Source organism: Tachysurus vachellii, chromosome 2 (genome assembly GCF_030014155.1).
Source record: "Tachysurus vachellii isolate PV-2020 chromosome 2, HZAU_Pvac_v1, whole genome shotgun sequence".
NCBI classification, from domain to species: domain Eukaryota; kingdom Metazoa; phylum Chordata; class Actinopteri; order Siluriformes; family Bagridae; genus Tachysurus; species Tachysurus vachellii.
The window spans coordinates 20,656,531-20,758,862 of record NC_083461.1 but is presented as its reverse complement, the minus strand read 5'-3'; the positions used below and the strand labels follow the sequence as shown (position 1 = coordinate 20,758,862).

Sequence of the window (102,332 nt, the reverse complement as noted above, 5' to 3'; positions counted from 1 at the left end):
CTGGACGAGAAGGCCTGGCTTTCAGTTTCCACTCTAATCTATTCCAAATGTGGTTTATCGGGTGAAGGTCAGGGCTCTGTGCAGGCCAAGTTCATCCAGACCAGATTGCTTCCACTTTGTTATAATACCACTAACAGTTAACCGTGGAATATTTAGTAGTGAGGAAATTTCACTAGTGGACTTAATGCACAGGTGACAACCTATCACAATACTACGCTTGAATTCGCTGAGCTCAAGAGAGCAACCCATGTTTGTAGAAGCAGTCTGCATGCCTAGGTGCTTAATTTCATACCCATGTGGCCATGGAAGTAATTGGAAATACCTCATTCAAACCCCAAAACCTTTGGCAATATAGTGTATTTGAGTATTCAAGCATACAGAAACACTTTACTAAAGAGGAGCTAAAGGTACTTGGTGGGTTATGCAAGCATTCCCAATATATATATACTATATATATATATACACACACACACACACACACGTAAGTTCCACATTTATAATATAGTAACATGTAAAAGTTAGTGACACCCCTGATGTGCAGTTGAGATGTATGATTTCTCAGTGTGCATGTTGAAGCATCCGTAACACGATCGGCTTTGTTCAAAAACTCGCTGTCTTTCTTTAGGTACATTAATAATATTAAAAATTGTCATCCACTTCATTGCATGCCAGAGCCAAAACCTCACCGTCCACCAGATTAATTTAAAATGTACAGTTAAACACACTGACAAGCTCAGTGTCTCATTAAAAGCATACCATTGTCGTCGTGTTTGTTATCAGCTCAGTCTCAAATCAAAAACTTTTTTAAAATGAGTATTTATTAATGTAGAAAGAAAACTGCAGTATTAAAACCTGTTTGTGTGAGTGCTCTACATTTTTTTTACATGATAATCTAGTAATATTACATAACGTTTCGATTTGGGACACACCTCAACTCAATTGTATCGATAAGTGTTTTGTTGTGAAGAACAAATTAAAGAGGCAGATCTTTTTTTTTCCAACCAGTTTTATGTCATTTCATCTGTGCACAATTTACATGAGTGTAAATTCATGTTTTCGACATTTTCGTTTCATGAAAAACTGCATCATCTTCATCAACACAATCAGTCTGAAATAAAGCAACTCTCTCTCTGTATCCCCCTTCTGCATTTTCTCTACCGGCCATAAAAAGAGGAAAAAGAAATCAGTGAAGAAATACACCTACACTCCAAGTCCATGTATTTTTACTTCCACAATCATTCCTGGGTTCATATATATATATATATATATATATATATATATATATATATATATATATATATATATATATATACGTATATGTGTATATATATACACATATACGTATATATATACACATATATACACACATATATATATATATATATATATATGTGTGTGTATATATATATATGTATATTTTTTTTTTTTTTTGTAAAAAAAAAAAAAAGAAAAAAAAAGAAAGAAAAAGAAAAAAAGGCCTTTTGGAAACTAGGCCAAGTCCATCGTTTATTCATCGTGGTGAAGTCCAGGCCTGAGATGTTGGAGGAAAAAAAAAGAAAAAAAAAGTCCACACAAGTTCTGAGTTCTTCGCTCTTGTTCACGTTTACGTGTCTGTAAAATGTTCTCTCTACCGAACGTCTGATGAGTCTTTACAGCAGCGGAGAGAGGCAAGTGATGCGGCGGACGACCGAGCCCCTGCAGCACTGAGCAGGCGGGGCTAAGAGGAAGAGGAGGATATTGTCTGTCTCTGTGTGAGTGTCAGGGTGACTGCGTGGATGGGCTGCTATGGGCAGAGCTAGGCGTGGGTGAGGGACTGCAGCTGCCTGAAGGAGCGGGGTTTGACCGTGCATTAGCTCCACTCCCTGTGCTCTCCAACCCCTCTGAATTCTCCAGCATCTCCTGGATGAGAGGAGGCATTGAGCCAGGGATCTCCATCTTCAGTGTGATCACTCGCTCTGCCCCTGAAAGGGAGAAGTAGGGAGAAATAGGACATTTAGTAAACAAAGTTGTGTTATAAAGCTGGTATCTTGTTTAGACCAGAATATATTTAAACATTAAACAAGCTGCTAAACCCAGAAAGCTTAAAACAAACAAACAAAAAAGTGTGTTTGTGTGTGATTGTGAGAGAGAGACTCACCCTTGGCACTGATGCTCCGCAGGTCTGTGATCTTCATCAGCATCTTGGGGAACATGTGGGGTTTGTGTGGCCTCCTCTTCCTCACATACAGCTTCAGTGCCTCCAACAGTGGCTCCTGCAGCACGTCCACCTTATCGGCTTCTTCCAGATCCTGACGATCTGCTTACACACATGCACACAAACACACATTAAACTACAGGGATTTTGTTTGATGCAGTGTATTCCTAAAAAGCAGTTCACCGTGTTGCCACTAGGTGGTGCTGAGAGTCCATGATTATTTTATTTGTCAGCATGTGGGTGGATACTGAAATGTAGGTTGCAGTATAAATAGCTAAATTTAAAAAAAGGAGTAACACTGAGCTATAATATACATAGTTATAATAAAACAATAATGGAACAGAAATACTTTAGTAAATTTGTAAAAACAAATAAAATATGATCATAATCCTCTAGTATACTATAGTAACGGTATAAAAATACTATACTAGTACTACTACAAATAAAAACTAACAATAAAAATATATTATTTTCTTATTTGATCTCTTTATCTAACAATAAGTATGAAACAAGGAAATAAAGCTAAAGTAGCTACAGTAAGATAGACACTGTGTGTCTGTGGTTCTCACCCCCACACAACAGGCAGATGGCGCTGAGCAGGCCCGTCTCTGCGTCGTCCATCTCGAGGGGCAGCAGCTGGTTGGCGAAGGCGAACACCAGGTCCGTGAGTGGTCCGAAGCCGGCATTGTGCATCTGCGTGCGGTTCAGCGTCAACCCGTCTGAGAAAGTCATGGTGTCCTGCTCAGGTGTGTAGCGTGTGCAGATACGCAGAATCTATAAACAAAAGGAGTAGCTTTAGCAACAAAACAAGGCTGACACTAAACACAACTACTCTCTGTGTGTGTCTTTCTCACCAGAATGTCGAGGCAGGCGGCTTTGAGCAGTGTGATCTGGTCAGCAATGGAGAGCGTGGTGAAGCCGGGAAGTTGCTTAGCAAACTCCACCGTCTTGATGATGCACTTGGTGGACAGCTCGCTGAATTTATCCCACAGATCAACGTCCAGTGAGACGCGTCTCTCCGAGCTGTTACTCTGTAAACATACACACACACACAGCTTAGAACAATGATGTCGGAATACTTTACCGTTGACGGTTTCCGTGGGCTGTAGCAGACATCTATCACAATTCCAGGATTCAACAGCATTGTGTAGTACATAGTTGCTGTTTTTTCTCACTCTTACTTAAAGCTAAACTTTCAGTACTACTGTATGAAAAACACCGCTAAGTTAATTTATCTCTCGTACACACACACACACACACACACCGTGGTATATTTGCCAAGCTGACAGAGTGAAGGGAATGTGTCCTGGTGAGCTTTCCTCACAGACTCGATCATTAGCTCTGTGTCAGCGCTCAGCACACCGCTCTCCACACACTCCACCTTCTTCTCCTCCTTCTTCTTCTTGTTCCTGTCATTCCGCACCGCTACAGAGAAAAAGGACGATGTTAGCCTTAATTCCTCGTCACAAGTCCTGTCACTTATTTATGTCAACAAGCTAAAAGATTTAATCAATCATTAAATAATAATGAATGTGTCTGAATGTTCCTCTCAAAAACATCCCCTCAAAAATCACTTTATTCGGTTTATGTTAGCAAGCTAATGGTTTAGCACAGAACTAAAACGAACTGTTTTTAAGATGAACTAAAACTCCTATCAGCAAAATGGACACCAGCTTCTGTCAGCTAGCTAGCTAGCTAACTATCCTTCAGGGTTCCCGCGGGGTCTTAAAAAGTCTTAAAAACATTGAATTTATTAATTTGGAAATAATACCTTACAAAGTCTTTAAAAAGTCTTGAATTTTGATGTCTGGGTCTTAAAAATTGTGCTGTATGTAACTTCTCCATATTGTAATTTTCGTCAAAGTTTCTTTGTCAACCACGATTATTTTGATTAAATGACGTAGTATAAAAGAGTGGCGGAACCAATAATTGAGAATGCAACGCAGCCCCGGGTCACCGTACAAAATACTGCGAACACGTAATGCCTTCAGTAAAGGAAGATCACGCGCTACGACACCACAGCCATAGACTACAACACAACACAACAAGCAAAGGAGAAGCGCGAGAAATCAATGAAAATCTCAGCATTCCACAGGAAAGGTTGACTGACGCACGCAGTTATATTTTTAAAGTTTGTTTTTACGTTAGCTAGCTACCAATTTCATTCTGAGGTTATGGGAAAATGTAAATTTAATGAAGCGTGGCTGGATGATAAAAAAAAACCAAAAACTCTTTTCGTCATTGGTTAAAACCAGTGGACAACAACGTTTTTGAGGCCTTTTGCACCATATGCAAAAAAAGGGTTCAGCTAGGTACAATGGGAATGAAGGCATTAGAGTCTCATGCCAAGTCGTCCAAGCACATAAACGCTCTCAATGGACAAAAACAAACTCCTTCCATCAGGGTCTGGCTAGGGATGCGGACAGGCTGGCTGAGGAGGCTGAAAGGAAGGCAGGAAGCAAGATGGCTGACCTGATCTCCAGCCATAAGCTGGAGCCATAAGGAGAGGCCATAAGGAGAAGTTGACCGAACTGGCTGTCCTTGATAAAGACATTGCTGCCCTGAGTGAAGAGCTAAGGAGTTGACTGTGTTTCTTAATTTAATTTACTTTATTGTTGAGTTCTGATTTTCGATGTTTATTGTTCAGGGGTCTCTCAGTTCCCCATGTTCCCAGCATGGAAAAAGTAGCTAGCTCATGTTAAAAAACAACTTAACATTGTTCGGCAAACTTTCTTGTGGCCTACTGAAATGTTTTTATTTTTCACACTGCTTGGCTTATCTTTTACCCATTCCACATTTGAAAAATAAATGAACACAAGTTCAAGGATTTTGTTTTTCTTTGCTGGTAGGGACGTGAAATAGGTATTAATTTTTTATATAAATGGTCTTAAAAAGGTCTTAAAAAGACTTGAATTTAACTTGAAGAAACCTGTAGGAACCCTGTCCTTTTTCTTTCAAAATAACATTTTCTCTTATGGACATACGTTAAAAATCTTCTTAAAAAATCCTCTCAGAAATCCTTTCACTTTACCTACCTAGCATTAAACAATTATGATTTTTTTAAAAAGATGAGGTAAATATATTCTTTGTAAATATATTCAGAAATCCTGTCAGGTTTGCCATTGTTAACTTAAGATCTTTAAGATTTCATTGTCATATGCACAGTAAGGAAACAAGTTTCCCAGTACAATCAAATTCTTTCTTTGCTGTCCACAGTGAGTGCCCGACAAGTACAAAAAAATGAATAAATGTTTTGACATTGTGAAAAAAACTTGTGTTTAACAGTCAATGAACATCAACCTTGTTTGAATGTAAATAATAACTACCCTCAGAAATAATGTCACTTTAGCTAGCTACCTAGCTGCTATCACTGGCAAATGATTAATCAAACGAAACATTTAATTTTGTTTAATTACAAAAGTTTAAACTAGTTAAAACAGCCCTCCCAGAATCAAGTCACCTTTGCTCAGCCTAGCTAGCTGTTTAGAACTAAATGACCGAACTTTACGAAATCTAAATAAAATATATCAAATCTGTCTCAGGTATCCTGTCACTTCAGATCTCACATCAGAAAGCTGATGTGAGAAAAAACGAGCTAGCTAGCTAGCTGTCTAGGATAAAATAATTATAAATAAAGTATAATTTCTTTTGTCCCATCCCCTCAGTTCATGCTCGCTATGTTCAGCATTGAATGAATGAACATGAATTTTGAAATAACACAAAATCCCTCAGAAATCTAGCTCATTTAGCTAGCGAGGTGTCTAGTATTTGGCTCAGAAACCTTCTTGCTTTAGCTCACATTCGCTAGCTGACTGACTAGCATGAAATAATTATGAACCCTTTTTAGAATATGAGCAAAAAAATCCTCTCAGAAATCCTCACAGCTGTTTTTTTAAGGTTAGTGGCTAGACATGTCATATGTTACTTGATTCTGTGATTTATCACCATTGTGTGTGAGCATTATTCGCCACACATATAGCTACACAAATCTGCAACTGCCTCATGCTGCTTGTCGTTCCATTATTCTTTTTGTAATCTCAGTGAACGTTAATGCTCTGTTTCTCTCTCCCTCTCTCCCTCCATCTTTGTGCCTCTGGAGAGGTGAAATTAATTCCTAAATAAAAGCGGGCCGTGCTTAACAGTGCCACGTTAGCCGCACTGACAGATCGGTGCGCTGCACACACACGGTTTAATGAAGCCATTAAAGAACTATTAGCATGCTCGCTTCATCAGTCACACAAAAGATCCTGCAGGGGAAGTGTGAGTGTGTGTGTTGTTCTCATCTTGGCATTCACTAGGTAAACCTTCACTGAGAACTAAAGCAATGAGAAAGAGGAAGGTGAGTTTAAAGTTGCCTTATTATAAAGACCAGGTACACGGCTACCTTTTGGATTGAAAAAAATTATGAAAGGGAAAAATTTCTGGTGCACAGTGAACATAATGTACCGTACCCTAAAGAAGATCTAAAATATATAAATATTTTGTGTATGTATGTGTGAACACGTTGTTATTGGGACAGTTATTAAATACCTACATTATGAGGATGTAAACGGGGAATATGGGGAATTTTTGCTTCCATAACTGAATACACAATCATTGGGAATATGATGCAGGGTTTGTGTTACTTTGTAAGCAATGTTACTGGTACCAGATAAATACCTACATTGTGGGGACTTGAGGTTTTACTGGGGTGGGGGTGGGGATGGGGGGAACCTAAAATTAACCAAATAACTAAAGAATTCATTCGATCGATATATTATATATATATATATATATATATATATATATATATATATATATATATATATATATATATATATATATATATATATATATATTTGAAAAATAAATGGTTGCATCCTGGTTGGAATTCTACATCTTTATCTTGTGCTACAAATTCATAATGATGGAGGTTCTCTACAGCAGAAGGTCTTCGTAAATGGGTGTGTGTCTCTTGCGGCTGTAATTCAGGGGGAGAAAATTAAACCGCTGGCAGCTCGTCTGTCACGTGCATGAAATTCAACGGAAAGATAAAAATGTCCATGTTCCTCTCCTCTTCCTCTTTTCAGCATCATCCCGCCGGGAGATGAGCTCCAGCTATAATGGAACTGAGGGAGTGTGTGAGAGGAACAGGAAACTGATGTGTTTGTGCATCATTTAAACTGGTGTGTAAACTGTCTGACTGCTGATGTAATCGTGTTTAAAATATCAGCTTCCTTTCTAGCATAACCTTTTGCATTTTAACGGTGACTGCAGACCACAAGCTGAACCTTTATATTGGTTTGGAAAAAACAAATCGTTGTCCATTCTTTCAAATAACAGACACCTAATTTTCTGTCACTTAAAAACATCAATTCTTATCGATTCTATTCATAACGGAACTTCACTAATTTCATGGTTTATCTTCTCGGAGTCAGAAATTTGTGATTCATAATGGGAAACACCTGCAAAAACTCAATTAGACAACAATATTTGTTATTATTTCATCCATAACAGAAAATGAGAAGTGACAATTTACTAATCTTTGTGAACCTTTATAGTCATGTTTAATTATGTGACTCACTATGACATCACTCGCTAGTAAGACAGAGCTTTCTGGAAATTAGGTCCTTGACAAAGGTGTGCAGGCATTTTTAACAAGCCTGTAATTACAATGATTTTAATATGAATGGAATGCACTGTACATCTCTACAATGACACACAGACACACAAAACACGCACGCACAAATTCTGAGTGTCCACTAGATGGTGAGTGTGTGCAGCTTCAGCTCACTGCTGTAGATTCAGTAATCTGGCAATGATGGATCACCCTATTCACTTCTAAAGAGTGCTGGACACACACACATCTGCGAGTGTATAATAGAAAAGAATAGGATAAACTGCTGTGAGGTCGTTCTCTCGCCTCTCCCAATTAACTTCTCAAGTCTGACACTAGTAGACAGAATTGAAAGAATGTGTGATCACACAGCCACAGGGAAAACCCTGATGTGTGTGTGGGTGTGTTTTAGTGTACGCCACCATGGAAACACATTCTGACAAAAAATATGTGGTATATAGCACGCACACACAAACAAACACACAAACACGGTGCAATCATAATGCTGAAACACGCAAGTTAGCACATCAAGTGGAAATTTCTGCATTTTGATTCTTGCTAGTATAAATGCAAAATAAATAGTTTTTATAAGATATGTTCAAGGTGTATATACGGCCGTTCATAGCAAGCGTAGCATCATGACACTGAGCAGCACTCCGGGGCTTTTAGTGCTCATCTGTAATACAAAACGTTAATATTTACATTGACATCAATCCCATTACAATAAATTCTTCAGTCAGGTTAAAACCACGTACCATCAGGTTGCTAGGCAACTCGGGTCCTTCAGTAACCAGGTTGCATGCGCATCAATGCGCATGCTTACAAACACAATAAGCTTAAAATTATTATGATCGGGGCGGGGCTTAGATACTGTGACACTTATCTACTTAGGAGAAAATGTTTTTCTGCCAGTTTAAACAACTAACGAATTTCATGCCTTAAATATTGGTTGTGTCATTAACAGGGCTTTTGTTAAATGGCAGATCGAGGCTTTTTAGCTCAGCACAGATGTGGGACGGATGTTAGAATTCAATATGTTATTTGTAAACCTCGGCGACTAAGCGTCATTTCTCAGGATGTGTCCGAGAGCAAGCGACAAAATTGTACATCCTTAACGCCTCAGCATGTCACCATTGCTCTAGCTTTCAGACAGCGTCTATAGTGTTACTATATCCGCCCAGCTCTGCTAGCTTTTAAATACACACTTTACTCATGTCGTATCTGGTTTAGCCGTGTCAAAATGTTTTGCTTCTCTTCTCCCACGGGGCACCTGCAAATAGCCCGAGACGGTGAAAAACTGCCAGACTGATGACACATTTCACTTCAGCACTCGCTTTTCTTTCCTCATTTTCACTTCAGCACACGCAGTGAAATTTGGCATTGGTTTCTCACGCTAAACTAATCGCAAGTCTAATCCTGGATCACGCGTCAGACAGCTACAAATGACCATGGGACAATGGGCCAAGTCGACAAGAGACAAACTGAAGACAAAAACGCAAGGTTGAAGTCTGGGTGATGTACTGCAACCCCACAGACATCACACGCTAGCTGAAGATGCTAGCTCCTGTTAGTCTAGGATTAAGATGAGTGAACATGCTGAACGAACAGGAGCTTCACAATGAGACGACAACCTAGTTAAACCGGTACTGGATAAGGTGTTAAATAAAACATAATGGATCTAATAGTTCCACAGGGTGGAGCTTGTAATAAAGTATATGTACGTCTGCATCCAGTCTTGCATCCAGATGGCTGTAAACAAACCCGAGTTACTAGCAGGGTTCATATCCCTGTTGTCTGGATGTTCACTGTACAGAAATGTGAATTTATTCATAGAAAAATGAGACCAAGAATACACAGTGAGGTTGTTATTACTACAACGATCGACTTATAAACTAGCTCTACTTCTGAATTATTCTATTTATTTCTGACATTTTAAATTTATTAAATCAGACTAGACTTAAACAAGCAAACAATTTTTTAACTCCGGGTTTTTCCGTGGAACAAAAATGATATACAATTTTACAGTTTTAACTTTAAAGCTTTAAATCTAATTGCTGCTTCCAAGGTTCAAAGGTTCCCACTCTTTTTCAGAGAACATTTTCCAGGACTTTTCCAGGGCATTTCAAATTAAGCAAAAAAATACAAGGCTCACAGATTCACGGCCTAAACTAATATGTTCTTCTCTCCAGAAGTCTTAAAAACAACGTACACTTTATGGCTATTACTTAACTATACTTTTAAAGACAATTTCTCATGTGAATGAAATTTCAACATTTATAAAATAAAAAGACCGCACATATTAATACCCTTTCCTTTCTCAGGCCAATGCCGTCATGCATGCTTTAGTTTGCTGTGCATTCCCCTTGCACATGATATTCAGATTAACAAGGTTAATATAACCTGCTTACCTGTCACCATTTGCTGAAAACATTTGAGCACTTAAACCATTCCTAGCACCTGAAACCGCCAACACAAGACAGCGTCATCCGTCACAGCGAGATTAAACAGCATAACAAAAAACAGTCAAAACTCAGCGTCCCTGTACAGAGCGCTTTCTGTTACTAATTGTTTCGATCAGTTGTAAACTGTTCTTTAAATGATCAAGAATATTTAAAAATAATAATTTTCCAGGACAACAAGATTTTTTCCAGGACAATTTATGTTTTCTCTCATTTTCCATGTGTTTTCCAGGACTGGAACATTGGTCATTAATTTTCCAGGATTTCCAGGACGCGTGGGAACCCTGTTGTTTTATATACAATTTTAAAAATATCTTTTATATATTTCAAGTAAAAAAATGTTGCACAACAGCTTCAGATAACAGCAGAGGTGGTATTTTAGTTTTTTTTTTAATTATTTATTTTCTTTATTCATGAAGTTTATGTCTTATTTACTTTATTATTTCTCTGTGAAGTTGAGAGTAAACCCTTAAACAAGAGTTTCCAAGTTTAAGTTACCTTTTATCATTAGCAACTCTATACATTTCAATTCTTCTATATATTTGTGTATGTACAGTATATATGAACAGTTTTCAAAACATCTCACTGCTTCCAAAACAAGTGTGTAATCACTGGCAAAAAATCGAAACAATACACGCTGTGACAATTTATTTACGTTTACAGCATTTGGCAGACGCCGTTATCCAGAGCCACTTAGATTTTATCTCATTTCATATAGCTACGCAATTGGCCTTACACAGGGGCACAGCAGTGGCAGCTTGGTGGACATGGGATTTGAACTTACCACTTCCTGATTGGTAGTCCAACACCTTAACCACTAGGCTACTACATCCCCACATATCAATAATGTGATAAATGGGTATCACCATCTCCAGGTCCTGATCTGAACACGGTCACTGATGCTGAAGTGTGATATTAGGACTGTGATGTTCAAAACGAATATAAATAAAGACATGAATACTATGCGCACTTTCCCCTAATTTATTTATCTATTTATTTTTTAAATTAGAAAGCTTCCTAAAAGGGAATAAGACTAACAAAAGTACACGAAAAGTTGTTACTTGTGGGTTTCATGTGAGGAACACAGGAGTAAGCGCTCAGAGATGAAACTTGCAGAAGAAAAAAACAACAAAAGACCAGTTTAAATCACATTCATGCCTTCATCCTTAGTAACTGCCTGGTCAGAGTCACTGTGAGATATATTAGACTTTTGTTTGTTTGTTTGTCTGTTTTAAAACAGACAAACAAACAAACAAAAGTCTAATATATCTCACACTGCAGGAATGGGTCAAAATAAAAAACTAATACAGACTAAACAGAAACTTCCCAGTGAAGCTGATTGGTTAAAAAAACTTTCCATTTTAGGTGCTTCGTTTGAATAAACCTCTTAACCTCAAACGGTCTCCTCAACCCCAAGCGACATCAAATCAATACGGCCGCTCACAGCATCAGCAGTAAACAAACAAGTTACAGGTACTAGCTTTAGATCAACCAACAATCGATTCAGTAACTGCTTTTTAAACCTCTAACACTCACTAAACTCTTCACCGCTAGCAATAGATAAATAAACACAGGCGCAGATATGATGAAGCAAAGCAGCTACTCACACTCCTTGGACATGCCTACTTCCAGACACTTCTGCAGGCGGCAGTACTGGCAGCGGTTCCGCGTCACCTTGTTGATGATGCAGCTCTTTTCCCGGTGACACGTGTACACCATGTTCTTCTGGATGCTCCTTCGGAAAAAGCCCTGTGGAGAAAACGGACACTGCGTTGAATACGAGGATGTCGGGATTCTCGTTTTTTTATGACGTTCTGAAAAATGACGGTGTGTTACGATTCGTAGCGGCTTGATTCGAACTGTTAGAGAGATTAGATGCTGATGATGCTGGTGATCCGATCGCTCCTGCATAATGAGGGGGTTTGTGTGAGAACTGAATTTAAAACATGATTTAAAATCTCAGGAGCTGCATGAGACGGAACTCAAAACAAACAAAGCTACAGGTGGAAAGAGAGTTTGTGTGTGTGTGTGTGTGTGTGTGTGTGTGTGTGTGTGTGTGAGAGTGTGTTTTACAAGACAACTACTGGCAGATAGATGAAACACATTTGGGTACTCTGCTCTTCATACCTCTAACACACAAACACACCACAGAATCCACAGACACTCCATCCCTGCTTGGCTACAGTAACAGACGGCTTAAGAAACAGAAATCGAACAAATCTCTTGGCGTGAATAGCGCATCACACTCTCACACACTCACTCACACACTCACTCACTCACACACTCACTCACTCACACACTCACTCACTCACACACACACACACGGACACACACACACACACGGACACACACACACACACACACACACACACACAGACACACACACAGACACACACACAGACGAGGACACACAGACGAGGACACACTCACACGGACACACACACACGGACACACACACACGGACACACACACACGGACACACACACACGGACACACACACACGGACACGGGGACACACACACGGGGACACACACACGGGGACACACACACGGGGACACACACACACACACAGACACACACACACACAGACACACACACGGGGACACACACACGGGGACACACACACGGGGACACACACACACGGGGACACACACACACGGGGACACACACACACGGGGACACACACACACGGGGACACACACACACGGGGACACACACACACGGGGACACACACACACGGGGACACACACACACGGGGACACACACACGGGGACACACACACGGGGACACACACACACGGGGACACACACACACGGGGACACACACACACGGGGACACACACACGGGGACACACACACGGGGACACACACACGGGGACACACACACACGGGGACACACACACACGGGGACACACACACACGGGGACACACACACACGGGGACACACACACACGGGGACACACACACACGGGGACACACACGCGCACACACAGTCAGCACACACGGTCAGACACACACGCGCACACACAGACACGGGGACACACACACGGGGACACACACACACGGGGACACACACGCGCACACACAGTCAGCACACACGGTCAGACACACACGCGCACACACAGACACACACGCGCACACACAGACACACACGCGCACACACAGACACACACGCGCACACACAGACACACACGCGCACACACAGACACACACACACAGACACACACACAGCTGGATGTGTTCAGCAGACACTGTTGTATTTTGTGTCTGACCTACAAATGCAAAACCAGCCATGCCAGAAAATTCCAGAGCTGCCAGATTTCCTTAAAGGTGCCCTGCCACACGTATTTCATTACATTTGTGGTAATGTCTGAAGTTTACCATGGACTCTAACATTTTTTTGTAGAAAAAATGCCTTGGTTACCTTGTTTCAAGCCATTCTAGTGTGGTATAGAAAGCCTGCAGGAAGACTCAGCTCGATTTGCGCCAGTTCTCATTAATATTCAATGAGCTATGCTGCTTGGCTCCGATTGGCTAACCGCTAGGATATGAGAGCATGACTATTCATTCACCCAGCGCAATAAGTAGCCTTGGCTAGAGGAAATTTGTTTACAATCACCATGAATTGCAGCAGAAAGGCTTCTTCACAAGCCTGTTGATGTTCAGCCATCCTTGCTGTATAGGAAACTCACTGAGCTACACGAATTCTGGGGGCGCGGTCTCAAGTGGGAGAGCTCATGAATAGTAATGAGCTCAGTCACTCTGACGTCAGACTGACAAGCTTTTCCAACTGACCTGATTTCTCCCCTTATTTCTTTTAAGTGGCTAGAACTGACCGGGGAGGTAACAGTTCGTTTTCAAATCCACGACACAACACAAACACATATGGACCTAACACATATCAAAAAATACAAGTAAAAACAGTTTTGTGTGGAAGGGCACCTTTAACCAAACTTCGCCTCACGAGAGTTAAAATAAAATTCATTAAAAAAACAAACAAAAAAAAACAAGCTTTTATTCTAAAGGCTTGCACTGACAAGCTAGCTTTCATTTTTGTTTCAGCATCACTCATCACTTCACTCTTTTGTTCTGAAGCATGAATTTTGTTTTTATTTCTAGACACGTCTCAATTTGAAATGTTCAGAATGTTGAATGGCAAGCTAGATTTTTTTCCCATTTAAAAGAAAAAAAACAATCATTTTATCGTTAGGAAGCTTCATTATGTTTCGTTTTTGAATGCGGGACTTGCTTTCTAAATCTTTTATCATAAGAATATACACTTTTATATACTTGAGATCTAAACGTTTATTCACAAGCAGACTTCATAAATGCTTTTATTTATTTATTCTCTCTCACTCACTCATTTTCTACCGCTTATCCGAACTACCTCGGGTCACGGGGAGCCTGTGCCTATCTCAGGCGTCATCGGGCATCAAGGCAGGATACACCCTAGACGGAGTGCCAACCCATCGCAGGGCACACACACACTCTCATTCACTCTCGCAATCACACACTACGGACAATTTTCCAGAGACGCCAATCAACCTACCATGCATGTCTTTGGACCGGGGAAGGAAACCGGAGTACCCGGAGGAAACCCCCAAGAACATGCAAACTCCATACACACAAGGCGGAGGCGGGAATCGAACCCCGACACTGGAGGTGTGAGGCGAATGTGCTAACCTCTAAGCCACCATGCCCCCCTATTTATTTATTCTTTCTATGAAAATTATTACTTTGCTCTGAAACTAACCAAAAAAAATCAAAGAACATCAGAAGTGTTTTTATTTTAGAAATATCAAAATTATTTAAAATTTTAGTCTTGCCTTTTTTATAGTATTTTAAAACAGAGAAATTTGCCGCAAATCTTTTGCTCATGTTCGGGTTTTTAACCTCGCTGCCTCAATGATCTGGATATTGATTTAAAAGCAGCTGATCCTCTGACAAGAGTTCGACCTGAGCATCAATACAGAAGCGTCAGCTACCTTTCACACACCTACAAACTGGCCAAAAGTACAAATCAGAATAACAAAACTCACATTTCAATCATAATGAGCGATACGGCAGGGGGCCAAGCACAGATGATGCAGAAAAGCACAGTTTTACATGAAATGAAGGAACTGAGGGTCCGTTTGTGTGTGTTTTACCTTGCATCCTTCACAGGCACTGACGCCGTAGTGGTAGCCAGAGGACTTGTCCTGGCAGACGAAGCAGGGTTTGTAGACCCTCGGTGGTGGAGGAGGAGACGGCGGACTGGGGACGATTTCCTCCGAACTCGTGCTCTGCGTCTCCACGGCTGAACAAGAAAAAAGAAAGAAAAAATATATAAATAAAAGGGAAACCACTTAATATAGGTTTTAGGTATTTCCTACATTCTCTTAACAACACTCTAAAGAATGACATGTTTCATTTTTATCCATTTGTATAGTTACTTTTCATGATGTGGGACATTCAACACTCAAAACTCCAAAACGTTATGATTTGTTTGTTGCAGAGAAACTGGGAAAAAAAAACTTCTGAAATTCTCTGTAAAAGGAAAAGTTAGCCAGGACACTGGAGACTCCTTCCATAAACTGCCAAAAACGTAATTGAGAACAGAAAGAAACCTGTTTCACAGAAGTTCCACAACAACTGGAAACTTGTGAATGAAACACTTGGGAACATGTTCTAGTAAATCGGTGTCACTGGTTCGACAGTGAATTATTCTTTTTCTTTAAGAATGCAACAGTGTTTTATTTATCAGCCATCTCGAATAACAGATCTGCACTCAGGAAGTGGGTGTAAATAGAAGGATGTGTTTTATTAGCTGGTGTCGTGTTAACCACAACCTCCACTCTGTGTGTGTGTTGGTCTCGGTATGTAAGCATATTTGTATATATGCATGTCTGCACGGTCGTGTGTGTGTCGGGTGATTTTAGAGCAGCTGAACATGCGAGTTAAATTTAGATCTCTTATTTACACATTGCTGTAGCCACATGCCCCAAACACATCACACACACACAGACAATAAAAGACATAGATGGAAGAGGACAAAGTCCACAACACACACCTGTATTAGCTAAACACACACACACACACACATTCAGTCAGCACTCACAAAGCAGAATGCGTGAGACAACCTTCAGAGCTTCACCCTGCACGTGTGTGTGTATAGTAGCTGCTCCAAAAATGCGACATACAATATCATACTGGCTATCGTACGGGTGCTAACTCGTTTATACGGACGGTGTGTAAAGACCCAGAGACGATGAGCGAAGACAAGACGGAGGCATTCGGAAACATCCAAGTCAAACACCAACATGTGTGTAGAACTTGCTGAGAAAAACTGCTAGAAAAACATAGCCAGGGTAAAGGCACCAGCAGGATCATGAATATTCATGAGAATGTCTCTGTCAGGAGCCAATCAGATTCAGCTCATTATTAGAATATTAATAAAATGTATCATGTGTCACTGTTGTGTAACAGTGAGTGAGTGAGTGAGTGAGTGAGTGAGTGAGTGAGGAAAAAAAATGTTCTCCAAACCCCACTCACACACACCTCTCATATCCACTATGATCTTAAACTCCAAAATAATCCACATGTGTGTGTGAGCCATCACTGTTCTTCTCGAGTAGACACTCATTTCCTGAACTGAATTCGGGGGGCTTAAAAAAATGGCCCTCAGGGACGGACACACGCACACATCCTACAGACGTCTGGACCTGATAAGTGTGCACGCAAGCGCGCACACACACTTTTTACGCAAAAGCACAGGCCCAAGGCAAAACACACACAATTTGTACACCTTTGAATTCGGGCACACATCTGTGACACCATTCTGTTAATAAGATATGAGTGTCAAAGGACACACACACACGGGCTCACACACGCGCGCTCACACACACATAGGTCTGTTGTATAATCTCCTAATGGACAATTTGACCTTATAGATTTAGCCGGTCATGTGGCAAGCCCTGCTGACCCGTATCCCTGTTACCATAGCAACAGGAAGAAGTCCCATCCCTACACTAAACACACGTACAAGTATGTATGAAAACATACATGCATGTGTGTATGTGTGTGTAAATACTCTTTACTGTAGGGGTACAATTACAAAGAAGGGTGTGCTACACAAAGTACTGGAAACCCCCTACTGATCGACATGGTTCCGTAATGGTGATAAAAAAGCTGCTCAGGGGATCATTTCTAAACTGGAACTAAGATGATGGGTTTGTATTCTTCAGTCAGCGTTTCTATGGCAACAGCTCTACATAAACGTCGAATAAAAATTGTGACTGTTGGTAAATCATTGTGCTACAAGAACGGATTATTGGCGTGTCCGCCATACAAGACCCCATGAAGCTGCTGTATAGAACCGAAGAGCCGGAACAACCATCGGAGATGTTATTAAAGGAAAGAAATCAACACCTTCTGACCTATCAGAATCAGACAGAACACACACACACACACACTCACACACACACACAAGCTTAATGAGCTGAGGTCACTGTGTACCAGACTCAATTTGCTGAGAGCTGGAGTCCAGACATTTCACACACACCCTCTCTCTCTCACTCACACACACACAAATTATGACAGCAGCACAAGGAAAACCCCTTAGTCAAAACAATAGCTGATATTCATAAAGCAGTCACACACACATCCTTTCTTCTCCTGACACACACACAAATAACAACTATATAATAATAGGATGCTTCTTATAGGATGCTTTTGCCTCTTATCAGTTTCTGATATATTCAGAACAAGGCTGTGTGTGTGTGTATGTATGTATGTATCCAAGTCATCCCAGAAAAGCAGCCCTGACAACCTTGTGTACAACTACAAAGTACACAACCTCACTGCATATACACATGCACCCACACACACACCCCTCTTAATAATCCAGCACCAGTCATGTGCTCATCAGGAAGTGTTTCATTAAGAAGGCGGAGTTTAAACAGCAGGGTTGAATGAGTGACAGGTCAACATCGCTCTGAGGCATTCTGTGTGTGAACTCTGTCCTTAAAATACACTCACACGTACGTGCACATACAATCACATGTATCACACAATCACACAGATGCATGTACAAATTGTAATAATAAAATAAAGGCATCCAGCAGGAAGCTGAAGATTAGCCTGAGGGCAGAGTTTAAACAAAAGTGGGTGAGGCTTTATGTCTGACTGACAATGAGGCTTCTTTTAAAAAGGAAACATGAACTCTGGTAACCTTTAACACACACATGCACACCATCACGCACGCAACCACACACGCGAGCAAACACACACCAACAACAAACACACATGGCAAAGACAGGTAGCAGACTGAGACAGACCATTAAAGAGGCAGACAGATAGAAAGACAGACAGGTAGCGACAGACACACAGGTGTAAAAAGAAAGAAAGAAAGAAAGAAAGAAAGAAAGAAAGAAAGAAAGAAAGAAAGAAAGAGAGAGAGAGAGAGAGCGATCTGGAAAGAATTACACTGACAGGCAGACTGACAGGTAGTGTGAAAGACAGGTAAAGAGACAGACAGATAGAGAAACAGACAAGTAAACAGACAGACAAGTAGTGAGACAGACAAGTAGAGATACAGACGGGTACACAGACAGACGGGTAGAGAGACATATGGGTAGAGATACAGACAGGTACACAGACAGACGAGTAGATAAAACAGACGAGTACACAGACAGACGGGTAGAGATACAGACAGGTACACAGACAGACGAGTAGATAGACAGACGGGTATAGATACAGACGAGTTTACAGACGGGAAGAGATAGATAGAGACGGGATAGAGACAGATGGGTACACAGACAGACGAGTACAGAGACAGACGGGTAGAGATACAGACAGGTACATAGACAGACGAGTACACAGACAGACGGGTAGAGATACGGACAGGTACACAGACAGACACAAATCACACAAACTACACAATTTACACAAATTACACAATGCCTAAAAGACACACACACACCTTCACACAATATCATCATCTATTTAGGCAAGACGCTAGTGTTAGTGATACGGTGATTGTTTTAACGCTCGCGGCTTAATTCCATCTCAAATCAACCAAATGTGTGCTTGTTTTAGAACTGTGTTAGAAATCTAGCAGCTCATCTCATTATTCAGTTATCTGCTAATCACAGGTTTCTGCGTGATGGTTTCTCCAACAGCTGCTCATCTGCACAGAGGTTTACAGCTTTAAGGACACAGAGTTTTGATCAAATCCACAAATTCATAGTGATGATGAATGTTTTGTTGTAAGGACACATTTAAAAGAGAGAGAGAGAGAGAGAGAGAGAGAGAGACAGAGAGAGAGGTGAGGCTGAGGTGTACACCTAAAATGTAACTATAAACGGATAAAAGACGACGTTATGTAAACCGACGTGTAACCTGGTTTTATGTCGTACTGTTATTAACACTAGTGTGAAAAGGAACTGATCACTAAACACTAATTTCTCTTGCGATTGTTACATTTTCCCCGTCGTTTTCTTGGCGGAAAAACATTTGTGTTTATAAATACAAGCCAAAATTCTCCTTTGAGAATTCGTTCATTTCAGCAAAAAAGTTCACGATAACCAAAAAAACGTGACGTTTACACAGGATCACGTCTCACAAATATCACCACATTCTCACTGACGGGTGAAACGAACAATTATTAATGAATTATTAAGTAATGTTTATTAAATTCATTCAAACAAAATTAATGAATGATGTTAACCAAATTATGGTGAATGGTATTAAAAGCGAAACCAAACCCCAGATTAACTGCGATATTAACTTTGCAGATTTCAAACTAAAGAGAATCTTAACGTCGAAGTTGTTAATTTCTGCTACAAGTCAAAAAAAAAAAAAAAACTTCATCAGATTAGGGCTTTGTTTTAGTTAGAATTCCGTCAGACGGAGAGAAACAAACCCGATCTTGGACACTCGGATCAATCCGTCACAAACACAATCCCATTCATGTGTTACTTGAAGGACAGAGGTGTGTGTGTGTGGCGCGTAAAGCTGTTTACAAAAGAATCAGTAGACAAGACGGATGGTCAATGGACGTCTGGGTTACGCTGGAGACCGTGCTTATCTTTTTACATTTACAGCATTTAGCAGACGTCCTTATATACCAGAGCGCCTTGCTCAGGGGCCCAACAGTAGCAGCTTGTTGGACCTGGGATCGAACTCACAACCTTCCAATTGGTCCAACACCATAACCACTAGGCTTTTTCCCCCCTCACAGCCATCATTTATTCATTTTTCTCTTTTTCTACAGTGCCAAGCATATTTCTGTGTTTTATAAATTTAAATGCTAGCTACGAGTGAAAGCAAAACAGTGTGTGTGTGTGTGTGTATATGGTAGCCTAGTGGTTAAGGTGTCGCACTACCAATTGGAAGATTGTGAGTTCAATCCCAGGTCCACCAAGCTGCCACTGTTGGGCCCCTGAGCAAGGCCCTTAACGCTCAGTTGTATAAAAATGAGATAATGTAAGTCGCTCTGGTATATAAGGGCATCTGCCAAATGCTGTATATGTAAATATGAAAGGTCACAGAGCCACGACTCCTCTCTGACCCCAGGTCGGGTTACGCTGCTTGTTGCAGTTATGATATTAAGATTAATAAACAGAATGGATTAGAAAGTATCCAGAATACTGCTGGATGCTTATCACTGCATGTGCATGCAACATGTAAAGTATAAAGTGTTGCTTCTTCAGCACGTTTGCAAATAAGAATTGGGTCTGGGAAAGGTCCTGGCCTCATGCATGCCAAAGATTGTTTCAGGAAAAGCTGAAATGGAGTGAGCCGAGGCAACATGCAAGGAATATTACAATGCACCAGAAGAGACATGTGAGCATTTGGAGATGTTTTGAAGGCACGTACAGTGCTTGGATGCGCTCCAGGGCGTGTTAGGGAACCTCTGGCCGTAATACTCCATCATGAGAAAGGGGTTCGGGGCAGGGTGCAAACCCACCACGTCCATGCCCTCGTACATGTTGTGCTCAAGTGTTCAGGATGGAGTTTAGAGATCCGACACAAGATCAAATGTATGTGTGTGTGCGCTCGTGCAAGCATCAAAGCCCCGAGCGCAAAGAGTCCATGATGGACTTTGGGTCGTGTTCAAAAAAAAAAAAAAGCACAAATATCCGAAGTTTTTAACCGAACGGCGCCCCGCTTTAATCCAAAGCACAGGTTCGGAAACAGATAAACGGAGTTTTATGCCGCGTGTTTGTGTGGATATGAGTTTAAAGAAATCCACGCGCAGGAAACGCAAGTCGCGAGCGCTGATCTTCTCCTTCTCCCTCGCTCGCTCTCTCTCCTTTTCCCGTGCGCGTGTGTCCTCCTTTCACAGCGGAGCCATTTTATCCCGCCGTTTCAAACTTCAAATCCTTCGCCTTAAGAAATAAAACCGACAAACAAACAAAAAAAACGTCGTGTTTACGTTCTTTCTGTGTCCCCGCGCTTGTTCGCGCTCGTACGCGTCTGCGTGAGTGACGAGAGCGCGCAGCTGAGCTCCAGAAGCCCCGCCCCTTGGAAACAAGCAGAAGGTGGGAGTAGTGACGAGTGTTAAATCACGCCCACAAACTCACCGCTCGCCCCGCCCCCTTTGTTTATTATTTATTGTTAACAATAAAACCCCAAACCGCTTATTTCATTTAAAGTGAAACTGCAAATCGATTCATTTTCATCTCATTATTAGCTGCTCAATGAATCGGTGTGTAATTTATTATTATTATTATTATTATTATTATTATTATTATTATTATTATTATTATTATCAATAGAATTTAAGAGAACTTTATGATCTTTACAGTGTGTTTAGTTTCTGGGTTTATTTATAAAATTTTTAAAGCTGTAAATAAATTATTGGTGAAAGTCCATTGATTTTTTTTTTCTTTACTGTGTTAAGTCATAAGCTAATGAATTATTTTCTACTTTAAATTAAGCAAAGCACAACGGTTAGAGTTAACATCTAATACAAAGTCCCGCATTTCAGTCGATTGCTGTTTTGCACTCATTACAATACCTCATGCACTAATGTGTTCTTTACAGTATTTCTGCACACGTAATATCAAACATAGTGTGTACGCTGGTAGGCGCTGTTTTTATGTATTGTCTTTTGTGTGATGTCTTTTGTCCTGCACTGTTTGCACCAGGTCACACAGATGCACTTTATGTATCTAGGACTAACTTACTATCTAAGTCCTTATAGCTCTGTCTTTGTTCTATGTAACACCACGATCCTGGAGAAATGTTGTGTCATTTCACTGTGTACTGCAACAGCTACAATATATATAGTTGAAATGGCAATAAAAGCTTCTTGACTTGACAAAAACCTGCTCAGTAAAATAGAAATATAGTCAATCTAAATTATGTACATAAAAACAGAATCCCTCATGGTTTTGTTCATTTTTGATAAAAAAAAAAAAAAAAAAAAAAAAAAAAAGTGATTTATTTTTAAGTAGGCAAGATTAATGTGAGATTTTGGACATTTGCAGCAAGCCAACAAACAAACGAATAAATACATCTAAATTTCATCCATAACAAAAGAACATGATGGTAAATAATACAAAACTGACGTTAAAATGAGCATTTAACTAAGGTCTTGAGTTTAATAATATTTGAGTTCAATAAAACCTATGACTTATAAGAAATTAAAAAGAAAGAAAACAAGTACAAGATTAAAAGTGATGTGTATGTCAAAGCTGTCGGTTCTGCTACTGATAGCTCTGTATTTCGTATTAAAGTTCACGGTTTGTTTGCTAGTATCCTACTTGGCAACAACAGCAGGAGGCTACAACAACAGTGTGATCCACTTCAGCCCTTCCTTTCCCTTCACTAAATGGCCTTCTTCTGACTAATTTGCCCCCTCTCACTCCCTCATCACTCAAACTCCTTTTCTGCTCCCCTTTTTTCTTCTTTTCTCCCCCTCATTTGCCTAATGCCATGCGGCTGAACTTTCTCTGAACCCGGCTCGACTCGGCTCTCAACCTCCGCGTGACCCACTCCGCCATGCAGCCTTCCCTGACTTAAACTCCATCACATGCGGCCTTTCCCTCCTTCTACACTTTATGCACAACTTTAATGCAATTAACCTTTCACATAAAAGGTTAAAACTCAGAATACATCAAGGTTTTTAATGGATTTTAGAGCAGGGAAAAAAGAGCAAGAAGCACGGTTCATGGGAAACAGCCAACGCTGACAGAATCCTAGGAAAATATGCAAGTATATTTAACAATTTTAAATTAGTGTTAATTTCAATAATTAAGTTCATTTTAAATAATAAAGCTCATTTTAATAGCGTTGGTTACCTTCTATATGACCCTAAATGACCCCAACCTTATATCATTCAAGGAAGAAACCTGACATATATTGTATAAATCATTTGATAATTTCTCTTTAGACTGTTGTTATAATAATAATAATAATAATAATAATAATAATAATAATAATAATAATAATAACCTTTATTTTCTATAGCGCCTTTAAAAGAACATCTCAAAGCGCTTTACAAAAGCAAAATAAAAGCAACAAAATTACACACATAATATAAAGATTAAAATTAAAGCAACAAAAATAGACAATAAAATAAGCACTATGTAAAATTACAATTATTCAAATTAAAAGCTACCCTAAAAAAATAAGTTTTAAGCAGAGATTTAAAAGTGCCAAGAGATGTTGCTTGCCTTATCTCAGTTGGTAATGAATTCCACAGTTTTGGAGCTAGTGAAGAGAAGGCCGTATCTCCCATCGATTTTAAACGGGTTAAAGGAACAGTTAAAAGACCAGTTTCAGAAGAACGAAGATCGCGAGATGGAATATAAGGAATTAAAAGATCAGCCAAATATTGAGGAGCTAACCCGTGTAAGGCCTTGTAGGTAAGCATCAGAATCTTAAAATCAACCCTAAACCTAACGGGGAGCCAGTGCAAGGACTCCAAAACGGGAGTAATGTGATCTTTTAACTTTGTTCTAGTAAGTATTCTCGCCACCGAATTTTGCACTACCTGTAATTTGTAGCTTTAGACACCCCAGCCAACAAGGCATTGCAGTAATCAAGACGGGAAAACACAAAAGTGTTGATCAGTCTCTCAGCAACAGAAAATGACAGAATTGGACGCAATCTGGCAATATTTCTGAGATGCAAGAACGAAGTTTTAACCGTATTTTGGATATGTGGCTCAAACGTTAAATTGGCATCAAAAATTACCCCTAGATTCCTCAATTTTGTTTGAAACTCCACATCTGAACCATCAAGAGTTAGCTTGACTGACCCAGCTTTGCGTAGTTGGTGGGGTGAGCGAACAAGCATAATCTCAGTCTTTTCACTGTTAAGACAAAGAAAATTTTCTGTCATCCATTCTTTCATCTTAGATATGCATTCAGAAAGGAAATCAACAGGCACAGTTTCATTAGGTTTAAAATGAATATAGATCTGCGTATCATCTGCGTAAAAATGAAATTTTAGACCAAGTGATCTCAAAAGCGCTAGCAACCCTTAAACCTGTGCTAGACTATATTCTGTATCCACTGATCTATCAGCCAGAATTAGCAAAACATTTGCCATAGTAAGTTATATTGTTTATATGTAAGTAGCTGAATATTAGCTACATATTTATGTTCTTATTTATTTGTTTTTAAATCAAATTAGCTGCACATTTATACAATATAGGCTAATTAGTGCTTTCCTAAATCAAACTACCTGTATATTTGTTTAATTGCGTATTGGCTAATTATAACTATTAATGAAGCTAGCCTGGTATTTATGTGATAGACTAGCTAAAGCTTTAATAAATGAAATTAGCAGCAAATTTATGTGACATAGGCTATCTAGAGTGTTCTTAATTCAAACTAGTGGTATATGTACATTATATAGGCTAGCCAGAGATTTCCTAAATGAAACTAGCGAGATCCATGATACATAATAAAACAAAGTCAGTCTGTATGGGTAAAGTGTGTGGAACTGTGCCAGAGGCTTCTTTAATTATAAAGAGTGTGTCCAGTTGTGTGCTTAGGTATCAGAGAAGGGCACTAGGGAGCAGAGCACTTGTTAACGATGATGAAGGAAGTCCGAGATAATGGAAAACATAGCGATAATTAATTCAGCCTGGTTTCTATGCCTTCACTCAGAGGTGAAAATGAGTTTAGACAGATGCTGAATGGGACATTATGTGTGTGTGTGTGGTTTAATGCAGTGCTGCAGTGTGTTTACACTGTGATAAGGGGAAGGTCCTCTCGGATAACAGATCACATTCCTCAGCTCTTTTATCCCCCACTTCTTATCCATCTGTATGTGTGTTTGTGTGTATAAAATGTATATTTCATTATATTTACATAAAAGTGAATGACCAAAAAGGAAGTTAAAGGCAAAATATAATAATAAAAATTTGAATAAACAAAAATGTAAAAAAAAAAAAAAAAAAAATTATATACTATCAGGTATAAAAAGTGACACATTTGAAGAGAAAGAAAGAAAGAAAAAAGAAAGAAAGAAAGAAAGAAAGAAAGAAAGAAAGAAAGAAAAAGAAAAAAGAGAGAAAGAAAGAAATACACATATGTGAACAATTCTCTTTTAATTTTTTCCCTTAGATTAAAATTTTCCACAATCAGCAAACAAATAAAGTATATTCCCAAAAATGGATATTGCATTTAGAGTAAATACAACTAAAATTTACAGACAATTTAATATCTACAGTACCATCTAATATAATAAAGAAGAAATTTTAATGAGTGTTTAATTGGCTCATTAATATTCAAATTTATTCAAATTCATGAAAAAATAAAATTAAAATTCTAATGCAAATTTATGAAAGAATCCATGGCAGTAAATGTTACAGGTGTGTGTGTGTTCATTCTCCTGTGTATGTCCTCTTAATTAGTCTACAGTTCAGAAATTATGCATTAATTGGTGCTTGCTCACTCACTCACTCACTCACTCACTCACTCACTCACTCTCACACACACACACTTTATCAGCACTATCTCTCCATTCAGTACTACCTACTGAAGAATGTACTGTGTGTGTGTGTGTAGTCTTTTTACTACCAGTCCATTGCACCATAATGCTTAGCAGCATACACATACACCCCACCTGCTCCAACGACCTTAGACCCCACCTTCAGATTAGAATGTAATTTTGTGGTTCCATAATGGGAGCAACGCTGAGTAAGTGTGCCTTAGATAGAATTGTACATGTAAATGTATAGAAATGTGTGTGTCTAACTGAGGTAAATGTATAGAAATGTGTGTGTCTAACTGAGGTAAATGTATAGAAATCTGTGTGTGTGTGTGTGTGTGTGTATGTTTGGTCACATTAGAGTGTGTTTTGGATAATATGATTGCTCTCTAGGGGACAGAACATTAGCTTTAGACACACTAACAAATACACACTCAGTGTGACACACTATGTCAGGTGTCCTGTGTGTGTGTTTCTGCAGGTGTATGCCTGTTGACATTTAAGATAATTACAGTGAGATAAATGTAATGATTTGTGGGCAAAGGCCAGACTGTGTGTGTGTGGGTGTGTCTTGAAGACTGTAAATGGGCATGTAGGCAGAAGTTTGAGTCCATATTTGGAAATCGTCAAGCCGGAAAAAGAAGAAACTTGTCTATATCCAGCATGTGCTTGGATGTGTGTAGGTCTGACAGGATTTCTGTCTTTCAGTAAACTACTTTTAAGGGCCAGGTGCTGCTCAGGGTTATGTGATGGGCGTGGCTTTGGTAACTAAAAGCAACACCCATCTATCTCCTCGGCATCACTGTCATTTTCCCGGGTTAATGTAGTCTGAGAGACAATGGGAATGAAAAAGTAAAAAGCTTTTCATTAATCTGACACATAGCCATCGATCTGCACAGTAGAGCAGAAAAAGACAAAGATCAGAAGAAAGAAGTGAATGAAGAATGGATGGGTAGCAGGAAACATTACTGTCTATCTTAATACTTAAGACTACAGTTTAATGCACAAATGCACATTGCCTCTTGTACATCCCTGTGTATCTTATATTTATAACTACAGTTTACATTTATGCACATTATTTTCCATTCTACAGTGTATATATATATATATATATATATATATATATATATATATATATATATATATATATATATATATATATACGTATATATATATATATATACGTATATATATTATTCTTATATTTTCTTTGTTTACTTTTATCTCATTCTTTCATTTTTGCGTTTGCAATGTCCAAGTGCAATGTCCATGGAGCGGACCTGACTCACATTTCACGGCTGGTTATATATGCCCTATATAATTGTGTATGTGACAAATAAAAATCTTGAATCTTGAAATAGGAACGAGAGAAACACAGGAGAAAAAGAAAGAAAAGAAGAGTAAAGAAGAGAGGACAGTGGAGAGGAAAGATCTCATTTAAAGGAGCAGGTGATAAACAGAAAGAAAGCGAGATAAAAAAAGAGCCCTTGCTTTATGAGCGAAGCTGAGCGAAGCTGGAGACGATTCGGCCACGCTCGAGTGTGTGAAGTTATTTTTATTATCCATTTATAGCCACCTTCCAGGAAGTGCCCTAAAGCCTGCACTCTTTAACACTACGTAACAGGACATGGAGGGTTATAACCTGTCATAAGATGCGAGGGTTGTGTATTTTCTCATGAAGGCTAAACAGAATGCGTGGAAGTTGCCACGTTAGATTAAGTTTAGCTCCAGTAGCTAATTTATTGCCTGTAAACTATAAAGATGAAATCTGCATACAGGCAAAATCAGTGAAGCGGTGAAGCAGTGAAGATTTTGAGAAATGTTGTTCAATGTCGAATATTTCATTGTCAGGATCCATGCTGAAGGGAACTTTAGAAGATTAGGAGGAAACTGGCGAATGCCAAGGTGATAAAATATGAAAAAAATGAAGGAATTTACTTACTTTTTAACGTCTAAGACGACACTGACAGAATCATTAAGGTTTAAAGGTCTGCTTTTTATTTTTATTATTTTTTATTTCTTTGAGAACAAAATCACTAAATGCTCAGGTGATATTAAGATCAATAAAGATGATCAGATGGGCAGAATATTCCATATTATCTTCAAATTTATTATTATTTTTTTTTTACATAAAATTTAATTTGAAGATATTTTTTTGTGTTTTAAATTGTACCTAAAAGTTGTTAAATTTGAACTAAAAGTTACCATATACATCTAGATGAGAAATGTTACAACAAGAACAAAAAAAACAAATGACAAAAATTTTACATTTTACAAGCTATGTACTTATTTAATTTAATTTAGTACGCATTCCATTACCATTCACCTCTCTTTTTTTTTTTTTTATTTAACGTTGAAAGCAAATAATCAAAAAAGCTACTAAACCTTAGCTGTAGAAACAATGATGCATGAGAAAATGATAAAAACAGGGCTGGGTGACGATATAATATCAACATTGTGTTAAATTATCTTCCAGTTTACTTTTCCGACACATTTTTTTCTTTGATGTAATTTTAACATTTTGAACAATTCTACACAAACTGGAAGCAGGTGAATTGATGTTGAAATTTTGAACTTAAACTTCAAAATATTTTTTAAAATGAACATACATTTTATTAATTGTTGAATATTTCTATTTAAAGTTATAAATAAAAACGCATTTTTAAAGCAAAGATAAAAATAAATTTTTTGTTACTTTGTTTATTAGTAATAAATTTAGGACTGAAAGGAGGACCTCACAAAGGTTTTATTATTCGATATCAACGTGTCCAAACACAAAGGGGTCAAATGGGGACAAAAACAAAAATAAAACAGTGTTTGTTTAAAGGTCTACACTTTCACTCTGGGATCTGAGGATTGGAAAGAGACCCTGCGTCTTTATAACCCTTTATTACTCTTCGTCAGGACCAAAAGGATGAAATTGAGGAAGCAAGCTATGGAGAGCCGAACGCAACACCAGAAGCTGAGCCGAGATTTCGACTGATCCAGGATCGAAAATTTGAGCTGACATATGAAAGGAAAAATTAATTTAAAAAAATGTTGTGGATGGCTGCAGATTTTGATTTTGGGTTTGGATTGTATCCATAAAGTAAAGAGGGTAGTTTAGTCTGCAGGCTTCCAGACTTCACTTCCTGTGAATGCAAAACCTCAGCAGTATGTGTCATAAAACCATAAAAGTAATGCTTTGTGTGTGTGATGGCGTCTTTAATGTGTTCTATAGAGGCACTGAGGCATTTATGAGCCACACTTTGAAAGCGTTTATAGCTAGCATCCTGCCATAGCACTTAACACACACACACACACACCTTCTGACTGTCGAGTCAGTCCACACATTCTTATGATGTAAACACTGAAGCCGAGGGAATTTAATTTTTTCTCACATCAGATTTTTATTTATAGTGATTGATTAGTTTTTGTGAGAAATGAGGCTGGAGATTGTTGAGAACTGTTATAACTTAAGTGAGAACAGGAACTAACATATTGTTAAGTAAAATATTGTTATTGTTGGTCATTTTCTATGATATCAGAGGAATTCACGCTGCCATAGGAAAATCAACAACTTCAGCTAGGTAACAGTAACTCATCGTCACACCACCCTATCACCGATCATTTTACTATCAGAGCACAACATGGTGGTTTATTTCATGACTAATGAGGACCTCATGAACAGTGAAGTTCTGACAGGCTGCTTTTTGCTCCACTGTTAGATTTCCTTTGCCATTTTAACAGAAAAACACCCTGAATGACACACACAGCATGTTTCCTATCATACAAAGAGATTTATCTTGACTAGATGTGTCATACTTGTGCAGATGATTTGTGTTGGATTTAGAAATTAACATTTCCGAAATAATCGTATGTTCACGCACGTTTTTGTTAAATGAGGCTCCTGCTGCCTTTAGGCGACTTTCTGAGCTGCTTTATTATAGTTTAAGACATGAGGACATTTATGGAGACACAATCTGGTAGTGCTGAGAAGTCATAATCCATGGTTTCCTAAAACAAAGTGTCACCAAGCAACATAAAGCACTCATATTCAGACTGAAATGTAGACTAGTCGGCATTACAGGTGGTCGGCATTACAGGTGTGAGTCAGACACCACCTGTCTGCTAACCTGCACATGCTAAATGACGCTGCTTGTGAACTGCGTGTCTGATCCCCAAACCCCGCCTTCTCTACACAACAACAACAATGGTGTTTGGTGTGATTTTGTCACTATTTTGTCTAGAAGCAAGAAAAATGAAATGAATAGAGGAAGGATTGTTTGGACAGTGAAGAATGCAGTGTCTGTTCCACAAAGAAACCCAGAGGCATGGGGCAAAAACTAATTTAAAACTAAACTAAAACTTTTTTTTTAGTTTTTTTTTAAACTAACTTTTTTTTTTTTTTTTTAAGTTTTTCTAATGTGCCCCAATAGGAATCTTTCCATTAACTGGATTCAGGGATCTGCTGCACATGAAGGTGGATGAATGTATTTGATTTCCCCTCGGACTCTGATTGGCTGTTTCTCATTGATTTTCTCAGAGATGAATCCTGTAGTGTGAACAATCTCCAAGAAAATCAGACATGCTCGAGATATTGGTGCCTTGCTTGATATCATAAACTAATATACTGTTAACATCAGTGAACAAACATCAGTGAAAGTGGGCCAGGTTGGTAAACCTACTAATAAGGGTGTGTGTGTGTGGGTGTGTGTGTGTAAAGTCCCCCGCTTAGCCGCAAAACAAAGGACTGGAGACGAAATACCTTTATTATCTGTACCACAGGGGGGGTCATGGAACTGGTGTGTTTGTACCACAAGGGGGTCAGAGAATTGGTGTGCGTGTGTGTGTGTGTGTGTGTGTGTGTGTGTGTGTGTGTGTGTGTGTGTATGGGGTGAGGGGGTTCAGATAAATGGATAACAGAAAATTAGCATTTCAAAAGGGATGGAGGGATAAGACAGAGTTAAGAATCACTTGCTATCTCTCAGATAAGATCCCATCCATCGTCCTCTTGAATATAGTTTGTTCTGATTGGCTAAAAGCTGTAGCGAAATCGGTTGACTTTTTAAATATTCATTTTAGTTAGTTTCAGGTAAGCTTTTTCATTCATTTAAAACAAGATTTGTCAGTGTTTCATTTTACTGGATTATATGTATTTATTATTTAAATACATATAATAGTAAGAATTGCAGAAAAATTATGAAGAAAAAAATTTATTTTCTTTAACATATTTCCTTACTGTTCAGGCGTACGTACTTACTGTACATTTATTTTAGTCGATTTCATTGTAGATTGAATGCTGTGAAATGAAGAATGTAAAAATAGAAATGTATAAATTGAAAATAAAATGAATTAATAATCTGCTTTTTAATCATTTTAGATGTTTTCTGTGGCAAAAATCCCCCCCCCCCAAGTTTTCACTGATTTGTTCAGGTTCTCTTTGAATTTACTATATTGTTTTATGTTTTTGTTAGCTACAAGCTAATAAGTTTATATTATAATATGTAAATATAAAGTTCAGCATTTCTCAGTGTTCAAAACATACTATACATATACACACATATACATGTATAGTAAAATAAACTAATTCTATGAGAACTAGCATTAAGGACGTGTCTAAATGGAGGGAATTTTACTAGCAATACTAACTAGTCAGAGTTTGTGACAGAGCCTTAAAATTGGTCTTTATATAAAATACTCACAATTTGCTCACATATCTCTCTCTCTCTCACACACACACACACACACACACACCACCTTATAGACTCTTCAAATAGTGCTGAGCAGTGTGACATTGGTGATAGCACTTCTCGATTAGCATTCTAATATCACTGATAAGAGACCACCAATGAGATAAAAACGCCCTCATGATGACTGTGTGTGCGTGTGTGTGGTTTGCAAACACCTTATCAGAAGCACCACACCCTGTTCACACACTAACCCTCATAAGCTCATTCCCAATGAGGTTTGGAAAACTTAAAAAAAAAAGCTAAAGATCTAATGAGTTGTCAAACTCTCCTGAAGAAGAACACTACCATTCCTAAATGAGTTCCTGAATGAGTTCCTTCTTGCCACACTGTGGAATTGTGTCTGTAACAGCAGCAGAACTTCAGAAAAGCTGTCATTAATGTGCAGAATCTGAAGCAGGAAGTTAAAAGGTTCTTAAATGTTAGCATTGGTAATAAAAACAATAGATGGTGTATATATTCCAGCTGTGGGGTCAAGTTCCTGAAATGGTTCCTGTGGTGGAAACATGCCTCAAGTTCCTGAATTGGAGAAATGAAAAAGTTCTAGGTTTTTTAAACAGGTTATTAAAAAAATCCAAAATTTCTTAAAATGGTTCCAGTGATGGGAAATTAACAGTCACGGTTCTTTTAGTACATTGTGTGTGTGTGTGTGTGTGTGTGTGTGTGTGTGTGTGTGTGCGTGCGTGTTTGTTTGTGTGTGTAGTATCATGTCATGTATTGTGTGTGTAAAAAATTTTGATAGTACAATTAGATTGTACAAAGTAATGCTAAATCTTTTCTGGGTGTCATACACACAGTTTACTCATAAAAAAATTAATTTGCTGAGATAAATATCTCAAATGCACACACACACACACACACACACACACACACACACACACAACCTTTCACTGAACAATTGTGCATTTACAAAGGGTGATCATTAATCTGACATCCTCCTAAAAACACTTGTCTGCTTTCCCACACACACATACAAAAGTGTTAATGTTTTACCTTAGTGAGTTAATTGAAAGGGTTTTACACACACACACACACACACACACACACAGAGAGAGAGAGAGAGAGAGAGACACATGGAAAGGGACACAATCTTCTTTGTGTGTGTGTTATTTAATAGCTGTTTTTATGTAAGACAGCTGACATGTCAGCATAGGCATTGTCCTTTTTCGAAGCATTCTGGTTCCCCCCTCCCTTAAACACCCCCCACATACAGAGCTTGCTGACAGCAAGCTGGTTCAAACACTGTTTTCAGCACCTGCCTATGTCTCTATCTTTCTGTGTGTGTGTAATAATAGTAGTTCTGGGGGAATGCTTGGCTTTGCTTTGACATCCAGACGTGGCCTGAGACAAAGGTCAAGTGTGTGAGATTACTGCAGGAACAAGACTGTTAACATGACTGACAAGGCCACATGCGTGCACAGACACACACAAATGTGATTGTGACACCTGAATTGACTGTGAATGTCTTCATCATCTTTTCACACACAAAACATAAAACACACATACATGAGTGCATGCATGCATGCACACGCACACACACACAGAAAATATAAATAATATAATTAGTAGGCTGTGGTCATGGGTAGTGTGTAATGATAGGGTGTAGGGGTAGAGTGTAGTAAGAGTGTGTATGGGTAGGGTGTATGGCTAGGCTGTATGTATAGTGTGGTGATGTGGTCAAGGGTAGTGTGTAATGATAGGATGTAAGGGTAGGTTGTAAAGGTAGGGTGTAAAGGTAGGGTGTAGTGATATGGTGTAGAGGTAGTGCATTGATATAGAGAATATTGCAGGCTTCACATCCCAGAGTTCACACTTCACAATTCCATTAAATTATTTAGCAACGTTTTCAACGGAATGTGGAACATTCTGAAAAGAAAATCACAAACAGGAATCAAATTGCATGAACCATGAATCACTTCAAATGAATTATTCGATTATTCAATTAAATGTTAATAATTATTAAGAAAAACTTTGCATAACTACAATACACCACAATTACTGATTTTCTTCCTCTAACATATCTGTTATGAGAGCCATGAGGGCTCCCTCTGCTGGCCTGCAGAAGATTTGCTGCACTTTATCATCAGGACTCTAATTCCCACAATCCATTGCACCCCCAACTCAGCACACCTGTTTCCTGTTTGTAATCACCTGGTCTATTTAAGCTCACTCATAACTCTCGTATGACACGAAGTATTGTTAGCCTGTCTGCATACTGAGCGTATTTCTCTGTTCTATCTATTGCCTCGTTTTGACCCTGCCTGTCTAGGGTTTGTTTGCTACCTGCCCTGACCTACGCCTGGATTATTGATTACTGCTTTTGGATTTCCTTTGTTGTTGCTGTTTGCCTGGATTATTGACCCTTGCCTGTTTTTGGATATTGCTAATAAACCAGCATTTGGATCGAACCGGTTTCATGTGTATGACAGAATACTTCGCCCGACAAGATCCAGTGGTTTATTTCATCCACCCTGGTTTCACCACTGCATCAGCCATAAACCCAACAACCAAATCCAGCATTCCCAGTAAGTCTTCCGGCACCTTTTTCGACCACTCATCTAAGGATTCGGCAGTGATATTTCCCCGTTCCGATTGGTGTTCCCGTACCCCGACATGTACCGATACAGCGGCATACAAGTTCAAGTGTTGCCCCCCTCCACTGAGGAAGAATGGTGGGACAGGTTGGACGACTTGATGTCCCTCTGCCAACAATTCTTCATTTGAATATAGTCTTCTGGTAAAGTAGGTTCCTGATTTCTTTGTATACTATCTGCTTTAACTCACTTTGTTCTAGAGTAGTGTGACTTGAATTGTTATATTCTATACCATTGTTGATTTTATAGTGTTGGTCTTTGTTCTCTCAGCTGATTAATCAGGAGTAGTTTCAGTCTACCTTAAGGTATGAATTGTGGGCAGGGCTTACCTATTTAAATTGAAGGTTCTCTGTAGCAGTTTGTAAGTAACTCACACACTGTAACATTAGTGTCTAGTACTGCTTTGATATATTCTACCATACCTTAATTCTCACTCTTGTTTGACTGCAAATGTGCCTTAAACCCATCTCTGTACTCAATTCCTCCTCTCGCAGACGCTCTCGTCCACAGAGCAGAGGTCACAATCCCAGTAACCTCATCTACCCTCCTCTGTTGTGTAAGTCTCAAACAGTGGTGGTAGGTGGGCTCTGGAATTGCCAGTCTGCTGTGAAAAAAGCTGATTTTTATCTGCTTTAACTTCCCATTACTCCTTTTGATTTTTCTTGCACTAACAGAGACCTGGATATCCCCACAGAACACTGCTACACCAGCTGTTTTATCCTCTGCCTATGCTTTCTCTCAATCACCACGAGAAACAGGCAGGGGTGGTGGTACAGGTGTATTGCTGTCAAAGAAATGGTGCTTTACACCTCTCCCCTTGTCATATTTAACCATCTCCTCTTTTGAATTCCATGACATTTCAGTTACCTCTCCAATCAACCTTGTTATCTTTGTTGTTTACCGCCCTCCTGGTCCCCTAGGTGACTTCCTGGAAGAAATGGACACACTGCTTAGTGTTTTCCCTTCTGATAGCTCTCCTCTGATGCTGCTTGGTGACTTCAAGCTACATTTTTCTTCCCTCCTGTCTCTTCTTGACTCATTCACCCTCACACTCAACAGCTACATCCCCACACTCAAAGGAGGCAATGTCCTGGACCTGGTTTTCACCCGTCCTTCTCCAGCTACAGATGTGACTGCTACCCCACTACACGTCTCTGATCACCTGGTATCCTTCAATCACACTCCCTACCCTACCTAAAACTCTCACCCCCTCACTCAACCTTACCCACTGCAACCTTCACTCTGTCTCCCCTTCTTCTGTAGCTTCTGGCACTCTTTCTTCCCTTCCTGATCCTGAGTCTTTTTCCTCACTACCCTTGGACTCGGCCACAGATACTTTCCTCCCTTCTCTTTCCTCAACTATGGACTTCCTCTGCCCTATGTTCACTAAACCCAAGAAAACTTCTTGTTCTGCTCCTTGGCTTTCAGATGTGCTGCGCAACAAAGAGAGCTAAGATCATCAGAGAGAAAGTGGAAGAAATCACAACTTGATGCAGATCTTGATTCTTACCGAACACTTCTTGCCAAGTTCTCCTCAGCTGTGACTTCTGCCAAGACTTCCTTCTACAAGGAAAAGCTTGAAGCTTCCTCACATGACCCTCGGAAATTCCACATCATCTCTTCTCTGCTCAACCCCCCGGCTCCACCTTCTTCATCCTCCCTGACTGCAGAAGACTTTGGTCCTTCTACCAGGAGAAGATTGAGGAAATCTGCCGGACCTTCATTTCATCCCCGACTGCACTTATCTCAGCGTATGGATTCCCCTACACCTTTGTCGCATTTCTCAACTGTAGCAGCAGAAGAGATTTTACAGCTCATCCAGTCTTGCAATCCTACCACCTGCCCATTGGATCCACTCCCTTCCACTATGCTCCAGACCATCTTGCAAGACCTTCTGCCCTTCATTTCCACTATCATCAATAGATCCATAGCATCTGGTCAGGTACCAACTACTTTCAAGAGAGCAAGGGTTATTCCCATCCTAAAGAAACCTGCTCTGGATCCATCAGACATCAGTAACTACAGACCAGTATCACTTCTCTCGTTTCTTTCAAAAATTCTTGAACGCATTGTCTATAATCAACTGTCTGTCTCTCACACAGAACAACCTCCAAGACCCCAACCAGTCTGGCTTTAAAGCAGCTCATTCCACAGAGAAAGCCCTTTTGGATGTCTGAGAAACTACATGCTGCTAGATCAGCCAAACTGTCATCTGTCCTTATCCTCCTTGACCTTTCAGCAGCGTTTGATGCGGTCAACCATGAGACTCTCTTATCCACCCTCAGGAGTCTTGGGATTTGCAGATCAGCTTGGGAATGGTTTGCTTCCTACCTGGAAGGACGCTCATATCAGGTAACATGGAAGGGAGTGACATCTGCTCCACGCAGACTCTCCACTGGCGTCCCACAGGGCTCAGTACTTGGTCCTCTTCTTTTCTCTCTGTATACTCACACTCTTGGTGAAGTTATTTCCTCACATGGGTTCTCTTACCACTGCTATGCTGATGATACACAACTTATCTTCTCTTTCCCACCTTCAGATGCCACAGCTTCTGACCGAATCTCAGCATGTCTGGCAGAAATTTCATTATGGATGACTGCTCATCAGTTAAAGCTCAATCCTAGCAAAACTGAACTGCTGTTCATCCCAGGTGATTCATCCCCAGGTCATGACCTTGCTATATCCTTGCACAATGATCTGATCTCCCCTTCAGCCACAGCTCGCAACCTTGGGGTAACCATGGACAATCAACTGTCCTTTTCCTCTCATGTTGCTAATGTGACTCGCTCATGTCAGTTTCTTCCCTACAACATTAGAAGGATTCGGCCATTTCTGTCCACACAGGCTGCTCAGGTACTTGTTCAGTCTCTTGTCATCTCTAGACTGGATTACTGCAACACACTGGCAGGTCTACCTATGAACGCAATCTGTCCTCTGCAAATGATACAAAATGCAGCTGCCCGGCTTGTTTTCAACCTGCCAAAGTTCTTGCATACCACCCTGCTGCTGCGATCCCTCCACTGGTTTCCAGTAGCTGCACACATCAGATTTAAAACACTGATGCTGGCCTACAAAGCCAAAAATGGACCAGCTCCCTCTTACCTCAAAGCCCTCATCACTCCACGCACTGCACCCTCCGATCTACCAGCACTGCTCGACTGGTTCCACCATCTCTCAGGGTAAGAGGCAAGTATACTACAAGACTCTTCTCTGTACTGGCACCAAGGTTTTGGAATGAACTTCCCCTAGAGGTCTGGACAGCTGAGTCACTGGCTATTTTCAAGCGGCGGTTGAAGACCTACTTATTCAGGAAACACTTCAACTAACACTTCTTTCCTTATCTTTTGCATTTTAACACTTTTTCATTGTAACTTTTGAACAAATATTTTAAACTCATGGTATCTTAAGTATGTAACTTAGTGAGCCAGCATTAATGACCCCAGATAACATCTGCACGGGTGTCTGAGTCAAAATCTAGTTTTGTCAAGTTCAATGATCCCCAGGGCCACAGAGGTATGTTCTCTCAGTCCCATGCCTCCTGTATTTGCTATGGCACCACGGTATGCTTGCTGCCCTTCTGTTTCACCGGGCAGTTCTCAAATCCACGACTCTGAACCATCTGCCTCTCCCAAGCCACCTGAATCATCTGATTCAACCAGACCCCCTGAGCCAACTGAATCATTAGTCACCAAGGTCACGTGAGCCTTCTGCTATTTCTATTATGGCTGGAAAGGTTGAATTTGGGTGTCCTGAGCAATCTGTCTTGACCAAGTCGGCTGAGCATACGTTTTCTGAATTGCCTGTCACGACCATAAAGCCCATTTCTGAGTTTCCTGTGCTTCCTGTAGAGGCTGAGATGGTCCTCCATGAATTCCTTGTAGCATATAGGTCAGCTAGTATGGTCACTCCTAAGCTCCAAAGACCCTCTACCCCTGCCACAATAGCTGTGAACAACCCCCATAGACTATCAACAGACGTGCGATACCACAACTCCCATAGACCCTCTGACCTTGCCAGGCTAACCATGCACGACTTCCAAGGTCTCAATGTCGCGTCAAAAACAGTCGGCCCTGAACTATTTGCTCTGTCTAAGATGGCCAACTATGAACTCTCTGCCTGGCCCAAGATGGCTGTTTCTGGGTTCCCTGAGCTCTCTGCCTGGCCTGAACCAAAAAATTTTTCCTGTTATCTGTCCTGTGTTTTGCTTCACTGGCTTTGCCAGCCCCTCTACCTCCCTGTCCCTGTTTACAGGCTCAGAATACCTCCACCGCTGCCTTGGAGTACGATGCTGACCAGTTTACTTAGTTACTCTGCGGCACCACCCTGGTCTCCAGTCCTGCTCTGGTCTCGGGTCCCGCCTTCAGCTCTGCCCTGCCCTCTACTGCCACATGGACCTGGCCCACCTTCCCACCCCCTGTTCCTCATCCACTCCGGGGGGGGTGGTACTCAGACTCTTGAGAGCCACGAGGGCTCCCTCTGCTGGCCTGCAGAGGATTTGCTGCACTTTATCAGGACTCTAATTCCCACAATCCATTGCACCCCCAACTCGGCACACCTGTTTCCTGTTTGTAATCACCTGGTCTATTTAAGCTCACTCAGAACTCATGACATGAAGTAAGTGTTAGCCTGTCTGCATACTGAGTGTATTTCTCTGTTCTATTGCTTTGTTTTGACCCTGCCTTTCTTTAGTGATTGTGATTGTTTGCTACCTGCCCTGACCTATGCCTGGATTACTGACTACTGCTTTTGGATTTCCTTTGTTGCTGTTTGCCTGGTGTTTTGACCCTTGCCTGTTTTTGGATATTGCTAATAAACCAGCATTTGGATCGAACCGGTTTCATGTGTATGACAATATCTGGACATAATTGATGATTACAAATTAATCTATATAACACTGCTGCTAGGCAACCAGGAAACTGACTCAAAGCAGGAAGTTGTTTTTCACTTTAGATAGCTAGCATGTAGCTGTTTGTTCCAAAACACATTTACCTCAGATGTATGACAAAATCTACTGCTTTTTCACATTCATCTTTCTGTAGCTCAAAAAAAACAAAACTTGAAAGTGGTTAAATGGTGACAATGAAAATAAGCCTGAAGTCTCAGGTCAACATTTACCAGAGATATATTGAAATATTCCTAAGAAAATAATTTTATGACCACAAATATTCAGAAAATATACTTAGCATTAACAGCTAACTGAATCTCAATAGGCTTTATATGATTGACTGTTCAGCAGCATGAAGAGCAGGGCATGCATGCACGCGCACACCAGGTTGAACTGATGCATCAGTGAGTTGATGGCTTGCTGTGCTCTGTGATTGTTGGGCTTTGCCTTTCATAAATAACCTCGCTCTAATCTAATCAGTGTTAATTATTCATATCATTCTGCTTGGAGGATGAATTATTTATAGATCCAGATCCAATATGGCCACCACACAAGGCCTGGTATATAAATACAATACCTGTGTGTGCACGCCATGTTTATGCTCCTACTGTGTCTCAATAGGTGAACACAGAAAACCTGTTTGAAGGCATTAATGATCATGAGAGAATGATAGAAAGTTACTCTTCTTATAAATTATTTCTGAGGAGGTATTCTAGGAGCTGAGTAAAAGATAGGCCCTCTATGTACTCTTCTATTGGTGTGTGTGCGCGAGAGAAAGACTAACATATATATTTCAAAATTCAATCTCATTAAAATTCAAAAAGTTTTAAAGCATTTTGACCACACCCCCCATCTGGTTACAATTTCCAAAATGTCGAATTTGGTTTGCGGTTTTACATTTCCAGTTGAATAAATCAGTGTTTTGAAGTCCCATGCGTTCAGCTGTAAGAAACTTTGATGTACAGATTTAAAGGGTGATGGTGGTGGGGGTCCTAGAGAGAGAGAGATGAAGGAAAGAGAAGTCCCACAGACAGAGAGCTCAGCACAGAGGGTCAATTAGAACCAGCGGTGTGCAAGCTGAAGCTGATGAGAGGAAATTAGCCGTCGTCTGGCCACTGCACACACACACACACCTCAGCATTCACTAACCACAAGCTGCTTTTAATTATATAGATATATAGCATGTAAAACTGTGCGTGTCTCTGTGTGTGTCTGTAAGTGAGCATGTGCACGTATGCAGTAGAGAGACCAAAGATTCAAAAACTGCTTTTATTTTAAAAAGTAGAAAAGCTCATAGGAAAGGAAGCCCCACACATCTCAAACACACACACACACACAAACTTTCAACCTCAAACCACAAGTAAATCAGCTAACAACTAACAGTGGTGGTTTAACACACAAACACACACACACACACACTAATTAAGGCAATGTTGATGTAAATCAAAACAGATGGCCTGCCTCACGCCCACACTCGATAAACGCTGCAATTATCAAATCAGCTTAGAATAACACACTTCTCAATTACACACACACACACACAGCTTTAAGGAGTTCTACTTTAGACACATCTCGCCTGCTATAGTGCTCTAATCCCAATCCAGAACTATCTGTGTTTTCTTGCTAGGAATCTTGCTAGGAATCTTCTGGACATTTTGGTGATTTAAACTGAAATTAAAACAGGCCCAGAAACCAGACTGTACCAGGGTCCAATTTTCACACACACACACACACACACACACACAGAGGTTCTGTGATTTCACCTCTATTTATGTGGACCTTTGGTCCTCTTGTGAAGCTTAAAAACCTGTACAGTATGCACACGTGTTCCAATCTCTCCAAATCTTCATGCCTCACTGTGTGTATGTGTGTGTGCACTTTTCACAGCTTGTCAGTCACGCTCTGGATGGCAGCCAAGGCTGTCCTGTCAATATTGAGACATCTTTTATTCAACACATGCTCAATGTGTGTGTGTGTTTGTGAGTGTATAAGATCCTGTCCTTGTGCGAACTCTGTGTGTGTATGTTCTTCTACAGCAGGTATCTGAACAATGCCCTGGACTGCATGCTGTTGTTTGGTATTCTGTATGTTCATAAACCAAGGTGACTTTGTATATATGTGTGTGTGTGTGTGTGTGTGTGTGAGAGAGTGAGAGAGAAGGAAAGTCAGACTCTGCCACCCAAGTGGAACTACTGTCTTCTGTGACATTCAAATGAAGACCACCAGTAATGAATCAAACACACACACACACAGAGTCAAATAAATGGAAAATTTTGTGCTGACATTTTCTAGTATTGATAAATAATATGGTTACACAAGCAATGCTGCTCTGAGAGAGATGTGTGTGTGTAGGTGTATGTGTGTGTGTTTAAGGGCACACGGCAGGTGTGTGTTTTGTAACAAGTCCTAGAGAAAGATAGCACTGCGTGTACAGGAAGTGGTTTGCAGAGAAAAATTTGTTCTGCAAGAGGGACCGTGGTCAGGTCTGTAATCTCTCTCTCACACACCCACACACAAACGGAAAAGTGAAACCCATTAACTCTACTTTCACCATATAATCATTAAAATGATCAACTTTATTTAACTTTTATTTACTTGATGCATTTATGAGTCACACTGATATTCTTTTGAGTTGCTAATATTTAAGTTGCTAATATTTAAGTCGCTAATATAATATTCATTCGAGTTTCTCATTTAGGAGCTGCTAACACTCACCTGAATTGTTTTTGTGGTTAATACTAGTTGCTAATATGACAGGCTGCTATTATTTGAGTTATTTGAGTGATATTTATAGATTATTATTTGAGCTTCTAATAGTCACGTCATTCGGTTCATATTTGAACAAAAACGTTCATACTGAAACTTCCTAATTTGTTCCTAATAAAAATGTAATTTAATAAAGCACTGAATTACTGAATATTGAGCTGTTAATAGTCTATAGATGGTATTTATGGGTTGTTCATAAGGAATAGAAGTTGAAACTAAATAATATCTAAATTTTAAACTTTAAATTTTTTGCTTCTGTAAAGCTGCTTTGAGTGTGAATTGTTAACAGTGCTAAATAAATAAATTGGATAAAATAATTTTTTTTATGTTTGAGGTTAAGTTCATGAAGTGTCTCAATGGAAGGTGCTAATATTCAGCTAGGTTACTCATTTCTGAGCCACTGATGCCTGTTTAATTTGCTAGTATTTATTTTTGTTGCTAATACTAATTCAGAATGTAGGATGTAGCAATGAAAGTTTACCTAGTTGGCTACTAATCTGATGTAAATGAACTCCACCAGCCACCACAGCTTCAGGGAAGTGTTGCTTCTTGTCCACAGGCATGGATGAGCGGTGGGTTTAAGGATTAAACTGAAGAATCCAAATGCACTAAGAGCCTAATGCACTTTAATATTTTAGTTGCTCATGTTCCAGCAGCTATCGCTCATTTGAGTTGAGCTGTTACTCATTGAATGGGTATTATTCAAGCATGTAGAATTTTAATTGTGATTCTTCGAGTTGCTATTGTTTGAGTTGTTACTACTCAATTTCCTCTGATTTGAGTTGCTAATATTCCAGTTGTTAGTATTTGAAATGTTATTCTTTGAGTTGTTAATATTCAAATTTCTATTTGAGTTGTTATTATTCGAGTTGCTATCATCAAAGTTGTTAATATCTGAGTAGCTAAAATACAAACTTTTTTCCATATTTGACTTGTCACTTTTCATGCTCCTTTTATTTGATTTGCTAAAATTTGAGTTGTCAGTACTGGAATTGATACTCTTTGAGTTACTAATAACGTAGTAGCTTAATGGTTAAGGTCTTGGATTACTGACCTGAAGGTTGTGAGTTCGAATCCCAGGTCCACCAAGCTGCCACTTGCTGGGCCCCCGAGCAAGGCTCTTAACCCTCAATTGCTCAGTTGTATGAAAATGAGATATAAATGTGAGTCGCTCTGGATAAGGGCATTTGCCAAATACTCTAATTGTAAGAAAAATTGCTATACGTGAGATGCAGAATCATGACATCACCACCCTGGAAACATCCCATACTCCCAACACCAACAAAGGCATTTTATAAAGAAATGAAAAAAGATACACACACATATACACACACACAGCATGCGGGTGTACTCACTGGCTGGTGAGGGCGTGCTGTACCCGCTCACAGACATTGTGGGTATCGAGGGTGGCGAAAGCCCACCAATCATGTGAGGAAGGAAGTAGGAGAAGTGAGCCACAGGAAAGCCCTTTCCCGACATGGCTGCCGCAGGACACGTATAATCCACAGAATCCAAAATGGCCACTTCAAGGAAAAGTCACGGGGATTCCTCCCCCATCCAAAGTGTGTGCATATAAGTATGTGTGATTGTGTACGTTTGTGTGTACAAGGCTCCAGATCCTTCAGGTAGTTTCTGCTTCTTGAAGGAAAACTCTGCAGTGTTAAAAAAAAAGGGATGGAGGAATGGCAAGATGGATGGAGAGCTCGCCCTCGTATAGCAGCGTCCAGCCGGTGATGGAGGGAGAAGACGTCACGTTAGGAAGAAACCTGATGTTCCGAGAAGCTTCTAGAAGGTTCCCCTCTGTAATTTGAAATGAAGTGAGCAGCCATTATTTTTATGTCCTCTTTTCCCTGAGATAGACAATGAGAGAGAGAGAGACAGCGAGAGAGAGAGACAGCGAGAGAGAGAGATTTAAACATTGAACCTTGCAAAGTGTGTGTGTTTAAATGCAATTAACAGTCATGCTGGCTCTGAGAAACAAGTAACATCCTCTTCATCCTAATTAGTGCTTGGGAATGATCACACACACACACACACACACACACAATCTTATTAATACTAGAAAATAGAATGAGGAGATAAATAAAAAAAACTTTCAGTGCCTGTTAATTATGTCTGAATCACAGACTAATGTTCAATTAAAAACAGAGTTGTCTAGACATGCATAATGAGGCAGTGTCAGTGTGTACGTTTTGCATTCAGATCTTAATTACATCAAAAATGTACTTTTTAGATACGATTAATGAGCTGCGTATTAATATAAATCAGTAGAACAATATCCAAAGGAATCCCATCTGACAATCAAACAAGAAAAAAACCTGATTTGTTTGCTTCATACAGGTTTCTGCAAACCTGGGTCATAAACATGCCACGAAGTTTCCATGGCAATCATACATATACACATATGTATACAGGAACATGTGACAAAAAGAGTCATTTAGCAAAATCAGTTTCCACAGACTTGTGTTAGGTGACACTAGACACACACACTTGGGCTGTTTGCTTTTGAATAAATTAATATTATGGAAATTCAAAAAGAACTCAAACTATGAAATTTGTCCTCACACTCACACACACTAAACAGATCCAGTGAACCCGGATGACCCAACACCACTGGACCATAACCTTGCACAAGATGTGCATACACACACAGTGTAAAAAAATGTTGAAACCACCATTTCTCACATAATATTTTGTGTGCTACCAAAAATCTGCTAAGCCCAGGTTGAGGAAATAACTACACACACACACAAACATTTCACCGGTACACCTTTCAAACAGGAAGTGCTTACTACTATCATAAAGCTTAAACATATTTGTCTCAGATCAGGGATATGATCATGAGAACGAACATTTGCTCTGAGTGATCAACACACACACACACACACACACACACACACACACACACACACACGGACCCCTGTCCAACTACTTGTCATCAGAGAAGCTCTGTGACATTTGTGCCTCTATCAAAAAGGTCATGCTGTAATTATCTTAAATGCCAACGAGCGTACACCTGCAGAAACACACACACACAACACCTGTCAAAGTGTGTCGCACTGAGTGTGTATTTGTTTGTATGTCCAACGCTAATGTTTTGTCCCCTAGAGAGCAATCATATGATCCAAAACACACAAAAGGTAATCAAACATACACACAAAGTCACACACACATGCAGACACACGCACAGGCCCAGCTAACAGCTCACAGGATGTACTCATCCACAAAGGTCAGAGGTTGTGATTGAGGTGGGAAATGTAATAAGGAATCCACACATACACACACTACAGCACTTAGACACAACAGGCCAACCAACGGGTCCATATATCTTTGACTTGACGTGGCTGCATGTCAAAGCCACTGACCCCCGCTGTGTGTGTGGTGTGTCTGTGTATGTGTATGTGTGTGTGTATGTGTGTGTGTGTGGGATCCTGTTATTGACACAGCTGGCCGAGAGGAAGAGGGTAGAGAATGCCTTATATGAAATATGAAGAAATCAGTGATGGGGGAGTGGACCGAAAACCACTCACACACACACACACACACACGGTTTGACCTGAGGTTTTCCTTTTTTTGTCCTCACTCCATTTTCTTTCATTGTCAGATATTAGGACAGACAGCTAGGCCACTGGCTAGGACAGATGACTAGAACAATGACTAAAACATTTACACTCTCCAGGACAGTAGGCTGGGACATGATCTAGCACAAAGATTACAAAGATTAGGACAATATCTCAGATAGATTCTTAAAACCTTGGCTAGGATAGACAGCTAGGACGTGCCGTCTAGCACAGAGATTAGCACAGGTTGCTAAGATAGCAGCTAGGACCCGGTGCTCAGACACTGAGGATAGGACATCATTTAGGACAAATGGTTACATGTTCTAGTTGATAAGATATGAAATGAGACAATATGCATAGGTCACTGGCCAAGTCCCTGACTGGCACTGGCACCAACAGACCTTGGTACAGATTGTAAGACAAATGCTAGGACTGATGATCTGGACAGATGGCTAGACAGCTGGCTAAGACAGACAGTTGCAGACACAGGCTAGAATATAGGTCAGGTTAGGCTAGGATGGATATTCAGACCTATACCAGAACAGATGCTTCCCTAGAGATTGACCAAGCTCTAGGACAAAGACTTAGTACAGGTGCTGGGACATAAAACATGACAAAGACTAAGCCAGATGAGCTAAGACATAAAGTCTATAACATACCCTGAGCCAGACACCAGGATGTAGCCTGGATTAAAAGCTACTGACATTGACATACTGAGTATGGACACTCATACTCATAGACAGGGGATAGAACAGATATCTTATGCACATGCCTAGTACAGTGGTGTATATACACACACACACACACACACACACACATACTACTGAACAATCCTTTATTAAAATCCTTTTTCCTCATAAAATCTCATGAAATGCAGTATTTCAAGTCAGTTCTTAGCGTGGAGTCCACTTGAGACACTATCTATAAGATAATGATGATATTGTCCACCTGAGTCAAGGAAGAAAAATACTACCTTCAGAAGACCGAAGGCTCAGGCATCAAGGTATGACAGACTAGAAACCTGGTACAGACATGTTGTGAGAACGTTAGGGTGTATTCTAAAACAGGCACTAGGAGAACCCAGTAGGTGACGATATACTCTAGGACAGATCTTAAGACAGACAGAGGTTGCAGTGCTCAATTGAATAAAGGGCTAAGACAAAGGTTAGGACATTTCTTAAGACAAATGTTATGGGCCAATGGCCAAGATCAGTGCGAGGACACTACGATGTGGGCTAGAACAGACACTTAAGCACTAGCAAGGACATGCACTAAGACAAACATTAATATACAGATGTTAGAAAGAAGCAAAAGTACAGACTGGATGTGGCAAACAATAGGATGGGAATCTAGGACTGGTGTTTGGAACAGGGACCTAGTACAGAAGAAAGGATTAATAATAGGACATAGACTTAGTACAGATGTTAAGATGTGTGTGTGTAGTATCATGTCTTTCACTACTGCTCAATTACAACCATACTGCAGACAATGGAGAAGTGAAATCAACTGATTTAAGTAATTGTGTGTGTGTGTGTGTGTGTGCGCGCACACTTTCATTCCTTCTGTGCCCTAGGGTTGAAACAAATGAGTATTGATTAGATAACTGATTGATTTGATTTGTACTCATGGGACAAATAGTCAACATCATTTCATCCACACACATCCACCTCCACTTCCACAACCACAACAACTACATCCACACACACACACATACTGTATCTCATGGATCAAAACTAAAACATGCTAATTACAGTAAGCCCTATACATCATCATGCTTTCAGAACATTTTAAGTCCCCATTATGTAGGTTGTGATCTGGGCCCCATAATGTAGTGAACACACACACACACATACGCACACACATGTGCGCACACACACACACACACACACCATTTCTCATGGGCCAAAGCTTAAATACACTAATTAAATTCTCTCCTATACATTTTCATACACTTCCCTTATGGGAACAGAGGCTTGAGTCCCTATAACTTCTTTAGTCCCCATTAAGTACTTTGTGATGTGCTCCACCATAATGTGGTGAACACACACACATACACACACAGCCTCGAGGGGTCCATGACACAGATGAAGCTATATGACACACTTTCTCAGTCCTCGTCTCACCTAACAGCATTAGTGTGTCTGCAGTGTTAAGCTAATATTTAATTCAGTGTGTGTGTGAGACAGGGAGAGAGAGAGAGTCAGAGAGACAGAAAGGGAGAGATGGAGTGAGAGAGGGAGGAAGGGTGGGAGTGTTATTGGGTTTCTCGGTTCTCCAGCTCAGTTTTCAGTGCAGTATGAACACATGGTGAGAGACTTTGCCAGACAGGAAGAGATCCAACATGGGGGAGTCCTGCAAACAGTTTCTATCAGGAGTGAGTGAGTGTGTGTGTGTGTGTGTTAAGAGAGGGAAAGTTAAAATGAGGGGAGGTCAGCAATAACAGTGACTGTGTCTGTGAAGAAATCTCATGTCTGAGAAGAAAAAAAAGGGAATTTTATATTTTAAAATGGACCAAGTAAAAATAGAATTATCTTCGTGTTTTATATGTGCCAAAAATAAGAAATTACTGACTTACTTATCATCTTTAACACATTTTTATACTGTAAACAAATTGATCACTTGAAGCACATTTTTTAATATAATACAATTTTTAATATAAACATATGTGTAAAGAAATAGTTACATATAATATCATACATGAAGTTATATCATGAGGAAAAGGGCCTCTTAAAGATCACTTAAAAAACTTTGTTTACTTTTTGAAGATGTGGCATTTTTCAAAATATTTATGAACAAATGTAAATGTTTAATGTAAAACAATGTAGTTACATCTTGATTTTTAATATGCATTCTAAATAATACAAAGAATTATTTGCCATTTTACAACAATAAACCATTATTATTAATGATTATTGCAGAAGATTATTTTTCGGATGCACCACCACCATTATTATTATTATGCAAAATCAAGAAATATTATAATTTATATTATATCATATTATATGTATATGTATAATTTTATTTATTGTCTTCTCAATAAATACGTTACTTTTAACATCTAAAATTGAACAAACTATATCAAGTGCGTCAGCCAATCGTGTGTGAGCCGTGAAACTCAGCTGACCAATCAGGTTTTTTATTCTACGACACAAATACAGAATTAGCATTAAGTATTGGGTGTTAATTAAACACAAGAAAGATAAACTTTAATGAATTTAAACATATGTAATTTTCCCATCTGTACACACACACACCAGGCATTTAAACTTAGCCCCACCCCTTCTCATGAGTGATAGATCATTTTGCCCCACCCCCAGGTCTCTAATTAAATCAACTGCCATTACCATTGATCTCTCCAACCACCACACACACAGGCGCACACACACACACAAGATTTCAGTGAAAGTCTCCAGAGAGACAAAGAATCCGAAACTATACAATAAGATTATTATTATTTAAAACCCCAAATTTAGGCAGAGAACATGCTAATATCCACTATGTGTCACATACATTAATAATGACATTAGCATAACTCATAAAACAACAGCTGGAATTGGGATATTAACATCTTAGAAAGTCTGTCGTCTTTTAAAATGATTTACGGAAGATTAATTCTACTGAACTTCTACACTACAGAATAAGAAATATGCTAATAATGTGCGAGTCACAGTGTGTGGGTGTGCGGGATTAAGGGTGTGTGCGAATGTTGGAGTGTCTGAATGTGGGATTCTGGGTGTGTATGAGAGTGCGGGTGTGTGTAAATATGGGATTGTTGGCGTGCATTTGGATTTGTGGGGGATTGTGTGTGTAGGGGCAGTATGGAAGTGTGTGTGAATGTGTGTAAGGTGAGTGCATGAGTATGAATGTGGGATTGTGGTTGTCAGTGCGTGTGAGTATGGCAGTGGGTTTAAGTATGGAAGTGTGTGAGCGAGTGTGTGAGCGAGTGTGTGTGTGTGAGTGTGTGTGAGAGAGAGAGTATGTGTGTGTGTGAGCTCTCAGATTGTGGTTGTCAGCGTGTGACTGCCAGCTGGTGTAAGTCTGGAAGTGTGTGTCAGTGTGTGAGTGAATGAGTGTGTGTGTGTTTCAGTGTGTGTTAGTGAGTGAGTAAGTGTGTGTGAGTGAGTGAGTGAGTGAGTGAGTGAGTGAATGCGTGTGTGTGTGTGTGTGGGGGGGGGGTTGGTTGTGGTTGTCAGTGTGTGTAAGTCTGGGAGTATCTGTGTCTGTGTGTGAAAATATCATAGTGTGTGAGTATGTGAGTGTGTGTGAGTGTGTGTGTGCATAAGTGTGAATAGAAACCTTAATAAGAGCTTTGACCTACTTTATAAGCTTGCAATGATACATTTGAAGATTGAACAAGAGAAGATGAGCGAGAAGACTGACCTGATTTCATACATACAGAAAACTGTGTGTGCGTGTGTGTGTGTGTGTAGGAGAAATTTTCACCATGGGACAGAAGGGGGAAGGACTTTTTGCCTTATGATGAGATTTCATGTCCTGAATAAAAATGTGTAGCGTGTGTGTGTGTGTGTGTGTGTGTGTGTGTGTATAAAGAGCAGAATGAGATCATACTATTATTGCCTTAGGCATGTCTCAGAATGTACTCCTGTCTTCATGTAAAATAATGCATACATGTCTGATCCTGCACGAGACGTCTCTCCTTCAAACAAAGGCGACAACAGGAAATAGATCTGGAGTAAAAGAGTCTATGGGTGTGTCCCAAACAACCCTCTCTGTTCATTATATAGGCCACAGACACACCAGTCCACTGTGGATGTGTCCTAATATTTGTGGAACGCCAATAGAAATGTGCAGGTTAAACCTTTTAGTAAGAATAAGTAGTCCAGGAGCACCACAATGTTAAAATTTGATAATTAGCATAAAACATTCATAAAATGTTACGTAGCGTTCTATAAAAATGTTTTCAGAAGACGACAGGAAAGGACAGACTAAATATATTTCATCTCGAAAGTTTCTGAGAATCCATAATGTTTAAGAAATATTCTGGTAAAATTGTTCGCTGCAGACACACAGTACCTTTAAAAATAGAATTCGTATATTAGCAAAATAATCCTGAAATTAGTGAAATAGAATAAAATGTCAAGAAATTTAATGATTTAGTAAGTAAACCTTCTGAGAACCGTAAAACTCAAAAGATTTTACTACTAATAATAAAAACATTATGTCAGTAAAAGACGTCAGAATTTAGTGGAAAATAACCAGTAAAAACATAATGCTAACCTAAAATTGTTCACTGCAGATGCAGGTACTAATAAATCACACACAGTAATTCACAAAGTATCATCTTACCTTAACAATGTTCACAAAACATTACATAACACTGCACTAACCTCAAATTGTAAAAAATATGTTTATGAGCATGTTCCATAAAAACACAAAAGAAAAATAAAAAGATTCACCAATTTAGTAAGCAAACGTTCAGTTGGCACATATAATAAATTATATAGAAAATATTTAGATAAACTCAGATTAAATGCTGTGGACACAGGATCTTCTAAAGTACAAAATTATTGTCACAATCCGTAAATCAGAAATACGTCATAAAAACATTCATTAAAAACAAAGTTTTCGTCAACAAACATTCTGAGAATGTCAATGTTCAAAAAACGTTTGCTAACCTCAAAACTTTTCGTTGTGGATGCAGCTACCTTTATTAGAGGGATAAATCGGTAAGTTGAATGATAAAACGAAAAACACAATTTAGTAAGCAAACGTTTAGATAACCTCAGATTAAATGCTGTAGATGCAGCATCTTCTAAAGTACAAAATTATTGTCACAATCCATAAATCAGAAATACGTCAAAAAAAACATTCATTTAAAACAACAAAATGTTCAAAAAACGTTTGCTAACCTCAAAACTTAGCTATCTTTAATAGATGGATAAATCAGTGAGTTGAATGATAAAACATTGTAGGAAAACACAATTTTGTAACCAAACATTCAGTTACGTTCACAAAACTATAAAACGATCAGTGTGCTACACAGTGAGTCAGGTGGAGTTTTAATGCAGTGTGTTTTATTAGCGGAACAGAAGCGTGTTGCTGCAGAGGGACGCTGAGGGGACGAGTGAGATGGGGAGAGACTGCAAATGAAAAAATGAAAAATGACGAAGAGAGAATGAGCTTGAAGGGAGAACGGAGGGATGAAGATAAAGCAGAATGATGGAGACAGCCCTTATTGCCTTTAACCGTATTGCAGTCGAATGCCTGTGGGCGGAGATGCAAATCGTTTTTCCCTCACTTCTCCCCACCTCCTGAAAACAATATTGCGTTTTCCAAGAGCATGATCCATCCTGGAAGAGAAGTGCAGCAGAAGTGAGGGAAAGAAAGATGGATGGATGGATGTGTGAGCAGTAATCAGGACGAAGCCTGAAGCGATGCAGCAGCTTTTCTTTATATTTGCCTCGTTTTTTTTCTGAAGGGACAGTTACAGGTTAATCATTCACACACTCTGTCATCATGTGACTTGTTCCCATCAGGCATGTTCACACACACACACACACATACACACACCCCAAATAATGAGGAGGAGAAACAGAGCAAAACAATCATCACGTTTTTGAACCATTAGCTTAGCACGCAACACCCACACAGTAACAACACTCTCTTCAGCCAAAACCCACAATTGCACATACGCTTTTGATCTAAACGTGACATTTTCTCACTGGAATTGTGTAATATCATTTGCCTCAGATTCTCTCCAGCAAAATGACTGCATCAGCCAATCTCATGCCAGTTGTGACCGATTTAGCGAATAGCGACGCCTCATTTGCACAACGCTGTGGACGACAAATCCTTCTCATGCTTGTCGCTAAGAGCTGTTGTTGTGGCTCCTCTGTTTATACCCACATCTGAAAATACCTCTTAGACAGCTAGCGTGATGAAGCTAAACGTATGTGAGTGTGTCTGGTGCATGAAGCAGCTCTGAAGATCTGCAAACAATTCATTTGATTAGAATAAGTCGTAACTTAATGGTGTATTGGAAAAAGCTAGCGTGTAACTGCTAACAATGACCAAAAAAATCTGCTTACCTTGTTCTAACTGAAAGGAATAAATCAAACGGTCTATTATAAGGAGCTGACGTTGACAGGGAAAAAAATAATCAGCTAATTTCCTGAAGTCACTAAGCACCGCTAGACAAGCAGCACATGGTAACATCAGTACTTTTAAACACAGACTATTATACTTTTACGCAGCTTATATTACAGGGGCGCTACAGAGCCCCCCTGCCACACCCGTATTCCAGCCTTTGCCCAAGCCTAGTGTCGCACGACTCTGACGTGTGTGCCAAGTTTTCGAGCATGTTAAGGGACCCCAATTGGCCAATGTGTGGGGGAAAAAAATAAAAATAAAAATAATAATAATACTCCCGAGCAAAAACAATAGGGCTTCGCACCATTCGGTGCTCAGGCCCTAATAATACTCCCGAGCAAAAACAATAGGGCTTTGCACCATTCGGTGCTCAGGCCCTAATAACTATGTATAAAGCTAAGTAGTTAAATGCTAATCATTGTGAAAGCTAGTTGATTGATTTACCTGCAACATGCTCAACTCTGTACTAGTGTCTGTTAACAAAGTAAGCTAACTGGTAACAAGCTCATGTATACTCACCAGAAGCACCAACAATTCCTTCCTGTTCTTTCTTTTTTTTAGGGCCCGAGCACCGAATGGTGCGAAGCCCTATTGTTTTTGCTCGGGAGTATTATTATTAGGGCCTGAGCACCAAATGGTGCGAAGCCCTATTGTTTTTCCTCTGGAGTATTATTAGGGCCTGAGCACCGAATGGTGCGAAGCCCTATTGTTTTTCCTCGGGAGTATATATATATATTTTTTTTTTCACCCCCACACATTGGCCAATTGGGGTCCCTTAACATGCTCGAAAACTCTTTAAATTTGGCACACACGTCAGAGCGACGCCAGGCTCGGGCAAAGGCTGGAATACGGGCGTGGCGGGGGGCTCTGTAGCGCCCCCTGTAATGCAAAAACAAACATTGGTGCACAGATTGGGCAATTATGTACGCACATGTACGAGAGTTGGTACGCATATAGATCTCATCGACCCGAACAACTTTCGCGCTCTAAACTATGAGCTCCGCCCAACAGGAAGTCGGCTATTTTGGATTGTTTTATAAGTGCATGCGATGAACTTTTAAACAGAAAGTGTCTAATATCTAAAGCAAAAAATGTCTTATTGTGATGACACGCGGTGTGTATGTTCGGCCAAGGATTCCGATCGCATCGAAGTGCTTATTGTGAGTCCCGGGTATAGCGCCACCAACAGGCCCCAGGAAGTGTGTCAGTCACAAAGGTGGATTTTTTGACAGCTGCATACGGTAAACTTTTAAATACTCCTCCTATTCATGCAATTGAGACCAGACTTGGCCACCATGACGCAGAGATATTGCAGATGCAAAATTGCGAACGGATTTTTGATTTTTCGTGTCAAAGTTTACTTTTATTTCAGGCATATTTAAGGCTTTTGGCGTGCTTAGATTAACTTGAAATTTGACACATACATCACATTTGTCGACTGTTAAGTGTGGACAAAAAGGTCGGACAAAGGTGTGTCTCTTAAGTGGCTCACTAGCGCCCCCGTTTGTCTAAAATGTGGGGTTTCATTTACCTACAGTCCCCAAATGGGTCAGTAACAACATAAAATAGTCCACTGATATTTACCCACTTGATGCACTTGCCCACCATGCATTGTTTTCTGGGAGGCACCGTATAGCGATAAAAAAACGTGAGAAGGCCCACCATCGCTGCTTGCAGCTATATTTTCTATTTGTTATTTAAAAGTAGCAAGGTAAAGAAAAAAATAAAAGACTTGTCTCCTGCTAGCATGAATATCATGAGTTCACCTCAGCCAGAATGTAGCTTTTCCCTCACTACTCATGAGTACTCCCTACTAGTTTTACACACACACACGAAACACATCAATGTGCTCCTGTGTCATCCATCTTCTGAAAAAAATCTCATCTGCACATCTGTACACCACTCTTTCTTCAGATTGAGAGAGAAAGAAAGAGAGGGAGAGAGAGAGAGAGAGAGAGTTAGTGTTGGGACGACATTTGAAAAGACATCATAGTCTCAAAAGGCCACTAGCTACAAGCTCCTTCCATTTCTCTCGCACATCTCAACCCTTCCCCACTTTCCTTTCCTCCTTCTCCAGTTAAAATTTGCACAAAACTTTCATTAGCATCGGCGGCGGGGGTGCACAGGGTGGCCATGTCTGCTGCTCCATTAGCACCTCAGACCATAAATCAGGCAAATCTCTCCTCCAGGGTGGCTTGCTAATGACACAGCGCTAATGCTAATGCTAACGCTGCAGGGTCCGCCGTCACATCTGCGGAACGATAAAGGAAAAAATACGCACCAAAATCACAGGAAACCCTTAGGGTTCAAAGTTCCTTTCTTCCACACTGAAGGATTTTAAAGTCTTAGATTTTCAGAAGAAGAAAAAACGTTTGAGATTTTTGAGCAAAACAAATATTTTTAGGCCATAAGAAATTGAGAGATCTGATTGGTCTGAGAGCTGAGGAAAAAGTGAAGGAGGGAATGAAAGGAGTAAGTTATATGCTCACCTAGGAGGTTGTTAGACCTGTGTGTGTGTGTGTGTGTGTGTGTGTGTGTGTGTGTGTGTGTGTGTGTGTGTGTGTGTGTGTGTAAAACATACCTGTTTCCCTTCTCATGAGCCACCACTGATCTAGTGTGTGTCCTTTTCACTAAAAGGAAGACAGAAACAAACATCAGCTTTAACGCACACCCACACATGCACACACACACACACACACACACACACACACACACACACACAGCTTCATCTGGCATGTCTGGTTCTGGTGCATACATCACAACAGATATCATTATCCAGCTGAGCCCATCTTTGTGCATGAGCACAAAGAGACTTCTTTTCAGACACACACACACATTCAGACACACACACACAGGATTATTTTACTGTCCTTGTCAGGTATTTCAATTTAGTGAGAAAGTGTAATGTTCTGCACACACCTTTAAAGAGACTGAACACATTTAAACACACACACCAACTCTATCAGACACAATGGACATTAGTGGGGGGATGTAGAGAGGAAAGGGAGGGTGGGAAGAAAAATGGAACTTGTCGCTCTCTCTCTCTCTCTCTCTCTCTCTCCCTCTTCTTACATCTCTTTTTGGCTTGTGTTCTCCCCCAGGCCACTTCTGCTTTCTGCAGCATCTCTATATCCACACACACACACACACACACACGAGAATCGAGCGGACATTCTGAAGATCGATGGTGGTATCTGAAAGGATCGTTAGCATCATTAGCGTTAGCCATTAGCCCCCGATCCCCATTAATGGTGAGCGTCGATCCCAGAAAAGGGCCGATCTATAAGGACAAGATCTTTATGTGATTTGTGGGCAAAGGCCAGACAGTGTGTGTGTGTGTGTGTGTGTGTGTGTGTGTGTGTGTGGGAGTGTGTGTGAGAGAGAGAGAGAGCGAGAGAGAGAGAAAGAGAGTATATGTAAATAAAATATATACAGCTCAATGAATTTACACAGCAAACATTAGCTACTTGAACATTAATAACACAATAATAATAAATTGTTGAAGGCCAAATGGCCAAAGGTTCACTATATGTGCTCACTACATCGGGAGGGAGCCGTAGACACCACACATCCAAAGAAATTCCTCCGAGATTAAACTAGCAATGTTTGACTCATCATCAATATGCCTCAGGATCAAACTTCACCCTAAGATGGAGATACATGACAAAACCACACACACACACACACACACACACAATAATTACACTAAACTGGACAGTTTTAAAAAATATTCAAAAATAAAATAACAAGTACTGGATTAGTCAGGGTCAAGTATTTCTGTTCATTGCTAATATATATATATATATATATATATATATATATATATATATATATATATATATATATATATATATATACACACATATATATATATACATATATATATTCCCGCCGATTCCTGCCTCCACCTTGTGTGTGTGGAGTTTGCATGTTCTCCCCGTGCCTCGGGGGTTTCCTCCGGGTACTCCGGTTTCCTCCCCCGGTCCAAAGACATGCATGGTAGGTTGATTGGCATCTCTGGAAAATTGTCCGTAGTGTGTGATTGCGTGAGTGAATGAGAGTGTGTGTGTGCCCTGCGACGGGTTGGCACTCCGTCTAGGGTGTATCCTGCCTTGATGCCAGATGACGCCTGAGATAGGCACAGGCTCCCCGTGACCCGAGGTAGTTCGGATAAAGCGGTAGAAGATGAATGAATGAATGAATGAATGAATGAATGAATATATATATATATATATATATATATATATATATATATATATATATATATATATATATATATAGAGAGAGAGAGAGAGAGAGAGAGAGAGAGAGAGAGAAAGAGAGACAAAGAGAGATAGAATGAGTAAGGGAACAAGCGAAAGACAGAGCCCTATTTGTGAGAAAGCACAATGACAGAATTGAGACATTATGAACCATGCATGCAAAGACCCTCACACACACACACACACACGCACACACGCACACACACACTTGATAGACTTGAGCCTGATTGCTCTGAACCAGATTTGTAGGAGTTTCATCTTTGAGCTGTGTGTGTGTATGCGTGTGTGTGTAGCCCTGCAGAAGGGCCATGTGGGATTGATTTCGGACGGCTGGCCTCACTGCAGGACTTCCCTCCAGAGGATATAAGTCTGCTTGCACACACACACACACACACACACACACACACACACACACACACACACACACACACACTTTATCAGCACTATCTCTCCATTCCATACTACCTACTGAAGAATGTACTATGTGTGTGTGTAGTCTTGTTGCTACCAGTCCATTGCACCATAATGCTTAGCAGCATACACATACACCCCACCTGCTCCAACGACCTTAGACCCCACCTTCAGATTAGAATGTAATTTTGTGGTTCCATACACTGAAAATGGGAGCAACGCTAAGTAAGTGTGCCTTAGATAGAATTGTACATGTAAATGTATAGAAATCTGTGTGTGTGTATGTTTGGTCACATTAGAGTGTGTTTTGGATCATATGATTGCTCTCTAGGGGACAGAACATTAGCTTTAGACACACTAACAAATACACACTCAGTGTGACACACTATGTCAGGTGTCCTGTGTGTGTGTGTTTCTGCAGGTGTATGCCTGTTGACATTTAAGATAATTACAGTGAGATAAATGTAATGATTTGTGGGCAAAGGCCAGACTGTGTGTGTGTGGGTGTGTCTTGAAGACTGTAAATGGGCATGTAGGCAGAAGTTTGAGTCCATATTTGGAAATCGTCAAGCCGGAAAAAGAAGAAACTTGTCTATATCCAGCATGTGCTTGGATGTGTGTAGGTCTGACAGGATTTCTGTCTTTCAGTAAACTACTTTTAAGGGCCAGGTGCTGCTCAGGGTTATGTGATGGGCGTGGCTTTGGTAACTAAAAGCAACACCCATCTATCTCCTCAGCATCACTGTCATTTTCCCGGGTTAATGTAGTCTGAGAGACAATGGTGACGCAGCTGGGAATGAAAAAGTAAAAAGCTTTTCATTAATCTGACACATAGCCATCGATCTGCACAGTAGAACAAACAGAAAAAGACAAAGAGCAGAAGAAAGAAGTGAATGAAGAACGGATGGGTGGCAGGAAATAGGAACGAGAGAAACACAGGAGAAAAAGAAAGAAAAGAAGAGTAAAGAAGAGAGGACAGTGGAGAGGAAAGACAGAACAGTGAGGAATGAAGAGCAGGAGAGCTTAGAAAGGGTGAAGGAAGGAAGGGAGAGGAACACAAAAGAGAGATTGAAGAAGAGAAATTAAGGAAAAGGGGGGAAAAAAGAAGAGATGGAGAAAAAGACACTGGGAAACAGAGACAAAAGGATAAACAGAAAACGAAAGAAAGGCAAGTAGCCTATAAAACAGAGATGAAGAAAAGAAAAAAGAAGAAAGAAAAATTCCACTGCAGAAAGACAGAAAAGCTCCATGAGCAGATGTAAAGAGATACAAGAAAAAGAGGGAGAGAGAGAGAGAGAGGAACCAGGAAAGAAGAGAGGAGTCCTCCCCTGAGCAGGACAATTATGATCATGCTTTCCATCACACACCACGTGGCAGAGGAGACAAGTTCTGTCCAGACTAATGATGTTGGGGTCACAGGGTTGTGTGTGTGTGTCAGGAGGTACAGAAGCAGGAGTTGTCTGAATACCGATACTCAACGTGTTGTATCTCTGTTAAGTAACTCTGTGTGTCTTATGCATTCTAAAATGTGTGTACACACACACACACACATAGACACACACATACACAACTGTCATACATGCACGTTCATTAAATGAGACATAAAATAAATAAATCTGTGAAAATGGAGCTAGTATGCTGGCAAGCAGGTGACATGTATATCAAACAATCATTTCTGTAAATACAGCTAATAAAGTTAGAAGCGCACGAGGGTTTGGCTAACAGCTAACTACAGTGTGTGTAGAATGAACTAAAAGCTAGCATGATGCAGCATATGTTGAATTAGTAACATGGTACATGGATGATGAACCATTTCACCAGCTATCTTGCTGATCATGTTAATACTCTTTCATCATTTGTTTTTCGTGAAGCTATGCAGTGCATTAAGCCTCAAGTGATGAAATTAGGAACAGTTGTTCAGGTGTTTGCAGTTTCAGTGCCTTCTGTGTGTGTGTGTGTGTGTGTGTGTGTGTGCGCGTGTGTGTGAAGTTCTTGGTAGAAGAGAGCAGAGGTCGGACGTGATGACCCAAGAGAAGACAAATGCTTTTAGCAGGAGGCCTGCTGATGTTCCGTTTCAAGTGGCAATGGACAATGACCCCTGGGGGTCAAAGGTCAAATGCAGGGATCCCACTAGAAACCCGAGCCAATCAAAACAGACGCAATGGAAGTAAACAAAAACGAACCAAAATCGGCACAGCAAGGGACAGCACATCACTGTGCAACACGCTACAAAACCATACAAAACCTTACAACACTACACAACACTAGACAACAGAGTATGACACCACACAACAGAGTACAAAACCACACAAAAGATTAAAACACCGCAAAACAGAGCACAAAACCGCACAACAGAGTACGAACATCACAAAACAGAGTACAAAACCACACAACAGAGTACGACATCACAAAACAGAGTACAAAACCACACAACAGAGTACAACACTGAATATGAGCAATAAAACTAAACACAGAAAAACTTTTAAAACAGAGATGGATTATAAGGCTGTTATAATCTACTTGTGTGGTTTGGGACATGCCCATGTTGGAGTGATAATGGTGTTTATGTGGCCCATATAGTAAACAGGGTGCAAGGTTTAGGATTAGGTTTAGTGAAAAGGGATGTTGTTTTCAACACATCCACAGTGGACCAATGAAGGGTCTAAAAAGTGCACAGGGTGTGTGGTTTAGGACATGTTCACAGTCGAGTGATTAATGTGTTTATGTTGCCTATAAAGTGAAAAAGGTGTGTGGTTGGAGGTTCACATGTTTACAGTGAAGTGATGAAGGTGTTTTCATGGCCTATATAGTGAATAGGGCACGTGGTTTGAGACGCATCCATAGTGGAGTAATGTTTTCCTGGCTTATACAGTGAATATGGTAGTTGATTTGGCACACGCCCACAGCAGAGTGGTGTTTAGCGATTAGGAAGCACGAAAGAATTTGTATGGAAATTCACTTTCCTTGTACGGTGTGCGGAAAGTGGCAGGAAAATTTTTGGACAGAGAAAGAGAGAAGATTAGGGAAAGACAGGAGGGATTCTTCTGTATTTGATGCAAGGGATGGTTACGCAATGCTCACAAAATAGAGCGCACTGATCAAAGCGTGGCAAAGACACGAGCCTAAAGCCGTCTCACACCCACACAGTCACAGATTTCTTCCTCTATGAATATATTTACCTCCTGGAGAGAGACGAGGCAGTGAGGATCAAACATGAGAACTTTGCCTGAACTTCCAAAAGTACTTACTGAAAAGCAGACATGCTAGCAACACAAGTTTCCGCTAGTTAAAACCACAGGATATATTCACAATAAAAGTTTTATTACTCTAGAAATACAAGAGAAAACCTCTTCACCACAAATAAAAGTAATGTCACCATAGTCATATAGACAGAAACACTACAGCTCTCACAGACACTTACAAACCTACTCAAGTCAATTAGCACTAACAAGATGGTGGTCATATCTTATCGAGAAGCTAAGCTTGAGGCGAGGGAGTTCGTGTTTTTTAAGTCTTTATTTTTTTGCAGCCTCATACTGTTTCTTTTAGGGTTTGGCCTGAAGCAACAAAATAATGAAACAACAATGAATCAGCAAAAAGGACAAGTCAGTGCATACACATACACACACACACACTCACTCACTAACAGGGTTCAGGGGTCATCCAGTTTTAAATCACCCTGCTTTCTCAAGAAAGAAATATCGGTTCCGGCTGCTTTCTGTCCTACTTTTCTTCCTCTCCTCTTTTAGCTAAGAGCGCTAACCTCAAGCTTTAGTGGCTAAACAAACAAAACCACGGTTTATGATGACATAAAGAGGAATGAAACGACAGCACAAGGAATGTCAGCTGGGCCTCTGTAGGGCCGTCTCCCTCCATCCTTCCCTTCTCTCTTTTGCTGAGGCACATGTGTTTTTATTTACCGTAGCGGCTAACGCTATATCTGCGCGCTTCAGAGTGCCTTCTTTGTGCAAAACCTCATCAATCAGGCATCTCAGATCCCAAACAGAAAAGCAGATGAGAGACAAAGGGAGAAGAAGATGGGGGGATGAAGGAAGGAGTGACCTGAGCTCAAGGCACTCGATAAATCAGCGCTCAACAATAACACACGCAGCGTAATGTGGCTAAGCTAATTCATCACCTCAGCACGAGGCCCAACAGGAGAGCTCTAATCTGAGCGCTGCTGATGGAGCGGGGATGGGGGAGGGTTGTTTGTGTAGTCTTGTAAAAACAGTCAACATATTAAAGCATAAGGTAGCACTTTGTACATAAAATTTAAAAATGAATATTTAATATTTTATTGAGCAGATAGGACAGCAATATGAATGCTGTTAGCTAGGCTAGCTGGCTAACTGTTTGGAGCGTAATAGCAAAAACAGGCCTCAGTTACTTTGAGGGAACGTCCACAGCTAATCAAAAGACAAATATTAGTCTTTTTTATTTTCTCATAAAAATGTTACCTGATGGATTATAAAGATTTTACACAGTAAGAAAATAAAATACAATGTTTGTTAGTGCTACAGCTATATGTGCTATATATGAGCAAAGCCTCACTACAGTAAATATGTTTAAACTAGTTGGCTAACTTTCTAGCTCTACATTCTCATGGCACTCGGTGTCAGCTTTCAATATTTTAACATTTCTTTTTAGCACAAACTGTAAACTCTTTACGCTAATAATCTAAACTTTTTTGGTCAATGTTACAAACTGTCACCACCACAGGCAGAAGTGACAGGGGATAAAAAGCTTTGCACATATATTTTTGAGAACATTATCCAAATCCATGATTAAATTCTAAAGAATAGATGTGTACATTAATTTAGACTTATGTTTTTCCAAGCTTCAAGTCAACAATGTGATGATGATAATAATAATAATAATAATAATAATAATAATCTATAAAATTACAGAATATATCTTGCGATTGTGCAACAGCAACTTTACATTTAAAATTAAACCATATATTACTCCATGTTAGCAACTGCAGTTTAGCTAAAAACAAACTTGAAAAATTTAATATATGTTCCTATAGCTAACCAGAGTGTTAAACAGGAATAATTAGAACAAATGAGTAATATTTCAGAGTATAACACTTACCTGATGGGTAAAGTGGTTACAAGTTACAAGGGTACAGTATTTATGTGAAATGATACATCCAAGGACTGAATTTCTGTAAGGCTGATTTATCTGTAGCAAAAAGCATCATCTCCAGCCAATGAATTCAAATCACAACTTCTTGTTTTTCTCTCTGGACCCACGTACAGAAGGTAGAGACTTCCTGACTCATTTATCTCCTTTTTTTGTTACATTTATATTTTTGCTCACACACACATTCACATGTTCTGTCTCTGCGGAGGTAAACAAGCCTCCTGAGAGTATTAGGAAGGAAGGATCGATGGCCTGAAAGTGCAGCCAAGGAGTAAACAATCAATTCAGTCCCATTAAAGATGCTCGCACTTGACGTCCTGGGACGCAGCCTGGGAAAGTGTTTATTTGTGTCTCCATTGATAATTTTTGCCCTCTCTCAATCGCTATTTTCCTCTTTTGTCCCCTTCTCACTCCTCCAGGCTCTGTGGTAATGGAAGTAACAGTTGTGCAATCGCTCTTTCCTCCATTGCTCCATCATCCTGTCCTCCGTGCTGTGAGGCTCGAATCCCCTGTCCACACTCTCCCAGTAATCCCTCACCTCTGCCCCTTCACCTCTTATTGATATTTATGTATTTAACGGTTAAAAGGGAAAAAAATAGATGGACATCTATTGCACCACTGACAACGTTAGCAAATGGGGCTTCTGGCTGTGGCCTCTTCGGCTTTGTTAAATTCTGACAGAAGACAGAAACCAAAATGTATTAAGAGTCTAATATGCAACAGATATATGGATAATTTGTGTGTCTTCCTCTGTTCAAATATTCATCCCACAACAGACAACCAGAATCATAGGATTTTTCCATAGAATTTACATTTACATATAAAGTTTTCAGCCGAGGCAAGAAAATACTGCAGAATTCAGAGTTAGATATTTGTAAAGAGCTACTTAAATCCTGTCACAGATGCTGCATAGCCTGGAATTATGGCCCTGTCTCTAGGTTTATTGTAAAGAAAATCATCAAGTAAAGAAGATCTCAAGAAATCATCAGAAATTGGCGATCACCAGAAATGAACTCTGTCCACAAAAATAAAACACTGAATTTGTTTAGACTGAAATATCTGTGATTTGTTTTTTGATTGTGGTGCTGATTGACAGTCGAATAGAATTGACATTTAAAGCTAAATGAACTGTCCTACAGGTGAAACGGCAGCAATTTTAGGAGCTCGGCTGATGAAAAAGCTAACTAATCTGTTGATATATTGGGTACATTACAACCTGAAAGACAATTAATTTACAATTTGTAACTGTTTATATATTGTGTACATTTGTACATTGGGTTGTACATTTTTGTGTATATTTTACATAGTTTTGTAAGTGTATCTATCTAATTGGTGTATCTATTTGTATCCAAATCTTTCTATACCTTTTATCCTTTTTATTGTGTGGCTATGTTGTCTGTCTATTTAAACCCCAGACCTCTGGTGGCATCCGGACCTGACAGGACTGGAGGTGTTATTACATTGTAATACGTTGTAAACTGGTATTAAGGAAGCTTACAGTAACTCCGATTATTTATTTATAAAATTTAACAGAATTTGATTCCCTCTCACCGTCTCTCTTCATTATGAAAACACTCACTATCATTCAAAAGAGAATGACTATTTTACAGACTGAACTCACTGCAGTATGTCGGATTCTAGTGGGCTGATCTGTGGAATGCTGAGATAATGTGTAATTGCTGGTTATTTAACATTGCTTAATTTACCCAAACCACTTCTTCGAAGAGGGCCGTCTTTCCTTTCGAGTGGTTTCCTCATTAACTGAAAAAAGCTTAATTAAGCCAGAGTTGTACAGAGCCTTTAAATCTGCCCCTGATAATTCAACAACACTGCTTAAGTACTATCACATCTTCCCAGAAGACAAGCCAGAAGGTGCAAGGGGTTCATTTCAGCTAGACCCCATGCCATTGTTATTAAGTGTTATACATTGGGTTATTCCTGTTGCCTGAGGGGAAGTAGTATGTGTCCATAACACACTGAGTTTATCACTGGAAAACAGCTGACTGTTAAAAACCTAAAATGCTGTCAATAAAAAAAAAATAAAGCTACCAATACAAATTGCTGAGAGAAGATTTTAAAAACCGTTTAAAAAACCTGCCAATAGAAACTGATATTGAAAAATTGCCACCACCAAAAACTCAAATTCATCAGAAAGAGATAGTGATAGATACTTTATTCATCCCATGAGAAATTCACAAATTCCAGCCATATCCACAACCTTGGGCAATAAGGCATACAATAAATTCTAAAAAATCTAAAAAGAATGAATTTGAATAAAAAATAAATAAATAAAGTCTGTACAAATCTTAGTGTTGCTTTAGTTAAAAATGTTTTACTGCCACTGCCACAAATTGCTGCCACTCAAAAAAAAAAACAACAATTTAAACTGCACCAAAAGTTTCCACCTGCAATTCAGTTACTACAGCTAAAATAAAAAAACGCTACCAAAACATCAAAATTATTCAACACAACCACACACGAACACAATTAACCACTCAAAATTTGGCTGCTACTAAACTTCTGACCAAAAAAACTGCCACAAAAGCAAAGCGCCATCACCAAAGATCGTAGGCTTGAATCCTGGAGATTCCACACCCACCTGAGTGTGTTACACATGGACACTGTAAGAAATCCTTCAAAAACTGTAAGAAAACATTCAAAAATTGCTGTCGAAAATTATGCTTGCCACTAAAACCAACTGCTGCCACACAAAATAACTGCTGTTACTAGAAAAACTGATGCTGCTGAAAATATTTCCTCAAAATTGCTGTCAATAAAAAGGCTACCAGTAACATTCTGATTAAACATTTCGTGTTCGCAGCACTGTATGAGTTGCCCTTTGACCTCCAGATCAGCTCGGGTATTTCTCACCCGAGAAATAGATCATGTCAAGATAAAGTCAAATCTACCATTAGGCCTGATGTTCTTCAGTCCAACAGGCAAGATGGCTGCCATCAGGACTACAACGTAAGAGCCTCTCGTCTGGATCAGCATATCCGAGAGGTCCTTTGTGAAGCCTTGACATTTACAGCACAATGGACGTCTGTGAACGCAGCAGAAAAGGCGGCGACGTTCGTTAAACGCTCCCTTCTCACGCCTTTTTTACGAGCCGCTCGAGGCCCTTCAGAAATTTCCTCTATTAAACATTTTATATCTGTCGAACATGGCAGGACAACACTGCGCCTGAGGAAGACAAAAAGAAGACAAAGAACAAAGAGGTGTAGAAATAAGTTTCACAGTAAATGAAAAAAAAAAGCGAATAATAAAGATGCTAAAAAATAAAACCTAGCAGTTATTAGCTTTCATTTATAATTAGCAGCATTAGTGTTCAGTGCAGTCCGGAGAGTAGAGATCAAAACCCTTTAGCGGTTTAGAGAGGTTACGCTCAATTGTGAAGGCCTTAAAATTTACAACATAAAGGCTACAAGGGATTTGATTTGGCAACCATTTTTTTCCATCAGGCTGGTAAAACGCATCATTCTGCAGAACAGCTTCTGGACTCTAAAAAACCTGAAACTGAAATGAAAAAAACTTTTTATTCAGTCTCTCACAGTCTCCAGATTTCCTCCTGTTATTAGGTGTGGCTCGAAGCATAGTGTGTTGTGGAGACGGCGAATGTTTTTAGCAGCTCCTTATGAAATAGCATGAGGGGCGCCAGGCTGGGCTGCGAATCGCCGTCCAAAATGAAAACTATACTTGAAAAAGGCATCAAACGATAGATCAGATCACTGCCAAGTGGCCTTTCTGCTCCAGAGAGAGAGAAACAGAGACGGGGGTGGGGTGGGGGTGGGGGGCCTCAGACTCACATCCTAAAATCCCACTCGTCTTCTCCTCTGGCCTGCAAGCTAGTTAGCTGAGGTAGTTAGTGTCAGTGATGTTAAGTAATTAAGCCTCACGTCATGATGAGAAAAAATGCGATTCCCAGCTGGAAAAATCATTCACATTGACCTCAGAGTAGGAATCATAAGTCCAAAAACTGTGTTACGTGAACATGCTCAAGCTGGAATAACAGGACCTTTTCCTGTGTTCTGCAATTCTCCCACAGGGCAGGAAGACATTGAGATGGCTCCTAATTAGCAAATTTATGCATATTCATAAACCTTGGCATTTTTAATGAGGTAAAGATGGAGTCTGATTTTTTTGTGACTTTATATGTCCATTAAACGACAGAAAAGGGTGGCTGCTCCTTTAAAAGAGTGTGCAACTCAGTCCAGCTGTACAAGACGGGTGTGTGTGTCTGTTTTGTAGGAGGGAGAGCTTTGGTGCTCAGGACCGGCAAAGAAATTGTGTTTATGGTTTATGCTGCCAAGATTCTGTAAGAAGATGAAGCAGGACCATGTACAGTGTAACACACAAACACACACACACGCACACACATACTCATGCACACACAGTACCAACAGTCTGTAGCCCTTCCTGTAGAACTATAGTATTATATTACACTCTCTCTCTCTCTCTCTCTCTCTCTCTCACTCTCTCTCTCACTCTCTCTCTCCTCTACTCTCTCTCTCACATATACACACACACTTTATAGCCACACTGTATTAAGGACACTATTAACGGAACAGCTCTATTACATGCAATGCAACACAGATACACACTTAAAATGCCAATTTAATAGTGTGCTTAATATAGTGAACAGCCACACACACACTGCTTAAAGGGCCTTAAAGCTTCCTTTAAACAACATTCATAGCTGTGAATGAGAGAGCTTTAATTTGGCAATAACACACACAGTTTTATCACAGTTTTTTTATCAAATCAGTATTATGTACAGTATTTTCTCTCTCTTAGTGTTAATTCTCACACCCATACATACACACACATTTAGTTTATTGTGTTCCAAGGAAACCACAAACTGTCAACTTTTCTGCAAATCTTTGACTGATACAAACCACTCACACTGGAGACTCATTTCACAGATAAACATCTCAAAAAATATTGACGAATTAAACATATTCGAGCGAGCACCTTAATATAAACCTGCGATCAGAGCTACTGCCAGAGCTGCTGCTAGAGAAAATGAATCAACACTTTCTGACAAATCAGAAGCCAGAATCCAAAAGCTTTACTTAGCAGAGCAGTGAGCTACTGTATCTATATTGGGCAAAATAAGAATGGCAATGAAAGAGAGAGAGAGAGAGAGAGAGAGAGAGAGAGAGAGAGAGAGAGAGAGAGAAAGAAAGAAAGAAAGAGAGAAAGAATTAGAGATGTGACTAATGGAGGGATGTAAAACAAAAACAGGAAATAATCACTGACAGGGATGAGGTTTTGACTCGTTCCAAGTGTGCTTTGTGTGCCTCGGCCAAAAAGCTATGATGAGGAAGTGAGAGCGAGAGAGAGACCACAGAAACATGGTGTGAAAGATCTCCCTGAGGGCAACACACTGCACACACACAGTTCCACGCTATACCCAACTGCTAAAAATCCTCCAAACACACACACACGCACACATGCACACACAGCAACTAGAAGCTCATCTCCTTAATACAGCAGGGTTAAGAGGCAATTCAAGCTTAATTTTTTTCTTAAATACATAATATCCCAGGGTTTGAGTTCCCATCTGCATCCTTCTGTCAGCACAGAAGAATCTGGAAGTATCCGCTAAGCCCAAGGTCACTAATCGGCATATGTTTGAAACGTTCTTTTAGGTTTTTGCTGAAACAATGTTGAGAAACAGCCTTACCATCTTTCACTTCTGTTTGAATGCAATCATACAAATTTATAATAATAATTATGATCAGATAGATCCAATCCTCTGTACTGCTATATTATATAGACAAAAATACAATTTACAATATATAAACTAAAATCCAAATGATTGCCTCTCTCTTGTTCACGGTAGCAACACGAACACATTACCTTACTTCCATCCTAAAATGCCGTTTTAACTGATAAAAATAACATTTTATCAGATGAAGTAGGAAAAGGTTTTTCCCTCAAAGTTAGCTTTGTTTGCTGTTAAACATTTAGAGATACCTAAGATCTAGTAAGATCTCTTACTAGAAATATAGGTGCTCAGTTAGTGACTGCTACACACACATTATATTTCTAGTAAGAGATCACCAGAAAAACATCCATTTATTTTTAAATTTGTTAAATTCGCTCTTCATTAGACCTGCATTTAAGCTAGCAAAAGATAGCAAGGTAGCATAGAATCCATTCAGCACCTAGCATGTGAAAAGAGTTGCATTAGCAAAGGCCAAGCATGGTGTGTGTGTCTGTGTGTGTCCGTGTTCACTGCCTAAACACACATATAAAATCCAAATCATTCGTGTGTGTGAGCAAGAGAACAAATACACTTTTAGTGTTTCAATAACAGAACCAGTCATTTCACAGACGTCAACCGTGTGACCCAAAGTGCCACATGGTGAAACAGGACCAGTCCAAAGCTAACTCCACTCTTTCCCATAACATGTTGTCTCTTGTTTCCCAACATCACAATCGTCTGAGCCATGCCTGGGGCTTCCAAGTGACCTATGACCCCACTTCCTGTCTTGTGGAGGAGCTAGTTTCACATTTGCAGCACTGGTCCTGTTCTCGTTCCCTTGCTTTATCTTTGTAGAACAGAACTGGGGTCTTATATGAAGGTGAGATCATTTCAGGTAGAAATTATGATCTCATCTTTTGGATAGATCTATAAGTCGTCTCCTCTCACCAGAAACTCAACTCAACTCAAACTCCCACTATTTTGTCCACTCTTGATGACTACAGGAATCTCCTAAAATGTTGATAATAGCTATATTTATTTTGCAACACTGCCTGTTTTCTTGACCTAAAAGATATTCCAGCAAACAGTTCTGTAAAATGCTCTCTAGAGTTCAATCAATTGACCATTTTAATTCTATCAACATCTAACAAATACTTTTAAGTATGCATATTTAATTATTTGAAGCCATTTTTGCATAAATAATTGCATATATTAAGAAAAGTTCCAATATCAAAAATGTGTAAGAAAATCAGCAATTAGTGAAGAAAAAACTGCACTTTTGAACTGTAATGTCTCTTCGTAAACAATAGCCACAACTACCTTGCATTTAAACCAGATTCTGGTTCCTCAGAAATCAATATGAATACCACATTGTTGTAGCTATTTGTGGTGGGAACCAAATAACTCAAGGTTTCTGAGAAGGATGACATCATCAAGTGGGGAAGGTGAATTAGGGAAGCATATACAGAACCACATGTGGCCTTGAGATGCAAGACTATGTATTTACACCCAGAGCTTCCTTGACTGACTATGAAAGGTGAGCTTACCAGAACTGTAATGCTAGTCTAGCTTTTAGACACTCACACATCCCACTCCACCCTCTGTCTCCCAGAGGAACAAGCAGGGAGTATGGAAAAGCTGCCAAGTCATAATTCCCGAGCCAAGGACCAAGACCAGGACAATGAGGGTTAAGGCGTGGGGGCATAAGGCAGAGAGCCTCTGTGGAAACACAACCATAAAATCCGAAACTCCAGAGCTGACGGAGGGGTGGAGGGAACCTCGCTGTGTCCAAGAACAATTAATATTCCTTGACAAGAGCATCATGATGTGGAACAGATCACATGCTGTGCACCGGGTGCAGGGCAGTTTTTCCTGCAATTTTTCATGACGTGACAGATTTGAGCGCAATTGTTTTTTTTTTTTTTTTTTTTAAGGAAAAAGACTCAACACTGTTTGGCGAAGATATGCAAAGAAGTGATTCCTTGGATTTATTTGGCTTTCAGAAGGCATGGTGAAACAGATCAAACTGAGCAGAGATACCAAAGCTGTCAACAATCGTAACTGGAAAGCTGATCTCATTAGGCAAGTTGGACAGTTCTCTGCATGACTTGTCCTGCATGAGTGTCCTCTGGCTGGACACACACCATGAAACCACGCAAGGTTCTCGATGGGATGCCATGACAGCAGAGATGGTTCTGACCAGATTTACTTTAACAATTCATGAGAGTTTTTGCACTGATCTCACTGGACTCTACATCAAACAATGGAAGTATAAATAAATGTGCGTGTTCACACACCGGGGAATTGACAGGACACCGAGTCCCACTCTGCAGGCCAATATATCTGAAGTCATATTTCTGCACCACCTGAGCAGAAAAGATGCCTCTTTTTGGCTTTGGCCTACACTTTCAGTTTCCCAGAGGAATTTGAAGAAATCCTGGAAAGCTTCCGTGTCACACTGAGTCTGGAGCTGAAAACCAACAACAGGACAATGGAAGAGGAGTTCCAAGGATATGAGCTTGGAGATCCCCTGTGGAAACAAAACTGTAAACTCTGAAACTCCAGAGCCAAGGGAGGGTCAGACAGAACCTTGCTGCATGCAGCAATAATTAATATTCCTTGACAAGAGTGGCGTAATATGGACCACAGCTGCATGGGGACAGTATTTTTCTGACAAGGAAAAAGCTCAAGGGAAAAGTGCCTTGATACTGTAAATCACTGTTCCATTCGGTGATAAAACCCAGAGTCAGCTCAGGTTTCACTGTTATTCAGTGAGATCACATTACAAAGCTGTAAACAAACAAATCTCATCAGGGAAGCTGGACATTCTGTTTCTGAGTCTTTTCAACTGCAACATTTGCGTAAGCTGCTGTAACACTTTTTATCACAAGGTGTATCCCAAACCATAGGACGGTAATTGAAATAAAAAGAAATTGAAACACCATAGACACAAACAGTATGGATAACATCCACCCTTAATGTTTTAATGATTTGTTTCTCTTTTGCATTTCAGACTTATGTCTCTTACAAATCTCTTGTAAGCATCAGAATCAGAGCACAATTTGCTTATAAGGTTATTTTGTAGTTAGTCCCGGACGCAGGTTTTTGGTCCACATTGACTCATTTTGCACAATAAAAAACATCATAATTACTGCCTGAGATGGTTCATGCAACACAAAAAACACGCCAGCGTCTATTAGCCATAAATTAAACACTGGAATTTATAAGCCATTTGGTCTTCATGGTACCCTGAACCAAAGGCCAAGTTCTCAAAAGCCAAACTTCACAAAGAGCAAGCGAGGGCATATTCTTATGCTAATCCCAGTAATTGTTCGTGTTCTTCTTCCCTGAGCTGGTAGGAGATGATTTAGGGTGACAGTGTTGCTTTAAGAGCTGCCTGTAGGGGGTGGAGGGGGATGTCGTAGATCAATGCTCTCATTAATCAATTAACACGACCCCCTTCCAGCCACCTGTCCAACAGACTTTGCTTAGCACAACATTCCAAAGCTTGATGATGCATCGAGATAATGCCAGAACATTAATCGTCCCTGCTAGCACACCCTCTTTTCTTCTTTTCTGCATTTTATATATTCTGCTGAAAGATAAACAGTAATAATGTTTCCAGTTGACCATTTAAAGTAAGAAAGCTTAACTTAACATAATGAACCTATTCTTTTAAAAAACCTTTATCAAATGCCAAAAAATAACGTATCACATTGCAACTCATTTTAGCCGTAAATATAGCGTTTCAGCGTCAGTTCAGGCAGGCTGATGTCAATTTTCTAACCCTGCCCATCAGCTGATCTGATTCCTAAGCCTGCTATTGGTCCCTTTCAACCAGGGCACCCTATTTAAATGCTTTTTTCAGTCTGTCTGCTTGCTGTTTCCTCTGCATTGCTGCAACCCACCTCCTCCCCTAGCTCCTCCTTGAAACTTTGTGTTTAACTTAATCAGTGTCATTCTGTTGTCACTGATGCAGGCTCTGTTCTAAATGGGGGGATTTTGTCTTGCTGCTTTCCCAGTTAAATGGGAGATTGTCCCCCCACGAAGCTGCTGCTGTTCCCTGACTAGCTTTCATGGAGCTCATGAAAAGGATGGGGAATTCAGAACAGAGCCATACCGGCAAATGTAATTTTATAAGCTTGCAAATAAAAATTTTAAATATACGTCAAAGAATTGTCTTTATTTTAACTCAAGTGGCCCTGACTGAATGAGAATTAGAAACATTGCTTAATTTAAGCTGTTTCTGTTGCCTTCAAACATTACCCGGGACTCCTTCACTGTTGCCAGATTGAGCAAGATTCCCTGCAGTCAGGCTGTTTATAGGAACTTGACACGAAAACATTGCCGTTGTGTCAATGAATATAATTTTTCTGTACGAGTGCCAATTTATAGTAATCTGGACTAAGAAAAGAAAAGTTCTGGAAGAAGAAAAATTTGGAATTCATGTTGCATTTTGTGCACAATGTTCCCAAAATTAATTTGTATCATTGTTCTGTACATTATATTCAGCCATTACCTGATCCATTTTATTGATAGTGGTTAAAGCAGCAAATTCCATAATCGCATTTTATTAACTTTCTTTGACACTGAAAATTTCTATCAAAATCCAAATATATTTTTATTCACTGATGCAAAGAAAATAAACTAACAAAGGATTCTTTAAAAAAAAAAGTTTCAGTTTGCTGAATTTTAGTGTAATTTTTGTGTGATTGAATTTACAGTCCAAATTTAATGAGATTTATGTTGGCCAAAAGTCATTCATGTTCAATCACTGTTAGCTTTTATCCCACAAATTTTAACTACACAAATTCTGACCATGATGGAAAAACAGCGCTGCTGCCCAGACAGAGAGAAAGAAACAGACAGATGAGGTTCACACCTCAGCATGCTGTTGGCTAAGCATCAGGCAGTAAGTATGAAAAACCTCTGATGAGCTGACAATACTGACACTGAAGGAATCCTCAAGGAATTCTATACAGCAGATCACATCTGGAGTCAGAAATCAGAGACTCGAGCAAGGAGAAAAAAAAGTCTCTCTAAGTATTTCATGATTTGATGTGTTCAGGGGTGAAAAGAATAAATGAGTCTTAAATCTGACTCGGTTCCAACTCTTTTGGTCAGATCAAATGTCCAAAAATTGTTAAACAAGTGGCTGAGAGCGATCTCAAGATTGTTTTTATGTTAATTAGCCTCCTGACGAGACACTCACGGCCAGACGGTCTCTTTTCAACAGCCCCCTGTTCCCTCTGAATAATAGTGCACTCAGCAGAAAACCACACTTTAGATTATTTGTAATTCAAAACCTTTCTTTGAAATAGGCTGAAATGGGTCATGATCTTCAACACTTGGTGAGCAAACATAGAGACAGCAGATTTTTTTTTTTTTTTTTTTAAGGAAAGGCACCAGGCATCAAGACATCAGGTTTTATAATCCCTGGGAATGGTCAATGGGTCTGAAATCACGATCCAAGTTAACAGAGCAGGATGTTATAAAATAACTTAATCGAGTGACGTGTACTGCATCTGTTGAGGAGTTGCAGTCTCCGTTCCACCTGCAGGATGACTCGCCAAGAGGCCATGGTGCCCTCGATTTTGTGGTCTGAAGTTGCAAAACCGACGACACGACAAACAGCTGCAGAGTCCCGGACTCCTGCTTGCTGCCACAGCTGCGAATGTGTTGCAATGCAACGCAACTTTTTGCAATTTCAGAAATCTTATAAAAGTGCTTAAGAGGTCTTAAGAACAACAAATTTGGCAATCAGTGAACTTCCATTTGTTCATCGGACAACAAGTAAACAGCGTTCTCTTCAATTGAAAGAATGCTATGCAATTGAGGCCATGCGTGTGTGCGCTATAAAGATTTTTCTTTAGGAAAGAGAACTTGCAATCGTTGTGAAATGCCTCAAGATGTCAGCAAGGAGGCAACAAAAGGAAAAGAAGAAACAATTCTGATGATGGCATCCTTGCTATCCTCGCTGTTTCTCCTCCAGCTAAAGTTAGCTCTCCTGTGAGAAACTTAAACTGTGCACAATCAGGGATCATGGGTCAAAACCCACAAAGCAAGGTAAAACCCGTGGAGACATTTCATTTAAAAAGAAGTTGCCTTGAAAACCACAACTTGGAGTCGGATACGGATCCAAGGCAAACGCAAAAGCAAAGTACATTTGCATAACTACAGGAAGTGCAGATATGAGGCATCTGGGGCCAAAAGGAAACAAAAAGTGCTTTCTTATTTCTGCAAGCCTACACCATGGATACCATCAGGAATTTGAATATCTCACACGGTTGCGTAATGCTGACTAATCTAAAATCAAATTCTCTACTGAATTTTGCTTGGTGAAGAAAGAGATCTAATATATACCAGTTAACGGCAACCTGAATCAAAAGTGTCCTGTTTGTAACCTCAATAGTTTAATTAATTATGATTCATTTTTACTAAACTTTTCAAATTAGAAAAGGCACTGAACCTGGTATCTGTAACATTAATTGGCCGAAACCAGCAAAAATGTTGGATAGGATATCGCAGAAAATATGGGACATCTGTACCATGTATAAGCAAAGACGACCTGAATTTGGACCCATTTTTGGAACTAGAAATATTTTATGTATAAGACTGTGCTGGGATTTAGGGTCAATTTTATTACATCTGTTTACAAAATGAATATTTGTATTGGCTGATATCTAAGGTTTTATTATCGAAAAAGAAAAAGTGATATCATGCCATCTCTGCTTCAAATGACAAACAGTCTATTGTCCATATTTTCTGAAAAAGTCCTGCCTACAAACAAAAAAAGCTAAATTATAAAACCTTCACTGTAATGATGTAACCACCACCTACTGCTTGTCAAGTCACAACCCTCAATCAGTTGATTTTAAACACCCCTCCTCCACAATCATTCACATTAAAGCCCGCTCTCCCACACTCAGTCACGTTTCAACCCCCTCCCCCACACCCTGTACCCCCTGCAAAGATATGTTTTACCTCCCCCAGACCAGTTACATTTCCTCAACCCCTTCCTCACAACTGGTCACATTTTACTAATCCCTAACAACCTGGACAAGTTTCACCTTTCCTTCATACCCAGACATGATTGGTCTCCCCTCCCCCACACCCAGTCACAAACCCTCCCCCATACACTGTCAAGTTTCACCTTACCCTCCCCCACACCTAGCCATGTTTTACCTCCCACTCCCCCCACACCCAATCAACCACACCTCCCCCACACCAAGTAACATTTTACCTCCCCCTCCCAACACCCAGTTAAAGTTTCACTTGCCCTTCCTCCACACCCAGACGTGTTTCATCTCTCTCTCCTTTGGGGTGGCATAACACACCCACTCCTGCATGCACAAGCCCGCAGAAGCCCACAATCGCCTAGTGCTGCTGTGATTGATAAGAAAAAGAGAACATGCCACCCCTCCCTCTATAAAAGTATGGCCAATTTTGCTCTCTTAGACTTTCTGCCACAAATGGCAGTGACATCAACGGCGTTTGAATCTCTGGAGGATGGGGAAAAACATTTTTTACTTTAGTTTCAGGAAATCTCGACTCAGGAACACGACACAAAATTATAACATACAGGGCTGTATGGAAAACACCCATTTTTGGAATGCCAATCAAATCCCCACCCACCAGAACAGGCGATTTCACATATACAGAAGAATAAAGAATAAAGATGTTCAGACTTCTGTTATGAATCACACAGTGACAAATCGAAGTGGCCTTTAAGACGGCATTATCGTACCCACGTCCCATCCCTAAAGATTTTATAGCTGTGTGGCAGGACTGGGATCAAAGGTCAAACCTGCTGACATTTTCAAGGCCAAAGGGTGATGAGCAGCATTTATAACAACTAAGGAATTCTCTGCAAATAAATTGCCCTGACAACCAGCTGAAAGACCTTCAGCATTGCTATCTTGTCAACCTTGGATACTAATGAAGACCAACTACTGGTGGTGCTTCATACAGAGTGTGTGTGTGTGTGTGTAGCAGCCGAGAAGCCAACAAGCCGAGCTGGCACCATCCTCTTTAGTGCTTACTGAAGAGTTACGTCAGGGAGGGAGATTTTTCATTTTCCCTTTCATTTTTTTTCATTTTAACGATCACGGGCTCAACTGAATCAGCTCCAGATGCTGGCTAACAATCAGACTACTGGCACGTCACGCATCTTTAAAAGCTGTAAAAATTACATTAAGCACACAATAGAACGGGCCAAAATAAAGAGGGGAGGAAAAAAAGCTGGAAGTCATGTACCTTGTATGAGGTATGTTTACCGCAAATCCAAATCGGCTGATTCCAAAACTCTGGCCACTGGGCAGTGACGGCTCTCAGAACAAAGGTCGTTTGTGCACAAGTTGCAGAAGAGGCGAGTTACAACACTACAGCCTTCAGTGTTGGCTAAAGGACATGTTCTGGGCTTGTATGCACCGTTCCCCACCCACCTGCTGTTTATAGTACAGTGGAGATGTTCCTCAGTGGAATTCAGTATATTACTTATTCCACAGGGCTCAAGAACTCTGATTGGTCAGAAAGTGCTAATTAAATTTCTACAACAGGAGCTCTAACAACAATGTAGTTTTTTCTTTTTCCTGCTAACTTTAAAATAGATGAGGGAAAAGAAAAGATATGGTGGTGTGGTGACATGGCTGACTCAATTAAAAAAAACGTTTATTTTCAAGCTGGTGATTGTGGAACTATTGCAGTGGAGACTTTCAGGAAAGTTGAGTGGAAAGAGCATGCTGTAGTTTTGGCCCTTTTTTGGGTGTAGATGTGCAAGAAAATGAGGACTTTGGAAAGCAGAAGAATCTAAGAACAAAACAAATTCTATGCACAACGGGCCTCTTTCAATTTAATTTCGTAACTCTCCCCACTTTCAACCAGCCACAAATGTTCTGTCAGAGGAAGCCATAAACCAAAAACGCTGCTGCTCTGACAACATGCAATGAAGCACTGTGTTTGTGAAAACTCATTTCACAAAACAAGGTTTCAGTGTTTTCCCCAAAGGATTCTTCCACATGATGGATTCAAGCATTGTGAAATACTCGTTAACGGGTGATTTGTTAATGCTGATCTCCAAGTGCTTGCACTAGTTGCCATGGGTTTCCCATTTGGATGTGCAATTCCTTCCATCGAAAGGTGAAGTTAATAGGAATTTAAAAATGAAATATGTTGGAGCCATTTGACAAATGCATTTTTGAAGGGGATCTGTGCAAGGAATGCAGTAGACTGATGGAAAGCTAAAAAACAAATGAACATGTGATGGTGGGAGGCCTGTCTTGGGGATACATTTTCACCAAGGAGCGCTTGACTAATAGGAATACACCTCTTCGTGCCAAAGATAAACATTTCTACAATGATACTGTTTAAAAAAAAAAGATAAGTGTTGTGTTAGACCAACTACGGGACAATGACAACGTTCTCTTATACCTGAATATAAATGTTGACTTTTCTAACATTTATGAATTACACCAAGCCTCCTGTTTCCAAAAATCAGGCAACAAGCTTCAGCTTTTTGTGGGGAAAAAAAAAATCTTACCACAACTAGAAAAGCAAGTTCAGACAAGCTGTGACCTCATTCAATTTAACCAAAGAAAAGATTTCCCTTAACATATAGTAACACTGTATGGAGTAAAATACATGTGTCACCTAAGGTTAAGAATAAAGCATGAGCATTGGATCATACACAACAAACACAAACCAACAAAAGTGTTACCTTTGGGCCAGAGTCAGCACATTTAATGCACACGAGGACCAAAACAACACACTAGGGATGTTTACTACGCTCAGACCTGAGGAAAATGTGGCTCCTCAAGAGGAAAATGAGGCCATTTTTAACTCCCCAGCTCTCGGCTATAATGGCCATGGTCAATGGAGTGTGTGGGGCCGCTGTTCGAGCACAGGCGATACGGAAGCGTAGGTTCATAAATTACAAAACATTGCAGAGACGAGGCCTAATCACCTCTGTGCTGTCACCTAGCAGAAGGGGGAGCTGGTTTAATTTACGCCGACACATCCGTCACTGCTCAGGCTAATTTCATTCACACCAGCTCTCAGACTGTGGGAGAGCTTCAGTGCTATGTTTCTGTGGCTCACCACTATTTAGGGTTTGGGTTTTTTTTCCCTCTTAGGGTTGTTGTATCTCATTAATAGCCTCTTTGGTACCTCCTACAGAAAGTAAGAGGGGAATGTACGAAACGGCTGCTGCAGCTTGCATACAACAAGCATACAAAGAGTTTGTGGGATTAAACTAGCAATATGCAAAAGCAGTATAACTATGTGGACAATTATTGCAAAGGATGAAATCTCCAGACTGTTAGTTCTCAGCCAAATAGAGCTGTGCAGTGGTTTTGTAGCTTTTAGTTAGAGACACTAAACATAATTCTCATAAAACCTAATATATAAAAGGTAATCAGATCAGATGTACTGGCTCTTTGTGAAAGGACACATATCCTGGGAAATCTCTCAGCATTCGATATTTTGTTGCTCTCATTTTGTTGCTCGAGAAATAATCTAGCAAGTAGTAATCCAAAATGCATGGTGCTGTCAGAGTAAAATAACGTGATGGGTTGGTGTGATGTGTGAAATTTCTGTTACTACCATGAAGTGGATTATTTTTCTTACAACAGCCGACAGCAATCTGCCTATAATTACAGTTTAATAAATTCACAAACATGCCATAATTTTTATCAGTTTATAATTACTTCTGATCACTTATGTTATGATATCAGCTAGATATAAAGTCTCTTTTTTCACTCTTTTTTTATTCGCAGCTTGTCATGTTACCTGAAAATGTATCTGTAATACTATCTATCACTTGATGATCTCAGAAACCCCGTGATTTTAATAACTCATGTGGAAAAACATTTTGCATAATTTGACATTGAAAATGCTACAGTATTCTCAGCAGTAAGACTGGCCTTTGAATGTGGTGCTCTGTGATGTAGGAATGATCTTGTTTTGAGGCTACTTTTAGTGGCCATCTCTATAAGCCATTGCTCTGTATTACACTAAGGGTGCCAATACTTTTAAATAAAAAAAGTACAAAAGTTGTATTATCCATCAAAAAAACACCAAATTCAAACAGTGTTTTATGGGGAATAGTGCACTAGGTGCTTGCTAATGTTCTCTGTAATGTTCTGTAGACGTCTACAGTAATACGTCCGCTAAAGAAATACATCCTTACCAATCCTCACATATAAAGCATCAGTTCACACACGCACTGCCAGCACAAAACCATCTGACGTTCTGACTCCACACACAGACACACAGAAAGACAAAATGAAGATGAAACACAATAGAACTCAAGCGGCCCTTGAGGCAAAGAGCACTTCCAGCAAATTAGCGACAAATTGAGAGGGGAAAAGGAGGAGAATTAGAATCCTGGCTGAAGTGGAGGGAGAGGAGTGTGAATGAAGATAGAGAATGGTGGCAGGAAAGGGGGGGGCAGTGGTGGTTGTGTGAATCAGATTTTCTATGACAATGTGCTTAAGATTGCCGTTTCAAAGGAAGAACAGGTCATCCGTCAAAACTAATGGTGTTGTCCTGCAGGGAAATGCAACAACCCAGAGGAGGCCGTTTATTAAAGAAGAGGGGGTTTGGAAGGAGGGATAGGTACTGTACTTACAGCTCCAAACCTCTACCCAATCCTCCCAATACCAATATAAATGCTCCAAATCCAGTCCCAGATACCATCAGCACAGGGGGACAAATAAATTTAAAACGTCACTGGTGAATATAAACGTAGTACGGCTGTCTGAGGTGACTAATCCTGTTTCAATTCATCTGCAGCTTGAAATCCTAAGCCTGAGTAGGACCAAGAGCAAGAGAGAAAGAGATACGAAGAAGTGCTACTACATTGATACACATGAAAATAAAAGCCTCTTTCACCACAAAAGGTCACCAGGTTCAGTTACAGTCTGGTGTTATTAACTTTGTGGAGGAAAACAGCGCTTTTTATAGCCATGGACTCTTGATATGTGTAATGATACTGTAGTGTAACAGAAGCGAATTACAAAACCACGTCAGCACTTTCATGACAAATAAAAGGCTGAACAGCTTGTTCTAGTTGGAATGCTGATAGCAGGGAAAGCACATAAAGCCAAGAGCTGCAATGCTCCATGATTATTATTATGATTATGGCCTATTTTCCTAACTTCCTAACTACACATATGGGCTTTTCTTTTTTGGACCAGGAATGTAGAAGATCTAAGCTTAAACCAAGATGGAGTCTGTTTTCATCAATTATTGTTACAGTTATCTCCAGTTATTGTTAGCACAGCCCAGGGAAAATCTCACCATACCACCTTTTCTCCATTCTGGTTGTTGTCAAATTTGTGTCCACTTCTTTCTCATGGATAAAGTCAAATATCATGGTGTCGACCCAGTTAGCACCTGAAGCACCTTGGCAGGAGAGACCTTTTTAACAGTAAGCGCTTTAAAGAGTGCTTCACCAAATGTGTTGCAGAACAAGTCACGCCCCTTTGAAGAGGCTGAAAGAGGCAACTGAGTTATCCAATCTGTCTGACCTAGTTGCTCCCTTTCCCTCTCCCTCTCATCTCTCCATTCTTCATCTCGCTGGGATCTGTGCTGTCTGACACGTGAAAACTTTAATACCATCAAAGACGTGGGAGAAATAGCCAAAAAGACAGGCTGGGTTTGAGGGGGGATATAAAAAGAAAAGCCTTCATCCCTTGCGATGGAGTTGAGTCCTGGTGTGGACTCACTAATGGCAGAAGAGCATCAGCATTCATAAAGCTTCCGCACGCGTCTCTCAGCACATCATAGGGGTTTAACTTCCCAATCCTGCCTTTCATTCACAATCTCTTTGCACTTTTCAGGCCTTTCCCACACTCCTTTTCTCCCCCCAGAGGCACTACAAGGCAAATCACATGTTACTGAGCTTCACCAAAGCCTCGCAACGATGCTTTCCGCTGCATTAGCCGCAATGTTCACTCCGGTGAAGCATCCTCGACTGCTGTGTTTGTCTTGAGGAACACGAGATGGATAAAACCGATTAGTTATGTATTAGTTAAGTATTGCTCAAAGAGGTCCAACTCTTATCAAATATCTCCTAATGGCTCATAGCTTCTGTGATAACCATCTCAGAAAAAAATTATCTTCTGCAAACAAAATAATGGCTTACGTGTTTCCAGCATCTAATTCAAACTCCACTATGAACAACTACTTATGAAACAAAGACAAAACATTATGATCCCTTTTCCAAGCAGGTCCGCAGAAGACCTTCTTGGAAAATGAGGCTTTACACCTCTGCATGCCACAGCTCAGCTCCTCAGCCCTAATTTGTCTGTGTGGTTTGGGCTGATCTGTTTGGCTAGCTTGGTCTGACCACATCAACACGAGGCCAGAACAAGTGGGAGGCTCCTGGCAGCCGAGTACCAGTCCAATAGCATGGCACATGGCTGAGTGTTCTCCAAAAACAGAAACTGCTTGCTTCAGAGCAAGACAGCCTCCAGAAAGAGATTCCAGAGCCTCATTCCAGACCTAATGCAATCTAAAATCTGTGTGCACTTCCAGAATCTGTTCCTGGAGCTAATATTTTAGACAAACAATACCCGATTTCTTCAGTGCCAACATCACAGCCTTCAAAAGATAAAATCCTCCCCAAATAGAATATAAAGCCATAAGAACAGTTTCCAGAAACAGAACCTGTATTGGTATATAACATTCTCAACATACAGAACCAGTCTCAAGAGATACAATTATCTGGAAACAGATCCTGTCTTCAGAGCTAATGTTCTTCAAAAACATAACCTGCCTTCAGAGATAGCATTCTCCAAAAACAGGCCCTGGCTCCAGAGCTAAAATTTAGGTCTAAAATTCTAAAGAAACAGAACCAAACTGTAGGCCTAATGTTCTCCAGAAACCAGATCTCCAGAGTTAACACTTTCCAGGAACAGAATCTTCTTTAAATGGAGCCATTCCAAAAAACAAGGGCTTTTTGCAGAGGTGAATATCCAGAAAATGCTTTAAATAAACTTATGTAAACAGAGCTGCTTTTGAGAGCTTAACACCTTCTAGAAATAAAACACAGAAGGAATTATCTCTTCCAGAAACAGACTCTGTTTCCTTCAATGCCAAAGACCCTTCAAAATCAAACCTGCTTGCTGAACATGTTCTCCAGAATCAGAAACTGCTATCTTTAGAGGAGGCTTCCAGAAATATTGTCTTCTGGACATTACAGAACTGCCTTTAAAGATAAACAATCTCCAGATAATCTGGCTCTATGATCAAAGACTGCTCTGAGAGGAAAAATCTCAAGAAACAAACCTTTCAAGAGTTAATTCTTTTCAGAGCCCACTTTCCTTTGAATTGAATCTTTCTGCTTCCTACTTACTTACCTAATAGAACAAAACCTACATGCTTCCTCTCCAAACCAAAGGGCCTTAAGGAACAGCACCTGACACAGACCTAAACAACCTGCAGAAACAGACAACTCTTCCTGCGCTGCTGCTGTCCATAACAAGAGCTGGCTTTTATCAGTTATATGTCCTTCAGGAACAGAATCTGTATCGAGAGATAACGTTCTCCAGAAACAGAACCAGTCACAAGAGTTAATGTTCCCCAGAAAGAGAACCTATGTCAGACCCAAACAACCTGCAGAAACAGACCCCTATTCCCGAGATGCCGTTGTCCAGAACCAGGGCTGTTTTTTGTCAGTTATATGTCCTTCAGAAACAGAGCCTGTTTTCTTCATAGACGAAAAAAATCTACGTCTGGTTCCTTCAGAGCCTAAACAACTTCTGGGAACTGCTTTGAGAGATAACAGCCTCTGGAAACAGAGACTTAATTTACTTGTTGATTTAAAATATAAACTTTGTAGGAAGTCAAGAGAATAAACAGGATTTTTGAAGAGACTGGTCCTCTTTACTAATTGATTCTTTACACACAAAACGACCATCATATGCTGAGCTGTAACTTTGAGTGAAACTAACTCTTTAGAGAGGAATCCTTTGACACCCAGTATGTTGGGCTTTTGTAGTCATTTGTAGGTTTACTGCAAATACATTGTGTATAGGTTGGGGGAAAAAAGCACAAAGCAAGGAACAATTGGTGCACAAGCAACCCACAAATCCGTAACTGGTTTAAGTTGTGCATTAATTGTAGATCTGACAGTTTGACACCATCAGGACCCAGTAGGGCGACACAGCACTATACTAAGCCCCGCAACAATAGCACCATTGTCACAAACACAATCCACTGCATTGTGTGTGTGGGATTTTTTTTTGTACACTCCACATTGACACACTCCGGTCCTCTACAAAACAGTCTGAAAACGTCCAGTCCTTCTGCTGTCCTCTCCCAAAAAACAATCGATTCCAAGTACCATGCGGGAAAGAAAGTAAGTTAAATAAACCATCAGAAACTCTGTGGCTGAAAAAAGAAATAAATAATTTTTGCCAGGAGATGTTGAGTCACTATCAGGCTTTTTTTCTCTTGGTTTTTCCATTCTGTTTTCTGCCGTTCGTCTTATAAGGAAGCGGAGCGGGGGACGTTTTTTCTTTTTTTCTGATGGAACTGTTGTGTCAGAAGAATTGATTGAGACAGAATAGGGTAACACGTACCCACTTGTCAGAGTAAACAGTGATTAAGCACATTGTAAATTATTGTTTATATCACAAATGCTGGATTTTGATTGGTCAAAATGTGTTGGTTCATTATCTATAACAGCAGCTCTTTCAACAGCAGCTCCAAATGCATAATGTAACGATATTGAAAACATACTCTGTATAGAAACTGGTAAAACATTATTTCTGTGATTAATTTAAGCCTATGCACAGGTAATGCTTACTCTGCTATACGGCAGGTGAGGTAGGTATAAATTATTTGTTAACACAAAAGAGAGCGATGCAGTGGCACTTTAGTGTGTTCAGTTCTGGTGCCTCATCATCTTAACAGATTTCTCTTAATATCCCCACCAACACCATTGTGCTTGTCATCTCATAGCTCTCTATCTAGCTCACTAATTGCATGCTGGATTTCGCATCAATACGAGGGCCACCATCTCTGGGAAATGGTGCACGACAACGAGACGCACCGTATCTTGTGCTTTGGAGTCGCTGACAATGAATCGTGACTGTTTGTGTCACTTTATGTCCAATGTCTGTTGTCGTAATAACAGAGCCATGACATCAGGGCAACACAACAACCCCTAACTTCTCATTCTCACTGGAATAATGAATAAATTCATCAAGCACCAGAAAGATCAGCATGATAAACAATCCGATCTAAAAACATATCTGATGTGATTGAGTGTGGGAGGTGAACTTTAAAAACATGTCAGTATGAGAAATGTTGCTGATGAGAATGACAGGAGGAGCAGATCGTGTAAGGAAGGAGTTTTGGAGAAGAAGGAAAGAATGAATACCTGGAAGCTGGAACCTGTTGGCTCCGCCCACCGGCGTGTCTCGACTGATCGAGTTCTTCTCGCCGGTTCGGTTCTGATGAGCGGTGATGATGTTATTCCAGGGTGTCGTGCCGGCGTTTTTCTTGCTCTTTGTGTGTGTGTGTGTGTGTGTGTGTAACCCTCCCCGTGCACAAGTGACCTCCAAATGGGAAACAGGAAAGCAGGCTTAGAAACGGCGCGCGCGTTGGAAAGCCTCGGACGGAGAGACGGGAAGTGGGAACGGAGCTCCGCGCGAGGCTGAGGAAGCGACAGCGGCCATTTGGAGTCACGTGCCTGCGTGTGCAAGCGTGTGTGTATCTGCGTGTGTATGTGTTTTGTGAAATCCGACGCGCGCGATTGACCCCGCCCCCTCCCTTCTCCGTTTTCCTCTCGCGCAGCGCCGGTCCGTCTGGCGGAGGAGTGTCCCCGTTAACCCCTTGTCTCAAATTCTGAGGTTACATAATAGCCTAATATCCAGCTGCTGTTCTACCGGACTGCTGTTCTAAGCGACTGCTCAGACTCCAGGTTGAAGACATGAACATCAACAGCAGAACAGCATCAGCTGAGAAACGTCTGATAAATCTGATCTGAAACTTTTAGCATATCTTTTATTTCTTAACCTGTGGCCTTTCAGGATGGACGTGTTCATGGATAAAGCACTTTTATACGTCGCTACGGATAAAAGGCGTCTGTCAAATATGCCACCAAAACATAACACAGTCGCAGGTCACGGCACCATAGCCAGGAGGCGTGGCTTGTTTGATTGACAAGCTCTCAAAACAAAGCATCCCTTCTATATACGTTCCACCAGAAATTTTTTTTAAATGTATTTGTTAAAATGAGTTTAAAACGTGTTATGCCCCTGAAATTGCAATAACTGCAAGGGTCACAATGTGATAACTAAAATAAAAATAAATGGAAATTAATTGTATCACATCAGAAAAAAATTACATAATAATAAACAAATGGTGGAGAAATACAAAATCACGTTCAACGTTTTTTAATCACGTTCAATAAATGAATTCTGAAGAAAAATCAAACGGTAATAAAAAAACGATGGTAAAATCACGTGAAAACCACACAAATGTGTGTAAATTTAAAAAATGTTAAAAAAAAAAAGAAAAAGTATAATATCTAAAATATCCATTAATCGTCATGTGCAAGTTCACATTTTTTACGTGAATCGTGTGATTATTTGCAGCTTAAATAAGAAATTCCCTCACTACACAGTGTGGCTAAGACACTCTCTGACATCATGTGATAATATAATCCTCATAAACCTTCTGGAGTTATTTTAAATCCAAAACGAGACAGCTTTACACTTTCTGACATTTCATTACGAGATGTCCTGCTGAAGTCACAGAGGCTGTTAAAAACTGAAGAGAGACATTTAAACATTAGCGTTAACATTAGCATTAACCCCCTGTTGAGAAAAATTACCAAAACCATTACAGTTGGCTCGTGTCATTTTTATGGTCAGTGATTTGGTGCATTTTGGGCTTTTCCCTAATGCCTCTGTCTCATAATTAAATTGTAAATTGTAATAATGGTTTAACAGGTGACCTGTGACTGATTCTGTAGTCTTTTAATAGTAATTCTTACAGAACAAGAAACCACTGAATAAACAGCATTTTTTCCCCATTTAATTTCTTTTTACTTAGTTTTTAAATAGTGTAGCTTTCATTCAGTCGCACTGTGGTGCTCTGTGTTTCTGTGCATTACATTGTGTTTCAGCATGTTACACTGTTTCATTGTGTTACTCAGGTTTGAATGTAATAAAAAAAGTGTTTTAAGATTGTTTCAGGAACTTACATCGTCTTTCAGCATATTGCAGTGTGTTACAGTGTGCAGTTAGTGTGTTTCAGCATATTGCAGTGTGTTACAGTGTATTACAGCATGTAACAGTGTGTTAGTGTATTTCAGCATACTGCAGAGTGTTACAAAGTGTTACAGCATGTAACAGTGTGTTAGTGTATTTCAGCATACTGCAGAGTGTTACAAAGTGTTACAGCATGTAACAGTGTGTTAGTGTATTTCAGCATATTGCAATATGTTACAGAGTGTTACAGCCTTTTACAGAGTGTTAGTGTATTTCAGCATATTGCAATATGTTACAGAGTGTTACAGCCTTTTACAGAGTGTTAGTGTATTTCAGCATATTGCAGTGTGTTACAGTGTGTTACAGCATGTAATAGTGTGTTAGTGTATTTCAGCATACTGCAGTGTGTTACAGTGTATTACAGCATGTAACAGCCTGGTAGTGTATTTCAGCATATTGCAGTGTGTTACAGTGTGTTACAGCATGTAATAGTGTGTTAGTGTATTTCAGCAAATTGCAGTACGTTACGGTGTGTTACAGCATGTAACAGTGTGTTAGTGTATTTCAGCACACTGCAGTATGTCGATTCAAAAAATTGAAATTGGAATACTCCTTTGTGCATCAGGCGATCCTTGTGCTAAATAAGACACTTAATCGTAAATAAAGAGTATTGTAAATGTGCTGTGTTGTGTAGTGGGATGTACTGTAGTAAGTGATGTTGTGTAAGAGATGATTGCTGCAAACATAGAAATTATACTGTGATGCAAGAAAAATTTCAGACATGTTCTGACTAAAGTATTATATCACTATATCACTATCATTTGTCACAATGTCAATTGGCTCAATGTGTTTTACTATGTTATATTGTGTTAAATTGTATTTCAGTATACTGCATACTGCAGCATGGTGTTTCACCATGTTACAGTGTGTTACATTGTGTAAATGTGTTTCAGCAGGTTACAGTGTGTTACATTGTGTAAATGTGTTTCACCATGTTACAGTGTGTTACATTGTGTAAATGTGTTTCACCATGTTATAGTGTGTTACACTGTGTAAATGTGTTTCACCATGTTACAGTGTGTTACATTGTGTAAATTTGTTTCAGCAGGTTACAGTGTGTTACATTGTGTAAATGTGTTTCACCATGTTACAGTGTGTTACATTGTGTAAATTTGTTTCAGCAGGTTACAGTGTGTTACATTGTGTAAATGTGTTTCAGCAGGTTACAGTGTGTTACATTGTGTTTCGGTATATTGTAGTGTGTTAAATTGTGTAAGTGTGTCTCACCATGTTACAGTGTGGTACTTGGTTTTTGAGCATATGATAGTAGGTTACAGTGTGTTACATTGTATTTCAGCATACTGCGGTATGTTACAGTGTGCTAATGTATCTCAGCATGTTACAGTGTGTTAAACTGTGTAAATGTGTTTCACCATGTTACAGTGTGTTATGTTGTGTAAATGGGTTTCAGCAGGTTACAGTGTGTTACATTGTGTAAATGTGTTTCACCATGTTACAGTGTGTTACATTGTGTTTGAGCATATAGCATTGTAGTGTGCTACATTGTGTTAGTGTGTCTCACCATGTTACAGTGTGTTACATTGTGTTTGAGCGTATTGTAGTGTGCTACATTGTGTTAGTGTGTCTCACCATGTTACAGTGTGTTACTTGGTTTTTCAGCATACAGTATGATAGCAGGTTACAGTGTGTTATGTTGTGTTTCAGTATGCTGCATTGTATTTCATTCAGCATGTTACACTGTTTTTCTGTGTGTTACTGTGTGTTTTATATGTTTCACTGGGTGTTGACATGTTACAGAGTGTTTCAGTGTTTCACTTTTTGGACAAGCCAGTGTTTTGCTCGTTACTGCTTCGCACCTCTGCCTATTTCAGGAGTAACTTTACACTGCGTGATCACACTGATACTCACAAGCTTCTCCTATTGCTACAACACCCCATATATCACAGCCAGAGATGGAGGTTAGTAAACACACACACAAACACACACAGAGCCATGCCGAGCAGTGACCCACCCAATACAAACATTTTTGGTATCTTAGCTAACACGCTGGTGCTGAGTGGACAAATAGAGGATCAGAGTTGCTAGTGCATGCTGTCTGCCTACCCTCTGTGACGTGAATACACTCTCTTACTAGATTGGACTTTCTGAGAGAAATCGAAAGCTTTAGATGATGATTACTCATAATTATGTTACAAAATATTACCCTCTAGTATGGGGTCAAATAACCATGGATATATACCTGTAAGGAGTCTTACAGTTGACTTAACTGCTGTAGTTTTATGGGAAATTAATCAACTTCACTGTGGTAAAAGGAGTTCATTCATTACCTCACATGACTATGAAGAGGACCATAAAGTTTGGGAAAAGTTTTTTTTCCATTTCCATTAGGATTGTGTTTTTTATTTATAAATGACGAGAAGCAGTGTGACATGAATGACCTAGAAAGACTCAAGAGCGGCAGAGAGTCGAGAGTTGCTTGTATACAGCGCTAAAAGAGCATGAAGTCCCAGAAGAGTCATCCCACACGCTTGAAACCAACCCTAGACACCACATCCATCCCTCCTGAATAACCAGAATGCCACGAGTCCCGCCTCTCTGCTCAGAAAACGTGTATTTACTTCAATTTCTCTTCTGCCAAGTCCTAGTGGTGCATTATCTAATTCGACCACAGCCTGCCAGCACCACAGCTTTACAGTTGTGTTGGAGCAGCAAAGTACAGCATGGTTTTGTGTGTGTGTAAGGCATGAAAAACACACATGCTAAACGCATGTTTTGTTTCCAATTTTGCTGTGCGTGTTGCACTCAAGCCCAGATTTCAGACTTGGAGATCTTTATCAGTGTGGATAAAGGTTATGGAGGCATATGGCCTGGGAAAAAACACAGCTGTAAGGAAAAAAGAAAGATAACAATCACTCTTCTCCCTCACACACACACACAATGAAACTTTAATATGCCTCAATTTTTGTCCATTCACTCCTTTCTCAATCTCCTGTTTAAAAAAGTAAAAAAAAATACATAAAATAATAAAAAATAAAAAACATAAGCTGGCCGATTATTCAAACTCTTGACAGCCGAGCCCTTTCGCGGGATATCGGCCATCCGAAAACATGTGGTAAGCCTTGTGGAATGTCTCGAATGACTCCCAGATGTGGGCTGCGAGACGGATTTAACCCTTTCTTGTCATTTCTATAACAGGATCTGCTGTAAAAAAAAAAAAAAAAAAAAAAAAAAAAGACAGCCTCCCATTACTAATGCAGTCTAGTGCAGTCCATGTCAATCCATTTAGCTTCTCCTCCATCTGTGTTTCATGCACAGACTCTATGCTAATGATTTATTCTCCAGTCCATATGCACTGGATCAGCTTGTTTTTTTTTGTTTTCAATGTTTAACCACTGTATCGACTGTGGCTAGTGGTGCATAAAGTGCATAAGTGGCACCTTTGTTTTGGTAGTAGTTTTTAGTTCTTTCATGAAAGAGTCACATATTTCACAAGTCTTACATATTATTAAATAAATAGTAATAATTCACATGTAAAACATGTGAAAAACAAATAAAGCAATCCATTTATTTATTTTTGGCCAAAAATGAATTTGTTTCAACATTCAGTCTAACTATGGTGAAGAGGAGGTGACTTGACTGTTTCCATAGATAACAGAAAAACAACTAAAGAAGAATTGCTTGTGTGACGACGTTCAGAAGCTCTGCTTTTTACTAAACAAATCTCATCTATTGTGAAATCAGCTTTGTTCTGGATTAATGAATCGTCTCCATTTTTCACCATTTAATTGTGTCCACCTCCTTATGCTCTGTTTGCTCTGCACTCCATGCTATGCTTCTGATCTTTTGTGTGACATCGTCTCCAAGAGCTGGAGTGTGTGTTTTCAGCTTGACGCACCTTCAATCTACAGAAACCTCCAGCAGCTGCAAAGCAAGAAAGACGAAAAACACCACAATGACACCACAAAAGCTCTTATACTTTTGGCCGATTGGCCCATCAATCTCATACTATAAAAATATTCAATTCATCCTAAAAACATCTTAGATTTAGATTATACCCAAGATGCAGGTTTATGTGTAGATATGAATTGTTGGGTTTGATAAAGTATCTTGCTCAGAATTCAAATTTTACTTACTTTTTCAGTTCATTTTATATGGTCAATGTAGAGTTTTAAATGAACTTTGCACAATAACCTGAATGTTAGATTAATGAGATGGAAGATTTTTTTTATTATTAAAAAGTAGGGCTGTAGGGCCCTCTGTAGAAACACTTTCCACAGAAGACTGAAAATACATCTATTGTGTGTCATGGACTAGTTTTTCATTTAACACATAAAGAGTCAAGGTGACTAAGAGCTGAACTGAGCTCTTAATCGTTTGCCAAAGTTCATCATGACATCAGCAAAAACCAAATCAGTTACATCAAACAGCTGTTATGAAGAAACAGCCATGGTTGGTGTTGGGTATTATATTACAGGAGGAAATATACATTACAGTTGTAATGAACGCGGGACAGAGCAGACCCAAACGCAGGATAGCTAAAACAAACAGGGTTTAATAACAGAAAACACGAAACATGACGCAGACTAGAGCCAGGACAAAACCACAGTAGATGCCGCGCTGCACAAGGCAACGCGGCACAGTTAAATTCATTCATTCATTTTCTACCGCTTATCCGAACTACCTCGGGTCACGGGGAGCCTGTGCCTATCTCAGGCGTCATCGGGCATCAAGGCAGGATACACCCTAGACGGAGTGCCAACCCATCGCAGGGCACACACACACACTCTCATTCACTCACGCAATCACACACTAGGGACAATTTTCCAGAGATGCCAATCAACCTACCATGCATGTCTTTGGACCGGGGGAGGAAACCGGAGTACCCGGAGGAAACCCCCGAGGCACGGGGGGCACAGTTAAATAGACAAGGTAATTACAATGGGAAACAGGTGTGTGGAAGCGGGCAGGAAGAGACAAGGGGCGGGGCAGACACGTGACGAAGAACATAAACAAATGCACGAGTCCGGCCAGAGTCCTAACAACAGTGATGTTAGGGTAAATGACACTTCCTGAAATGACAATGAAAATGACAAGAAGATTTTGTATAATTTACACCAATCTCAAAATATTTCCATTTTCCATACAATAGAAATATCAGAGGTCTGGGTATATTACCAGTACCTGACACATCTAATTCTTAGTAATAAAGCAATCTTGGGGTGTTTCCAAAAACAGCAAAAAATGAAAAATGACAACAAATTTGGACAGACGGCAGCAAATTCAGCCAAATGGCAGTAAATCTGAATCACAACAACAAAGTTGAAGTCATGACAGCAAATCATAAACAGGACATCAAAATCTGAAACATGACAGAAACATCGGAATCACAACAGAAAAATCAGAAACATGACAGAAAACCGCAAACACGACAGAAAACTCTGAAACACAACAGCAAGTTCCGAAACACGACAGCAAACAAAGAAGCATGAAGCATGTTGGTACCAGGCCACCAAATTCAGGCACAATGTCAAGTCAAGCCAAGTAAATTCAAGAATCTTTTATTGTCATTTCAACCATATATAGCTGTTGCAGTACACGGTGAAATGAGACAACGTTTCTCCAGGACCATGGTGCTACATAAAACAAAGGAGATAAGGACTTAGTAAGTAGTCCTAGATACATAAAGTGTATCTCTGCAACCTGGTGCAAACAGTGCAGGACAAAAGACAATGCAAACAAAAAACACAAGACATTACACAAAAGACAATACACAAAAGCAGCCCCGACCAGCGTACATACTGTATGTTCAATCAATATTACATGTGCAGGAAATACTGGAATGAACACATTAGTATTATAGCAGCAGTTACATGAGGTATTGTAATGAGTGCAAAACAGCAATTGACTGAAATGTGAGACAGCATGTGCAAAGGGCAAAAACAGTGTGCAAAACAGCATGTAAACTAAATGTAAACGTAAATGTGTTGTTGTGTTTCTGTTATCTGTTTTTTTTCTCTGTTTGTTAATGAAACCTTCTCAGTTTTGCAAATTCATACAACAGATAAACATTCAGGTAGGGTCTGCTGCTTTACAGTACATTCAGCCAACGTGCTACCTGCCCTCTACCACATACATGAGATTCAAAACCCCTCAGATTGGTTAGTGTCATTCTGATTGACAGGGAAGCATGTAAGAAACTGTCCCTCCTAACAAGAGAAGAAGAAACTGAAAATTTTCAAATCTTGAAAGTTCACATTTTGTTGAAATCAACCATCTTTTACTTCTTAAGTAAAGCCGTCATAATTAAACCTTCGGTTATGATTGGGTTTTGTTTTGAATAGTAACAGTTTGAATCAGTGTTGTCATGACAATTGGCCTCGTCTCTCTGAGACGAGGAATGAGACGAAGATGAGTGCTGTGTGATGTTCCAGATGTCTTCCAGAGACTTCAGTTAAAACATGAAGATGCTATAAAAAGTGCCTCGTTCCCACACAACACATGCTGGAGCAGTGTTTGGCGCAGCGCAGGACAGAGAAACGAGAAGCGAAGATGTTTTGAACTTACGATCAGACGAAATTGTAACTTATGATTTATCATGTCCTCAGTGGGAAAGTGGGTTGAGGAAGAGGAGAGAGAGAGAGAGAGAGAGAGAGAGAGATAAACAAATATGGTCACCAGTCCCAGGGAGGAGATGATGATTCAACTGATATCCTGAGAGGACCGAACTCAAGTGACCTCTCTCTCTCGCTCTCTCTCTAACATAGAGCAGTTGTCCAACATGCTAGTCAGCCATCCGGCTTTCTGGACTTGAGCCTGGTTGTGTGAGTGGAAACACACACACACACTTGGAGGAAGGACGTCATAAAGCGGTGATGGAGGAGATGATGATGACGAAGGAATGGGAATAAGGGTGGATTCGACTTGAGTGTGTGTGTATGCCTTGGGTGTGTGAAAAAAAATAAAAAGAAGATAACTTGGACCTTCATGACCCCCTCCCTTCCACATACACACACACACACACACACACACACACACACACACACTCACACACACACATACAGAGCCCATAAAGAAGGACTTCAGTACTCTTTTAACCGGTGGTCCAAAAACACTTAAGCCTCATGGAGTGTGCTGGAGAGAGCAATGCTCTGTAACAGGCCTGAAAAAGACCCTCAACTGTACACTGTACACACACACACACACACACACACACACACACACTGCACAATATGGAGCATGAGCAAACACTCAGCCAGCAAAAACAGCCCGTGTGTGTTCTGGATCCATCCATGAATCGTTTTCCAGCTTGTAATAAACAGATTGAAGCTAGCTCCCTCTCTCTCTGGCTCTCTCTCTGGCTCTCTCTCTGGCTCTCTCTGGCTTTCTCTCTCTCTCTCTCTCTCTCTCTCTCTCTCTCTCTCTCTCACACACACACACAAGGAATAAAATATATCTGTTTTGTGTCTTCACAGACAGATCTCAGAACTGTCTTAAAAGGCATGGTTAATAACTCTAATAAGTAAGCATGATTGACAGCCCCCTGTGTGAGACTCTGCCTACAGATTGTTCAACCGTCATTAGATTAGATTACATTCATGTAGCACAACTACATTTACTCAGTATCTTTTCCTCGCTACACTAGCTTTCCATCACTGGGAACCTTTTGCTATGTTACTTTTCGTTTAGAAACTTGCTTTTCCTCGCTAGTGTTGACTACGGCACACAGAGTAAAATAAACCTTTTAAGCATAAACACAGTTTAAATGAATGCTCAGAGGGAATGATGGAAAAGCTAACGTGAGCTTTCACGAATGAAGGTAGAAAATGGAATGTATGTGTGGGTGCTTCAGTTGCTGCTCAGTTGCTGCAAGTTGCTGCTCATCTGTATTAGTTAATACATACATACACGCAGGACATTTTTACATGTATGTTCACTTTTTTCTGTTCTATAAAATGTAAATGATATGAGGAGGAAGGAGGCGTGTCTTGCCTATAGTGATCGTAAAAAATGACTGGGATGACTGTTGCGAAATCCCAGTGTCTTCACACGTGGTTTTGAAATTTCCTGTGACCTTTCAGATGAACCCTTGCACTTTAGTTTGCATCTAATGTCATGCTAAATGCTAGCATGCAGTGACAGGCACCATAAGCTCAAAATGTGTTATAAGCTGTCATAGTGAGCTGTAACACAAGGCACCTGACCTGACCTGACATTTATATCCGTAGGACACACATTAATCGCGTTAAGGTGCGGTTTTTACCATGAACTAGATGTTTGGCAAAAAAGGGAAGGAAGTTCCTTAGACGCATGAAATGATGTTAACACAAATACACACAACTCTAATTTTATACATTGCCTCAGATTTCATTTTTCTTCTCCCTCTTGCCTCAGCATGTTCCATGTGTATGTGAACGTAATGGCACATTAACAATGTTTCTGCAGGGCAGGATGAAGTCACTAATCAATTTCAACAAATCTAATTAAGTATTAATTAGGCCTCAGGCTGCAGGGGGCCCTAGAGAGGGCAGAGAAATGAGGGGGTGGGGTGGGGGGGGGGTTTGCTGGGTGGAGAGACAGATATAGAGAATGAAGAAATGAAACTCTCCAGACTGAAACTTAAACCGAAGACCAATATTGATGCTTTATGGCATCTATAAACAAAGTAAATGCCACTGTTGCAATATATTAATGCAGCAGGATCAGTGTTGATTTATGCCCCATGTTTGAATCTGAAGATGAAGGTATAGACCACGGGCGTTTAATTTTATCTGCAAAGGGCCGGTGTGGATGCAGGTTTTCATTCCAACAAAGCAGAAGTCACACCTGAGTCTATTTTAAGCCAAGATGATCTGATTAAACAGGTTGAATTAGGTGTGGCTCTTGCTTGATTGGTATAAAAACCTGCATCAAGACTGGCCCTTTGAGGACACTCCCTGGTCTAGAGGTTCATCTCAGGATTTGTTTATGTGTTTTCGGATTTGTTCATTTGTTTTCGGATTTGTTCATTTGTTTATGGATTTGTTAATGTGTTTTCAGATTTGTTAATGTGTTTTCAGATTTGTTAATGTGTTTTCGGATTTGTTAATGTGTTTTCGGATTTGTTAATTTGTTTTCGGATTTGTTAATGTGTTTTCGGATTTGTTAATTTGTTTTCGGATTTGTTCATTTGTTTATGGATTTGTTAATGTGTTTTCAGATTTGTTAATGTGTTTTCAGATTTGTTAATGTGTTTTCGGATTTGTTAATGTGTTTTCAGATTTGTTAATGTGTTTTCAGATTTGTTAATGTGTTTTCGGATTTGTTAATGTGTTTTCGGATTTGTTAATTTGTTTTCGGATTTGTTAATGTGTTTTCGGATTTGTTAATTTGTTTTCGGATTTGTTCATTTGTTTATGGATTTGTTAATGTGTTTTCAGATTTGTTAATGTGTTTTCAGATTTGTTAATGTGTTTTCGGATTTGTTAATGTGTTTTCAGATTTGTTAATGTGTTTTCGGATTTGTTAATTTGTTTTCGGATTTGTTAATGTGTTTTCGGATTTGTTAATTTGTTTTGCACTTCTCGGCCACCGTAACTTCTGCTCTAGGAGGCAGTGTAGCAGGAAACTAACCAGAATTCACCAACAAAAAAAATACATTAGACTGGCACATTGTTATTCCGGATGTTTCCGTGTCTTTCTCCAACATTTCTTTGGCATGTAAGTTTTATTGCTCCAATATACACAATTATACACAAACTCCTGCTTTTTATTTACATGGACACTAGCATGTCTATATAGACAAGATGATAAATTACCCACCTAGTTTATGTCAACCCAGTAAGTAACCCTTATGTAAATGTTGTTACCCTTGTATCAACCCCATTACCCTTCCATCAACTCTCCTACTCTCACATCAACCCTGTAACCCTCATTTGTTAGCTACATTAGCTTTGTTGGGGGTAAGGGGGAGCAATGCAGACACGCAGCTCACTATTTTATAGCTGTGATGTTTTAAGGGCCGGAGAGAATTAGCTTGTACACACACACACACACGCACACACAAATGGTAGTGTTATCTGTTATTCATGTAAAATTCAAAGCTCAAGATCTCCTCCTCTCAGCTGGATTGGTTAATGTGGTTACTAAGTTTAGCATTTGCTCTGAAGCGCTAATTCTCTATAAAAACTGTAGCGGCAAGACAACCGTTATGAGAAAGAGGAGGGGAAAACACACACACAAACACACAAAGTGAGAAACCACAAAGAGGCTAAAATTGTCTAAAACCTCACACACACACACGTTGCCTCCTCCCTTGAATTGCAATAAAATAAGCTACATAAAATGCAATTAAAACCCTGGGCACTAATTTAATGGAAATGATTGCTTGTAAAAAAAAAAGGGGGGGGGGGGGTGCGGTTCTTGCACAAGAGAAACTGTGCAAAAGAATTTTTTCCTGCGTACAATAAAGGAAATACATGTTCCAGTCACAGTGGACTTTACTTTGAGTTTACTTTGATCCTAATGCTCAACCTCAAGATCCTTTCAGCATACAAGTCTCTAGAACATACAGCCATGGATGAGTATTAACGCAGTCAGAAGATGAGGGTTCCCTTTTGATTATAGCTCCTTTGAAAGTTTCTTCCTCGTGTGGTCTCAGGGAGTTTTTCTTTGCTACCTTCACCTCTGGCTTTCTCATTAAAAAAACCCTTAAATCTATCCATAGACTGAATTTCTGACAATGTTCCATTGTTAAAAGTGCTATAGTAAATTGAATTGTAACATATTGAAGATTACAGAACATTATCAAAGTTCTGTAAGTTTTTAAATCCAAAATAAATAAAAAAAATTCAAAATGTATTCTTAAACTGAGAAATTCTCCTATGTAAATATAATCTGTCTGAATTTCCTATAAGGTTAACAGTTGATGAAAATGTAACAAGGTTTGTGAGAAGGGCAACAGAGATGTTGTAAAGGTTTGTAATATGGGTAACAGTGCTGACATCAGAGTGACATGGTTTATATAGAGGTAACATTCATTCATTCATTCATCTTCTACCGCTTATCCGAACTACCTCGGGTCACGGGGAGCCTGTGCCTATCTCAGGCGTCATTGGGCATCAAGGCAGGATACACCCTGGACGGAGTGCCAACCCATCGCAGATAGAAGTAACATATTCAATTCAATTTATTTGTATAGTGCTTTTAAAAATTCACATTGTCAAAGCAGCTTAACAGAAGTATAGAAACAGTAAAATAAATAAATAAATAAATAAATAAATAAATAAATAAATAAATAAATAAATAAAATTAAAATTAAATAAATGAATACATTCACTTAAAGTTTAAAATTAATTTTAAAATATCAATAAAAATAATAATCAATAATAATACTATCCCTATCCCTAATGAGCAACGAGACTCCAACCAGGGGTAGAATATCAGATATATGGTAGCCTAGTGGTTAAGGTTGAACTACTAATTAGTTGGAGTAATTGGACTACTAATCAGAAGGTTGTGAATTTGAATCCCAGGTCCACCATGCTGCCACTGCTGGGCCCCTGAGCAAGGCCATTAACACTTAATTGCTCGTTTGTATAAAATGAGATTAAAAAAATGTAAGTTGCTCTGGATAAGGGTGTCTGCTAAATGCTGGAAATATTAAATGTAATAGGGTTTGCTGGCAGGATAACTGTGTAGATGTAAGGCCAGCAGGGTTTGTCAGATGAGTAAGAGAGTTTGTTAGAATGGTAACAGGGTATATGCAAAGGCAACAGGGTTTGTTAGAAAGGTAACAGGGTTGATGTAAGGGCAAGAGGGCTTGTTAGACATGGAACAGTTTGTGAGAAGAGCAATAAGGATGTTGTAAAGGTAGCAGGGTTTATAATAAGGGTAACAGTGTTGGCATAAGAGTGTCATGGTTGATATAGAGGTAATAGGGTTTGGTAGATGGGGTAGAAGGGTTTTTAGAAAGGAAACATTGTTTGTTTTAAGAGTAATAGCATTGATGTAAAGGAGATTGGATTTTTTTTTGTAAGGGTAAGAAAGTTACAGACAACAGGGTTGATGTAGATATCATGAGTGAGGAGGATGAAACTGTTCAACAAAGTACTTAAATACATACTTGGGTGTCCACTTGAACCACAGACTGGACTGGAGGACCAACAGAGGTGCTGTGTTCAAGACAGGGATGCGCATACTCATTTTTCTGAGGTAGTTCAGATCTTTTAATGTGGGCACCAAGATGCTGGAGGTCAAGCAGTCTGTGGTCACAAGTGACATCTACTATGCTGTGGTCTTCTGGGGAAGAAGCATTAGTGTTGATGCAAACAGGATTAATAAACTCATCACCTAAATCATTAGACAAAAATTGGAAAACATTTGAGTCAATGGTTAGCAGGAGGTCACTGAACAACTGCCCTCCATCAAGGACAATCCATCCCTCCCCCTTCATGACACAATACAAAGACAGCAGAGCTCATTTTCTAACAGACTCATCTGGCTTCACTGCCATTAAAAAAACCTTTTAGAAAATCATTCTTATCTTTCATCATAACACCGTATATCATTTCAGTGTGATAAATGAACACAGTGGTACATAACCATCTTTACATACATACTGTCATGCCTACATACCCATTTTATTCTGCATTCTTTGTTTTTTTATTATTACTACTGTTTTTGAATGATGTACATATCTAATATTTAGTTTGATTTTGTAAATCTGTTATGCTGCTGCAGTATCTATCTATCTATCTATCTATCTATCTATCTATCTATCTATCTATCTATCTATCTATCTATCTATCTATCTAAAGGTATAAGGGTATGTGGACGGTTAACAGGATCTGTTTGCAAGGGTAACAAGGTTTGTTGGCATGGGTAACAATGATTGTTTGCGAGGGTAACAGGGTTGTTTGCAAGAGTAACAGGGATTGTTTACAAGGGTAAAAAAATGGTTTGTTAAAAGGGTAACAGGATTTGTTTGCAAGGGTAACAGGGTTTGTTTGCAAAGGTAACAGGGTTTGTTTGCAAGGGTAAAAGGGTTTGTTGAAAGGGTAACAACAGTGGACTGAAGCAACAGTGTACACAGCATACACACCAACACTCTTCTGCAAATATATCACTTTTATAACACTGAATTTTAATTAAAGATGTCATTTCAATAAACATAGTCTGTATTACAGCAAAGTGTAAACTCATTATGATCATCCTCAGGTTATGCTGTGATTCTACATTTCTCTTACAGTAGGAGTCCATACAAATGTAATCCCTTTTCATGGTCTCATGGGCTACTTCTTTTGTTACAAATTTGTCATTTTTTTCTTTCACTACTAATTTGCACGTTTCCCCAGACAGACCAGGACTACAGTCGGTCACTGGGAAAACAGCAGTGTAGTTTAAAACTAATGTTCTTAAATCTTACTTCCACAATATGAAGGGGTTTAGTTTAACCCAGAAAACAATACAGTTGAACGTGAAATAGCTTAAACACCAGCTTTATCACTACCTTTTAAAATCTGTAGGTGATTTTAGTGTGTTTTTACTACACTCTTACTTTTTTCTGATTTGTCTTAAATGATTTTTACAGCTCGTTTATTTTTGTAACAAGAGTGTCTTATTTGATTTTGGCAAACTATGGGATTGATTTAGGAACCAAAGATCTTAGCATTATTTACATTGTGTTGTTTTCTGAAACAAAACCGTGTGCATGAGGGAAAAGGGCGGCATAAGTGCTGAACCCACATCATACTACCAGTTTCATGTTTGTTCCAAAGGTGTTACAAAAACACATTTGTGTGTGTGTGTGAGTGTGTGTGTGTGTGTGTGGGTTCAATCCGAGGTTCCTTATCTGTGCAATATCTGTGTTTTGCTTCAAACACAGATGAACTTACTGAACTTCCTCCTCGGGCTTAAACACTTGGCTCTGCACCAGACTAAAAGCCGTGTGGTATTCGCTTATATGCTTAGAAGTCACCTGAAATGAAACAAACTCAAGAATCAGAGTACTTATATTAAAGATGCAGTATATAAAATGTATTGTTAAAAATTTAAAAACATGATTATTAAGTTATAGAAATAAAAATAATCTCAATAGAATAAAATATTTCAGAGTGGGTTTAAACTGGCGTTTTTTTCTTTTCCTCCGCTGAACATAACGGAAAAAGTGAGCAAAATCCCTCAACTGTTCCAGAGGGAAAATATGTTAAAAAGTGTCAAATTTTATAATAATGTTTATGTTTAACATTACCAAACATCCAACAGACAAGAAGTTAATCCCTGTTATTCCTCTTGTTTTCTCTCTTGAAATGGAAGAAATTTATAGGCCTATATATATATATATATATATATATATATATATATATATATATATATATATATATATATATATATATATACCCACACACAGAGAGTCCTCGGGTTACGTCGGACGTTACATCGCCATCTCCCAGCGAATACGGCGTCACATGGCGCTATATGATGAAGACGCCATTGTTCATTCGCCCGGTTGTACGGCATTTTTGATTGTGCTTTATTTGCTCTCTTTTGTTTGCACTCTTTCTATAAAAAATAACATAACATATTAGAATGTAAAAAAAAAACTCTGATTCAGCTGCACTACTGTGAATCAAATGAATCAAAACCGTCTAACCAATCAGAATTCAGAATGAATCAGTGTTCTGCTGTAATGGACTGTACACCGGTTGTAGACACTCTGACAACTTTGTAGCCTTAATTCCTCGATTCCAGCATGGGATGTAGTCACAGTGAGGGAGCATGGAGTGTTGGCATTGTGGTACAACACTAATCCTTCCACTAAATCCAAGTCTCATCTCCTCCCAGGACTGGCAGATGGCGTTGACTCGTGGCCCACGCTAATCCGAGAGCATCTGCGTGTGGATTTCAAGTTGTTTAAAAATTCTGTGAGAAAGAAGAGTATAAAAAATCATTGTCATCATTTTAACACAGGATGCGTTCGGAGGAAGTTTTGCTGCACTTCAGCGCATTGTGGCCTATCAGCCTCCTGCTACAGCTCTCACCACTGCCAAGACCTGATGGGATTGTTTACAGCCAGAAAAGAAGATGAGCCTCCGGAATTTCTCTCCGCAGGGACAGTAGGGAGGGAAGGAGGAGATGAGCACTTATAAAAAAAAAAAGATGGGACGAGGACACAAGGAGACGTGGGAAAGTGAGAAGGACTGATCTCCTATGATCTAGGATAGGACGGGTCGATCGAGAGAGAGAGAGAGAGAGAGTGAATATATGGGACAAAGAGATTTACGTAGTCTAGTGACCATGTGGAGGAAATGATTTAATGATAACAGGCAAATTTACATACAAGAGAAAAAAGACTGCTGCTGTGTGCTGCATGAATAAGCTCCAGTTTAGCTTTTTTGTTCCTGTCTAGTAGGATTCCGGCAATAATACAACAGAATACCAAGAAAAAAAAGCAACAAAAAATAAAGAATAAGCAAGGAGCCCTGAATGTTTTACTTTTTTTTTTAAATAGGAAGCAACTCAAATAATGGGTTGCCATGACATCAAGCGGCCCATAGCATCGTTAGAATATTTTCCCTTCCTTTATATTTAAGCAACTAATTTTGTTGTTGATTTTTTGTATGATTAATTCATGTAATTAAAAAAGGAAAATAAACTTTATTTCTGTAGTAAAAGTTGCTGATTTTTTTTATTAAAGCTATTTATTTTATTTTAGTTTAGGAATTATACATTACAAAATAATTACCTATAATTTTTCTAGA

At 39.7% G+C, this 102,332-nt stretch overlaps 1 protein-coding gene across 5 annotated transcripts; it reads right to left on the bottom strand.

The window, feature by feature from the left end:
• Positions 1-1,459: 1,459 nt before the first annotated feature.
• On the bottom strand, positions 1,460-85,086 carry LOC132841172 (retinoic acid receptor alpha). 5 transcript variants are annotated; one of them, XM_060863427.1, is made up of 11 exons: positions 84,738-85,086; positions 65,550-65,823; positions 55,404-55,452; positions 43,508-44,002; positions 15,396-15,544; positions 11,857-11,998; positions 3,459-3,619; positions 3,049-3,225; positions 2,764-2,968; positions 2,138-2,296; positions 1,460-1,961 (listed from the first exon to the last, which is right to left on the bottom strand). In XM_060863427.1, exons 4-11 carry the CDS (start codon positions 43,629-43,631, stop codon positions 1,759-1,761), a joined length of 1,320 nt encoding a protein of 439 aa, XP_060719410.1. In that variant the 5' UTR covers positions 43,632-44,002; positions 55,404-55,452; positions 65,550-65,823; positions 84,738-85,086; the 3' UTR covers positions 1,460-1,758. The 5 variants fall into 5 exon arrangements, with proteins under 5 accessions (XP_060719410.1, XP_060719400.1, XP_060719419.1 ...); XM_060863417.1 differs by lacking the exon at positions 65,550-65,823; XM_060863436.1 differs by lacking the exon at positions 65,550-65,823 and having other exon boundaries at positions 43,508-43,952.
• Between the last annotated feature and the right edge of the window lie 17,246 nt (positions 85,087-102,332).

What these genes read in the sequence shown, in the direction of transcription:
- LOC132841172 (XM_060863427.1), bottom strand. Translation starts at nt 43,631, where the DNA reads ATGTCGGGAAAGGGCTTTCCTGTGGCTCACTTCTCCTACTTCCTTCCT. An exon ending in CCGCCTGCCTCGACATTCTG is followed by an intron (nt 2,969 to 3,048) that starts GTGAGAAAGACA and finishes TTTTGTTTATAG; the next exon opens with ATTCTGCGTATCTGCACACG. An exon ending in GCGGAGCATCAGTGCCAAGG is followed by an intron (nt 1,962 to 2,137) that starts GTGAGTCTCTCT and finishes TCTCCCTTTCAG; the next exon opens with GGGCAGAGCGAGTGATCACA.